This window comes from Poecilia reticulata, chromosome 3, assembly GCF_904066995.2.
Source record: "Poecilia reticulata chromosome 3, P_reticulata-male-v2, whole genome shotgun sequence".
Classification (NCBI taxonomy): domain Eukaryota; kingdom Metazoa; phylum Chordata; class Actinopteri; order Cyprinodontiformes; family Poeciliidae; genus Poecilia; species Poecilia reticulata.
Window position 1 is genome coordinate 19,431,835 of NC_088832.1, and position 116,922 is coordinate 19,548,756.

The 116,922-nt window shown below is 39.4% G+C and overlaps 6 protein-coding genes across 8 annotated transcripts; 3 read left to right on the plus strand and 3 right to left on the minus strand.

The window, feature by feature from the left end:
• Window positions 1–499: 499 nt before the first annotated feature.
• rnf111 (ring finger protein 111) lies at window positions 500–30,515 on the minus strand. Of its 2 annotated transcripts, XM_008405362.3 has the most exons (15): window positions 29,844–30,515; window positions 24,288–25,236; window positions 18,645–18,777; window positions 13,248–13,402; window positions 11,236–11,433; window positions 10,014–10,381; window positions 9,188–9,434; window positions 7,105–7,462; window positions 6,890–7,015; window positions 6,667–6,784; window positions 5,663–5,746; window positions 4,257–4,352; window positions 3,909–3,995; window positions 3,417–3,520; window positions 500–2,115 (listed from the first exon to the last, which is right to left on the minus strand). In XM_008405362.3, exons 2-15 carry the CDS (start codon window positions 25,162–25,164, stop codon window positions 1,998–2,000), a joined length of 3,069 nt encoding a protein of 1,022 aa, XP_008403584.1. In that variant the 5' UTR covers window positions 25,165–25,236; window positions 29,844–30,515; the 3' UTR covers window positions 500–1,997. The 2 variants fall into 2 exon arrangements, with proteins under 2 accessions (XP_008403584.1, XP_081461310.1); XM_081605184.1 differs by lacking the exon at window positions 3,909–3,995 and having other exon boundaries at window positions 29,844–30,513.
• Window positions 30,516–32,815: 2,300 nt separating this feature from the next.
• On the plus strand, window positions 32,816–50,735 carry LOC103462512 (SAFB-like, transcription modulator). The gene is made up of 20 exons (XM_008405366.3): window positions 32,816–32,982; window positions 33,874–33,961; window positions 34,068–34,123; window positions 36,034–36,061; window positions 38,020–38,581; window positions 39,212–39,255; window positions 39,341–39,435; window positions 40,039–40,188; window positions 40,279–40,388; window positions 40,482–40,621; window positions 44,777–44,874; window positions 44,961–45,017; window positions 45,098–45,243; window positions 45,346–45,526; window positions 46,192–46,316; window positions 46,614–46,784; window positions 47,747–48,028; window positions 48,108–48,201; window positions 49,439–49,587; window positions 49,676–50,735. Exons 1-20 carry the CDS (start codon window positions 32,848–32,850, stop codon window positions 49,782–49,784), a joined length of 2,820 nt encoding a protein of 939 aa, XP_008403588.2. The 5' UTR covers window positions 32,816–32,847; the 3' UTR covers window positions 49,785–50,735.
• Window positions 41,015–42,226, plus strand: LOC145551012 (uncharacterized). The gene is made up of 3 exons (XM_081604862.1): window positions 41,015–41,160; window positions 41,263–41,443; window positions 42,107–42,226. Exons 1-3 carry the CDS (start codon window positions 41,066–41,068, stop codon window positions 42,224–42,226), a joined length of 396 nt encoding a protein of 131 aa, XP_081460988.1. The 5' UTR covers window positions 41,015–41,065.
• A 1,719-nt stretch (window positions 50,736–52,454) lies between the features above and the next one.
• Window positions 52,455–69,846, minus strand: mindy2 (MINDY lysine 48 deubiquitinase 2). 2 transcript variants are annotated; one of them, XM_081605185.1, is made up of 10 exons: window positions 68,877–69,846; window positions 68,597–68,654; window positions 66,419–66,483; window positions 61,508–61,666; window positions 60,735–60,837; window positions 59,563–59,705; window positions 58,394–58,567; window positions 57,842–58,039; window positions 57,332–57,464; window positions 52,455–57,221 (listed from the first exon to the last, which is right to left on the minus strand). In XM_081605185.1, the coding sequence occupies exons 1-10, from the start codon at window positions 69,759–69,761 to the stop codon at window positions 57,139–57,141; spliced, it is 2,001 nt and encodes a 666-aa protein (XP_081461311.1). In that variant the 5' UTR covers window positions 69,762–69,846; the 3' UTR covers window positions 52,455–57,138. The 2 variants fall into 2 exon arrangements, with proteins under 2 accessions (XP_081461311.1, XP_008403590.1); XM_008405368.3 differs by having other exon boundaries at window positions 52,455–57,464.
• Window positions 69,847–71,965: 2,119 nt separating this feature from the next.
• On the plus strand, window positions 71,966–95,662 carry adam10a (ADAM metallopeptidase domain 10a). The gene is made up of 16 exons (XM_008405369.3): window positions 71,966–72,216; window positions 78,042–78,192; window positions 84,055–84,173; window positions 85,111–85,269; window positions 87,599–87,699; window positions 87,938–88,096; window positions 88,784–88,876; window positions 89,018–89,201; window positions 90,679–90,842; window positions 90,924–91,107; window positions 91,185–91,335; window positions 91,438–91,621; window positions 92,083–92,194; window positions 92,433–92,653; window positions 92,760–92,886; window positions 93,440–95,662. Exons 1-16 carry the CDS (start codon window positions 72,165–72,167, stop codon window positions 93,556–93,558), a joined length of 2,280 nt encoding a protein of 759 aa, XP_008403591.2. The 5' UTR covers window positions 71,966–72,164; the 3' UTR covers window positions 93,559–95,662.
• Window positions 95,663–104,332: 8,670 nt separating this feature from the next.
• lipca (lipase, hepatic a) lies at window positions 104,333–114,899 on the minus strand. Its single transcript, XM_008405370.3, has 9 exons — window positions 114,570–114,899; window positions 112,144–112,328; window positions 111,109–111,288; window positions 110,922–111,039; window positions 109,389–109,622; window positions 106,977–107,219; window positions 105,481–105,595; window positions 104,918–105,136; window positions 104,333–104,760 (listed from the first exon to the last, which is right to left on the minus strand). Exons 1-9 carry the CDS (start codon window positions 114,649–114,651, stop codon window positions 104,631–104,633), a joined length of 1,506 nt encoding a protein of 501 aa, XP_008403592.1. The 5' UTR covers window positions 114,652–114,899; the 3' UTR covers window positions 104,333–104,630.
• Between the last annotated feature and the right edge of the window lie 2,023 nt (window positions 114,900–116,922).

The window sequence follows — 116,922 nt, forward strand, 5'->3', positions numbered from 1 at the left end:
ATTTACTACAGAAGCTTCTGAGACGCGCAAGCACGTGGTAGCTGCGCTGTGACGTAAAATGGGTATTAGCCAATGAAACGCGGCCCCTGTGGTAAGGTCCATGATGGTGACAGCCATATTATGGTCAAAATAGAATATTTATGCGTCTAAATATACAGAATCGATCCTATGCGATATTAAAACCTCTGAAAAAAAAAAATCACAATTTGTTTTTTATTTAAATGCTCAAACACGTTTGAATGATGATCTAGGTTGAGATTTTCATTCTGTATGATTTGCTTTGCGTGTGTAAAACTGTTTTAGCTACCGTGTTTTTCCAAAAATAACACATATTAAGATATATGTATTTTAATAAATATTAAGCTGCATGAAAATGGAAAGCATTACACTCATGATCTGGGAAGAAAGAAGAGAAACAAAAATTGATTTCTGTCCCTCAAATTCATCACTCAATTCAAAAACACATTCATTCAAACAAACATCAATCAAAGGACTCAACAAGAGTTATCCAAGTTTATTAATATTATTTTTCAAAACTAATATAAATCCCACATAATATGATCCTGGTGCCTTTAAGTCAATGAATGCATGGATACCTGCTTTAAGTACTGCATTTCAACACTCAGCTCAAAATATTTTTCCTTTTTTTTTTTTCTCATGATCATCAGAGTGGAAACACATGGCCTCAGCGCACTGTCATATTCACTACTAATCTACCGTTTTCTCTCTTGTGCAAGTCTATGCAAGTGAGTTAGTCAACAGTATTAGTGTTTTTTTTTTTTCTTCTTTCCACAGCATCCAAAATGGACGCTGCTGCTCAACTACAGAGAGACAGAAAGGGATGGTGGCGAAATCAGTTAGAAGTGTGAAAACAAACAGTAAATATCAACTTGAGCTGTGTTTTTCCCCTCTGCACATACACACACTCACACAGGAGATTAAAAAGTCAACGCCACTGCCAGTATCAATTTAACAGCATGATCACCAGTTTTCAAATCTCTTCCAACACTCACAGGCCTGAGATCATCTCACAAAAAAAAAACAAAAAAAAAACTTTAGTTAGGCTTCGCACGTCTGTCTGTGGGAAGAAACCCGACGGAATAAAAAATGAGAAAAGATTCACAGCAGTTCCCGACAATCGCTCAGTTTGGAAACAACAGTCAAGAGAGGGGGGCGGGGGTGTGACATTCTTTTTCTTGCTCCCTAAAATACACGGGGATGGTGATGAGGGTGCCGTCGCCAAATGAAGGTGCAGGAGGGTGGTGTAGTCGTAGCAAAGCATGTGCATATTCTGGGAGTGAGGTGAACCATGGAGCTGATTTCCACTCTAGAAATACTGGGTGTGCACTAATACAGCAGCTGATTTGTTAACATATTTCCTTAGTTAGGAATGTATTGATTTACTTCAAAGAAAAAAAAAAAACAAACAAACAAAAAAAACATCTTTCACTAACAATCCACATCTGCTAAACATAAACTAATCAATACAATGACTGGTAAAATGAATCCTGCAATGTTTTTTTGTTGTTGTTTTTTTGTCTAAACTGAAGGTTGACATTCTATTCTAGTAAAGCAAGGCATTAGGTTTACAGAAATGCATCTTTACTAGAGCAGCTCCCCTCACCTGCAACTCGGCGGGCCGTGTTGAGCCCACGTTATATGTGCAAAGAAATGCATTGCAAGGAAACATGCAGAGAAACAAAACGGAAATGACACTTGAGGAAACAATCAAAAGCTACATAAAAGCTTCATAAATACAATAAAATCTTAAATCCATAATGGAGAAATCTAGTTGTTGTTCTACTATGTGAGAGCTGGCACTCTAGGCTCGATGCTTTTTTGTTTTAGTTTTTTGTTGTTGTTGTTGTTTTTCCTCGTAGTAGTAGAGCTGCGCAGGTAATTCGTGCCATCTTTGGTTGACTGCAGTACTGAAGAGAAAGTTAATATGATCTGAAAATAAACTCCGAACAAACAAAAGTGTTGCTGGGAAAACAGCATCAACTCTCGGCCGACAGCTGCGCCTCAATGTCCACTCTGCAGATGGGGCACTTCTTATTGGTGAGGAGCCACTGATCCACACACAGCTGGTGGAAGAGGTGCATGCACGGCAGGCGCCTGCGGGGAGGGGGGAAAACGCACGGAGATCACTTTTAGAGCTTCGAGATCTGAGCACATCTCCTTAGAGCGGCCACTGCAGACAGCAAACTTTGTTTATTGGGGTGAGAAAGGAGATAATTTCATCAGATCAAATGACTCAAAATCAAATTCTCAGTGCAAGAACAACCCTGAGTTGGTGTAAAACAACCTTTCAGATGCAACCAAACAGCTCATGATGGTCCAGATGTCTAGAAAACAACCGTGTTTAAAACAGTTCAAATATCATAAAGCGAAGACATTTAAATGTAATTATAGGTTGGTTTTGTAAACAAATTACACTTTACACAGCATCTGCATGTAGTAGGGTTCAGGGTACAGTTTTCAATTTAAGTTCTCAAAATTTCAACACCAAACTTTGGAAATAAAAACAATACAAACAAACAGAAGACGACAGTTTAAATTCACTATTATATGGTAGGATTTATTACTGAAAAAGTGCCAATTGAATTAATTTTCTTTAAAATAAAAGCCAAACTTTATTTTGATTACTCAAATCAATAAATCACTGAGACATTAGGAATAATAAATATTCAAAAATGAAATTAAATAATAATAAATAAAAAAAAGCTCTCATTTGCCATCGTGATTCAAAGTGACCTAAAACAAGAACAGTTTAGCCTGATTTAACTTCAGACAGACAGAAAATAAATGTGTGTCTTTTTATTAAGTGTATGAAAATATCTGGCTTCAACTGTTAATAACGTTTTCCAAATTTAGATTGTACTTTACTGCAAGATGGTGCAGTTTTAGCAGCAAGCACTTCCACAGGCTTTATGCAGATGTTAAGCATTTTCCAAGCCTTGAAAAGACCAAACTGAAATTCAAATATTTTCAAGAATTTCAAGCACCCTGATGTAAATGTCATTAAGATTTGGTCTGAGCAGCAGGAATTGGGAATAAACCGCAGTAGGAGAAAGAAAAGGCAAATCGTATATATCAAATTTAGACACATCAGCCTTTCTGCCATCAGGGGGCAGCGTCTCCTCCTGGAAAACCTGAGCCTGTGCCAAAAAGCAGCTCCATGAGGCCGGTAATTTTAAGGCACTCTGGGACTTTTCTGCTGATTACCAGAACTCCTTTGGGTTGTTTTTAGAGAAAAATGAAAATCCCGCTGGACGGCAGGAAACTGGAATGACTGCACCTGTCTCCCCACCTGTGTTTGCGGGCTCACAGACACGCCCCTCTGAACGGATAATTGAACACATTTAAAGCTGTGAGAAAAAGGCAAGAGGAACTCCCGGGAGAGCGGAGAGGCTTACCTGACATCCTCCCCCTCCTCCAGTATCGACAGGCAGATGGTGCACTTCTCCTCCGTATCTTCATCAGCCCCCTCATCTTCATCTTGCTTGCCGTGCAGCTTTCTCTGTCGGGGAGAAACGTTTGGAGGCGCATGAATTTTAAAAGCGAATTCTCTCGATAAAATCACTCAAACTGCTCAACTAAACTCCTAACATGACATTAAAAACAGATGGCCATAACAGTAACTTCTTTTTCCCTTGTTTCAACAAAACAAACTTAAAATTTGGGAACAGAGAGAATGGTCATTTGGTCCTGAAACAAAAAAGAAAACTTTCTATCTCTAGTCTCAATGCTAAACAAATCAAAGTAATCCAAATAATAATAATAATAATAATAATAATAAAAATAAAGATATCAGCCGAATTTCCCGGCCCCCAAGGATAACAATAAAATCTAACGTACATGTGAGCAGAGACATGTTTCCAAATTGATTTGTTCGTTTTGATTCTCACCGATTCTGGGGTTGCGTGCATATTTTTCCCAATAGATGCCCAAGCTTCAGGGGTTAACTGTTGGTCAATGTCTCTCTCCAACACCTTCTGTATTGGGTGGCAGGGTGTTAGATTGCTTGTTTAGGTACATTTGAAAACCTCTAAGGAATCTTCCCCCCTCCCCAGCCCCCAACATTATCTTCACGGCTGCAATCTCTGGTAAAAGACACTACAGTGTTTTCTAAAACATCAGAGCACAAAAGACCACTGCGCACTCTGTCCCAGAATGCACTGCAGCAGACATGCACACGTATGTCCAACATGTTGAGAAATTGTGAGACAGAATGAAACACTCTGAGCAGGTTTTACCTTCTTGTACTTGTGTGGGTAGGTGCACCTCTCTATGGTTCCCTGAGAGGCTCCTCGATTCACAGTCCCAAGTCGTTCCTCTAAATGCAGCAGGTCCTGGTGGAGACAAACGGTTCTCAGCTTCTCCTTCAACAACATCACTGAGAGCCTGAGTGTTTGCTCAGCCAGGTAGCACAAATAATGACAAAGTGTCGTCTTGGTAGCTTTTAAAAGCGGCAGATTTAAGTTGAATCTTTTTAAATTATGAGTACCGTATTTTTCGGACTCATATATATTTAAAAATATATATACATCATATCTATTCGGACTCATATTTCACAACTTTTTCCCCCACGCTTTGAACCATGCGGCTTGTAGCCTCACCTCAGTTGACTCCACCAAGTTTGCTGATGGTTGAAAAATCTACATTTTCTTCCCTCTAATGATAACTAGGCGTCACCCTGACAATAACACTGTAAACACTGTTGCCATTTAAAGTTGTCGGTGAAGTGTTACAAAATTGAGTCGCATAGAGGAAGCAAAGAGATATAAGAAGCCATTTCAAAGGAAGCTATTTTCCTTCCCATGTTGAGACACTGCTGCGGTTTATTGTGGGTCCGAGATAAGAGGGTGAAGAATAGCGAAGAAAAAAAAAAGAAGACGCAGTTCCTCTTTTTTTATTCACTTATGGCTTCAATCGCCGTCTGTCGTGGGTTATGAAATCTCAAAGTTAAGGATCTGCATGGTCTAGGATGGAAGACGACTGTTTTAGTAGCACAAACCGCCAATTGAAGACGCTAGAAACAAATGTTTCAAATGCTAACTCCCAATGATTTTGTCTTATTTATTTTACTTTGTCGTTTTCACACAAGGTGGGACAATGACCTCTGCTCCTAATATTAATAAATCATCTTCTCATATTATAGCTCTTAAAATTTTTAGCCAAACCCAATTTCTCTTCATCGTCAGGTCAGAGAGTGAAAAAGCTGATCAACTCGTCTCATTGGCCTCATCATCATCATCATCATCATCTTCATCATCATCTGTAGCTGAGTCACATTTTGAAAGAATGGTAAAAACGGACACACCCGGCGCCACCATGTTGAACTGCTTCTCACTCTAGAATCAGGCTTTTGAGGGTGTGACGCCAAACTGAGTCTGCATCACCAAATGGAAAGTCTAAACCTTACTTCTGGTGACAAAGTTTCACAACTACATGAAAAAACAGGGATCACATCACACAGCAAGCTGCCAAGCACTGAGTATCCACTTTACCTGTCTTTAGTGACTGGATAAAACTAACTAAAGTTAGAGTTGATGGGACTGAATGCAGCAGTGTGTGTGTGTGTGTGCGTGTGTGTTTGTAGCAGTTTGATTCTTCATCTTTAGAAAAAGCTGATTTAGCAGCAGACAGGTGCAGTTCTCACCTCGTAGGTTCTTCCAAAGCCAGTCATTCTCGATGAGATGTACCTAATGTGCGGGTAGGTCACTTCAGAAATGCCAGTAGTGTGCTGCAGGAAACAAAGATGGGTTTGTATAAAACATTACTACAAGTCCCTGAAAAGCACTTAAAGCCTGAATATTGCATATAACTAGAGAAGAGATGCTGAACTTTTTAACAAACATTTTCAAATATCTGGTGTTGAAAATGTAATTTATACAACAAAACTAGGCATTACACAAATGCATGTAGTTAGAAATAAACTAAAATGTTTTGTGAGTGTATTTCAGTAATAGAAAATTAATTTATTGCATGATAAATTAAAAGAAAACTCAATAATTTCCATTTTCATTATTTATCATTTTCTCCTTTTTTTTAAATGTACCTATTAGTGAACACAGAACAAACATTACAGACCAACAAATTATCTGTCTACCAAAAACTGGTGCTTCAGTCTCAACTTGACCTTTGTTTACAGAAACTTCACAATTAATTGTATTTGTTGTTTTTGTATATTCAAAATGTCTTCCACTTCCAAAGTTAAATATTTACTAGAATTTAAAGTTTATCCATTTTTGAAAACATGTTATTGCATTGCTATGTCATTACCGTTACTTGAAAATGGTCTCAAAACGATATTATCGTTTATCGCAATCATTTCTGGGACAATTTATGGTCCAGAATTTTTTTTACTGTGACAAGCCTACCGTTTAACAGCGAAGGCAACAGATGTGTGTTTATGAAATTATAAAGCAAAACTGCAAACTAAACATGTTTTAGACGGCGGTCAAGGACTCTGGTTTTGTTGAGCGCAGACTTAAAGTGCTTAATGAGCTCAAGTTAATTGCTAATGCATAATTCATGAGGTCTGAGGAACTGTTTCTGAGGTAACTGGTGTTAGAAATAAGGCCCAGCAGAACGAATCCAACACAGACTTTGTATGAAATGTTTGTTATCTTCTATGCTAATAGTTGCAAAGGTCTCTTCTACCATTAAGGAGATGGGGAAGTGGTGCAGCCTCGGGGGAGTATGGTAGTGGGGCAGGTGAGAGTGCAGGTGCCCTGAAGTGTATGAAGCCACTGGTACACCAGCCTCGATGCCAAGCTCCCTGCTCAACAGGACAGAGTCATTATTACATCAGTGCTGCAGGCAGAAATCCAGACATTTCAGAAACACAAACGTCTTCGATTAAAAGACGAAACCATAAACCCACCATGTCGTTCTCTGCTCAGGCTGGCGAGGATGGGAAGACATGGTCTGTGGCACGTGGATGTGGTGTCCGTGGCCGTAGTTGGGATGCATCCTGTGGGGGTGTGGAGGTGGCCGCTCATGCGCCCGCCTGCAAAGCAAAACAAATAGCACGCGTTTCACCAATAAACGTCCCCTCGTACCCCCCAACTTTTACGAATCCGTGGCGCCGACACTCACGTGGGGTGCTGCATCATCCTCCGCCTCTGGACCTCCATCCTCTGCAGCATCTCGTGCTGATGCATCCTCTGCACCGAAGGCCCCAGAGGCGGTATGTGGTGCTGCAGGGTCTGGTGGTCCGGTGGAAGGTGCTGGGCCAGTGGCACGGCAGAAGTGGGGAGGTGGTGGGCGGAGAGGGGAGGTGGAGGCGCCGGAGGAACCGAGTGGCCTGCAGGATGGGACGGCAGTGGCGTATGAAAGGAGTGGGGAATGAGGAATTCGCCCTGTGGAGGAGGCTGCGGCGTGAGTTGGGGGTTCCCGTGGGAGTGAGGGCAGGCGGAGGAGGGCTGATGATGCAGGGATCGCGTTAGAGAGCCATCTGGAAACAGGGAAAGAAACAGGGGAAGAGTCAGTAAATCTATTCAAACCAAACTGACAGCAAAACAGAGAGACCGTGCTTAGAAATGAGGCTTTTGCTCCATTTAAGATACGGAATCACAAATGAGGCGTTTCCAATTGCCTATTTTTATGATTAGCAAGAGATCACAAAAAGCTATTCATATAACTTGAATTATTACATTTCCAAACAAAAACAAAACAAAAAGTGTTTTATTTATTTCCAGTCCTTTTTAAAAATACTTTAAAAGTATGAATAAACTTTGCAGACTTCAAGTTTAGATTCTGCAAAAACCAAAAGCTGCAGGGACATGGAGGGACGGACGGATGGACGGAATGACATCCACATAAACACAGACTGTGGAAGAACCACAGTGCTGGTTCTGCTGGACTTCCACGCCGGATCATTACCCTGTTAACCATGACATATTATTGAAACAAATGGAGAGCCGGGCCAGACTTTCAGGTCAATTTCTCAACTGGTTTGAATCTCACAAAAAGAACGGAAATTATTTTTGCGTTAACCAGAACCAAACATTCAGTTTTTATCCTTTATCCGTATATAATAATACGAACTTCCAGAAATATTATGAAATACTGAGTTCCTTTCAATCAAACTAAAAATCTATCTCTTTAGAGTTGCCTCTGATTCATAATAACAGGAGCACAGATCAACTCCAGTTTGTATTACAACTTTTTGTTACTTCTCTTTATTTTGACTCTGTATTGTAGCAGGTATTTTTACCACTCTGTTTCCCCCAGGGTATTTTAAGCCTGGCAGGCCACCAGGCTTTACTTGTCCCCCCACCAGGCTGAAGATTCATTTCATTTGTGCATAAGACTCACATTCAGAAAATAATGACACTTTTAATGTAAAGTTGCATTAGTAGTGCATAAGAAGTGTCAACTTTGCAAGATATGGCAAATAATGACACTTTAGTACAACGTTGCATTAAAACTTGCATTAAAAGTCCATTATAAATGTCAACTTTGCACTTTAAGTGTCATAATTTACAGAATGACACTTAACAGTCAAACATTCATGAAAACTCCTTCATGTTCATTCATGAAAACTCCTTCATGTTCATAACAGGTGTCATGTTTGTGATAGCATCATGTCAGAATTATTCACACCTCTTCAAATAAAGTGTCACTGTTATTATTATTATTACATGGTATTTCTATAAACCAGAACTGCATAACCACTGCCTGTCTCTACCGGTCTACCTGCTAACAACTTCAGCAAATAAAGTTACAAGTCACAGATAAATCATCAAAACATTTTGGTCGCTTCAGACCAAAAGATGAAACAACTGAAGAGCAAAAAATTGTTTTACGCTAGCCGTTTTTAAGACATTATATTTAGTGTTTAAGTATCGTTAATAATGCATTTTAATAGCCAGTGATATTTAAAATTTCCTGTCAACATTTTTAACTCAAAAACACAGAGGGTTGCTGGATGACTGCCCCATCGCCTCCCGGGCGTAGCGAGTTTTCTGGAGGAAACCCCGTTATCATGTAAAGAACTTCACACTGCCTTATTTCTGAAATGTGCGGCACAAATAAACTCGACAGACTCAAAGATAGCTGGTGTAAAAAGAAAAGCGCAGCAGTGCAACCAATCACTCTTCCTCGTCACACAGCTTCCTTCTCTATGCTGAATTATTATGGGAATCAGCAACTCTTGCTGCCGGTTTCTCGTACTCACAGGGTTGGTGCATGTAATGTCTGCAGGGCTGAGGTTGTGCTTGTGGCTGAGCCACCATGGAGGAGCTGAATGAGTCCACCACAGCTGGCTGACTGGGCCCTGGGGTGGCATGTGAAACATAAGCAGGGGGCCGCGAGGAGGAGCCCGGGCAGCAGGGGTCAAAGGCTGACGTGCTGCCATGGAAACTAGCACCCCCGGCGCCACCGCCTCGAATGCTGCTGTTGCTCAGGTCCACTGGCAGGGTTTGCTGTGGGAGGGGAAGAGAAACACTGACGATGCAAGACCTGAATGGCATCAGTATCTATTTCAATCTGCTAAACAAGTTGTAGTTTTTTCATACAAATATAAAAGAAAATATATGTATAATTTCAGACATCCTGCAGTATGAAGAAGCACTTTAAGTTTATACAGCCATAATAATAAAAACATATAACAAATAAAACACTTTGAACTGCCTTGTTGCTGAAATGTGTGTACATGGTGGCAACACACTGCAAAAAACACAAAATCGTCCCAAGTATGTTTGGTCTAGTTCCTGGAGTAAATAAGTCAAAACTACCCTAGAAGCAGCTTCTCAGCAAGTAATCCGTCAGTGAAAAACAACATTTTCCCCAGTTAAAATGTCTTGTTCCACTAGCAGATTATTTCACTTACAAATAATACGTTTTCATCAATATAAAGGAATTACTTACTTAAAACAAGCTCCTATATTGTGCTGAAGAGTTGCTTTTGTCTTATTTTGAATGTACTAAGATATCTGCAGTAGAAACTTGACCAAAAATACAAGGGAAGATTTAGTGTTTCTGCAGCTTCAGCTCCTTTATACCTGGTCGTGGTAGTGGGATGCATTGCTGCTGCTGCTGCTGTTGCTAACTCCAGCACAGGGGGCAGGCAGAGCACTGGGGCGTTCCACAGGGCAGCTCGGCTCCTGAAAGGGTAAGGTTCCTGGGGGCTGTGGTGCAGGGTGATGGATATGGTGGACAAAGTGGTGAGTGTTGCTGTGGCTGTGCTGAGAGCCGGCGGTCTGCTGAGAGGAGGACGCTTGCAAGCAGCTAGAATGGGGGTGGCTGAGGGACATGTGACCAGGAGAGGGGCCACTGCACGGAGAGTGCTGCTGGCAGCAGGATGGGAGTCTGGGCATGGCTGTGCCCGAGTTTTCTCCTCCTGTACCAGACAAGCCTGATCTGTTGTCATCTGAACAGGAAAAAAGAAATCACAAGATAGATTATTTCAACACAAATTAGATTAAAAACAAGGGTTTCATCAGTTTCACCAACTCAAATTTAAGACTTCTTCCAGCCTTTTACAGACCATTATTAATTAAATTTAAGATCTGTATCACATCAGAAATGTACAAAAGAAACAGCCTTTACCGTTGTAGTGCTAAGCTTTTTTTTTTTTTTTGCACAAATTTCATTGTGTGTGTCGGCAAGAGAAGTGATCCAATAGCTAAGACCATCACCGTCCAGCCATCTGGCAATAAATTTACACTACTTAATCCATTAGAGATACAAAAAAGCATGCTTGCTAGCTAGCTCGCTGACTCCAGCACAGGGGCGGCTAGTACAGGAGGCGGACTTGTTTTTTTAGCTAGCCACCTAGCTAGGTTTTCAGCTACTTAGCTAGTTAGGTTTAGCTAGCTACCTAGCTAGCTTTTCTCCTTCCATTTCTCCTACCTAGCTAAAAACTAGCTAGCTAGCTAGCTTCCTTCCTCCATTTTCACTCCATATATAGCTGCTAATATACCTTTTACTAGTTAGCGAGGGTATATTAGCAGCGAGTTACAACAGCATTCAGTCACAGAATGAAATGAAGAAACGTCTCAAATGTCAAAAGTCCTACAAGAAAAAAAAGACTGCATCTTTTAGGCCAACTTTCCTTTTTTTAAATGAATTTAAGACATTTTAAAGCCTTACTTTCAGGTGCATTAATTTTTAAGGACTTTTTAAGGATATGTGGCCATTCTGTAAACATAAACCAGACTCTGACAGAACATCACGGCTGATCAGTCAACAGTAGTTGGTTTCACTGTCCTCATGTCACCCTACCTTCTGCGGCTGTGCGAGCAGAACCACTGGCTCTCTGTGTGTGCACACTTTCAGGCATTGAACCTGCGCAGCTGGTGGAAGGGCCCGGGGCGTCATTGAGCTCAGAGGTAGAGGCGTGATGGGAGGATGACGATGACGAGGACGACCTTACTGTCTGAGTGTGAATGCTGCCGGAGGTTGTTGGTACGACTGAGAGATCTGCAGAGGAAAAAAACCAATAAAAATTGAGATAGTTAGAAAAGATATTAATGACAATAATTAATGCACAGTGATTCCAGAGTCTGATAAAATAAAAAGAAACAGTTTGCTTACAGCTAGTGTAGATATTTTCCCTAATTCAATCATTTTTATAAGAGAAGAAGAGAAACAAAGACAAGCAAGCTGCATGAATGTCTCACAATTAGTACAATGCCTCTGTATGTTTGCTTTTTCTTTAATTATGACAAAGGCTCGTCAAGTTTATGTTCAAGAAAACAAAAAAAAACAGAAATAAGTTTCTTTGTTTATTCCTTTATTCAAAGTGGAGCACTTTAAAACTTTAGCGTTGGCGATCCACACAGGGCAGTGATGCAGACCAAAGCGAAAGGCCTCCCAGTGTTTGCATTTCTCAGGGGAGGGAGAGAAAAATTCATTTGTGAATATGAAAAGCAGATAGGCTGCAAATACTGAGAGGATAATAAGGTTTGTTTCTACAACTGAGGAGCGTTTACAAAGAAGCACACACAATACAGTCCGCTTTAGTTATATTGCTTTGCTGCCGAAGTGTTTTGATTGCATTCAGTCCCAGGCTGAGAATTGTGCTTTTAACGAACTGGTACGACTATATTGACTGCTGGCTTATGCACAAGTTGGTGCTCACTGATGCATAGTAGTAATTTACTTCTTCAATTAATAAACACTTTTTTTCTGTCTTTTAATTCAAGTTTTTGTTATCACAACTACTACATTAGTTCACATTTTCCTCAAAGCCATTTTAAATTGAGTGAATAAAATAAAAGGTGTAACATCAGGAAAGCTTTGACTTCAAGGATAAAACCCGTAGGAATAAGGATGCAGATAGTTGGATGTTTTGAACAGTTTGCATTCAAATTTATTTTTATTGGAAACATAAACGAGTCAAAGCATCATACACTCTGCACTTTATGTGCTTCTTTAAATGAGCACTTTCTTGATCAATAGTTTTCTACAACCTATTACGCTTCCTTGAACTTGTTAGGATGAGTTTTTCAAAAAGTATGTCCGTCACTTTTTGCACAAAATCATTCTTAAATGAGATTTTAGTCTGGTCAGTTCTACCTATTTTGAGCTCTTTCCAGGATGAGTTGGTTTTTAGGACTTTTGTCACTTTAAATCAAAATAAGCTGCTGTTGGCCACACGTCTAAACTCAACATTTACACTTGCACATAAAAATGTCTGCAGACAGAGGACAATGGTCTCTTCTAGCAGCCTTTGTACATCACCTGCAGCACTAAAACCAGCTGACCAACCAGGCTGGAGTTCCGCTTGGTTGCTAGGTGACGGACTGGGCTTTGCTAAGGTTGCTAGGTAACGGCACAGTGCCGTGACCTTGCACAGTAACTTAATATTGGGGAAGTTTTGGAAACTACTCCTTTTCCAGACACAAAAACAAATTAACTTATTGCCAGAAAACAGCTGGGAGTTTTTTTTTTTAGGAGCTTGGATTGTTTTTGTGACCAAATACGGAAACATAAAAAAGTGCAAAATGTGAATTTTGCATTACAGCTAAACTTTAAAAATGGTCGTACTGTTTTGCCTTTTTGCCCTTGCACAAATTCGGTGACTTTGGGGGGTACTTTTAGATTTTGTCGTTATAAAAAAATATATATAAACTACTCATTGTTGTCATTCCTTTTCACAGTTAGGCAATACTACAACTTAAAAGTGAAATACAAAACATTGAGGTTTGTGGTTTTCACTTTTTTTTTATAAATCAAGAGGTGTTTACTTTATTCAGTCCAGACATTGAGACGTTGGAAGTTGGATGTCTTACCGTCCTCGTCGACTGTGAGATCCACAACCTCCCCGGGGTTCTGGCGCAGCGGCTGGATGACCGTTGAGAGCCGGTGACGTCCACGCGGCTCCTGGAGGCGATTCTGGGCACAACTGCTGCCCCAAATCCTACTGAGACCCCCGACTGAGCGTGACCTGCATGCAAGCAGATATAAAAAAAATAAAATAAAAAATAAAAAATTACATCCAAGACAAAACTAAGGTACAGAAGTAGAAGTTATATATTCAAGTTTGGTGACAGCTGACTGACACAGCGATAAAATAGAAGAGCTGAAAACATGCAAACAAGTGAAGCAGTTCAATAGTGCTTATTCTGGAAAGTGTAAAGACCAAGTGCACAAGACGGAGCACAAGTTGGCATAAAAGGAAATTAAATGTTGCTGTAACTCATTAATTCAGATTCCTCAAAGAGTTATTGTAGATGGTGACGGCAGGAAAAATCTTTTGTAGCAGTCTGTATTACAGTGAATCTGAGGAAGCCTCTGACTGAATACATTCTATTTTTCAAAGACAGGCTAATGAAGGGGATGGTCAGTGTTGTCCATAGTTTTCTTGATTTTTATGAAGAATCCTCCTTTGAATCATCATCTCCAAAGGTTAAATGACAAAAGCAAAGAAATATTGATACTGATTGAAGACATTAATACAAATCAGTGCGTAGCTCAACCACAAGAACTCAGAATGCACAACTTGCATCGAATCCTCCGATTTGCTCCCCAGACACCTTTAATTTTCCTGCATGCCCCTCAAATGTCAGCCGCTGCGCCTCCTCTTCCTCTCGCCTCGTTCCCCTCTTTCTTTTAATTTTCTCTCTCAAAGGCTCCTGCTGCTCTTCTCCGCGGCCTCTGAGACGGGAGTGAGAAACAAGGGAGCAGCCGCAGCTCCCTCCAGGTGAGCAGAGGGGGGAGGAACGACCCCGAGAGACAGGAAGCTGTGTGGGAGTGCCATGCAGCACGCTGCCATGGAGATGTTGAGGTAGGGGACTCCGGCGCTTTTGAAAAATATCCAGCAGCGAAGGAGAAAGAGTTTAATCTTGGAGAGAAAACCTTAACAAAACGATTTAATCAAATGAGAAATCCGAATTAAAAATCATAATTTTTCTTGTTTGCTCAGTTTGCAGACAGATGGGAAATTGAGCAGTTTGACTCTTAATTTTGTAGTTTAAATATTTAATTTTAGCAGTTTGCTGTAAAGATGTTAACAGCCTTGTAGCCTGCAAGGATATTTCTTTAATATGCAAAATAAATTATTTCACTACCACGTTAGTAGCGAAGCTAATAGAAATCTTCACGTAATTTTTGTTTCGTTATTTTAGTTTATAAGCAGCGGATCAAACCAATGTGAGGTTTTGCTTTAGCTGGTGCTGCTGGTCTGCTCAGCTCTGGTTTGTCATTAAAAGGAACAGAGATCTGTTCTGTGGTAAAATAACACAACTTTGCTTCTTCTTTTCGCTGCGCGTCACCATTTTAAATCGATTCCCCAGCTTACAGAAATGGAGTTTCAAAATATGTTAAAATTGGACAATTTTGTGTCCCAAGGTAAACTTTGACCGGTGAGCCGCAGGTCAGTGGCTCATTTACTTTTTTTTTTTTGTCTGTTTATTAAATGAATCAAAACTAAAATAATTCCAACATTCTTCAACCTGCAAAGACAAAAAAAAAAAAACACGATACATGTTTGCGTTTGGTAAAAATCAGATAAACGTTAGCGACAGATGATTTTTGAAGTCTTGCAACCTTTTGATTTTCTTACACTTTGTATCCTTTAGTCTTCTATGCTTATTACTTTCTTCTTTATTCTGAGTTAAAACAAAGTTTACGCTGCTCGTTTGTTCATGTAAAGGAAAACTAGGGCTGATTAAAACTGGAGTCCACTGGTCAGACCTCAAGGACACACAGAAACTAGTAAAAACCTGAATTCTCTGCAGATATTGTCGCTTTTTATGCACAAAGCAAAATCGCAATCTCAAGAAGATCGCAGCTGATTGTTAGTTTGTTTTCAGTTCAAATCCAAAATAAAATTACTTTTTAAAACTTGAAATGACCTGGCTACTAAATGTGAGAACTAAATATGAGACAAAATATGAAACATTAATTTCAGACAGTTTGTTTTTTTGTATTAGCTTACAGTAATGTAAATTTACTTTGTATTGATATAAATTACTTAAATAATATGGTTTTTCTCATAAATCTAAAACGTTGGCTTTCTGCACCCATGAGGCAGGAAATGCCTTTATTCGCGCCGTTTGCAATACGGGGAATTCCCACCTGCTCACACTATCCATTTCCTTTTACATACACAATCAAAGTGGTATGAAGACGAAGCTCAAGTACCTTTTGCTTATACTTACAACTTAAAACCAGGGTGGAAATTCAGACACAATAAACGGACTCCCAACAAAACCCGGCAGTGAGGCTGGGATGTAGAGAGAGACTGAGGAGATGAGTGAGGAGTCTAATTGGACTTCCTCGTCTGCTTTGGGTCGACCCCAAGGGGCCAAGGCTTGACACTAGGGAAGGGCCGCTAATTAAGCAAACCTGGGATTATTTTGTAAATATCTGTTTACCACTGGGAACCTCAGGGGACGAGGAGTGCCAGCAGAGAGGAAAACACGGCGTTATAAATATGATCACTATGGGAATGGAGGGGGCTTGGCAGGGCCGAGGTGGTGCCAAGGCAGAGCGACACGAGGCACAGGCCCCGGGGACGGGAGGAGAGCGACGGGCTGCGCGTACTGCGGCAATGTGGAGTGAACTGATGGGGCCGATGCTGGTGACAGCTAAGGTTGGGAGTTTGGGAGTTCAACAGGGAGGGAGGGAGGGCAGGAATAGCAGAGTGAGGAGTGGTAAACAATTCATGGCACTCGGCTACACAGCAGACTTTCTTACCATGATTTAAGATTTCTTACACTTTCTGGAAACATAGAAAATCTACCGAACGAAGCTCACATTTGAACAAAGTCTTGCATGTACTGAGCAGAGACCGGCGAACACGTCTGCTGTTATTTATTAACAGTGGAAACTACAAGTAAAGTGCAGCCAAATTAATAGAAACTTCTTCTGTTGCACTAGTTTACATGAATAAACAAATACCGATTCATAATTCAAATCATTACTCTTAAAAACAACCCCTGGGAAGGACACATGTCAGTTATTAAAAAATAAATCTCATCCGCTTCTCAAAGATGCCAAAAAGCTGCTTTTAAATGTCACACAACTCTAACAGTTTACTGAAATCACAACACAGAATAAGACACTGCAGTACAAACTAACACAGACACAAGTGACAAAAAACTGCAGATGAACGCATGTTAGCAAACAGGGCCGATGTCAGCATGAGCAGAGATTTCACTGCTCATTCGGTCGGCCTTTGATTCTCCACCCTCCTGCTCCACTAGTGCCCATCCCCCACTTCGACACATCTCTACGTTATCTAGCGAGAGAGGAGATCCGAAAAGTGACAGGAAAGGAGGCAAATCATGACCGTCCAGGCTCTGGGTAGCAACTTTAAGGAACCGAAACCATATATTCTTAGTGACTTGGTGCTAAAATGGAAACGGGGATGTGGTTACAGAAGTGAGGGGACAAAAAAACGTGTGACAGATGTGACCACAGAGGAAAACGTTTGTGCAGGATCACAGATTAAAAGGAGTACTGAAACAGAAATTTACACACGAACGGGGGAAAATATGACTCGCTAGGGGAAATGAAGAGAAAAGAACAATTCAACATATCTCAGAATAATGATGCTCTATGTGATGGGTAAAAGACGGGCTGCATGGTGCATCGTGCAGCAGGAAAGTCCTGGGTTCAGTGGGATGGATTTGTGGTGTGGTGCAACAGTTATATCAGCAGCTTTTCGCTCTAGCATGTTGACGAAGTTAACAACCAGGATTCGTTCTCGATCAAATTAATTTCTTTAATATTTTGTCCGGTGTTCCAACACAAATTATAACCCAAACGGTAATTATTGACAACCTACTTGTTCAAAAACAAAGCATCCTTCAACTTAGCTTACTCATCCTGTTCAAATTAGCACTTCCGCAAACTAATAAACACACACGCAAAGCTGCAGAACTTCTTTCAAGTTCATAAAACTTCAGAATGGCATAAAAAACAAAATGCTGTATGCCAGAAAATAATCACACAGACTCGAACAAACACAGTAGAGACAGAAAACGTAGTGAGAGAGGATCCTGTCTTCTTGTCACCCGCAAACACAAAATAATACTCAGAGGCTCAGCGTGCAATCTTTACCTTCCCAAAAGGACAACTGAAGCTGGGAAAAGAGCAGGAGCCTCTAAATTATTCAATAAAAGGACGTATAAAGAGCGACGTTTGGATAGATTGTGGAAATAACTCAATAAGTTTAGACAACTCAAACCATTTCAGCCTGAACCAAACAAAAGCATTTTGTCAAGAAAAAAAAAAAGAGTGTTTATTATGAGTAATTTAATAAAATGCCTCATATGATGTGCAGAGCAGACAGATAAGGTGTTCTTTTATGAGCGTTGTTTATTGGAAATGTGGAAGTTTGGAAAATGAGTCTGGAAACAAATGTTTTTCTATGCTCTATTCTCAGAGTTAAAACAATAGTTAAAGCAGGTTCCTCACACCTAAAGGAAGAAGTTATGAGCTCATTGTTCATTTATTGACGAACAATAACCTCATAAATAGGCCTGACAGGGACTCAGGCTAAACGATTCTCACTGGAATTAGGAAGAGGGAAATATGTTCACTAAAGCTAAACAGCATCAGCAAAGCTTCAAGAGCTAAACTAGCCAAAGCAAATAAAACAATAAATCAGCGTGGCTTGATTGGTTAAACTGGATGGAGTTCAGATGCCTTGTTATGTTTAATTAAAAGGTAACATAATGAAATAAAGCTGGAGGAAGTGGGGCTGCACGGTTTGAAGCCGAGTACAACCACCAAGCTGTAATAGCCGCTCAGGTTTTCATTTCATAACATTGTGACAAAAATCATATTTGATCAAATTCAATTGCTTTAAGACATCAGTAATTTTCATTTTCATTTTGGGCAACAGCAAGATCAAGAATGTCTTCAAAAGGCCAGTTGTGGCAGAATGTATCAATAAAAATATCCGTTAACAATATATTGATGGGTATTGACTCTGCATTCGATGAGAACTTACTAAAATTAAATAATATTGAACATTTTCTCACATTGATGTAATTCGGCAGATACAGGTAAAAACTGCTTTTGATAAAATAATTTTTTAAGCACTCAAGCTCGTTTTAATGTTGGCTCTTAGGGCCACGTAAAAAGCCACGGCGAGCCAGATTTGGCCCCTGGACCTCAAGTTTGACATGTGTGCTTTAAGACGACGAAGCAGAAACTTCACACCCTTCAGTACCTACCTAAATCCGTCTCCAACGGTGACGATCTCCACTTCGCTGTCCGTCGAGGTGACGTTGATCTCCTCGCTGGCGGGAACAGCGTTCGCCGGAGCTGGAGACGCCTCTATCACCACCACGTCCTCATCCAGAGCGCCTGAACACACCAGCAGACATCAACACATCAGACAAACGACGCAAATGCGTCGCCACATGGCCGTAACATCATCTTGATTTTGTAATTGTGATTGGTGAGCACTTGAAGGCTTAGAGAAATCATTTCTTAAAAACCAGCAGAAGTGGGAGTAACGTTGAATCAGTGGGAGTAAACCCGAGGAGGAAGGGTTGTGATCTAGGGTAGCAATAGTTTCGCTACAGTTGAGGCAAGTCATCAGGAAACATGAGACACCATTTTCACATAAACCTACAGAGAATAACTGGAAACGTTACAGAGCTCTGGTTAGTGCTGACATAGACAAAAAAAAAAAAAACTAGCACTTATTTTCTTTATTGAATGAATTAGATGGTTATTAACCCTTTCATGAATTTTGATCCATTTTGTCAGGATTTTTTAATTTTTTTATTTTCTTAAGGCATTAAAAAAAGGCAGGAAAATTTTTTTTTTTTTTAAATACAAAGTTGTTATTTGAAAAATACATCAGCAGTATTGTTCTTTAGGGGTTACCTGATGTCACAATAATTTTATTTTACCTGCACAAGTTGCCTACAGTAGAAGGAGGGACCGGGTCGGTCGGCATGCTTTTTTGTCGGTCGACCATATTGGATTTTTTTTTTTTGGCTCTAGTGGTCTTTATTTGATAGTTAATTGACAAGAAAGTGGGTAATGAGAGAAGGGGGAAGACATGCAGCAAAGGTCGCCAAGGCCGGGAATCGAACCTGCGACAGCTGCGTCGAGGACTAAGGCCTCCATATGTGGGTTGTGTTTAACCCCAGCGCCACCACAGCACACCCGGCCATATTGGATTTAACAAAAATAGTTTCTTGCATTTGCAGCTGATGGCCAGTAGTTAATGGTGTGTTTTGTGACGCATTAGTGTCCACTTCAGTGGTATGTGTGCATTTATAACATAAAAATCCACAAGAAGCACAAGAAAATGGCTTTTAGACAGCTGTGCACTGTAGTGACCACTATGCATGAAAGGGTTAAAGATGCACCGATATGTAAAAATGTTCATATCCGATATCAATACTACTGTTATGGCCAATAACCAATATTTACCGATATTATATACATTTTCCTACACTTTCAACACCTTGTAGAAGCAACCACATTGACTACATTGCTTGTCCGGGGAAGGAGCAACTAGGCAGCTTCCCTCCGACTAGTTGGGCGAGGAACCCGTTATAACTGCTAGTCTGGTTGCGATTCCCCTCAAAACTAATCCAGCATTTGCCTGATCAGTTTTCTTGCCACTAGCTTCACTTTTTGGTTTTTTTAAACAGAGCATTTGCACTCTGTGTATTCAGCTTTCGTTTTGGTTACAGAGGAATATCTGGGTTGAAAGTGTGGTTCAGTGTCTTGCTCCAGGAAACTTCAACATTTATTTTGGTCCACTTCAAAACCTGAGGCGAGGGCACATCAACGGGAGTCTTTGTTTCGTGCGATCTAACTCTTAAAAACAACGAAAAAGAAAAATAAATCTTGCAGTAATGTTTGCCTCTGAAATGTGTTTTAGTTTTACATAAATAAATAAAAAAGAACTTTAAAAAGTTGAATAAGTACTTTTGTAGATCAATTTCTATAAATAATAAGTGAGAAGGGTATAAACATGGAACACATTTTGTCAAACTTTTGCAGTCTTTGGAGTTCATAAATCAAATAACATATTTTCTTACTTTCAGAAAGCGTGACAGTGTGGTTGCACCAGTCACAGATCTGAGTTCTCACAGTTGCAGGCCTGTTTCTAATTATTGTCACGATATCTCAGTGTAAGTGAGAGCTACTGACTCATTCGCTGGGTGTGTGAGTCAAACTCCTGCAACAAGACTGAGCTTTTTGTGTAAATCTTAAGCACTTTGCCGCTGCCCACTTTATCACTGTCATCCCACATTCTGAAAGAGCTCACAGTGAGGCGTGTTTGTAAAAATCTGAGGAAACGGACTGCAAGTGCTGCTCTTACTCCATCTAAGACAAAGGAAGAAAAGTCAGAATAAAGGTCAATGAGACGTGCACTGAAAAACATTATTTTGCAATATAAAAATAAAATAACCTCTACTTTGTGCTGTAAGGTCTGACTCGGTGCACATCTCCTTGACTTGCTCATGAAATCCATGTTTCCCCTTTGTGATTTTAGCCCCAACGCTCTCATGAGAGCTGCTGCTAGGCACCCTCTGCAGGTCTATGACTGTTCTTAACGGGATTTCCCCCAGAAAACTCGCTAAGCCCAGAGTCAGGGGTGCTAGGGCAGCCCGCCAGTCTTGTTTTTGATTTAAAAAGTTTGCAGAAAGTTTGAAAATATGACTAGTTATTGGAAGACATTATAAACACTATCTAAAAAGAAAAGCAAACATGAAAAAATACAATTAAAGTAAGCATAATTTTTTTGCATTTCAGTTGTTTCGTCCTAATTTTTGATTCTTTGTCTGTGACTTGTCAGCTTATTTGCTGAAGTTGTTAATGTGTAGACCAGTAAAGACAGGCTGCGCTTAGGGAGTTTCAGTGAATTAAAAAAACAGATACCTACTATATCGCCATTGTGCTTCAAACCATTTTATTTTAATAAATAAACAAGCAATGCTTAGCCTGGTGGGAGTTCAAGTAAAGCCTGGTGGCCCACCAGGCTTATAAACCCTGCTTAATAAATAAAAAGGTTAAAAAATAAAACCATTGAAAAGCAAGGTGTTGTTCACTTTAGGGCCATTGCTTGGTTTTAAAATAGCATAGTGAGTTATCTGAGGTGCTTAACCTCCATTGATTTCAATAACTGACATCAAACTTGCCTTACAGGTAAGCCTGAGCTATTCCCTGAATATCTGGCACACCCACTCCAGAGCTGGACATTCACAGGGAAGGTTTCATCACTCGCCTCCTTGCTGTAAACAAATGCTTCGCTTTTCCTCAGAGACCTTCTGTTTCTATGCGAAAGGCTGCTGCTCGGCAGCATCTTCGCTCTTCTCCCACCTGCCTCCCGCCACGGAGGGAGAGCAGCTAACTTTCCATCCTCCCCCTGGGCCGCGGCAGCAGGAATATTACCGAGGCTAAATGGCTACGCAGGAGATACAGTAAGCCAAAGTAAAGGTGGGGCTTATTATCCTCTGTTGCTCAGAAAAACACCAGAGCGTTGTTGCTTGATCTGCATAAAGCTGTTACTGTAGCAGAGGGAAGCAGTTGCCATTAACATATGGCAACAGAAGCTGCAGCTTTTGTCAGACTTATGAAAAACTGAAAAACATTGAATATTACATTTTTGCTAAGTTGCATTTTAAATAAAATCTTACATTTTTTCATGCCAGCTCTGATTTAAAAACATTTTTTTCTTGCTTTCTTTTCTAAGAAAAAAAAGTGTCTTTTATTTCAATGATCCCTTCCGTCAATTGTGCGAAGGTGTATTACGGCTAGGCTACAAGAATATTTGTTGAATTATAAAACATTGTTGTGATATTAGCAGGATAAAAACACAACTTTACCAGAAAAACCTCTGAAAACTATCAGAAAAAAATGGTTTTTAATTGAGAAAAAAGCTTATAGAGTTATCAAGATCTGACGTGAGCAACTGAGTCTGTGTGCTTTTCTTCGAAATACATTCAGTCATTTGCACAATCGCTTCAGAGTCCTTCTACTGATAATGATTTCATAGTGATGATGTGTTAAGATCAAGTATTTCCTTCATACCAACATATAACCTATGTCTACAACATTCCTCACTTTAAGTTTTTGTTATTTTTCATGTTTGAGTTCTCATAAAATTACTACTTAACTTTCCTTATATGACATCTTCACTCTGGTAACATTGACGCTGTATATCTTTACAATAGCATTATTTTGACTTCATTGTCGTGCGACCTTATTCTCGTAATTAATATCTTAAAATGGCCCTTTTACCAGTTGACCTGAATTCAAAGTCCCAATAAACAGAAAACTGTAACATGTGCCTTTCAAAACAAGATGGCCGCTCTGGTGCGTTGACGTCACCCCCAACTATGGAAACCCAAGGAGTGCATTGGTGCAAAAAGAAAAAAAAAATTAATCTTCAAAAATTTAATCCATCGATAAAATTAATTTATCCCACCAAACAAGGGTAGAATCAAATCTGCCTTTTTAAAACCAAGTTTTGATAATATCCGTTAATAATTAGAGTCCCATATCAGATGCATCTGTTTGGACTGGATGATGTAAGAAGAGTTTTCACTAATCGCTCGGAGCTGCTGCAGCCGTGGCCACAAGCACAATAAAACACAAAAAGCAGAAAACACTCGCACCACGTCAGCTCAGCTAAGTCACTCAATTTCTTCCAGCACAATCAATTATTCTACAATTACTACATTTGTGAAACAGCTGAAAACCCTGCTTCCACGGTGCGGACACAAAGACCCTCAGTATGAGCCGACTGAGCCGAGGGAAAACAGCAGCACATTGATCGCTGTAAGCTGCACGACCTTGCCTCGGCCCGTTTTCTCTTCCGCCTTTCACTGCATGGTTTTTACAGTATTGCGTTATTTGTGCTTTAAATAAAAGCTGATAACCGACGCGAGAATCTGAGGTCACAATTTCTGAAAGATTTAGAAAATAAAAGCTGTAACAAATGTGATAGATGCACTTTTTGAAGACACTTGAACAAATAAAAGCACCATTATGTTGCGTTACATCAATTTTTTTTATGATTTTAAGGCACTTGTTGCATAGCAGATAAATCAGACGCCAATCTATAATATTCTGCTTTAAAAACTTATATCAGTCATTTGTCATGCAGAATATATTTCAACTACTTCAGTTCATTACATATATCTTCCAATGGGTGCGCACTAACCTTTGTAGCCAGATGTGTTATTTTCTATTGATGAATTATCACATTATGCGGCCTTTCATGTTGTCCAGCAGTGCTTTTAAGCAAACATGAATCTACTTTAGCTGTAAAACATGGAGCGTTTGACATATCTGTACGTGTGTTTTCACACCTGACAGACCGGTCGACTCGGTTAGATAGGAGATAAAAATTGCAACATTTGTTACATTTTTAGCTGGTGTGGTTCGCTTTCACACTCCAAACCCTTTGAAAAGCCCGTCGGCCCCCCTCTTCACCTGTAGTGGCGCTGCACCAAGAACCACCAAAGGAAGCGAGATGAAAATCTCAGAAGAACTGCTTCGTCACAAAATGTAAACAAAAATGGAGTAGAGTAAGGATTTTAGGGATAGTAGGATTTCTCTTGACTTTGGTTAAAGACCACAAGTCTTTTCTCCTGCTAGCACTAGACTCTTGCATTTGTTTTGGCTGCATTTACCCAGAATGCCCTACGCTATAGTTTGTTTTCTGCTTTTTTTTGTGGTCTCTGGTCTGATTGCATCCAGGTATGCAGTTGAGCCACGCCAGAGTCCAATTCTGCATTCACACCTCCCAAAACAAACCAGACTTTCTGGAAAAATGTACAAGAGTTTGTTTAAAGCGTACCAAACAGGGCTGGTGGTGTGAGTGGAAGGTTTGTCCTTACCTGTGGCTACAGTAGCACTGTTCGGCTGGCTGCTGGTGCTGCTGACGTCCACATACAGCTCGTCTTCTGCTTCGGTCGATGACGCCGAGGACGAGTCGCTGCTGAGCTCTTTGCTGGAGCTACTGGTGCTATGGAGCAGAGCGTATTTCCTCCGTGCGATCACTTCCCGTTTCTTCCTCTGCAGCAGCAGCCGTTCCTTTTGCTTCTGAGTCCGCTGGCCTCCGCCGGGAGCCGTCTTCACAAAGCGTTTCCGATGCGGCGGCCGCCGGCTGCTCAGGCACGGCCGCTTCAGCAGCACCGGCTCGGGCTCGGGTCGGACCCACTTGTGAGAGCGACTACCCCGAGTTCGGCCCAGACCGGGGCGCAGGCCAACCGCGGCGCCTCCACCAGGTGGTAGGGCAGGGGCCTTGTGTTGGCCCCCTGTCGCTCCGGCTTCCCCCTCGTCATCTGAACTAAGGGTGTCCGAGTCTCCAAACCGGAGGCTAGACGACGGGGAAGAGGCACAGTCACTGAAGGACGACTCGTTGTTCTGCTCGTCCTCACTGGGATGCGGTAAAAGTTCTACTCTGGCCCGCTGAGGAGCCAGCGAGTTCTCGCTGATGTGGTCCTCCTTCAGCGAACAGTCCGACGGCCCCGCCTGCTGCCCTTTTCTTTTTCTCCGCCCTGCCAGGCTCCTCTCCGAGTCTCTGTGCGTCCCCGTGTCCCTCAGGGGCCGGTGCCTGGATTCGCAAAGGGCCTCGAAGTCACTGGCCGCCTTTCCGAGAACCTCCATGTTGTTGGGGAAGTTCTTAGCCCCGTCCATGGACTCTGGGTTCACCAGTGGCTCCTTCAGATGCTCCTGTCTGCTAGAGGCCTCAGATGGCACTTCACTCTTCATGGTGGCAGCAGCGCTGTCTCCAGACACACTCACATTAAATCCAAGACTTTTGTCCGCAGCATTTCACAAAACCTACAACAGAGACATAAAAGTAAAAAAATTCAACAGCAAAAAAAAAAAAACATTCCCTGTTAAAGATCCTTCGTGGGATTGGTGTTGCAAATTAGCTAAACATTGTGATGCAGGAATTAGATTCTCTTGATCTAATATTTTTGTCAACCACATAAATACATTTTTAAAAAACAGCAAACTTGTATAACTGATAATCTCGAACACGACGTTCATTCTGATTCATTCAAGTGATTTAGATCAAAAATACTTTATTGATCCCAAAGAAAAATTGAATAATGCTGTAACTCAAGATTACAGCAATATTCCTGTGGTCAGGAAGGATCTCATGTAGCAGTCTGTATAGCAGCGAATTTGAAGAGGCCTCTGACTGAAGACGCTCTGTTCATCATTGACTCGTGAAGAGAAAAGTCAGGATTGTAATGATGGAAACGACGAGGTAAATATCAATAAAAAGTCAACTTATTTCAGTTGTTTGGTTACAAAAGTGAAACTCCCGTTATAAAAATCATTACAGTCATAGGGGTTTACTTAAGTTTATTTTAATGATTATGTCTCACAGATATCAAAAGCTTTAGTGTATCAGAAAAAAATATTTTTTCAATGTAAACTGAAAATAAAAGTAATTTGCATTGACGTGTAAAAAAAATAAAAATAAATTTAAAAAAATCAAGAATTTCTTACATTTTTATGAATGAATCAAATGCGACCGCCCAAAAACCCAACCAGTCATGACAGTGACTTTGCACTGTCAAATATAAAACAATATGTTCATTTAAAAAGCGCTTCTGTCTGAGTCCAAACTAAAACAGTGTGACTCAATGCTGCTGATTAAAGAGAGAAAACAAATACCGCAGGCTCAGTCAGAGGTAAAGGATGAGTCAGTGCTGATCTGACTGCTCCATTGTTGATTTTAGGCAATTTGGGAATCACTGACAAAAGTAATTCTCACGTGTTCATGTTAATGTGAAGAGTCTGGATTGTCCTATTCTGAATTAACTTTACGTCCTGACATGTAAACCTATTAAGAAAGAAAACAAAAGCGGGAGGTCAGAGGAAACCTTCAAAACATCCCTGCTGTTAAAGGAATGCACTGACTGCTCAACATGTGAACAGATGATCCACTTCTTGACAAGCTTAACTGACTTAAATAACATGTTTGTTTTTCTGTAGTCTTGTAATACAGAAATAAAAAATACATTTCGTTTAGAAATGTTCACGACATGTACTTAAAGTCTTTGACTTGACCGATTTTGTCCAGAAAGTTTCATTTTTTTCCCACATTTTGTCATGTTACAGCCTCTTTCCAAATTGCATTCACCTCTTTCCCCGAAATCCACACACAAACACCCCCTTATGACAATGTGAAAAATATTTTAAAGATATCTGCAAATGAATCAAAGCAGACACCTAGAAATAACACTGAAGTATTTCTAGGTTTACAGCCTTTGCAACGAATCTCAAAACTGAGATGTTTCTACAGCTTAAATGGAGTCCACCTGTGGTGAATCCAGCTGGTTGGACTTGATTCTTGATGTCTACATGAGGTCCAATAGATGACAGGTCAGAGGTCAAACGCCAGGTATGAACTCAAAGGAATTGTCTGTAGACCTCTGAGGCAGGATTGAGGTACATAAAAATAATTCTGCTGCTCTGAAGGCCCATCACTCTTAAATGGAAGATGTTTGGAACCAGCAGGACTTTGACAGCCATCTGAACTGAGAGATCAGGGGAGAAGGGCCTTCGTTATGAAGTTGACCAACGACCTCATGGTCCGAGCCCCAGAGGAAGGGAGGGGAGAGCCTTATAGAAGGTCAATCATCTCTGCAGCAATCCGCCAATCAGGCCTGCAGGTTAAAGCAGCCAGATGAAAGCCACTTCTTGGGAAAAGGCAACACAGCAGCCAGTCTGGAGTTTCAAAAGGCCCCTGAAGGATTCTCTGACCATGAGAAACACAATTATCTGATTTAATGAGACAAAGATTGAAAACTTTGGTGCGAACGGCAAGGCTCATTGTCATCCTTACAGTGAAACACGGTGGTGGCATCATGGAGCAATGAGGATGTTTTATAGCAGCAGGAACTAGCAGACTAAGGCAGAGTGGAGATGAATACGCTGTGGATGAAAACCCACTTCAGAGCGCTAATGACCTCGGACTGGTGAGACTGTTCATTTGCCAACAGGACAACGACCTAAATCACATGGTAAAGACCTCGGAGGAGCGGCTTCAGAACCTGTGAATGTCCTGAAATGGCCAAGCCAGAGTCCAGACTTGAATTCAACTGGACATCTCTGGAGTGGTCTGAAAATGGCTTCACAAATAAACCCCAGTCACCTGGTGGAGCTCCACTAAGAATCAAAGAAGGAACTGCGTAAAGCTGGGTGAGCTAAGCTGGTGGTATTCTATTCAAAAAGGCTGTAATTGATCAACAAAGATTTAAGCAAGATTTAAGCAACAAAGATTTAAGCAAGAGCATTGAACACTTATGTCAAAGTGATTTCTTTGTCTTCTATTTTTAATAGACTTGCAAAAGTCTAAGAAAAAAGTTTCCCCTAGTGTCGTGATGGGGAATCTGTGCATACCATCTTCAGAAAAGAGATCCATTTAATACAACCTGGAATAAAGTTGTAACATAACAAAATGTGGAAAAAGTGAAGCGCTGTGAATACTTTCCGGATCGCACCGTACGGCTCTTAGAGAGAAATCAGGATCTCCCTAAACTGTAATTTTCAAGTTAAGACCTTTAAAAAAAAAAAAGAAAACAAAAAGCTAAAAATCAGTAAAATATGCGTTAATCTGCTCCGATCTCATTCCATGACCACAAAGAGGCAGTCAGGACGAACCTGGATTCATTTTCTTCCAAACTGGCAAAAAGTTGCAGAAGTGACTTTGTGAGCACTTGACAATTCAATAAGGGTTTTGTTTTGTTTTTTAAAGAAATTGCTGTAATCACTCCACATGATCTGAAATAAAATCTCACATACACTGATATTACACGACAAATTGTGGGCGCTTCTTTTTAAACAATTATGCTGCAAGACATGTGAAACTGTGGTTAAGCAGTTTCGGGCCTGTATAGACTTCTACAGTAAAAGAGGCGAATCTGATAAAAAAAAAACTGCTTGATAAAACAACTAAATATTCCATAAAAGGACATTTCATGCATCTCCCTGCTGTTGTTATCTGCTGAGGGTGTTCCATACGCTGAATGAACGCACTGTGGTTTTCAGCAAACAGTCACATAACTTTATTGTGACGTGCCTCTAAACTTGTAGCGGTGCGCTACGCCTGTGGTAACAGACCACACGGCTTTACACAATGTAATCTGAATATAAGGCGACGCTGCTACCATGTCAAAACGCGATTTAGGTACATCATGTACCAACGACTATGTAGCCACCTGGAAGTTCAAGTGATGTAACGCATAAGGAAACAAAACCCGAGTCCCAGGCACACCGTTGTGTTGTGGACAAATTCAAAGCAATGGGGGGGAGGGGGGGCAATATTAGCTGCAATGAGTCTCTCGACATATGACAGGAATTTCATTTGCATCAGACGCATTACAAAGCCTTCTTGTTGAGTATGTTAGTAATAAACTGTAGCATGAATGACCAGACACTTGTTTTTCCTTCAGGAGTTCAACTGGACACAGTCAGTCTAATCTAGACTCACCGTCTCGTTGCAAGCTTTCCAGAGAAACACAAAATGTCAGATCACATTTGGTGCAGGCCATCTGACTAAGTACGTACATTTGTGCATGATGTTGAAGTATTTTGCAGTGTGAATGTGATTTGCAGTCATGGGGAGGGGGAAATGCACACAAGGCAATGTCACTGCTTTCCTCTTTTGCAGCTTATTTCATAACAGCATGCCAGCTGTCACTTGACCTGAAGATGTGACTCCTGAGACGTAGGGATGCAGGGTTTATGTTGAGCTGAGCAACAATTTATCAAAACTCCAAATAAAGTAGTCAAAAGCGCATCCAGATATGTTTCTTTCCTCTATTATGGGGTGTCCAGGGATAACTAGGGGTCCTCAGATGCCACACAAAAAGCTGCGCAATGACCCGGCCCCTAAGAGGAAATGAAGATCCCAAAGCATTCAGGCAGAGGGTTGACACAGATTTCTAATAACCAGTAAACTATAACCAGGAGATTTGTGTGTCATTACAAAATAAAAAGAGTAAGGGCTGCCTGTAAAAAAACAAACAAACCCATGTACTTACAGGAATTGTAACAGTAATCCAGTTCAATTATTCAACTGAGCCTGGTTTGCTGAGACCTACTATAGCTGCTGTCCTCTGTTCTTTCTGTCTGAGATTAGACCAGCAGAAACACAGCTAGGGGAAATAAACTGAGTTACAAACTGAGGCTAGTTTCTACATCGCATTTTAATTGGAATAAAATAAACCTATCTACAGCCCGCTTGTGTGTGTCCCATTAAGGCTGCTAAAGTGACAGAAACCAGGGCCGAGTTAACACTTAAACCTTACAATCTGAACATTAACACTGACAAAACAGGACTATAAAGATCAGAAATCAAAGTAGACAGCTAGCTATGTAGCTTGGCAAAAATGCTCCAGACAGAAGACAACAAAGACAACACGTACCTGGGTCTAAGTCCTGATTTTAAAATGTGTCACTGTCCTTTTCGTGACATGAGAGGGGAAATCCTGAAGAAAATAGGAGTCGAGCGTTTCAAATGGACACTTATCTGGATGATAACCCGAGCTGCAACCGGACAGGCCTACGATGAGATCGCGAACGGAGGGAGGTTGTAGCAGGGATTGTGAAACTGACAACAGTCCCGAGCAGAGCGGAGAGACAAAATCGACGGCAGCGGGCCCTCCGTAGCGGCGAGCTAAGCTAAAGCTAGCTCCACTTTACTTCTTAAATACTCAAATATATTCAGCCATTTTGGTTCGTCGCGGCAAACAAACCGACCTTCAGAAGGCTGGAGAGGAGCTATATATTTTGATCCCGTTTAACAAGATAGAAAAGTCTCACTATTTGCCCTGTACGAAGTTCCCATTCCTGCCTTCCGAGGCATCCACTGTTGTTTACCCAGCAGGTCGTTTGTTGGCTGGCTACGGCTACAACACGGTGATTCTCCGGAATGTCACAAGGAGGCGCCAGATCCAGCATCCACTTTGCGAGCCCTCAACTACAAGCTCCATTTCAGAAATCATTTCTTGATAAAACAGCACTTTTGTGTCATTTGTAGCTAAGAGAAAGCACATGAAAACCTAAGAAATGACAGTCATATGCGTTTTACTGCTGTTTAATGCAGAATGCTGAATACTAAGCTCCTACTCTGTTATGGGCTCGTCCAGCTCCATTCCAAATACTGGTGCGCCCTCTAGTGTACAAAGATGGGACTCGAAAAGAGGAAATTTGCACAAATCATTTTCACAGAAATTAACAGTTGAAATTTTTATTATTCTGAAATGAGCTATGTAAACTGAAGAATGACCTGTAAAAAGAACCACATAAGTAATTTTAAATAAATAATTGGGATAGTCGTTATTACTAATGTCTCATTGTTAATATATAACAAAAGAAAATACCACAGAGGATAATGGTTCTTTACAAAGCTCCAGTAACATTTAAAATGTGATCTAAAAAGGGCAAATTCACAGCTTTCCACTGTAACAGTTGCTGATATCCAAGCCAAATGCCTTGAGAGAATCCATTAGGATTCACAATGCCTAAATCAGGACTGATTTTTGTCCATCAATAGAGAAACTATCAAAGGAAAATCAAACAAACTAAGCTCCACACATTTGGAAACACAAAACTTTTGCAATAAAAGGCAAGATATACCCTGAACCTTTTAAGTAAATTACATGGCGTACATTACCTCCCAGAGTACACAAATTTATGTTGCATAATGAGTGCAGGAGCACAGCAAAATGTGTACGTCTTTGCCCACTGAATGTGCTTCTACAAATAAATAAAAAAACAGAACTAATAGGATCTGTTTCAGCTTGTTTATTAGGGTTGGAGCAGTGCTCCTCATAACAGACCTCTGTGCATTTTGGATGTATCCGCTTGTATGAGCTTCACTAAAGGAGCTCTCCAGGGCTGTTACAATGTCATGCATGGGGGAGAAACACTGTCCAGCAGAAATATCAATCTGGCTGCAGTTCTCCTGTTTCCCACCACTGGCACTGGGTCAAGGGGACAGAGCTGGCCTTCCTGATCAGCTTATCTTGTTGTTTCCTCTGAGCTGTTGATAATCTCCTGCTTCAGCGAGCACAACAGAGAATATGACTGAGGCCAACACCAAATCCATTAAGGTCTATATTTTCTCAAGAGTTGTTTTACAGTTAAGTAAATGTAATGTGCATTAACATCCACAGTACAAATATAAAAGTTGATTAATGTCATTTTCAGGGTCCAGTCTTTTGATTTCTGTTCACATCAGAGCAAACAATGGTTATTCTATAAACATATTAGGTTATTATTATTATATTTTATTAAAATACATTTGAATTAAGTGAATGTAATAAGTTTCCTTGAAATCTACTACTGTTAGGTAAAATCATAATAACAAGAAAATAAAATAAAATAAAACCTCATTTGTACTTCACCATATCCAGCCATCCTTTTGAATTACTGGAGTTATGAGTTATTTTTTGTAAAGTCATCTTTACAAATTATATTCATGAAATAACTGTTTAAAATAAAAGATATCCAGAAATAAATATATGTCTGGTACATGTAATGTGAGGGCTAATTATAATGCTAGCACAATGATGTAAATACACTATGTTCACCACAAAGCGCTGTTCACATCTTATCTGGAGCCTGTTTATGTGGAGTTTAACACACATAAATCCCAGTGTGGGCTGCACAGTGGCGCAGTTGGTAGAGCTGTTGCCTTGCAGCAAGAAGGTTTGATTCCCAGCCCGGGTCTTTCTGCATGGAGTTTGCATGTTCTCCCTGTGCATGCGTGGGTTTTGTCTGTGTACTCCGGTTTCCTCCCACAGTCCAAAAACATTACTGTCAGGTTAATTGGCCTCTCCAAATTGCCCTTAGGTGTGAGTGTGTGTGCATGGTTGTTTGTCCTGTCTGTCTCTGTGTTGCCCTGCAACAGACTGGTGACCTGTCCAGGGTGTACCCTGCCTCTCGCCTGGAACGTTAGCTGGAGATGGGCACCAGCAACCCTCCCGACCCCAATAAGGGACAAGGGTGTAAAGAAAATGGATGGATGGAAATCCCAGTGTGATTTAATCTACTTTTTAAGGTCTCACTTTATATTTCCAGCACTTTTAGCACTAGAGTCACACAAAAACGTTTTGAATATATTTCCTCTCAGTGTTTGTGATCTAATGATCATTTAACTGTGTGTTCTTATGCTTTTCTGTTTTTAAAGTCCTGAATAACTGCTTATTTGTATGTTAAACTGCCAAACAATACAGTAAAACAGGGTTACTTTGTTCTTATGAAGGATTATTTTGCAACAGTGTATTCAGTCTTTGTAACATTCCAGAAAAGTAATTTTTCTCGAATATATTACAGTAGCTCAGTTGGTGCACTGACAGGAGGCGGCGCTGTGGCATTTGACCAAAGACCGCGAGGAAGAAACCGTCTCGCTAATCTAGAGGTAAAATGGCGTCGGGTGCCATTTCAACGGATTCAAAGAAAATATCCGAATTAAGGGTTGTCGATCTTAAATCCGAGCTCAAAAGAAGGGGCTTGGACACGTTTGGGGTAAAAAGTGTTTTGCTTTCAAGGCTTAAGCAAGTAAGTGAACGAATCCGTTGTTGTAGCAGGACGATTGATTTGAGTTATGTGTGCGATGTAGAGAGGCTAATGCTAATCCTAGCTAATGTTGTGACGGTCTTTCCAGCCGCTCTATTTTTCTCCAGATCAATAAAAGGCCACTCATACGGTTTAACCTTTAGGTTTCGGTTCTTGTATTTCCCATATGTGAACGTATACGCGGTCTTGTTTGGTAAATTAATAGGTAAATAGTACATATGTTCGGTTCAATCTTCAACGGCTATCGCATTGAATTGATGTAACCCTAAAAATGGAAATTGAAAACTCGCCATAAATTGGTGCCAAACGGAAAACCAACGTTTGCGGAAAAATACTAATCGTACTTAAAAAAAAATAATAATCTGCATTTTTTTTTATTTGAAATAAAAGGGGAATGAACGGTTGTGTTGCAAATTACACGTGATTAGCCTCAGCTGCTGAAATACAGCCTCGCATGTCCTGGATCCAAATCCCGGCCTGAATCTTTCGGGATGGAGTTTGCATCCTCTCTCCCTGCATTTGTGGAGTCACTCCGACTTTCTCCTAGAGTCAAAAATAAATATACGGGTTCTTAATAGTTTAACTGGTTTCTCTAAATCGCCATCCAGTATCTTTTTTGTCCAGTTCGTCTTTGTTGCCCTGTGAAGGACTAGTAACACATCCAGTGTTTACTCTGCCTTTTGCACAAACAATGGTATGGATGAGGGGTGGATGGATTTGTGGTTAATTTGTCACATTTGTGCTCTCCCCCTTGGGTGTAATATATTTGAAATATACCAAGATTTTTGGGTTGTATTTTTAATAATCTCGCATGTGTATGTAGTTAGTTGATGGCTGGATTTTTTTTTAAATGTATAAAAACATCTTTTTAAGGCTATTGAAGATGAAGGCGGTGACCCAGAGTACATTCCAACTCCTCAGTCGACTGATTCATCCACGAGGTTAAGTGGGAAATCCAGAGGTAAAGCTGGTCAGCTCATTATTTTAGCGTTTCCAGTGAACGTGAATGGTGCTTATTAAGTTTCATATACTGACTCCGTAGTACGTGTATGTACTTAATCTTTCAGGGAAGAAATCGGATTCTGATTTGGAAAATACCGTGGAAGAAGACGTGTCTTCCAAGGTGAGTGTAGCATGCATTAATCATAATGATATCACTGTTGTAAAAGGCAATGGTGCTGTTTTCAAACAAAATATAAAGGTTGGGAAATATATAAATATTTTTAAAAACTGTTATGCAGCTTTGTGGAAACAACAATAGACTGCAGAGAAAAACAAAATTTTCTCCACAACTGGAATATTTTTTAAGTACGGTTTAAAAGTATTCAGGGATATAAATTAAGTTTTCTTAAGGCTACCTCTCAGTATCTAAAGTACTTAAAAAATATTCTTCAAAAAGCTAAAGAAGCATTAAGTTCATACGTGGGAGAAACCCTAACGTCAAAAAACGTGAATATGAAAGAGTGAATATGAACAGGAGTTGGAGCAGACAGACACTCTGGTTCTTAACCTTTTTTGAGGTACCGTACCCACCAGTTTCATATGCGCATTCACCGAACCCTTCTGTAGTGATAAATAAAATATTCCTTCCTCCCCGATACACAAAGTACTTAGCGGTATTCTGATTTAGTGATGTGATTATATTAGTTGTGTTACCACCCCCACGCCACTAGAGGCAGTAGCAACCCCGAAAAGATGCGACTAAGGAGCCGATTTAGAAGTACACCGAAAGCTGCAGAATTTGGTAAAAAACTGTGAGCTTTGCTGAAGTAATTAAAGACACAAGTTCAAATCCATGCTGAGATTGGAGCTCCTTCAATCAGTGCTCCTCCGCAGCTCTGATTGGCTAAGCAATGTAACGAGATCCTCTGCAACAAGTGATGGCAAAGCGGGGCGTCATCACGACTTTACACAAGTATGTCTTTACCTCCGCGGCAGAGGCTCCGCCGAACCCCTGAGACCGACTCATCGAACTCCTGAGGTTCGATCAAACCCAGGTTAAGAACCACTGCTCTGGAGTAATGCCAAATGTCCAATCTGTCTCTGTTTTCATTAGACAAACTAGAGCAGAGAAGACGAATTCAGAAACGATGTTGCACTTTAGTAGGGAAAGGATTCCCGCTCGGCCCAGTGCAGCACCAGAACTGAGAGAGACTTTCATCCTCAATTTCAGCTTGTGGTCACATAATGGTGCCACCAGCTGACTCTCTGTTGCTTGGCAACGTAACTTGGGCTCCCCTTTGTTTAAAAAGGGAAGTGATATCCGATACAGCCTGTGTGGTACCTGCGTTTCACCACTCCTAATTAACACATGTAAAACGACGAGTTGAAGTTGGATTACAGGACATTATCGGCTCCATATATTTATATGTTTTTGGTTGTTGGGTTGTTTTTTTGGGGGGGTTTTTGTTCCCTTGACATTTTTTTAGACCTGGACAAGAACACCGTGATCCACCAGCTGAGAAAGATTAGAATAGATTAGAGATGATTGCAATTTAATCATCAGCTTTTAAAGTTCATACAAAATATCCCCGAGGCGGACAGGAAAGGATGCATCGGTGGCACTAAACACTTTGTAGCAGTGTTTAGTACCTTTAGACCAGAACTGCTAAATTATGAAATGAAAGGTCAAAATGAACAGCACCCATACTTTGCACAAACATTTTGATTGACGTGGCTGTGGCATACTGTGCTGTATTTCTGCCTCTGTGTAGGCAGCAGAGAAAACTCCGACTCCCCAAATTTAGCTTGATTAGCTCCCCTTCATTCCTGCAATCACTCCCCTGGCTGAGAGAGAAAAAATGCAGCGTGTAAATACAGCAGCCCATTTGTAATCTAGACTGTCCCCTCTGACATGATGCCAAATAAACTGTGCTGAAAATTAATGGTATTTCTTCAGAACCTTTTTTTTTCTTCAGATGACTATAACAAATAGCAAGCTTTTTTTTTCCAGATTTTTTTCTTAATGCTGATGTAAAAGAAATACCACAATAGAATAGCGATGACTCTTACCATTCTTTTTTTTTTTTCTAGGATGTTGAAGAGTATGAATCAGAAAAGGGTATGTATGCTGCCAATTAACGTTTCATGTTAATTTCTTTTCTTTCTTTTTTTTTTTTTTAAACTGCAAACTCCGGTGATGATAAAGCCTCTTGCTAAGTTTCATCAGATGGTGTTAAATGCGTTTGCCAGTGCTGCGCTATCTACAGTAATCATGGACTACTTTAGATACCGTATTTTCCACACTATAAGGTGCACCTAAAAACCTTCAATTTCCTCAAAAGCTGACAGTGCGCCTTATGATCGGGTGCGCCTTATATATGGACCAATACTGAGCCACAAAAGGTCTAGCATCTACGGTAAGCAGCCGCCAACTTCATTTTCGCCTGTAGAAGAAGAAGCGCGCGGTGAATGTTGGGATAGTTGTCAGAACGCTAGTTTAATAAAGTTTGACTGACCTATCTACCTACCGACCTGATAACCAGGTCGTCTGCAGGTCACTTAGCACGATGTTCTCCACCAACATGCTGTGCGCAAACGGAGAAGGGTGACCATCGTCCGGCCATGCCCCGGCCCAGTCGCGGAAGGCTCTCCTCGCCGACCCGAGTTGGACTGTTTTGTTGACATTCTTTATGTCAACAAAGTGGCTATAGATATTCATCCGGGGTGCTTTGGCTAGGGTTACCAAGGGACCTGCCCTTATACATTTAAAGCCGGGGGGCGGGGGAAGAGAGACAGAGACTGCGGTGGCAGCCAACACCGTGAGTGAAACAATGACTGGGGCAGCCTACTATATAAAGTACTCGGGGACCACTTCTTTATTATTACACATCCACATTTGTAGAGTACGGAACAAATCATGTATTACGGAACAGGTGGAAACCGTAACTGAGGCGTCTATTCTATGCACCTTATAATGCGGTGCAACTTATATGTGACATAAGTTTTAAAATAGGCCATTCATTGAAAGTACGCCTTATTATCCGGTGTGCTTTATTGTGCGGAAAATACGGTAACTTTGAAGAACCAGTTGTCTGGTTTTCTTACCTTTTTGGAGATGCAGTGTATCCTCAGGTTTGGGTCGCTTTGATCTTTATGCATCCAGTTGATTATTTGCTGCTGCGATAAGAAGCTCAGTTGTCTCTGGAGTCCAACTTTTTATGAAGATCGACGTTTCGTAAGCAAGCCATTTCAAGATCACAACGCTCCCAGCAGTGACTGACATGATTGGATAGACCTGTGATAAATGTACTGGTAAAACATGTGAATGAATCTGCGTTTTGTCCACTGGAGTCAGGCACCATTTTACAGGTTTGATCAAGGGGAAACTGGAATTGAATGAATGAGCTCGGATCAGCTAAAGTCAAGGACTGCTGCATTCATTGAAACCCCTTATAATGATGCCATGGCCTTGTGTCTAAAGGCAGCACTGCATCGAGGACGTTTTCTATCAGCGGACGAACGTCGCACTTTGCTGCATACAGGAAGAGACCCTGGACCACATTCATTTTTAACTGAGACTGGAAGGGATGGACTGCTCCACTCAAAGGACACGCCTTTTTCTGGACTGGTGACTGGACACCTTTGCTGCAAGCTTTGCTTGATGATAAAGCATTTCTGTTGATGGGACACTTTCCTTCACAACTGAAGAAATATTGGAAGAGCACTTAAACCCTCCATGAGCTTTTACAGACTGAACACTGATGCATATTGGAGGGGAAAAAAAAAAAGAGCTGTCCTAACTCCATATATAGACTTGGTATAATTGTTTTCACCTGGCGAACAGCTACACCTCCACTGCGAAAGATGACTGCAGTCGAAGTTGTGCCAAGAAACGAGCCTCAACTCATCCCATGTTTTCAGTGAAGATTGTGTGTGTTGTCTTCCTGTGGTATCTGCGCCCTCGATGACCATTAACACTGAATGTGCTTTATATTCTACTTTTGTAGGTCAAGTAACATGCGACATGTCAATGTTAAGATGTCTGTTTGCCATGTTTATCCTTGTTAAATCCCTCAGATGTAACTGATACCGATGATGGTAGTCGCGAAAATTCAAAGCCTCCACCGTGTGAGGACGGCCTCGCTCACTCTGAGCCTGAGCCAGAGTTTGAAGCCATGGCGGCTGACGCTGACTCAGAGCCCGACCCAGAGGTAGATGCAGATGCAGAGGTGGACGAGGATGCAGACGCAGACCCAGAACCGGAAGCTGAGGCCGAGACAGAAGAGGCTGAGAGGGACGCTGAAACCTTGAGCTCCTCTAGAGAAGCGGAGGACGATCACCTGTCCGTCTCAATCCAAAACGAAGACGCCATCACCCTGGATGTTGATGGCGACGACCTCCTGGAAACAGGTAAACATGTGAAACTTCCAGATCCAGAGGCAGAGAAGGGCACTGAGACTTGTGCCGAGACGGGCCAAGATGATGACATGAAGGATGAAGACATGGAGGAAGATGGTACGAAAGACGATGACGAGCCCACGAATAAAGACGCCGTGATGAAGGCTGAAACCGAAGACAAAGAAAAGGATTCTGGGAAGAAAGGCCCGTCTGCCACTGGGGCCTCAGGTCAAGCAAAGAGGTTTGTCTTTCTATGTCAGTTCTTTGATTCTACTACCAAGTCCACCTCACTAAGAGCGCAGCATTGTGGGTAGCCTCAAGATGATTTTCATTCTTTGCCATAAGGGAAGTATTCACTGATGTACCTTACCCTGCAGTTTGCTGCTTTGCTTTATTTCTCTGAAGTTGGTTAACGTATGTCAAATTAACCCGGAGACAAGAAAACAACTCTTACTTTGTTACTTTGACCTTTCGAGAAGTTTTTAAAACCTTTGGCAGTTTTTACACAAGGCCGTGTAAAAACGGCATTAGCCTCCATGATGATTTAAAAAACTTTTTTAATTTTTTATTTTTGGTCCAATGATTCGCTGACGTTGACCAGACCTCTGAAGATTTCATTGACCCAGGGATTAAAAATTGGCTAACCACATGACCCATCACGCCACTGGACAAACCATGAAGCTTTTCAGACAATGGCTCAGATCCACGTCTTGCCTAAAGGATATAATTTTTTTTGTTTTTTCTTTTTCCTTCCTCAACCGTTGAAAAGATGCTGTTTAATCCACTAGATGGATATTTTTTTCCCCCCTTGTCATAACTTTATTTGCCTCCACTCATTTTCTGTTTGGTTTTGTAACATTCGTTTTTCTAGCTCCTCAAGAGACAGAGATGGAAAAGCAGCAAAGGATGAAAAGGGTACGGCGCTTAAATATTCAAAATCCAACTTTTTGGCATTAGTCTTGCAATTAATACTAAAAATGTGTTTTAAAAATCTCTACAGGTGTCGGCAGCTCGTCTCGTAACGTGTGGGTGAGCGGCCTTTCTTCAAACACCAAAGCAGCTGATTTAAAGAACCTGTTTGGCAAATATGGGAAGGTAAGATGAGGCTGCAACTAACAATTATCTTAGTCATCGATTATTTGATTTATTCTGATGATTTAAAAAATGAGCACATTCTACAGATTTTACATTTAACCACTTAAACCTTTTTATACAATGTTAGAAAAATATTAAAAGTTGCAAATAAATGAATATTTTTGTTACTTTTTTAAATAAGAAACATTTTATTGCCTCAAATGCAATACCACAGCCTTCTTTTAGTGAATTTGAACCAGGTGAAGCTAAAACTTTAAACTTAAGGAGTTTTAACTAAAACTTATTTAAAGACAAAGGTTTCTTTATCTTAAATGCAAAACGTGCATTTACTCTGTACAGTTTTTGCTTAATTACTGACCTGGATGGTCCCACCCCCCCTAACAAATGGCCTTTTTTGAGCAGTCATACTCCAGTTAGCTATTAATCGATTACCAAATTAGACAATTATTTCAATAACCGATTAATCACTTCAGTCCTAGGTGTTGGTATTATGCAACTGTTTGAGATGCCAGGAGATTTTAAGCAACCTGCTTTAAGAAAGAAATGTCTTAAGAAAGAAATGCAGACATGTTCTCTAAAGGCTCCTAAAAATGTTCTCAACAGGTTCTGAGTGCCAAGGTGGTTACAAACGCCCGCAGTCCTGGTTCAAAATGTTACGGCTTGGTGACGATGTCGTCCGGTACCGAAGTGACGCGCTGCATCTCCCACCTCGACTGCACAGAGCTCCACGGACAGCAGATTTATGTGGAAAGGGTGGGCGAGGCAGGAAACATTAAAGTTCCTCAAATGCTTCTTTGTTAAATCTTATCCATACTTTCAACTTTTTTCTTTTATCTTTAAAAGGCTAAAAATGATCCGTTCAAAAAGGATCCCTTGAAGAAAGAGGTGGAGGACAAAGCAGGATCCAGCAAATCCAACAAGATCATTTTCACTGGAGCGAAACTGGCAAACAAGTGAGCGATCAGTTTGAGTTGATCTTTTTAAAAGATTTTTACTGCTACTTTAACGTTTAGTTGATTCTATTTTCAATTTTTACGACCATTTAGAGCACAGCTAACTAACAAAAAAGAAGAAAAGAAATCCGATAAGCTGTCAGACAAGGATGCATCCAAGAAACAGGATTCAAAAAGTGGCTCATCGAGCTCCGATCAAGAGTCTTCAAAGAGAGACGACAGAAAGCGTGGCGGTGAGTTTTCAGCAGAGAGAATTTTAGTTATCAGCAATTCTCTGCTTTGGCTAATTGCTCGTTTTCTTTCAGAAACCAAAAGCCCTGGGAAGTCGACAGATGAAGATGATCCTAAGGAGACGGGGGTTTTGAAAAAAGACCTTTTAGAACTACTGGAAGATATTTTAACAAAGTAAGGTTTGATTTGGGTTTTTAAGGTGATGTATTATCTTTATAAAGAGGACATTAAGTGAAACTTTTTTTTGCTGTTTTTTCCAGCCATTTATGAACCCGAACTTTGACAGGCGTCCCAAGTGGCTGATCCTCCTGAAGAGGTTAAACCTGACTCTTCATAAACACTAAAAATGACATTTAACGAGCTTTTTCTTTACATTTAAATCATTCTCTCCTCAGGTACAATTGCTGAGGGAGAAGCGTCAATCCTTTCACAACAAAGGGGGAGAAATGGTCATTCTGCCTTTTGACAAGTTCAAGGAGCAGAAAGAGCAGCGGATGCGTGAGCAAATGGAGCGCTTCCACAGGGCCACAGAGCTGCGCAGGTATCTTCAAGCATCGAACGACTCGCATTTATAACAAATGGCTTTAATTTAAAAATAAAAAGCCGAACACTGAGATTAAAGCGTACTTTTCCTACTGCGCAGGCGGCGTGAAATTGCAGAGCAAGAACGGCGGGAACGTGAGCGAGTCCGTCTGATGCGCGAGCGAGAAGAACGGGAGATTCTGCTCCGGGAGCGCCAGAGACTGGAAATGGAGAGACAGAAACTGGAACGGGAGCGACTGGAGAGAGAGAGGCTCGAGAGGGAGAGGATTCGCATCGAGCAGGTAAAAGGAGCGTGAACCAACTCGCCCAGTTTGAGCTTCAGGGCTCAAGCTGGGTACAGGAAAACACTGTTTAACAATAGATTGAAGGAACAACAGGGTTTCACACTCTGAGTGGTTGAGATTTGGACACACCATTTCACTTTGGCTCTTGTTCTTTTCAACATATTTGCTGCTGTTGAACTGCATGCAGTACTCCATATCTTCCTCTGTAGTTCACTCAAAAACCTCAAACACCGGACACATTAGAAATGAGCAGATATTCATACAGGAGATTCAACATTTTAAAACTTTAGGTCCAGTAACTTTCATGCTTCCTTAAAGAAAAACGTTTCTAAACACTGAGAAACTTTTGAACAAACCATAAAAATCACCCTTTCCTTCCTAGATGGAAGAACCTGCACAATTTTAAGCACAAGAGATACAAATGTAGAGGAAGCTCACTTTGCTAAATACACAACTAACAAAAGAGGATGAACGTAAATAATAATTTAATAAATTTTTTCCTGGACACTGCCGAATGCTCATCTTCCTGTCAGTGCCATCATGGCAAAGAACAAACTATCAGGATCAGGAAATGGCATTTCTGAACTTGCATTAGTTTGCTACAGAAGACTGTGTTCATGTTTGAGTCAAATCCAAATGAATAATTTTTTTATTTTAAAGGAGCGGCGCAAAGAAGCCGAGCGCATGGCGCGTGAACGAGAGGAGCTTCGGCGGCAGCAGGAGCAGCTCCGCTTTGAGCAAGAGAAGAGAAACCTCTTACCCCCTAAGGGGTATAAATAAATTTCCGCCTGACAAAAACACACAAAAGTAAATCACTTATAGCCTCACAGCTATTAGATTTAATAAGAAACTTTGGTACCTCTGTAAAGGTAAGATGTCATAGAATGGTTTTCTGGTGTCAGCACCATTGTAGCTTTGACCCTGCCTGAAATATTAGGGACAAAATACAAAATATTTTGCATTTTTTGAACCTCGCCAAAATTTTCTTTGAAATAAACATTGAAAACACTACCAAAATAGTATTTGTAACACAAAAAAGTAGTACAGACTTTTAAATCTAAATGTTGTGTAAAAGTATACCAAATTTGGACTCAATCAGATGAATCATATTTATTTTAGAATGGTATTAGTGAGAAATTTCTTAGGCGGAGAGGCCATTTTGGCACATTTATCCAAAATGTCACCAAACTGTGCCAGATGTATTTTTTACATCAATACTGGGGTTTGTTAAAATTAAATAGCTTATTACCACCTAATGACACTTTCTACATATAATATAACCATTGGTCATGACATTTACCCCATTTATATGCAAAATGTACCATTATGCACAGTGTAATATGTATAATAATGATGATGTGAAAGCTCTTTCTTTGACTCCAAATAGAAAACTTTTATTGAAACAAGATAAAACAGTCAAAAATACTTTTTGAATAATTTAAAAGAGCAAATAAACAATTTTGAAAATCCACCACCACCATCACCACCAAAAAAATGGACATCTTACCTCAAAGAAGGTGAAGAATCATGAGAGGTGGGGGAGGTGGGGGGAGGTTCAGCGTCACCCGAGCTTGATGGTTCGGCTTCCACTCGACTATAAATAAAAATAAAGTATTTGAAGAATTAGAGGTTTATTACAAAGTAATGAACCAAAGTAAACATGAAATCCTTACTAGTAAAATAAAACATATTTTAGTAAAACATAAATAAACAAATAACCACATGGTTTTACTTCCTGCCGTTATTACAAGCATATAATCACTGAAATAAATAAATAAATAGAACCAAAACATCAAATATTTTGTGTGAAATTGCGGGGGGAAACTTACACATCACCGAGATCAAGTCTGTCTGCTGTGTCCTGCTCTTCCTCTTCCTCCTCCTCGTCCGAATCCCACCAGCTATCAGAAGATTTAGCTCCACTCGTAGCAAATCGAAAAACTGTTGTTGTTCAAAAGCCTTCAAAAGCCTCTAAATCGTCAAGTTTCTGCTGCTATGATCGATTTATCATAAAAAAATCAAAACTGAACTCACGGAACCGAGATAACTCCACGTGCTCAGACTCCCGTATACCACACATGCTTACGCACGGAGAACGCTTGGAGAGCGCAAGAATTACGCATTCATTTAGATGGGGTTCCGGAAAATACGTTATGATTTTGCGTAGCCGACATCTTGTGCCATACTCTGAGAGTCTTTCCACTCTCACGTGAAGCCATAAAATGGCCGTGATGATCAGCTGATCGGGTGTTTTCCAGGCAGTTGCGTCATCGCCCGAGGACCTTTAAATCTCATCAGCTGTTTTTAAATAGCTCTAAAATCTTAACATTTGGGCAAAACCTTTATGCGGAATAGTTTTTGAAAGATTAAAGCCTCTTTTAGCGGATAATAATAATAAAAAAATTTAAAGGCACACGGAGCCTTTGTTTACAGAGCGAGTCGAGGTCACATGGCAGCTGGAACCCTCGGAGGGTCCGTCGGGCTTAACAGGTTAATCGATTACCAAATTAGACAATTATTTCAATAACCGATTAATCACTTCAGTCCTAGGTGTTGGTATTATGCAACTGTTTGAGATGCCAGGAGATTTTAAGCAACCTGCTTTAAGAAAGAAATGTCTTAAGAAAGAAATGCAGACATGTTCTCTAAAGGCTCCTAAAAATGTTCTCAACAGGTTCTGAGTGCCAAGGTGGTTACAAACGCCCGCAGTCCTGGTTCAAAATGTTACGGCTTGGTGACGATGTCGTCCGGTACCGAAGTGACGCGCTGCATCTCCCACCTCGACTGCACAGAGCTCCACGGACAGCAGATTTATGTGGAAAGGGTGGGCGAGGCAGGAAACATTAAAGTTCCTCAAATGCTTCTTTGTTAAATCTTATCCATACTTTCAACTTTTTTCTTTTATCTTTAAAAGGCTAAAAATGATCCGTTCAAAAAGGATCCCTTGAAGAAAGAGGTGGAGGACAAAGCAGGATCCAGCAAATCCAACAAGATCATTTTCACTGGAGCGAAACTGGCAAACAAGTGAGCGATCAGTTTGAGTTGATCTTTTTAAAAGATTTTTACTGCTACTTTAACGTTTAGTTGATTCTATTTTCAATTTTTACGACCATTTAGAGCACAGCTAACTAACAAAAAAGAAGAAAAGAAATCCGATAAGCTGTCAGACAAGGATGCATCCAAGAAACAGGATTCAAAAAGTGGCTCATCGAGCTCCGATCAAGAGTCTTCAAAGAGAGACGACAGAAAGCGTGGCGGTGAGTTTTCAGCAGAGAGAATTTTAGTTTATCAGCAATTCTCTGCTTTGGCTAATTGCTCGTTTTCTTTCAGAAACCAAAAGCCCTGGGAAGTCGACAGATGAAGATGATCCTAAAGGAGACGGGGGTTTTGAAAAAAGACCTTTTAGAACTGGGAGATATTTTAACAAAGTAAGGTTTGATTTGGGTTTTTAAGGTGATGTATTATCTTTATAAAGAGGACATTAAGTGAAACTTTTTTTTGCTGTTTTTTCCAGCCATTTATGAACCCGAACTTTGACAGGCGTCCCAAGTGGCTGATCCCTCCTGAAGAGGTTAAACCTGACTCTTCATAAACACTAAAAATGACATTTAACGAGCTTTTTTCTTTACATTTAAATCATTCTCTCCTCAGGTACAATTGCTGAGGGAGAAGCGTCAATCCTTTCACAACAAAGGGGGAGAAATGGTCATTCTGCCTTTTGACAAGTTCAAGGAGCAGAAAGAGCAGCGGATGCGTGAGCAAATGGAGCGCTTCCACAGGGCCACAGAGCTGCGCAGGTATCTTCAAGCATCGAACGACTCGCATTTATAACAAATGGCTTTAATTTAAAAATAAAAAGCCGAACACTGAGATTAAAGCGTACTTTTCCTACTGCGCAGGCGGCGTGAAATTGCAGAGCAAGAACGGCGGGAACGTGAGCGAGTCCGTCTGATGCGCGAGCGAGAAGAACGGGAGATTCTGCTCCGGGAGCGCCAGAGACTGGAAATGGAGAGACAGAAACTGGAACGGGAGCGACTGGAGAGAGAGAGGCTCGAGAGGGAGAGGATTCGCATCGAGCAGGTAAAAGGAGCGTGAACCAACTCGCCCAGTTTGAGCTTCAGGGCTCAAGCTGGGTACAGGAAAACACTGTTTAACAATAGATTGAAGGAACAACAGGGTTTCACACTCTGAGTGGTTGAGATTTGGACACACCATTTCACTTTGGCTCTTGTTCTTTTCAACATATTTGCTGCTGTTGAACTGCATGCAGTACTCCATATCTTCCTCTGTAGTTCACTCAAAAACCTCAAACACCGGACACATTAGAAATGAGCAGATATTCATACAGGAGATTCAACATTTTAAAACTTTAGGTCCAGTAACTTTCATGCTTCCTCTTAAAGAAAAACGTTTCTAAACACTGAGAAACTTTTGAACAAACCATAAAAATCACCCTTTCCTTCCTAGATGGAAGAACCTGCACAATTTTAAGCACAAGAGATACAAATGTAGAGGAAGCTCACTTTGCTAAATACACAACTAACAAAAGAGGATGAACGTAAATAATAATTTAATAAATTTTTTCCTGGACACTGCCGAATGCTCATCTTCCTGTCAGTGCCATCATGGCAAAGAACAAACTATCAGGATCAGGAAATGGCATTTCTGAACTTGCATTAGTTTGCTACAGAAGACTGTGTTCATGTTTGAGTCAAATCCAAATGAATAATTTTTTTATTTTAAAGGAGCGGCGCAAAGAAGCCGAGCGCATGGCGCGTGAACGAGAGGAGCTTCGGCGGCAGCAGGAGCAGCTCCGCTTTGAGCAAGAGAAGAGAAACAATCTGAAGAGAGGGCGTGAGGTGGAACACGGGTACTTATCATTATGTTCACCCTCGATTTTAATTTGTTTGGAGTTTTGAACTGAGTTTTATGCATGAGATTAGAAAAAAAATCCAATTTAGATCTGATGGTATGAAAGGCGAGATGTTGCAAATCAAAGTTGGATCCGAGTAGAATTATCAAAATTGCCATTCATGAGATTTTATTTAATATTTTGTAATCCTGTAAGTAGCTACCAACCCCTTTCCAGATCATTCATAATTTCTTCATGGATTTAACTGTTATCATTCCTTGAGTTAACATACCTGATCTGTGCTTCCTGTTTCAGCCGGCGGGAAGATCCCTACTGGAATGGCAACAAAAAACTGCATCCCGAGTCGGAGGTCCGTCTGAACCAGGGCTCCAATTACAACCGGCAGCAGAACCGCTTCCCCAACACAAATCCTCGGGAGAGGGGCCGTTTTCCAGACGCTGGCCAGCAGCCCAACACGTTTGACAGGTATGTGTCAAACGTGTTGTATATGTACTCCAGCAGTTTTTGGAGTGAAACTGTGACTTTGTTCTCAGGCCCATATGGTTATGAGTCTGAGGAATTGTTTTCATAATGAGCAAATCTGTGCATGGGCTGCTGGAAGTTCATATTCCTTCAAACAAAATCTCCAGTCAACACGCGAAAGTAACTGTACGTGGACTAAATGACCTGAAACACTAAATTTTCTATTTTTGAATGGTTAAATTAAAGGCTTTTCTGGATAAGAAGTGTATATCAAACTGATCATGTTCTTGTATCTGTTCCTGATGATCATTCCTCATCAGGTCTCTAAGAAGATGCCAGTAAAAGTTTCTGCTAAGTGTAATGCTTAAAGCTCAATAGAAGCACTCAGTTATTTGTCTTATTACAGTTGATAGAATTAGTTTGGACCCTAAAAAACATTCCTGATAAGTTACATTTGACGGCTCTGCACCGTTACCCAACAACCCCAGGAGCTCCAGCAGGTTTGGTCTCACTGCTGGTTTTACTGCAGTACAATGGCTGCTGGAAAAAGCAAGTGTTTTCTTGTTGACATGACATTCAGAAACCACTTGCTTTATTATTGTTGCTTGTGCAGGAGACTCCACTTCTGCTTTTCAAAGATTTGTTTGCAGCCATTTCCATATCTGAGTTCAAATGCTGAGATGGGGGCGTGGCCAGCAGAAGCTTATTTGGATTTAAAGTGACAAGAGGCCCCAAATTGGCAAATTGAGCAAAATAGAATCTCATTATTCAAGAATTATTCTGTGCAAAAGATGCAACAAACATGTTTTGTGAAGCCCATTGCCGTATTTTAACCAATTCAAGGAAAGCACATTACATCATTTTTAGTGTTGCTCTCCAGCCAAAGTGTAAATTGGCGCCTCTCGCTGCTTCGTCTTTTGCTTGTTGGTTTCTGATGAATCCAATATTGCCGTTTCTTTTCCAAGACGTAACAGATTCGAGGGCGAACCAGAGGCAAAAAAGAGTCGGCCGGCTCCTCACAGAGAAGGCTCCGGCTTCGATAGATACCCCAAGAACTACGACGCCGTCCACAGACCCGAGCCGCCTCCACGCGGCGACACGGACCGGAGGGACAGGGACGAGCGGCGCCCGCCGCCCATGGGAGCGCGACCTCCGATCCCTGCCATGTCGCACAACCGCCCGCCGAGGGACGGCGGCGCAGGATGGAAGAATGATGGAGGAATGAATTCTGGCAAAGGGGATATGAGGTAAGAAGCTGTTAATGAAGCTACAGTTCATTCAGCAGCTTTTGGAAGCTGCGCTTCATAAAACCTGTGCTTCGTGCAGAGGGCCGATGCGCATGCGTGACGATCGTCCTGGCAGAGACGCTGGGAGAAGCGGCTTTAATAACAGAGGTCAGCCCATGGGAATGAATGAGCAGGTGAGTTTCTAAAGACAGTTCAGTTCTTTTTTTAATCATTAAAACACTAAGTGGTTAATGTACTGAGCCTGCATCTGTATAAACTGTATAATAAAACCTAAAAAATAGAAATGATTCATGCTGATGCAGATTGAAAATCGGAAAGCTGTGAATTTAATTTAAAGCTAGTTGGACTAAATATGAGCTTATCCTGTTTAATGTGAACACATAATTTAAAATTTGTACATCTGTGGAAGTGGCAGCAAACAGTTACAGATTTTGAATCTTTAAATTTTCATTCAGCCAAAATGTCTGGGAAAGATTAATCGCTTGTTAGATTCCTCTTTGTAATTGCTTAGCAGCTCTGTCATATTTCCACTGGTATTTTTATGAGCTGGAGGTTGGAGGAGCTGCTTGCCATCACCCTAATCTTTAGCTCCTTCATCTGATTCGCTATCTGATTAAAGCTCAAATACTTTTTCAAAACAAACACGGTAAAAGAAACAAAAAGAAAAAGTACTTCCAACCCAAATCTGCAAAAGGTTTAAACAATAAAGAAAATTAAACACATTTCTTAGACTTTCATTTAAGTAATTGAACTGAAATCTAGTCTAGATAGGCCTCTCGCAATCAATTAATCACATGATAAATTAAAACAAGCTCAATTTTGTTTTGCATGATCTATCAATTTTTCTCAGTTTCTACCAAAAACTGTATGATAAAAAGTCTTCAGTCTGATGCTTTGGTCTCAACGAGCCCCAGTTTGTTTAGAGAGACTTCATAATTATTTTTTATTTATTTCTGTTTTATTTATTTTCTAAATGTAACATGTCTTCCAGTTCCAGTGTTAAATGTTCATTAGAAATCAAAATGCATTGTTTTTTAAGAGGGTGAACCTGCATTATGCTATTACCATTATATTTCTTGAAAATGGCCTCAAAACATTATCATCATCCCAATAATCTTTGGGACAATTTGGGACAAGCGTTTGGGACAATTTATCATCCAGCAAAATGAGTTAATGTGACAGATCTTAAGCCCACTCTTGTTGTGAGGCTAATAAATGCTTTCTGGTTGTGGTAAAAATCACGACGTACCAAATGTGCATTTTTTATTACATCCTTTTACTCGACAAAATTCTCTCGTGATTAATTCGGCTGATTTAAAATGAAAAGATTGAACCTGAATTGTGACAAATCTTTGGACTTTGCTCCTGCTTTCGCACGCTGCGTGACTCCTGACTTGTCTGTGGTTGCAGCCGTTCAGCTCGGGGCGCCAGGTTGTGGTGGAGCGTCACAGCCGGGATCAGGGCCTGAGGAAGGAGTGGCACGGCGGCTCAGGCTCTCAGGTGTTTTCTGACAACCGCAGGATGGGAGACGGCCGCGGCGGCATGATGGCTACCTCCAGGTACACAGATTAGACGCAGCGCTGATGATCGAAGTCCTAAAGAGGCGTCTTAGTCACAGTCTTGACTGATACGTTGTCCGTTTTGCAGCCACTCTTCGTCAGGACTGGGCCGGATCGTACAGATCACCAACAACTCCATTTCCAGCAGCACCGTGGGCGGATTCAAGGCTTTCAAAGGAGCGTCGCGGCCATTCTAACACCGAGTTCAGACACTTTAAAGCGTTGGATATTTGAAGATTTTCCTGAACACTTTATTTTTAAAGTAACCGTTTTGGGTGGAACATTAGCAGCCTCGAGGTTTATTCTCTTGTTTTAATCTGTACGGACGGCATTGACCTCAGTTCTGCTGTTGCCACAAAACAATCCTGTGCACATGTTTTAATATTTCTGAAGTTGCTGCACAGCCCCAGCGTCTTTGTAACAAGTTTTCCAGTTACGACATAGAACTTCTCTCAAGTGTTTGTATATTTTCATTAGCGTAGCGTTACTCCGTTTCCTATGTAATGTTTCACTTCAGTGTATTATAGAACCCAAAATAACCGATGGATCTTGATGTTTCATTGAAATGGATGACAGTCCTCTTTTTTTAATTTTTCTTTTTTTTATTTATATTTTTTTATTTTGTTTGGAAGTTGTACTTTAATGAAGGTGTCAAATTTTGTAAAGATGAACTAATCTGCCTGAACAGGATAAAGCTGTGTAAATCTGAGGACTGAATCGTGTTCAGGTCTTGCTAAGAAGAAACATCGAGAGGAAATCTGTTTCCGATCGTAATTCAACTGTGGACATTTTACAAATATACAAATATAATTTGAGTATCAGTTTTCATCTCGGTGGAGTTTTTTTTTTTTTACGTTGTCTGTAAACAGATCAGTTCCTCTATTGAAGGTTTGAATCTGGAAAGTTTGATACAATATAAAATCAGTCTGAAGCTTGAAAAAGCTGTAGGCTGCTCACTAATGTGCAGAGGGCACTGCTTTGACTAGGCCACCATGTGGAGGGATTCCTGCTATTTCACTGCTTTTGTCATTTCAAAGCTTTATCCTTTCAGTTGCACCAGTCGCCACCTTGGATGTCATGCTTGTAACCTTGTCCACACACCGGATGTTATTGGTTATTAAACCTTGATTAGAAAACAAAACTAATAAGTGAAGTGGCTTTTTACCTGTTAATGTGCTGTGTAGGTGATCAGGGTTTTAAAAAGAGTAAATGCATCTTTTAGTTCCTGAACTTTACATAATGACATGAAAATAATCTGGTTTTGAAATTTACACAAAATAAATTGCACACAGTTAATAAAATACCAATTATTCAGTTGTCTTTAGATCTTCATGATCCTTTTACTTTAGGTTGAATCTGCTCAGATGGAAACTGCAACTGTCTGGTTTTCTGCCACTTAGTGAGGAGAAACGGCACAAAACTAAATGAGAAAGTTGTAAATTAATTGGCAGCACCAATGTTTTCTATCTTATTAAAGCAGCAAGGGTGTCCTTAATTTTGCACAGAAAGCTGTAAGATTTAAACTTTGTAATGACAGTTGTTGTACTCTTGAGGTTGGATATTGATCATCTTGGTTTGGTTGAAACCATAATATATTTGCCATCACTGAATCCTGTTTTTTAATATGTAGACAAAACCAGCACTAAACCTTTTGTAATTATAGTGGGAACGCTTTTCTAAACATCTGGTAAATGTAGGTGCATCTCTGTAAATCAGTTCAGAATGTAAAACTCAGTGAAATATTTGTAGATTTAGATTGAGATGATTGTGGCTCAGTAAATGGAAAAACTTAAATTCACTTTTCAAATTACATTTTACTCGAGAAAATAAGATTTTTTAAAATCCAGCAGTCATTGTGACTCTCCACCAAAAAAATCGTGATCAGAGTGTTTAATCCAAGCATGTTAATGGGAAGTTTAGTGGAAGGAAAAGGTGTGATAGAAAAACATACTCAAGTAGCAAAGATAAAAACAACCTAAAGAGGATCATAAACCAAAGTCTATTTATTGGACAGCAGCATCATCACTTTTCCCTTTAGCCAGGAACAAAGCCTATGATGTAATTTGCTTCTAGTCACAATCCACATCTTGTAAATCTGCCCCAAACCATTGAATAATCTTTCACAATTCTCTCAAGGTTCCTTCCACACCTTGTTTTTCTACCATACATTATTCTTTCACTAAATCCTCCATTAAAATGACTGGACTCTAAATTTCTGGCTCATTTAGCGTATGTGGATTTTAACAAAACTCAATTCTTTGTAGATTATTTGATTTCACTTTGAGATCAAAAAAGTATTTTTGAATTGAATTTGAAGTGAATTAAAATTTTTAGAAAATTAATTTTGGCGTTTTATCAAAAGAAATAAGCTCTTGAAATTTGTCAATGTGCATTATTTTGAGTTTCTTGTTTTGTAACTAACATTTAATAATCTAATTTCCTAAGGTAAAGGTATAGTAAATTTACAGCATCTTATGTTCTCCCAGGGTTTCATGATATATAAACCTGTCCAGGTTTCAAGGGAACTCTGAGGTTGACGTATCTGTGATAACATACATCAGAGCCCGCAGTGCCTCATGTAAATTCTTCTGACATTTGCAGTCATCTGAGCAGCCTGACATTTACACCGTCGTCAGATGAAAAGTCTGTTCTTGGAAACAATCCAAGGACTTTTAGGTTCAGTTACCACCCAGCAGATCCGTCATGTTACCAACTGTAATATGGAGATTTACTAGGAAATAGTGCAAATGTCATTTGTCTTGGTTTGGTTCCATCATCCTGTGGGAAAAGACGAGATTAAGCTTCACGTTTCCAAAGGAACAATAAATAAAATCAATGTCTTCTTGGACATGATGACAACAAACCACTTGATCTTATTTTTTTATTATCCAGGTAACTTCTAATCAGGTTGAATGTCCCTCGTCTATAAGGCATTTTGTTATATATATTTATATTTATATATATACACACACATCACCATATACAATATGTTACTTGTAATGTGAAAGGCTACATACATTATTTGGTCATTTAAGTAAATAATGATCAATGAAATTGACAACAATGAGTAACCTCCCATATTTTCAAGCAAAGTCATTTTGCTTGTTCATGTGACACTCAAACGTAACAGACCAGACAGCGGAGTTAATGGTGGTAAATAATAAAATATCCTTGTGCCTAACATTTCATTCCCCACTTACACATGCTTCACAAAGTTAAATCTGGGAGTCTGATATTGCATCAAAGAAAGGAAAAGAAAAAAAACTAAACTATTAGATTGTTGCAGCACTCTGGATGCGTCTCATGCCAAATGAATGAACAGCTTCCTCTGCTACAGTAACACTCGCTCGTTAAAAAGCAAACCTTTGCCGTTCTGCATTTCAGTTTAAGCACATCACTCTTCTGTGAGAACATTATGTAGTGTAATTATGGACCAGGCTTGAAACATTACTACCTAAATTAGAAGTACACCTACTGACTTTTTAAAGGGCAAATGTCATCATATTTTAGAGTCAGAACAGCCTCTAAAGCCAGACCGCTGATGTGGCTCAAGCTGTTTGTGAGCATAAAGTTGATCAGCTTTTTTGTGTTCTCCACATGTAGATTTAGCCACTATAATTAGCTTTAGTTGTGCTAATTAGTTTCTTAATACACTAAATAAAGAGGTGTTGAAGTGTAACTACAACCTGTCTGTATATTAGTATTATAATTTTCTTTCCATCTAGCGTTTAGCATTAGCTTGAAGTGAATTTTTAGGGCCAACCAACATGTTTCCACAGGAAAACGTAATGCAGACAGAGTTAAAGATTCAGAACATCTCAACGAGTCACACAGCCTGTGTGTGGAGGAAAGAGGAACTTGGGCAATCACTACCACTTATTAAAGTAAAGTAGGCTACTCTGGAGATAAACAATGCTGGTCAGAATTACAACATCTGAATGTGGGCAAAATTTTAGTGTTTCCAACTACAGGCATTTTCACAATTGGTAATTTGCTGCTGTTGTTTATTACAGGCAGGCTGAGCTCCTGACAAAGTGCTTTTAAATCCCTCCATAGTGAGCCAGATGGTTAGGTCTTCAAACCACTGCTCTCAGACAACACTTCTACTGACTCCTCACAAGATAAAACTTTGACTTTATATACTTAAACTTTGCTGTCATTACTTTCTGGGGAGAACATTGAGTTATGCCCAAGTTTGGCACAAACGTAACATCATGCCTACTCTTCAGTGCTCACTTTTTTATTTGCAAATGTGATGATACTTGCCCTTTAACTATTTCTTTTTTTTCCCACTAATAGAATCAAACTCTAGATTTTTACCTTCAACATCTTTTCTCTGCTTCCTTATGATACAAAACTCATCATCTATAAGTGATGTGTTGCTCCTCAATCATGTACATTGGTAGCCTTAAGACAGATGTACCACTAACCTGAGTAGTGTATTAAATTGCAGCAAGTTGTGTTGAACTGGTGCTACCTTTCTGACAAACTTTCTTGTCTGAGCCAAAGCAGCCCTTTTCAGACTTTTACAATTAATTATTACTCAGCTGCAAGCAACATTAGAAACAAATTGGCCATGTTGTTTTCCTTTTACATCTTATTTTGTTTTTTTAAAGGTACCCCACAAAAAAAAGAAAATAAAAAACAATAGCACTCTTGCACAATTAATGTTCAATAGAAAATGAGGTATGTTTTTTTTCGTGTTAGTGCATATTAATGTAACAGTGCAAAACCAATCGCAAAAAAATATATACATATGTTCCACGATCACCTTGTCAAAATACTAATTTTACAGCATTTACCCCACCGTCACTTTTACAAAGCATACAAGAACCCACTATGAGACACAGAACACACAATATCCCTCTGATTATTTCATCATAAGGACCCAGGATGAAGCAAACACTTGAAACGTCAGATTCAGGTAATAGTGACCAGGAATATCAAGCTAAAGCAAGGAAGTGTGTTTGTAATAATGTCGCTTCACACGTTCAAACCAACATAAAACAATCCAGATTTCCCTTAGTCCTGTTTCGTTGCTCTAAACTCACTGGAATGTTTAATAACGTGTTCAGCTAATTGGCCGAGACACATGAAGTAAAAAAAAATTTAACAACCTCAAAACAATTACGTTTGCACAAAAAAAAAAGAAGAAAAAACTTCTATGAAAAGTGCGCACACCTAATGTAATTTAACCCTGTGGTCTTTATTTGGGCAGCCAGTTCATTGGTTTTAGTGTGTGGATCAAAACTTAAGAGTGACATGTTCAATTCTTCAAAGTGTCAAAAGTTCTGCGTTTATACATATACAAGTACTAAAAAGCCGTGACTGAGAAAGCGACTGCAGGCCGAGGAACTGTGCCGTTAAAAAGCGTACGCGCTAGAAAAGACACGTGAGGATATGTCCCTTCGTAGAAAAGGGCCTGAGAGTAGTTTTGTTGTGGAAAATATGTATGGATTGTCTCAGAAACACAGCCAACCGCGTGCCACCACACAGAGCTCATAAAAAAAAACAACAAAAACAAAAAAACAAAGGTTACCCCCCACAGTCGGGTCGCCTGCTGCTTCCGTCTAATCCTCCTCTCCTAATAGAGACTCTGTTTTCAATCAAGGAAATAACAGAGACCGTTTCACAAGCGCTGCAAAGACCCTCTGTGACGGCAGAGCGCTCGCGTCAAGGCATCCAGCTGGAATGTATAGATAGAAAAATGTCTCTGGAGGCAGTCCCACGGTGCGATAATGGCACAAACAACCAGCTAAACCCCATCAAAAGAACGCGACAGGTTAAATATGCACATCGCGTGGTTGCATGCTCAGTGTTGCAGAGAAATGCTTCGAAACTGAAACGCGATGCCAAAGAATTTCAGCGTGGAGAATTACGCACCCTGTTCCTCCCGTGACTGCTCTGTTTGTGAATTTCAACACTTAGGCCTAAACTCTACAAATATTACACATAATCAGTCCTCAGAAATGCTGCAGAGCAAAGTTATGCAAAGAAGGGGAAACTTGACACAAAGCCAGCTGGATGAATCTGAAACCGAGTCGGCTGTCAGCGCTGCAGTCTGAGCTGAAACGTCTGCCTGATCCAATCACACATCTGGATTTAAACGCGGGTTTGTTTCACTGACGTCCACAAATTACAACTTTAATTGTAGTAATTTAGAAAAATACAGCATTTACTCTATTTTGCTGATTCGTTTTCACAGCCTGGTTGCAGAGCAACACCAGAGCTAAAGCAAAAATATATATATAAAAAATTATGTCTGTAGTAAGAACATATGTTTACTGTTCTTACTGAAATGATCAGTTATTGAGAAAGTGAGGATTGGGTTTCGATTGGATGGAAGCCAAAATGATCAAATTTACCAAAAATAAAATCTTATGTCACATTTGTGTAATAAACCTAGAAAATACATGAGTTTAAGTTTTGAATTACATTACTGACAAATAATTATCTATAATCATTAGTCCATTGAGATTGTTTGTTGCTCTGATGATAGAAACGTTTCTGCAAGGGTCACAGTTCTGCATTTGTAGAAAAAAGATCATGTGATACTTTTTACATTTTTTTTTAAAGAAAAAGCATAATTACTGCAAGTAATTAGATTCTTTGTACTGACTGATTACTGGGGCCCGGAAGAAACAGCAGGATCGTTTCGTTATCGGTCAGAATTATCAGGAAAGGTCCAGCATCTCGTCAGGAAGCCGACGTCCAGACAGAAAAACGAGAAGAGGCTTTTGCACTCAAACTAAAAACTAAAATCTACTCTGCAAAAGACGGTGTAGCTCACCTACAACAAAACAGAGTGTTTCCAAACTGAAACTGGTCAGAACCATGGTGCTGAGTGAACGCACGCCACACACTGTCGCATCATGCAAAGCACTCGTTCACATTCGGACAGAGCAGAATTCAACGATGCCATACTCTGGTAAGGCAAATCTGAACAGAGCGAGCTGTGATCATAAAGTCTTATTACACAGCTACAGTGTCTGGCAGCTATCTGGCATTATTAACCCTTAGTGTGTAGTGTTTCAGAAGGGACACAAGTGGTGCAAGAGCTGATTTAAAACAGGCAAGATCAAAGTGAAATCCCTTTTCGGCTTACAAAACAAAAAAAATACTCCCGAAAAGCTACCTGTGTAACTGATAAATAAACGAAACTTGTATCTTGGCATCAACAGCTGACTTAATGATAATAATAAAAAAGCAAATCTTTCAAACTATGTTTTGTAAATATTGCTGCCTACAAAAAAAGCTTATAAGCTGCACGAGTGAAAAACGAAATGAAATAAGTTGCGTTTGGAAAAGGAAAAAAAAACAAAAACCAAGTGTGGATTTTTATCCTTTTCTATAAAACAGCACCGCCTGCCCCAGGTAAATTTCAACCCGCGGCGCGTATCCACGGTGCAGCGAGCGATTTGTAACAAAGTTTGGCCGGCTCTATGAAAGACCAGTTGCTGTAGCTGTAGTGTCCCTTCCTCCGACGCTCAGGCTTCACTGAGGATTGAGGAAAACAGGCACCAGTGGTTTTTGGGAACAACCAGTCCTCTGTTAGTAACGTCTCTCCGTTGTTGTCGTCGTCCTGCGGCGGCTGCACGCCGTCTGTCCGGTTCGCAGGGAGACCGGTGCCGTCTCTTTCACACAGATAAGAAAACGCACACATACGCACGCTCACACGCTGTGTGTTACAAAATAACACACTTGTCTTTTTCTTTCGATTCCTTCTTGGCTTTGCGCTCCCCACCTGATGACTGTTTTCCCGGGCTGGATGTGGCCCCGCCAGCAGGTGCGGCCCCGGCCCCAGGTGCTGCTGCTGCTGCTGCTGCTGCGCTTGCTGGGGCTCCTCCTCTGTCCACCTCACTTCCTTCAACCGGCTCCTGCGCAGACAGGAGAGCGCAGGTTTACAGATATGGAAGCAGATTTAATTTAACTTAATAAAAAAAAAATAACTAAAGGCGCTTTGTAACTTTAAGCTCAAGCAAACTTAGGTTATAGATTAGAAAAATAATCCAAAAGCACACTATAGATGACCTAGAATGTGTTTTTTAATTCTCAACACATTTGAAATTCTGAAACTAAAATATCTAATTCATACGTTACACATCTGTTCACACCGACAGTTCAAAATCTTTGATACAAACATGGAGCTAGACTCAAGAACCCAGCAGTAAGTTGATTAAATCCCACATTCATTGCAGCTCCATCAGTTCCTCCCTCCCATTTCTGTCTCTCTGGAGCCTTCTGCCATCTCTACCTGTGCTTGTGCCTGTGCAGCCGCTGCAGCCGCTGCTTGCTCCTGCTCTTGCTCCTGGTAGTATTGCGACGCTCGTCGGTCCTCCTCCTCCTGAAGCTTCTTGGCCAGCTCCAGGTCACTGATGCCTTCGGGGAGCTGCTCCCACTGCAGGTCCTGGCTTTGCTGCTCCTGCTGCAGGGAGAGCGCCATCAGATAGTCCTAAAAATAAAAATAAAAAAAACAGAAGCGTAAACTTATTTTATGTTTTCTAGAAATACACCGTGTAATGTGTGTCATATCTGCTGCAAACAAAAGATTTTTGGTCCCATTGTTTCTTTTGGGAAGTAATAGCGCAATAATAGACAAATATTTCATATTGTTATAGTAGAACTGCAGATGATGTTACTTATGATTGTCTAATGATTCTCCAATTCACAGTCTTTACTTTTTTCTGTCTCTGAATGCTGTTGGTTTGCTACTGATTCAGAATTCCAGTTTTTACTCTGTTATCCTTGCAAATCCTTGACAAACTTCTGGTTAGGTTTTTACGAGTCGGGCCGGAACCGATCAGACCTGGTCTATCTGATCCTGCTGTCCACGGTACACCGTCTCCGGATCGGACGGAGGCCGCAACCTGAACTCTGAATCGCAGAAGTTTCCGTCTCCATCCACGTTGTGCAGACTCTCCCAGACGACCTTCTCCTCCGTCAGGAAGCCCTGGTCTGTAACCAGAAGGTACAGCTGACCCTGGGAAGAAATTGTGGTCAAATTGATTAGAAATACTCTAGAATGCCATCATTTACTTTTCTACTGACTGTACAGACACATACAGTTTCCAAAAAGTGATTAGAAGAGCACAAAGTGGTCCTGAAGCTTTGTGCGACTGCTATCGCAACACACACACGGTGCTTTGCTTGTGCTGGAAACAACTGCAGAGCCACTTCCCTCCTGTAGATAACAGGAAAGGCCTGTTGCAACCGCAGATGTGTCAAGCTAGCTGGGAACCGTTACAGATGGGACACATGTTTCTGGAAATTGGTCTAAATATTAGTCACTCTCTGGATCCCAGCTGCACATCAGAGCATGACACTCATTACTTTTACAATTTATAGTACTATTGATAAAATACCAGACAACTTCAGTGGAAGAAAGAAAAATGAGAAAGAGGAAAACTTGCCAACTTACACTACACGTCCGACAGAAGCCTCCTAAATAAGTGAAGGTGGATACATTTTTATTACACTGACAAAGTGATGAGGTGAGCAGATAAATTAACGTTTACAAGTATCCATTTGACGACTCAGGAAAAGGCACAACCCAATTAGACCAACCTGAACAAACCATCATATGTCTGACCCACAGTACTGTGAAAAGGTTTCAGAGCATGAAAAAAATGTAATGTCAGACAATGCTAACTTGAGTAAAAGCAAAATGTTGTTTATAAATGCAAAGCTAACTTATTAAGGGTAGGAATGTATCCAAACTAAGTAACTGCCCCTAAACTGGTTGTGCCACCCAAGCTTTCCTACTAACTTACTGTAATTAATTTATTCTGGTTACTTTGTGAAATATATCTCTAGATTTGAAACATGTGGAAAACACAACAAAAACCATAGAGGTCCTAAGCGTTAAAGGGAAAGAAAACACACACTTTGTGTCAGGTTAGCAGTCCACTAATGCCAACCTAAATGCCAAACTGTTACCACAGGTTGTATCCAAATAAGTTGCTGGCACTTGTTTACCTTGTATTTGATCATGGTGCTGAAGTGGTTGTTCCTGAAAAAGACACAGAGCTCTCCCTCCTGCACAGTGGAGGTGAGCTCACACAAGCCGTGGTACGTCAGCTGAGTGGCCGTACTGCTCAGAAACTGCTCTGCCACGATGCCTGTGACGAAACACAGAGAAAACACATGGCTAAAAAACACACCTGGACGCAGGCAGTCTTAAAAATCACAAGAAATCTGTAATATATTAGATATTTTTGTTTTGATCATTTAAGATGATATAGCAGAGTAGTCTACACACAGTCCAATTAAGCAATCCTTGCTTATTAATAAACACTTTATAGTGTCAGCAGAACACAAAGACATTTTTAACGTATATAGAGGCAGCAAATATGAACACAGAAAAGAAAATATACAATACTTTTCCATACTCTATTTTTCTTTTCTATATTTGTCTAGACCAGCGGTGCTCAAAGTCGGTCCTGGAGGGCCACATCCTGTTTTCTCCCTGCTGGTATTAACAACCTGCTCAGCATGTCAATGTTCTTCTTAGGCCTCTAATGAGCCATCATTGGATCCAGGTGTTAAACCAGGGAGAGAACTAAAACATGCAGGATGCCGGACCGACTTGGGACACCACTGATCTGGACTGCATTTCAAAATACTTTTAAGATTCAAGTTTCCAAACTGAGTAAGAACCCTCTACAGAAATGAACTGCAAATGGCCATGAAAGAAAAAACCACAGCCTGTTCACTAGAACCAAACCTTTTACTTGTGTGGAACCCAGTCAGGAAAGAAACACTCTCTCCTCTAACGAGTCGCTATATAATCCCATCCAAAGGGATTTGCCAAAGTTTAAGTGATGGGTACCTTCAATGCTACATTAGTCATCAAAGGAAGGGCCAGAAATGTGGAACGACAATAAAAAGAGGAAGCATCTTTTATCGGTACGTCGTCGACTAAGCATCAAAATGTTTTCTTTCAGTCCTGCTGGGAGCTACTTGAGCTGAATGAGAAAATATCTGGTAGAAAACTTCTGATGTTGGCAAAGAAAACAAAGAGCAAAAGAAATATTTAAAAAGTCACATAAGGATGTATTACATTAGGCCTGCACTTCTATGTAGAGTGTTTCTGCGTGGAGTAAAGCCAAGAGATAGAGTCAGAAAGTGACCAGGAAGCAAGTGTTCACCTTCCCCTGCCAGCTCGCTGTTGTCCGACTGTTTGCAGGATATTATCTTCTCCACCAGCTGGTTGTAGCTGCAGTTGCCCACTGCCTTCACAATGTCGTGCATCTGCAAACACAGATAATAAAAAGGAAGCGTGAGAAAAGACCTTCAGCAAAAACAAGGATGCCAACCAACGGGCGTTAAAAAGCTGCTTTATGGAAGATTTAGGAAAGAAACGGTAAACAAACGCTTAAATGTTTTTACTTTGCTAGATTTAATCTGAGATCTTCAAACTTTACTTATTTACTCCTGAAGGCTTTTACTTCATCCAGCCATAGACGCTGTAGGTGACATTAAAACCTACTGGCGTTTCATTAGATAATTGTTAGGATGTAAAGTAACTTGTTAGGGAAGAAAAGTACATAAATTCAGATTAGCATCTGGTCTGAACTGTGTTCGTTTGGAGTATGTACAATATTTAACTTTGTATTTTAATGGCAGATTTAGCTTGAAATCAAGAAAAATGTGGATTATTTGCAACCTGTGTGTTATCTCGTAAGAACATGACTTTCAGTAATACATTTTTATTATTATGACATTCTGTTATTAATTGCTAAAGATTTGCTTCAGTGTTCACTTTTTAAAGATCTGGTGCTCTGTGTCAACATTGTGCTTTTCCTCTTCGTCTTTTACTGTCGTGAACAATTCAGCATTAATTCGTTAGCAGCGCACTAGATCTTGAAGAACACGCAGAGGTCCTTGGTTTGGAGTTCAGGAGCGAAAAGATCGGCCGCACCTGGGGGTCAACAAGCCAGCCGTGGTAAAGAGGGATGTCGAGAAGGTCGAACACAATGCATTCTGGGGTGTACTCAAACACTCGCACGCCTGTGAACTTCACGTTTACGTCCAGACCCGTCTGCAGCTTGTGCAGCACCGCCATGGCGTCGCTCATGTTCTGAGAAAGAAAAAAGAACAGAAATTAATAAAGATTTCCAAAAGCAGGTATGTTAACCAAACACATCTGAGCAAAGAAATCGCTTATTTATTTATTTATTTGTTTGTTTTTGTTTTTTCAGCCGAGTGAGGCCTTGTAAAAGTGAAAATTACACATAAAAGTTTTTTAAATCTACATAATTTGCAGAAATTAATAAGTAAAACTTGTGAAGGAGGAAGTAAGCAAGGATTTTTCGGTTAGGTTTTTAATTAATTCTTTTCTCAATATTTGCTCTTGCTACCGAGCGCATTAAAACATATATGAGGAAAATATATCTTTTTAATTAGTGACTAAATCCAAACACTTTACATTCAACTAGAATTCATCCCTTATTTTTTTTTATTTAGAATACTACATTTTAGCGGACCTCAGTGATCTGCAAACATAAAAGCATCACACCTGAGAACCCATGGAAACCAACTCGTTGTTGTTTTCACGCCCAGAGCAAAGTGTCCCAGCTGGCTCCGGCTGAACCCCGAGGTCCAGACCGGGCCTGCAGCTGAGCCCTGACAGCCCAATGTCCACTGATTCAACTTTAGAGAAGACACACTGAAGAGGAATGACCCCGACGCCTCAAGTATGCAGAAAGTATGTCTGGCTTTTAAGATGGATGAAACAGATTAGTCATTATATAATTTTGTACAATGAAAATTGAGAAATACTCAGTTTTTGAAGCTTCTTACAAAATCATCAGAAATTAGTAATAGAAGTGTCACATAATTTTTTGTTCAACTCAAATATAATTGAGTTTAATGAGTCTTATGTTATTGTGAGCTCGTTAATGATGTTTCAAACAAATATTTACTGAAACACAGGCTCAGTAACTAATATTTCATATTTAGCTCAGAAGCATCAGGTGCTGCAGAGATCCCATCTTGATATACAGTATATAGATCTTATATTGCGGATTTCTTTCTACTTTCCAGTTTTGAGATATCAGCTGATTAGTGCTGAATCATCCCGGCTCAACATGGACGCACTTCAACACTGAAGTGTTAGCACCTAAAGCTTTCTCAGGTTCTTCTCCAGTTTGAAAGTCAAGGCCTTACTCCCCATAATGCTTCTTAACTTTTATCCAAAAATGAAGGAGAAGCAACTACGGTTAAGTCTCCAGTGACATTTTCTACAATAGCTGCTTTTCTGATCCTGATTGTCCTAGTTAAAACAATCCTGTGTAAACTGAGCATCAGATCTCACATTAAATCATCACTTATAAAAGAGCACACCGTTATGGCCACATGCCTCTTAGTCTCCCTATTTTGCAGCAAAAACAGCTGTAGTCGCGGCATGAACTGAACGAGCCCCCCTGAATGTGTGCAGTCATATCTGGGTCCAAGATGTCAGCAGCAGATCCTTTAAATCACGGGAGATGTGAGGTGGGGCAGCGATGGGTCATTCTTGTTTATCCGGCACATTCCCCAGATGCTCGATTGGATTGACGCATGGGGAATTTGGAGGTCAAGTCAACATGTCAAACTCGTTGTGCTCCTCAGACTATTCCTGAACCGTTTTTTGCTTTGTGTCAGGGAGAATTAGCTTGCGAGCAAAAGGCCAAAGCTAACATCTACACTCAGTGCTCTGAGGGTTTGTCCCCCATATTCAACAAGCTGAGATGAACTGTGTATTCTGACAGCTTTCTGACAGAACCAGCATCAACTACTTCAGCAACCCGAGCCCATCGTTGCTTCCCACATGTATCAATTAGACTAGCAGAATGAGCTCTGACCATGACCCTGTTACCGGTCTGCTATTTCCTTCCTTGGACCAAGTTTGATCAATACTGATCAATACTGTAATGGGATAGCAACTCATTAGCAGCTGAAAAGACCATTAGATCGCAAAACTCGCCTAAAAGACTAATCCAAATACGTTTTGCTGGGCAAAATTGTACCGAATACACACGTCTTGAATGCAAACATCCTGTATTGATATGTTGTGATAAAACGTCATCTGGTGCTGAAGTGTGGAGTGCTTGATAGAACAAATCTGAGCGTTTACCTTCCAAGCAAGCAGAAGGGCATTCATGATTGCCAGTGATGGACAGGGTCCATTCTCGTTTTGAGTGATGATCGGCGCGTTTACGGCGCTATGAGAGTCAACTTCTCACTAACAGTAATAAGAAACTTTCACTGTTTTGTGGAAAACATTATGGCTGCAACTAATGATTATTTTAGTCATAGCCTATATTATTTGATCAATTGATCAGATAAAACAAACTGGCATATTCTGTAGATTTTTCATAGAAATTTAAATAACCAAATAATTTACTTATTTTTGTAAATAAGAAAATATCATTGTGTTGCTTAAAATGCAACTCAATAGCATTCCTGTAATGGATGCTGGATCTTTTGTAGCAAAGGATGCATCTTCAGCTAAACAATACTTCTAACATCAACATGTGAAAAGCTCAGGCCTTTCTTTCACTATGGCTAACCGTAGCTATAGTGCAGGGCTGATATATGTTGATTTTTTTTTTTTTTTTTACATAATTTAAACCAGGTGAAGCTAAAACTAGGCTTTTTGATGCATTTTTGGTAAAACATTTTTACAGACAAAGAAGGTTTTCTTTTTTTTAATCTTAAATGCAAAATGTATAGATGTTTTTGAAGTTCTGACTTAGTTACTGCTTTGAGTGTGTTGTTATTACAACATTTGGCAGTATTCACACATCAATACATCAATCTAATTTCATGCGTTTGAAGTTGATATAACTAGATTTCCATGCAGCTGGCCCATATCCAATATATTCTGAATTTTTATAGTTAGTGTATTGTAATAGTTTAAGTGAGACTGCTCATGCACACCATGAACCCAACTCCAACAACAGATCAATCCGTTTCTCTCCACACAGTGAACTGTTCCTTCATACGGATTTGATGAACGACGTTGCTTTTATTCTTTTTCCTGGGTCTTTAAAGTTTTCCCTTCCGTGATTCTCATTGTGTCTTAGCATAAAATCTCACTTTGACACAAATGGTGGGATATCGTGTATTTTGAAATAAAGAGCAGGATTATTTAAGTCGTGTGTAAAACTCCACACTGCAAGGAGCGACTACGCACTGGGAATAAAAGAAAAACAGTGTTTCCTAAATACGTTAGCCTGTTTCTTCCAGTGACTGAACAGTCATCATGGATGAATCACCTTGTTGAGCCGGGTCCAGTGAGACAAAAGCCGAACTAAACTACACGCTCACTTCCTCTGCTCTCCTCGGTAAATATTTAACAAAAGCTAAAGAGCAACCAGGCAACTGCTATTTTAATCCAAACGCAGTCACGTGACAGATGAAATTTTCTTTTTGTTCAAGCTGAAGTTATAAATAGAACTACTTCTGTTATAGTGTTTGCTTTTCCACAGAAGAGTGAAAACTTGTGTTTTACAGCTCATTAGAAAGTCACACAATATTCCCGCCTGACATGTCAGGAAGACAATCCAATTTGTTTGACCAAAATTCCTGTTTCCCTGAGGTCTGCCCGCAGCACTGTCCGAATGCTCTGTGTGAACTAACCGCACCGCTGACAGATGGCGAACGGACATGACGACACCCACATGTAAAACAGCTCCCCGACCCGTCATTAGACAACCATAATAACAAGGCAGCCTGAAGTCAGGCCCCTCCCATACTATAGCTCCGCATGCTGAGGGCCACCGCCGATTTATTTAAGAGATTCCGTTCCACCTCGGCTTAAATTTAGAAAGCCCAAGATTCCACGAGGAAACTGCACATTACTTTTAGTCGTCTGTAACTGACGGACTTGAAATCATTCACAGATGTGCTCCAGCGCTGCCACGGAAGAGGGGGGAAAAAGGCGGGGCCCCTCCCACACTGTAGGCAGGCCGCCACGGAGATGGGAGGAAGCGAGAAGCTGGAGCTCCATCTCTAAGTGCCTTTCATGGTAAGCCACACACACAAGCACACACACACACACTCTCAGTAATAGCTGGTAGCTGAACCCAGCCATGCGTCTCTAAGCATCCACCACTATGTGAAACAACACAATCTGACACTACTAACCCCTGTTGTTCCCCGAGACTTGCAAGAGTCGTCTTATGTAACCTGCAGAGGAGCAGGAAGATGCTCCGCTGCAGCTTCACACGGCCTCCAATCAGCTCCCTGCTTATTTCCATGTTACTGAGCGGCCGCTGACCCAGGCTCGCTCCATGCAAATGTGCAGACCCGCATTGTTTTGAGCATATAGCTACGTCGGACCAATCGCTTTGTACGCATAGAAAAATATTTAAGGGAGAAAATAGCTGGGATACTTTGAGTGCATCAGTGACACGAAACAAAAGCAAAGCAGCTCGAGATGCACCAACATCAGTCTTAAAATCAGCTTTTTTAGTCAAATACTAAATTATTTTTCCCTATTCAATAAATGCATCAAAACTAATATCCTCCACTATTTTTAGTCAATAAACGCAACAACCAACATCATGTACTTAGATGCACTTAAATATAAATCAGATAACATTTAGGGTTTATGCTTCGAAGCGTAAATGGGCATAATGTTGTAATTCTTTCATGTTGTGTTAGATTTATAGTTACTAATACCTCTATTAAAGAACTCACAGTAAGTTTGTTTTTCCTTTTTTTTTTGCATTACAATTTTTGGAAGACAAAAAATCTGAATGGATCAAAATTGAAATTGATCCATTCAGGAAAAAGCTTCATCCGTGTGTCTCTGCACAAACTGCAGTTATAAGGCAGATCTTACTTGTTCATAGTTCAGCCGCTGAACCTCTGATATCTCCTTAGGTTTGGTTTCCAGGATGTAGTCACCTGCAAAAGAAAAAGTCAACAGATGCCGATTCAATCTTGACTGACACTCAAGAAAACCATTTGTTTAGAAGCAGAATCTGTTCGATGCTTCAGATTGTTTATCATGCGTATGTCGCATTGGACGGCCGTTTCCCAAGGAAGCATTCAGGCTCAAATGCGGTTCTCTATAGAGCCATATCAGCTAAGCCTGGCGTCAGGATGGCTTTTACATCGGTAATTTCCACGAGATAACCCAGCTAACAGCAGCACACAATCATCTTACAGAATCTCCTTTCACATTGCTTCATTTCTAGTATTGCACAAAAAGCCAGCTCCTTCCAAATATCTGGTGTGAGTGTGCTTCGTGACATCTCACTGAGAGTCATTAATTTAATTAGGAGTTGGCAAAAGCATCACACTGCACTGTCAACTCATGCTTTTCCAGAGAACTACTCAGATGAATACCATCAACCTCCAGTCATCAAATCCACATGGCTGAAAACATCCATGCATGGAAAGAATCGCTAACATTGGAATCTCACTCAGGCACCTGGAAGGAGAAGAGTACCCTGAGAGTAGCAACCAGTACGGAAAAAGAGGCTACTTACTTCAAGAGAGTTAAACTTGCACATCACCAACTAAACAGAAATAAATCTGTTGCATCAGTAAAGCTAATGAACTCTAGCTGTGTTAAGCAACAGGAGCTTTTATTTCACAAGATGTTTGAGCAGACCCACGGACTCGTCTTATTTCAAGGCGTCGCCAAAGATACAGATTTTACTAGGGGAGAATTATCTCCCTTTCTCCTGAGTCTCTGGGGCGACAGGAGAGGTTAGAAGTAATCCAGAAGTTTCTGAAAGCTACTAAAGTCTTTGTGTGAAGTAAATAAATGCAAATATTTCCGCCCCGTTGCAAAAACAAATCCTCACATTTGGGAGAGAAATTAAAACCACGCATAGCTCTCCACAGTCACACCAGTTTTCTCCAGGGAGATTCATAGAGATGAGTCATGTTAGCTAGCTAAAGGACACAAACAAGTCAGGGAAAAAAATATGCTGCTGAATTATTAAAAACGCTTCATTTATTAAATTATATTGTACTCCTAACGCAGGTGACTGAGCTGGAAGAAAACATTGGCAGAAACGCAGCTGTTAAGACACGACTCCTGGACGCCGAAAACTGTTTTAGCAAAGAGGGGCAGGACACAGCCAGGCAGAAGACATGGCTCCAATTTCCCTTACAGCAGCAGAAGAAGTTCATGGGGGGATTCCCCCGCTGTGGTCGCTTCCTCTGTTGACTCTGGAATATTGAACTGTGCGACTCCTTAATATTCCCTGAGGGGAATAAAGCTGTTCCTCTGGATGGACAGTGAGGATACGTAAATAAATACATACATAGTTGAGTCAGATGACCAACTTGTGCCTTTAAAACCGCCAACTAGTATGAGCATGAAACATGAGAATGTTCGCCAGGATGTTGAAACATTGTGGCAGGGAGTTCGTGGACAACTGAGAATACAAGTATGTGATCGTGCAGGCTACACTTTGGCCCCCAAAAAACTACAGTGAGCTAATTGTGCAAAACGTTCCTCAAAGACGTTTTGCACAGGGCAAACAGAATAAGCCAGGTTTCAGTGACGTTACCTGGATTTAAAAAAATAGAGATGCACCAATCAGACTCTTATGGGCAGGTAAGCGTTGTACGATTTCTAAATGGTTTGACTGATTCCAATTTTTGTTTCCTCTTAGACTAAAACAAATAAAAGATGCAAAAAAAAAATCACTACAGTCTGAATTCTCAGTATTTGACCTACCAATCAAGTGGCTGGTCCTCACACTAATTTTGGTACATCTCTAGCTGATTGCGCTACATAGTTGACAAATTATGTACAGATCTTCAAGTTCAAATTGTGCTTCATCTTGTTGAGGCGCTGCGGATGGCCCAGTTTCTGATTTCACACTATTTGACCTGCCAATCACTGATCAGAGATGATCAAGAGAAAACTGGCCAACTCTGATCTCTGGGGGGGGGTTGACTGGCACATCTCTACATAAAAGATTCAACAAGGCATTTTTTCTAATTCTTTGGAGCAACAAATATGTTGATATTGAGTAACATAGCTGCAAACACTTACCAAGATACTCCATCAGTTGCTCAGCAGTTATAATTTCCATCATAGGTGGTATTTTAACCTGAAAGAGAAGAAGTACACCAGCTGTTCATGATTTCCTACACATTAGATTAAAAAAAAAAAACTAACTCGCCTAAAAGAATAACCCAAATACGTTTTGCTGGGCGAAATTGCACCGAATACACACGTCTTGAATGCAAACATCCTGTATTGATATGTTGTAATAAAACGTCATCTGGTGCTGAAGTGTGGAGTGCTTGATAGAACAAATCTGAGCGTTTACCTTCCAAGCAAGCAGAAGGACATTCATGATTGCCAGTAATGGACAGGGTCCATTCTCGTTTTGAGTGATGATCGGCGTGTTTTCCTCCCTCCATTTGATCCACTTAATGTGGTATATGGACTGTCCAGCGGCTCGGTCCTTGGCGCAGGAGGTCTTTGTCCCGTCGGAGGCGTACTCGCTCTGCAAGGCCAAGGCCAGTCCCCTGTCATCCAGCCCCTCCGAGCTTGGACACGAGTTGAGATTGGAGAACGACTCGAGTGAATCTATGCTCCGGGACTCTCCACCGAGGCTGGGGTCGGGGTCACTCCCACTCGGCAGTCCTTCCGATAAGGTGTGATCGGACTGTCCAGATTTGCCGTCCGCTGCGTTCGCGCTGTCCGGACACAGAGCAGTCGGTTTGGCAAGTTTTGTCTGCTCACTTTCTCCACAGGCTGGAAGCTCAGCCTTCGCGTGTATGCTGTCTCCAGCGGGAGATGAGGACAGGCTGCCGGCTTTGTTGTTTACTAACTTTGAGGCACCTCCCTGGCTGTCTTCTGCTGCCCGCTCCGAGTCATGTCCCATCCCGTTACTAACCTGATCCTCGCACCTCAACAACGACGGACTCGCCTCGGCGTTCTCCTCCGGATCCTCCTGCACAGGGGGGACTTCGATAACCCCCGGCACTGCGCTCTGAACACATCCATCGCAGCTCGGAACACTAGCATTTGAGGCGCTGGCATCACAAGGAACGTTATCCAAAGTACTGAGGGGAGCTTCACTATTCTTTAATTTTTCGACCGCTCCTCTCACTTCGCCCGCGACCGAAACCTCGCCCATTTCGCCCGCAATAGAGCCGCACACAGCGGTCACCTCCGTGTCTCGATGCAGGTTTGCATTTTTCTCCATTTCGGTTTAAAGGCTATCGACAGATTTTTTTTAGCAACACTGCAACGGTAGCTTCAGCCTCGACGACGCCATGACAACTCTGCAAGTGACGTCATCAGAGTAGAAAACCAACGGCCGGGTGATGCGTTCAGTTCCGCTCGTATTCTGCAAACTCGCTACTGTTAGTTCGGATGCTACATACCGATCGTGTGAACTCTAAATAAACTTGTTACGTTCCGATGTGTTATTTTCAAACAGAAATATGATATTAAAATATGAGGTTTAATTAGCCACGTGTCGGCCCATTAAAACTGCTGGCTGCATGCTGAAGAATATTATGTACCCATTTTGTGACTCCACTCTAATGTGACATTACAGGAGCATCGTGTGCTGTTCAAGTTCACTGGTTGCATGTGAAGCAAAAATAGTGGCAAGCAACTCAAGCATAGACTGAGTGAAAAGAGCTGCCCTGAATGTATAGGACATACACACTCATGCACATTATTAATGGGATGTTGCTTCGACATCTACTTGTGGCCTAACCCATATACTTAACCCTATTAGCCATTAAACGTGGATTATTATGAACTTGAACTCAGCCTTACAATTCAGGAGCCAGATATTTTTGGCTCGGTGGTTCAGTTGAATTCAGATTTCGCTTTGGTGTCTACTTGAGAGCCTGACAGATACATTAATTTCCAGTGTCCTCTTATAGCCAGTAGGGGGCAGCAAAGACTCTGTACAACAGAAGATTCTCTCTGAGGGATTTTTCTTACTTTTGACAGACAAATCATTTTGTTGACTGTTATTTTGAACATTGTAAGGGGCCTAAAATTGTGAGGTTGTAAAGACTGAAATTGACCTCCTGGATCATCAATTGTACAAAAACACAGAAAAGACTTGACAGTGTAATTGTTTATTAAACAGTAGAAGAAGTGATACAAATGATCTTATTAATCAAATAAAAAACTGACACAATTTAATCAAGAACTAAAACATTTTAATGTTAAATATCTAGACTTATAGACTTGCTCTTTTATGTAAATTTCATATTTTAATTCTCTTTAAAAATGTGACAATTAGGGTTATATAAGGGTTTGGGGACACTTTAGTTGGGCTTGATGTCCTTTAAAATAAACCTACTAAAGCTACTAATAAACCTAATAACCTAATAACCTAATAAACCTACTATCATTATTTTAATCGAAAAATAATAACAATAAATGTTTATGCTTTAATTTTAGGTAAAGAATGACATTTTCTACGTCTGTTAACAGTTATGCTTCTTTTTCTGCCAAATGTAGCTTTTTGTATGAAGACAAGAAAGTTTAATTTTTGTTTAATTTGCTTAAAATGTGAACTTCATCCGTGGATCCTTAGTTTTTGTGACTCTGTTCTCTAATGTTCTTGAACAAACCTTAGCCATTCACAGAACAGATGAAATACCACACACATGGATTTTACTTAGGGATATCACATTAAAAGGGGCTTATAATGGGATAATTCATATGTTGAATACACTTACATGCCACACTTCTAATGAATTCATATTTTACTGCCAATGTTTAGTGAAACAATGCAATGAAATTAAGAGTACCTCATGGGGTGCAATCAATAAAAACTGCATCACACACGAACACACACATAACTGTGCACAAAAATAAATAAAAAATAAGTATCAAGACAAGAAGGATCAAGTAAAAAGAAAATTAGATTATTCTGCCATCTGAGACAAATTAAATTGTAAACTTTTTACAAGAATGTAAAAACATGTGATTGCTATATATTAATGTTTGTTGAGGAGCCTTACAGCAGAGAAAGTTAATAAACTTAGAAGTTTTCAAAAGTCTTAGTAATTATTTATGAAAAATGTGAATTTTTGACCCTTTTAGCTCAAAAATTATATTGCAATATGGGATATCACCAATTATTAATATTCGTTCTTCATTTTAAGCATATTTTACATAAAACATTGTCCAGATTTCATCTCCCTCCCCTCAAAAGAGTACATTGAAATGTTCAGTCAGTGAACCCGGAAGTCTTTTTTTCCCATAAGAAAGCAAACGTAAATGGAGACAAAAAAAACTTGACATGAACAATAACGCCCGGGTGTTGGAGTCGCTGCAGAGGATTGAGACAGGGTTTTACTATCCTAAAGTAAAGTGAATTGTTGTTTAGAGGTGATTTCGTGTTGTGCTTTGGTAACTGAATGGGTGTGTCTACACTCTCTTGGCAGTACACACCGGAAGGGAGGGGGGCCTGTCCGCTTGTGAGTTCGTTTCGAAGCCGCCGGTGTTTGTTATGGGAGCGAACTAGGAAGAGGGCGACGACAAGCTACGAGTGAAAACACAACGAAACGAGAGGCACTTTACGGATTTTATGTGTATTTTAGCTTAGTTCACTAGAACTAAACGGCGGTTGGATATGATATTTTTCAAATTATTTATCATTTTTTGCTACCTACGGGATATTAGAGGTAAGTTTTCCATTCACTTACACAGGGAAAGTGTTCAGCGATGACGCTAAACGGATCAAACAGTTGCACTCTGGCTTTCTGACTTGCTAGCTAGGTGGCTAATGTTCATGTTAAGATTACTGCCTGAACACGAGTCGATTCCAAGCGGGACAAAATTAGCTTTGGTGTCAGGTTGAATAATTAAACCCGACACACACAAGGTAAATGGAAGCTTTTTGACAGTTCTTGAGTGGGAAAACTCGTGTTGTGTCTACGAGCAAGAAGCTCTTCAGGCGGACAGTTAGACAAATCTACACAGACAGCAGGAGGAAACATTCACTACTGCTGGAAATATTGCAAAAGGTTCTCTAAACTTAGCTCAACTCGTTACTTACACTGACACCTCATAGTTACATCTACAAAAGACAAAGCTGTTCAAAGGTAAACGAACAGCTATTTTGTAGTTTCTCCCCAGATCAGGCAGCTAATTCAGTTTCTGTAGATATCAACTTAGTTGAAGGTAAGCTGTTTCACTTGTAAGCATTGTGTTGTGAATTCGAAAGCCACTATTTAAAGTAAATCCAGTGGGACAACCTTTGTTTTAACATCCCCCCCAAAAAAATCTAAGTGCTGAAAGTCTTCAAAATAAACCAGTTTTTAAAGTTTTCTCTGCCCATTGATAATAATTGCATAACTTTGATTCCTATGACGTTGTCTTTATGGACAATGTCATTTATGTTTTTCCTGCTGTGAAGTCAGACCTGCCAGTACCAGTTTTTGTCTGATGCAGAAAGGAGAAAACATGTGCTTCACGTGTTTTGATCAGGTATTAGAACCAGCAGAAAGTGAAGGATTTACATGATTTTCCCATTTATTGATCAAACCACATGTCTCTAACCTTTATCAGAGGCTTACAGGAATAAAAGTGCTTCTAATTGCATCTGTCAGTACAGTGTTTGCCAACCCAGCTCCTAAAGGCACACTGCCTGGGATTCTTTACATGTTTCAGTTTATGGCTGATTAACTGGCTTTTGCGCAACGGTGTGTTAAATCAGGGAAACATCTAAGATATCCAGGACAGTGTGTCACAAAGACCTGGGTTGGGAAACACTGTTAGTTAGTTAGTTGGTTAGAAAAGTGTCAGATATCTCAGCATTTGGTCTTAAACTGGTGACATTGTGGGCTGCCACTCACTTATTAAATTGATAAATTTAATAAGTAAAGAATATTATTAATGTTGAATATATATGGCAAACTCCTGCATAAATAAATAAAACAAGACCTTTATTGTTTATGTATTTGCTTATCGGTGACTCTAGCTTATTGGGAGGTGAAGTTGTCTTTTAATCTGAACGTTGTAGGTTTGATTCCAACTTCATCGTGTCACATGCGCTCACAAATGCGCACTGATTGCGCATTTGGGTGAATGTGGCTCTGGACTAGAAAAACACTGTTTAAATTTATTTACAAAATCTTAAGTATGAGCAGACAGAACTGAAAACATAAAAAGAGGTCCAAGTTTATTTCATAGTGCAGTTTCAAAGAAACATTTATTTATATTACACTTTTTAGTTAAAATATAATACAACTATGTTTAGCTTATTTAGAAATTTGTCATGTTTCAGTTACATTCAAAAATACTTTGTTGCAACTCATTATTCAAGGTTCTTCAAGAAGTTGCGGTAGACAGCTACAGGGTGTCCTGTAGACGTCTGTGTTGCAGTGGTTGTGAAGAAGCCTCTGACTGAAGACATTGTTGTATCACAACAGATAATGGATAACAATTTAACCCTGTTTCTATGGAAATCTACAGTCCTCTCTTTTGTCTTGTTCACATTCAAAATGAGATGATTGTTTATACACCATGAAAAATGTTTGATTAAATTAGATATTCACATTCAGTTCAATGTGATTTGAAATGGATGAAGTTATATGATCTTCAGGAAGAAGTCTGCCCATTAGCAAACAGGCACAGACGGGTAGCTAATTAAGTCAAATTTACAGGGAAAGCATAGCAGATGGATGACTTGTCTCTCTAATTACAGTAGATTCAGCAGCTTTAAATTTGGGGGGGAAACTATTGTCTTTAGGGAGTAAAAGGAAACTCTATCTGGCATGTTTTTTCTCACACAGTAATCTGGACAGAGCCAGCCAATAGCCTCTGTCACAAAAGAACCTGATTGTGCAACCACTGAGTGGGTGGTTGCACAAACCATATGTCATCCCTACATCGCTCCCTCCACCAAAAAGCCTGCTTGCCCTTATACGAGTCAGCTGATGTGGGCTGTGATGTCCTCCACTGTTGAGTCAGCAGCAGAATAGAGGCTGGCTCACTTCAGTCATCTCACAACATACATTGAAATGACAAAAAGACACCTTAATATCACTCCGGAAGTGCTTTATGAAATCCAAGATGGCTGGAGCCCAACATGTCTGCGTTAAAGGCCCACACACAACCACACACGTTCACTGCTGCTGATGTCAGTGAGGAGGGGGTTCATGTACAATCTGGATTAAAGCTGCTTTAAGTTTTATTGAGAATTTATAGCAAATGCCCAAAAAGGAAATCATAATTAATTATGTGATGGCTGAACATATGTGTAGCAGACCTCCTCCTCACCCAAATGAAGGATTTAGGCTTTACTGATGAACAGTGAGGTTCATTAGAAATAAGCCTTGAGTTTCACTGAAGGAGGAGCTGTATGTACAAATATAATATTATATAATGACAACTTTTTTTAGGTTTTGAGTTTTCCCCTCATCAAAAACATACCTAGAGTGTTACTCTGATTCTTTCATTGATGTTTGAGAAATCCTTCAATCTCCTATTTGAACGAGAGGATGCCTAAACATTTGCCCCCACAAAGTTCCTCTTTGGAACTGCGATCTCCAGCCAAGCCTCTGCCTCACAGAGCAACCCTTTTCAAATTTCTGAACAGGACTTTCTATGTCTAAAGAATAGCAGCAGAAGGAGGTGATATTACTCATCTGCAGCAAATGTGTCAGTTTGTGTCAATGTTAGCATAAAATCAGAGCAGACAACTTGGACCAGTCAGTGTCAAAACAACAACAGACTGAGTCCAACAGCTTCACCACACTGCTGCTTTCACAAACCACATTGTGATGGCATGAAGTTCCTGTACTCCAGCCCAGCTTTGCTTTGTTAAGTCCTGTTTGGTTATTTGTCTGGCATAATTGTGTTGATGTGAGCCAGGCTTTTTTTCAGTTTTGTTAAGATTTGTTTTCTTAATTTCATTGTTGTTGATCCTTAAGAGTATTTATTTAAGAATTTGGTTTTTCCAGGTTACAACTAAACCTCAGGTTTGTTTGTTCTTCGCTGTGGGATGCACAGCTAAATCCATAGTTAAGCGGGAGTTGCCAGTTATATGATGTTTTTGTTGTCAAACTATCAACTCGCCTGCAAAGCCCAGAAGAGTTGAATCCATGCTGTTACCACTTCCTCGCTTCTTGTCAGCAAAATGGTTTCCTTTCTGTCAAGAGCTGCTCTTTGCAACGGCACTTGAAATACTTTGCTCTGCAATCCTCAAGATGTGCAGCAGCAGTGAAACTGTAAAAAAAAATGTTTTAATTACTTCTCCTTTAGTATTAATTACTGTCCATTAATCCATGTGTAAAAAGTTAGGAGTGAGGCTGGGCTGTTACAGAACAAAAACACAGAAGTGTTACTATTTTGACCGGGTTTGTGCTTGAACACCCACAGAGACTTCAAATAACTCAGGTATGGCATGTTTTTGTGAAGATGCAAATCTCTTGTGAATGTGCCAAGGACATCTTTGTCGGTGGTTTCTGATGTACAACTGATTATAAGCAAACGAAATGAGACAAGAGGTTCATTTCAAATAATCATTGATGACGTTTCATGACCATTTTGAGAATTATAAGAAACGGCTGAAAACTACATTCTTTTTTTTATTTAACATAAAGATAGAAGATTATTGTAAAAGAAAAAAAAAGATAGAATAAAACATCTAAAATAAGTGTAATTATTCAGGATGCACAATCGTAACAGCAGCTCTGTGTTTTAGGAGCTGAAGGCAGAAAACTGCATAAAAGTCAGGTGGATTTGCTTTGCTGTAATAGTTTATATTTTTTTGTCTTTGTTCCTAAACCTCAAAGTAGAAATAAAGCAGTGTTTCTTAAATATAGCCATAAAACAAATACAGTCATTTATTATGCTTTATAAAGTATTCTTTCAAGAAGATGATTTGGGTTTTATGGCTATAGAAAAGTTTTATTTACTGAGTATGGACAAAAATCCCTTTTTTACTTTTTTTATTTAAAAAATTGTTGTGTTAGACCTAGGATTAAACATGTAAAGGCTATTTACTGTCAATATTAAATATCAATAAAGTTTCCACATCCTCCTGAGAGAGGATATCTTGCAGACTGGGATAGCGGCATTTATTTTGGTACCAAATTCCTTGATTAGAAAAATACCCTCCACCTTCACTGAAAGCCCGTCCAGGCATCCCTAAGCCTGTCTTAGTTTGTTTACATTGTTGTCATTTTAGAAGTTAGATGAACGCGGCAGATTGTTGCTGTTTCCTATGTGCAGTCATGAACAAGTTGCTGCTAGCCTGGTACAGCCTCTCCCTCCGTTTGGGGAGTTGTGACTCCCACTACATTGCAGTTCAGTTTTACAGAGCAAAACAGTGCAGTGGGAAAATAAAAACATTTGATGTTTCAGACAAAATGTCTCTCAACTTCATTTTCTTACTTTTATAGTGCTTTGCCACTATAAAAGTAAGGCATTACAACCTCAAATATTTCTGATAAACACACTCGCATGGTGTTTTTTGGTTTGTATCAGAATACTGTGTCAGGATGACAGAAATAAGTCATGTTTCCTTATAGTTTAGCTGGTTGTGATAAGTTTGACTCACTTAGTCCTGTACCATTTAGTTGTTTTTTTAACAGCAGCATTTAATGAGCTACTAATGCAGCAACAAAAAAGAAAAGGAGTGAAATTAACTAATACATAAAAAAAAATCTGATTCTCCCCACCAAGGCAAACGCCAGCAAACATTGGTTCATTTATGCACTTTGTTGTGAAGTCATTAAAACCAATAAGAATAAATTAATTCATAAATGGGGATAATGTTATTTCTTCATTTTCTGTTGAAGCAAACCAGAAATTGGTATTTCAATCCTGATCGGTGCAATTATATATTGTTTCTTTGGTTCCTCTTGCATTTTCAATAAATTGGTTTTATTGAGAATAACAACATTAATCGTCATCTATTTATTCCACCATTTGTGTTTTGCACTTTAACACTTTCATGAAGGTTAATGGAGCTAAATCAATAATTAAAGTTCTCTGCTTAATAATAAATTGTCAGCTCTGATGCCATTATTTTGAAAACTGCCGAGACAACACCAACAGCAACCAGTATTTAAATGGCATCCAGTGTTTCCTTGGAATGGAGCTTCTTACTACTCGAGCAGCCTTCATTCACTGGCATTGAGACCTGCTATTCTGTGGAAACAGGCCCCCAGTCACCTGACGCGCATCATGCGCTCTGCTCTCCTCGTATTAAACTGAGGACTCTGTGTTTTTGATAAAAGAACAAAGGAAGCGGTTAGAAAGAAAGATGGCTGGAAGAACTCTGTGGGTTTGAGGCGTTAAGATGAATAAGCCTTTTCCATTGGGAGTGACAGCTTTACCCTGCTCAGTTTTGGAGACATTCCTAACATTTTCTAGCATGACTCATTTGATAACTGCTCATTCAAGTGTTTTGTTTTGTCCCAGAAATCAGAGAAATTATATTGCATCTGCAGTTTTAAAAACAAAGTTTGCCTCATTGTATTGTTGAATTGTCTTTCAGGCCAGTTTGAAAAGCCGTTGAACAAATATATTCGCCATTATGAGGGTTTGTCGTATGACACAGAAGCTCTGCACAGCAGCCATCAGAGAGCCAAAAGGGCCCTTCATCCGCAAGACCAGATGGTTCACTTGGATTTCCATGCTCATGGAAGGTCAGTTCAATTCAAAACGCACACACACACACACACCCTCCCTCGCTGAAATCTTCCTAATCTGCTGCGGAAATTTGGATTCTTTGTCTGCTTTATGTCGCTCCTTTCTGGGAAAGAAAAGATTGTCCAACATGTACCAAAGCAGTTTAAAATGTCAAAAAATTTAGATATTATTATGTCATTTAAATATCTTGCTCATTGCACAATACGCTAAGTTGGAACACTTCCCATTTTTGTTGCCCGTGGTTTCTCTTTGGAGGTAGGAATTTAATAAGCAGAGGAGAAACCCACAAAACTTTTTCTTTATTTTTTTTGAGTGGATTTATGGGAAATCCCAGTGATTAGTCTGTGCTTGAGCTTCTCAATCTGTTAGATCACAGTTGGCATAGCATTATGATTTTTATGGCTGCAGCTAACGATTATTATTTTAGTAATGAACTTTTCTATTGATGAATAAAAAAATTGGCCACATTCTGCAGATTTTTCATTTAACCACTTAGGGCTTTTGTCTACAGACTCTTGAAATACCTTGAAAATTGCAATAAAGAAATAATTTAATTCATTCTAAATAAGCATTTTATTTCCTAAGATACTATAACAGCTCAGCTGTTTTTGCTTGACTTGGCATCAATACAGCATAGAGTTCATCACTGGATTAAGAAATTGATAATTGCATAGCAAAAGTGCTTAAAAGGATTATTTGTTTTACAAAGTATGTCACATGAGAAGTTCTTAATAGAACCCAGTAGAACCTTTTCAACATGTTTTTTTGTCTTTTAAATATTTTAAGATAAGTTTTTTTATCTTAAATTTGATATGTCTGCATTTTTTGTAGGGCTTTGGCTTAGTTATTGCTCTGATTAACATGTTCTTCAGTAAATGGTGTCTTTTTGAGGCTGTGTAATTCAGTTAACAATTAATCAGTTACTAAATTAGTTAATGATTATTTCAGTAATCAATTAATCTGATTAATCCTTTCAACCTTTAGCAGTTTGCTTAATATTGCAGAAGCAGAAAAACTACTTGGATGCAGTGTTTAGAAGGTCATTACCATTTGTCATTCAGAATCTGCTCTCCTAGATTAGCTGTAGATTTTAGTGACCAAGACATTAAAACTAATGCAGAGCGATGGGGGAGATTTTGATGATAGAGAAGAAATATTCACAATAATATTGCTTGTTTTTATAATATCATGCATCTGTGACTTACCTGGAGTGAACAGCAGGGAGTGTACACTTGATGCAGAAGCTTGTAAAAATTCAACAGATGAGCCACTTTAATGAGTGTTAAGTCTACCAGAAGGAGTGAAAGGTTTACAGTGCTTCATGCAAAATTTGAACTGCTGGGTTATTTAGTGTCGCTTTGCTCTTGGATGGTTGTTTATTACAGAGTTACTGTTTTGTAACGGCGTACACAGTCCAAATGAAAACACATGTATGCAACATTTTGTAGCTTTTATTTGAATAACAAATGAAATGTCGTACACAGAATCATAAGCTGCTTTTAGGGACATGCAAAGCAGAATGTCTTCGTATTTTGCTTGTGTTGTCTATGGAGAAATATGATCCGTTTTCACTGTTATTGATTTTGCAAAAATGTTTTATATTTCTGTGTTGGATTTCAGGAATTACGTATTCATCTTTATCAGCAAAGATGATGTCTTAGAGTTCTAGCTTTTATTTTGGTTGTCTCTCCTTCACCTTTCAGTGTTACATGATGATCGTGACACTGTGAATCTCTTATCTTTAGATTTCCTTCACTTTAAGCAGTTTTGAAACTGCACGGAAACCTGAAACTGCTGCTGCGTAAGTTACTCATCAGGTTGTTGCTAGGTAACCAAAGAGCGAGTGAGTTGCTAGGTAACCAAAGAGTAAGAGAGTGAGTTAGCTGATGCCACCAACCTTGAGAGGTTGAATAGCTAAAGCCTTTCCTCTGCCTACATCCCCCATAATGCTGTGCGTTTTGGCCAGGAATTCAGTGATATTGATCACGTTTTTCGCTATATATATATATATAGCGAAAAACGCTATATATATATAGCGTTTTTATTGCCCAGTCGTATCTCGCATTGATATCCATATAATTTTTTTCATTCCAGAAACCAGGTGCATCGTATCAAAACTAAAATATTGAAAAGTACATTTATTTTAAATATGTTAAACATTGATTTCTTTTCAAATGTGGAACTTTACATGAGACCAATATAAAAAGATGGATTTTTAATAAGATGCATGCCATTCAGTTTTGCTATTCTGCTCCTTTTGCATTATTCACTACATTGCTGCATCGTGCCATGGAGGCAGTTAGCCTTGTGACTTTGCTGAGCTGTTAAGGAAGCCCTGCTTGCTTTAATAGCAGCTTTCAGCTCATCGTTGGGTCTGATGTCTGATCGTCTTATTTACTGCCTTATCATCTCTATGACACAGGTGTCAAATCAGTTCATGATAACCGATTTCCTGCAACGTCTAGATTTGTTTCTGTTTTAACAATCCCCCTAAATAAGTCATTCCTGAGTAAAGATTTCAGCTTTTAGATTCAGTAATGTTCAACAAGAAATGTATCTAAAAGTTGCAGAACGCTGGATCACCAGGACTGGAGTTGGACTCCTGCTCTTTAGAGGGTTTAAGTCAAGGAGATTTGGTGGCCAGTGAAGCACAGAAATACTGTGGTCATGTGTGTAATCTATATAACTTTCACATTTTGAAGTGAGTTACTGAAATGCAGAGATTTTCTGGGGGTATTCTAATGTGTTGGGATGTGCCAGTATAACTATCTTTACATCTGCCTTCCTCAGGGATTAGAATAGTATTATTATTATCCAGGTCTTTTAGCTGTGTTGTATTAATGGATACTAATATAGACTATTTGTTCTGTTGAGAGATTGTACTTTTACCACTAGACTATTTGTAGCTGAAATAATATACTACAGATGCTAAAGGGGACATTTTTAAAATCCTTTAAATGGTATATTACCAAAGATATATGAAGCTATTCAAAATCACATTACAAGGTTTCCCCCAGAAAACGTGCTACGCCCGGTGTTTGGATGCTAGGGCAGTCATTCACCCAGCGACCCGTCATGTTTTTGAGTAAAAAAATGTTTTAAGTTGACAGAAAATTTTAAAATATCACTTGATAATCATATGTTATTGAAAGATAGGAAGATTAACACCTAAACACCAACTATAAAGTCTTAAAAAATGCAAAACATTTTCAAAAGACTTGAATAAGTATGCAATGCTTAGCCTGGTGGGGGCACAAGTAAAGCCTGGTGGCCCGCCAGGCTTATAATACACTGAGGGAAACCCTGCATTAGGTCCTTCAAGAAGTCACGAAAAAGAGTTGAGATAAAAAGATAAACAGACTTCACTTTGTGTTTAACCAGAGCAGAGGCCTTTGAATCTTTGTTATAATGTCATAACATATTATGACATTAATATTTGTGACCAGATAAAGAGAATAGTGACCAAGCATTTTCTAAATCATCATAGGTAAAGAACCAGTTGAAGTTAAATGATAAAAAAATGACCTTTAGTAATATTATGTACTCTATCTATGCTATAGTAAGAGTTGTAATTTTGTTCAGATGTTGAAATGTAATTATTTATCTGAATTGAATTGAATGCTCAAATGTATTACCTATTTCATTCAAAGAACCTTAAAACATACATGGTGAGGTATAATAATTAGAATTTTGAGGAAAGAGATGAATTTAATACAAACTGGGAAAAGGCTGCAACATAACAAAGTGGAAAAAAATAAAGATGCATTGTACACCAACATGGAAAAAAAACCTTCGTAGTAGTTTTTGTAATCATTGTAGACTTGAGTGTCTTTAATCTTACTGGTCACCAGTAATAACCAGTTACTTAGAAGGCTGTTATTGTGGATAATTTGGATGTGCTTTTATTCATGGTGTCAGTGACAGATGTCACCTTTGATACAGTTGGCTGTTGCCTGTTTGTTCTTTATATCAGTGGTAGCCACACCCATTCCCACAAATAACACCAGTGTCCAGCTTGAAGAGCAGACAGTTTCACCTGTGCTTCTGTATTAGTCTTTACATGCACAGACTGGACATGCTGTGCTTAATATGTTGAAGAAAACATGCATTTGATTTAATCTTTGACCTCATTTGTTGAATTACCAGTTATATTAACCTAGTTTGGCAGCAATTTTGACCTTTTTGTTGTTGTTTTCTTTTTGTGTTTACGTGTTCAATGGTGTGCATGATGGTCACATGCAGATGAAAACATCTTTGACATTTCATATATGTCTGTAATTGTGAGAAAATATAACACAAACTCACTCCCTACATTTTCAGTTATTTTTATTTTATGTTGGGTTTTTTCAGTTCAGGACTGAGCTGCACATTTTATTTAAAAACCTATTTAGGATTTAACATTTAGCAGGCAGCAGCTTGCCAGTTGTTCACAATGTGGATGTAAATAAAATATATTATTAATATTAAAATTCCAGTTAATAATGTTTTATGTATAACAAAATAAAACCAAATCTGCCTGGAAGGTGGTGGAAACGGGGGGCTGAATGATGAGGAACATGTGAATGCTTGGACAGGTCAGAGATTCATCCTGCAGTGGGAAATCCTGCTCTCTGTCTGACCCTCAAAACGCTGCTTACTTTGTAACGCTGCTAGACCTTCAGTTATATCCCTGTTCACTTTAAGAAAAATCTATTTTCAGTCAATCAATCAAATTTTATTTGCACAACACATTTAAGTAACAAGGCATTTCAAAGTGCTTTACATCATGAAAACACAAAAGATACAAAGTCATGCAACATAGAATCAACAATTGAAACATTAAATTTAGTCAGGCGCCATCGTTAAATTCTTAATCGATTATGCTTCAAAGGCAACTTAAAACAGTGTTTTTCAGTCTAGATTTTAAAGACACTCAGTGTTTCAGCAGTTTTGCAGTTTTCTGGAAGTTTGTTCCAGATTTGTGGTGCAAATAAGCTGAATGCTGCTTATCCATGTTTGGTTCTGGGGATGCAGAACCAGAAGACCTTAGCGGTCTGGAAGGTTGATACAACAGCAGCAGATATTTAATGTATTGTCGTGTTGAGCTGATTTCAGGCCTGGTTGCTAGTTTAGAAACTTGATTTTTACTAATGTGCAATTTATCAGTGTCTGATGCTGAGTAGAAATCAGGCCAGACGATTTTCCAAGCAAATATGTGGCTTTGTAACAAAAAACTGAATGAGATAAAATGACTAACATGTCAGAGCTGCTCTCTGTAAAACCTGTTGTTGGTCAGAACTCATTGCTATTTCTCACAGAGGACTCATTATTTATCCTGCAGCGCTGCCAACTGCATCAAAGCACGACTAAGTTATAATCTCTGAACAAACAAATATAATGGGGGAGAAACATAGTTAAGATATTAAAGTGTCCCCATTTACCAACATGATGAAGCCAAAATGGTTAAACTCACAGGGTGTCAGTGACTAAGAAGCAGTGGTGATTCAGAGTTGAGTCATGTGGAAGAACCTTCACAACCGTCTGATTGCATAAGAATTATGTTAAGCAGGGATGTTTCTTGTCGTTTGAAGAGTTTCAAGCATCACTGCAAGGCAAGTTTCTGGTAAGCTAGTGGCTCATATGGGATTACACCAGCGATGAGTTTCTTTTTTTATCCTGTTCTTTTGACATAACTGTTCTAGAGAAAATCTTTAAGCAGCAGCCTGCAGAATAAAGTGACAAAGCTTTCATTGTGGTTGTTTGTAGTACAGCCCTGAGGTTTTCACTGTGTTTTCCAGCACAGACCTTATTTTATGATCTAAGTTTGGATGCTTCACGTTTACTTCTGAAGCTAATTTTCCTCTTTTTTTTATCTTTAGACATTTTAACTTGCGGCTAAAGAGAGACACAAAGCTCTTTTCTCCAGATCTTGTCATTGAGATGTCAGGACAAGAGGAACCCATCGACACGTCACATATTTACAGTGGAGAAATCTTCGGTAAGGCTGCGCTTTCGTCGCATCATTTCCTGTTTACCGTTTCCTCATTGTCTGTCTGTCTCTTTTAAATGATTTATTGTAAGTAACCTCACAAGTCTTACTGATTATCAAAATCAAGTAGGGATCTTAGCCTATCAGTATAATTATTTTTTAAACATTTCCTTTGTTTTTTTTTTGTTTTTTTTTTGCCAGTTGCACCCCTGAATTAAAAATAAAAATCTAACCTTTAGCTAAAGGCAGTATGGAGAAACACCACATCTAATATTAATCAAAATTTAGAAAAACATTTAAGCTGATTAAACCTGGAAACCTATCCAGTATCTGTGTCGTTGTCCGGTTTCAAGAAGAAGATTGTCTTTGATAAAAGGATTAGTCACCCACCCAAAACAGTGGAGGAAGAAAACAGTTAAAAAATGGTTTTGGGTGACTGATGCTGCTAGAGAACTCACTGAGGGTAAAAAGGAAATGAGCAGGTTGGGTTCGACCTGGCCGGGTTCACCCGAGTGAGTAGAGTAAATCCAGTTTTCTTCCAACCCATCCCCCAACATATTTTAATTTCCTTTCCTCTTCTTCCTGCTGCACGTCTCCTTGTAAGTTCACACAAACATTAGGAAAGGAGCTTTTATTGTCAAACAAAAGGTGAAATGGGAAGTTTATGCCATTATGTTTTTGTGCCTGGGAGCGTCGTCTGGGGGCATCTTAGAGTTGAACCAAAAAAATTATTGTAGTTTTATGTTGTTTTAAACTTGGTGGTGCAAAGATCAGTGCAAGTACCGTAAATAAAAGCTGCATTTAAAATGAATAGTCACTTTGAAGAGTGAAGGTAGCAGAGATCTAGCTGTTGATTAGGATTCTTGCATTTATTGTTTAAACTCAGATTATCTGTTTAACAGGACGTGATCTAGATTTTTTTGTTGCTCTTTCCTTTGTTTGGCAGGTGAACAGGGGTCTCTGACTCACGGCTCGGTGGTTGACGGGCGCTTTGAGGGATTCATTAAAACACACCAAGGAATGTTTTATGTTGAACCCTCAGAGAGGTATCTGGAGCGCAGCAATGTGCCGTTCCACTCCGTCATCTATCATGAAGATGATATTCGTAAGTACTGATTAAAACCAATGTTACGAAATGAAGTAAAAATATTTGCTAACTCTTTATTTGAAGGGGTGTGCATAAGACTGGCATGACACGATCAAAAACATAACATAACATGTGTTATGAACTCAAACTAGTCTTTAAGAATGTTTATGACATGTTGTCATGAAGTGTCATTTGATAAATAATGACAATTATAATGCACAGTTGGACTAAAAGTTGTATTGAAAGTCCATTAGAAGTGTCAACTTTGCATTATTCGGTCAATAATGACCCTTTTAAGTCAAAGTTCTATTAAAATTTGCATAAAAAGTCCATTAGAAGTGTCATTATTTACCGAATGACGCTTCTGAATGACACACTTAAAGTGTTACCAAATATTCAACTGGATTGAGGTTGAAGTCAGAACATCAAGAGCCACGTTGCACTGACAAACGTTGCATTCCTTGTGTCAAGCTGCAGATCAGTGGTTCAAAATCCTTCTTTGCTCATTTCATTTGGAAATCAATGGTTTCAAAGTCTGGAGGAAGAATTGAGAGGCACATAATCCATGTTGCTTGAAGCCCAGAGTGAATTTGTCACAGCCAGTGATGGTTTAGGAGCCAAGTCATTACTGGTGTTGGTTCACTGTGTTTTCACTAACACAGGCGTCTACCAGGGCGTGGAGATGCTGATTTTATTTTCTGAAACACTGAATTCAGACTTTTATTATCTGCAAACCATAATCATTATCAATTTCACAATATTCAAGTTTTTTAGATGTACTTTGTTGAGGTATGAGCTAATATTAACTGTATATTCTTTATTCTTTTAGAATAAAAATGTGGTTTTAAATCCTGATGAAATGTTCAAGTGTTTGTCACTAGGTCTATGAAGTATTGCTATGCTAAAACAATTTGTGCTAAATTGTCAAATTTGACTATTCCAGTTTGTAAAAATTCCAATTTGCTATTTATCGAATTGGAATTTGTAAAAATTCAAATTTGCTATTTATCAAATTCCAATTTATTTATCATATTCTAATTTATTTGTCAAATTCCAATTTGTAAAATTCCAATTTATTTATCAAATTCCAATTTATTAAATTCCAATTTGTCAAATTCCAATTTATTTATCAAAATCCACTTTGTCAAATTTCAATTTATTTATTTATCAAAATCCAATTTATTTATCAAATTCCAATTTGTCAAATTTAAATTTATTTATCAAATTCCAATTTATTTATCAAATTTAAATTTCAGACTGTATTTCGTCCAATTTTGTACAAACCTGACATTTTGAAGAACACGTTGTGTAAACAGATTACTTTTCGGACAATTTCACCTAAAAGACGTCACCATGGTGTCACATTTTTGTTAACATACCTCCAGTTACACACATATATAGATTAATTTGACCTTTTTGAGTTAAAAAAAAAAAGATCTCTCTTGTAAGTCGCAGCTGGGCATATCTAGCTTTTTCACTTGCATTTAAAATGTTTTATCATAATTAAGATTATTTTAGCGGCTTTCTATTCACCTCACAATGCTCCCAGAACATTTACTGTAAACTTATAGATACTGAAAGGACATTTGATGTGAGAAATATAGAAAATCAATCATTTAATGCATTTTTTTGCACTTCTGCCCACAAGTGAAAGGCCTTTTGATCAGCAGTTGTACAAGACCTCTTTCATAAGAACAAAGACGTCTTTTTCCAACAAAATGCCAAAAAAAACACATTGTCAGAGCTTGAATCTGTTCCTGAAGTGTGTGTTCAGTCAGTTTCACCGGTTTAGTCAGCTGCTAGGGAATAATGGAGGGGAATGTTTTCGTCTCTGTGGCGATGATGATGATGTAAAGGTCAGCATAGTTTCACATCTCACTGCTGCTTCACAGCCATCTTGCTTTTAAAAAAAACCTTTATGTGAAGCTTTGTGATTTTATTCTTATTCGGTTATTTATACCTTGATTATATAGCATAAATGTAATTATCATTGCTGGTAGTTTTATAAGTAGTACAACTGTAATGGAAATAATTTCCTTTACATTTTTTCTTTATTTGGCTTTTGTGTACGTTGATAAATGTACAGAGAAAAAAATCTTGTTTGAGATGTATTAATGATGATGTCTGGCTTTCTTTGCTTTTTGGTGATAATAGTTAGAAAAATAGTAAATTTTTCATTAACATTTTGGTGCCAATGCTGTTGTGAAACTTTGAGTCAAAGTTTCACAACAGCTTTTATTAAGTCCAGCTGCTCCGTTCTTCCACTAATCAGCTGTCATATCAAAACGAATCATTATGTTCCTTAAACATTTCAAAGTCATTCCCGTATCTCCGCTCTATCTGCCAGATTATCCTCACAAGTACGGCTCAGAGGGCGGCTGTGCTGACCGCTCTGTGTTTGAAAGGATGAAGAAGTACCAGGCGTCTGCAGTCGAAGAGCCGAGCGATGTAAGTGCTGACATCACAACAAACCTGGCCGTCGTCTCTGATAGCTAAAAGCGCAGCTGGGCAAGGATGGTGGACGAGTGAACTTTGCTAAATCTGTATTTTCTTTGGAGTTTCTTTTGTTTCAGAGCAGAAACTGCTCTATACCTTTGATTTTTTCCCCTCTCTAGAAATGGATTGTGTTATTTAACAGAATAAAACAATCAGAACTGACCTGATGTGTTTGGGTTTTTTTCCACAGGGGGTAAGCAGGGTGACAGAAGACGATGACGCTTACGGTCCAGTTATTCTGAGGAAAAAGAGGGCAGCTGGGAAGGAGAAAAACACCTGCCAGCTCTACATCCAGACTGACCACTCCTTCCATACTTACTACGGCTCCAGGGAGGCCGTCATCGCCCAGGTAGCTGTACACAGAAACAGCTGTTTGTAAAAGCATGTTATGATAAATCAGTTGAATTCTGTTGATTTTATTTACATAGCAGTGACTCTCAACTCCAAAAACTTTTCAAGACAAACAGATCCAGTTGATATACAGAAATAAATTCAATTCGTTCCAGTCACAGAAACAGATTGGCGTCAGTTTCAGCATGGCTCGAAGTGACCCAGTCCCACATTTGGTCCTCATAGACGCCACGGACGGGGGGCTAATGAGTCGAGAGCTAACATTAGCCCCACATGGACTCGCAAACAAAACCATTGCAGAACCTCTGGCATCTGCAGCGATACTGGTGCTGTGAGAAACTGGATGAACTGAGGATTTACACATCACAAAAAATATTAGGAAGTGGATTAAAAATATAGGGTATTCTTGACTTACAAGAACATAAAAAATCTTTTGAAAGCCTACGGTAGCTTTAAATTGATTAAACTCTGAGATTTCAGTTTTTCTGTCAACATGCAAACGGTATCTTATTTCTCAAATCCCGCTTCCCCTCTTCTGAATTTCCACTACACTATTACACTGTATCAGGTTCATGTAATGCAAATAAAAACCTGGTCTTTCCCTTTGCGGCGGGGTGATGTTAAAGTATTTTATTAGCTTCTGTTTGTGCCCTACTGCTTATCTAATTAATTTCATTTTCTGCAGATCTCCAGCCATGTGAAGGCTATTGACTCCGTTTACCAGGACACAGACTTCTTGGGCATCCGAAATATCAACTTCATGGTTAAAAGGATCAGGGTGAGTTGAAGCTATGGGAGAGTTGGTGTAAAATAAACTTAGCTCAAACAGATGATAGTGTTTCAAGAGCCTGTAGTACGATGAAGTCTGTACCTGTAGTCCCTTCTGAAGTTTGAATTTGTAATTGTTGACCTTGTCTAGATCAACACCACAGAGGACACCAAGGACAACAGCAATCCTTTTCGCTTTCGTAACATTGGCGTGGAAAAATTTCTGGAGCTGAACTCTGAGCAGAACCACGACGGCTTCTGCCTGGCCTACGTCTTCACCGACAGGGACTTTGATGACGGCGTGCTCGGGTTGGCTTGGGTCGCCGTTCCTTCAGGTCCTCATCACAGCCAGACACTGTTTTTTTTTTTTTTCTCTAGTGAAGTTTATGAACATGTTTCTCTTCATAAATGTTATGTGCTGCTTTTACATGTTTTTCTGCTCCACTTTGGTTAGAAACAGTTTCATCCTGCATACTTAGGCATCATATGCAGGATGATGTTCTTTCTGCTTTGACCAGTCAGGGTGATTGTTTTTTTTTTAATTCCTCATACAACAGATTAATATTAATGGTAATAAAACCATCAGTTCAGCCCTGAAATTAAATAATTTCTGAATAAGTATCCAAGCCAAAGTACTTGTTATAGTAAAATTGAAAGAGCCTCTTTGATATTTGAAGAATTTATCAAACTGAGACCCATCTTAAATATAAAAGATGAACATTGACAGCACTGTTTTAAACAGCTACTTAAGAGGCTGTTAAAGCAAAAATACTCTGGATTATTGAAATACTCCAGGTAGCATCTGTCTTCTCTTTCCAACTAAAAACAGGTCAAAGAACATGAAAACACGCAAATTCAGATCTGTTCAGTGGACTCTGCTGTCTTTTTAATAAACTTCACCTCAAATGTCAAAGTAGAATTATATTTGGAGCTTCAGAGAGAAATAAAAAAAGTATTGTTTTTCATGTCAAGGCATATATAATCCACACACATTGGCTACTACATGCAGTACAGTTTCAGTTTATGATGAGGAGGGAATAACAATTTTCACTCAGTGGTATTTTTATGTAAGAGCAATTTCTTGTCCTCTGAGAGGAGCTTTTATATCTTTTTCTCTTGTTCTACATCTGATCCATAAGCATTTAATAAAAAATGTTCAACATTTATTGAATGAAAAACCTTAAGAGGCATGAAAATGCACATAATTATAGTTCCCTAACATGTTAGGCAAACACAATCTGACACATTGCTTACATATTTCCAGGGGTCTGTACAGTTTGTGTACAGTTTGTTTTAACCTTTGACGTGCACTCGTCCTTCATATTATAATGCAGGAACAGTTTCATTTTAAGAAGCTTCATAGTTAAGATTCACCTCAGAGCCTTCTAATCTTCTCCCAAATACTCTCTTCTTTATAACTGCAGCCATTCACAGAAAAAGCTAGTGATAGTAGAGTGAAACCCGTTTTCAAGAGTTTCTGATCTTAAGAGCAGAAAAGAAACTGAGCGACTGGCATAAGGGGAGAACACACATTTCTGAGCTTTTTTTGCAGGCACTTCTACAAATTGGTAGTTTTGTTTAGATAGACGCCACATATATCTGTGCTAATCATGTTTTCAGTCTTCTTCACTGGGTGTGGTTGCTTTTTTTCCCTACATAATCCTGTCAGATTTTATCAATAAACTATCAGATGCTTTTACTGTTACTAAGCTGATAAAAAGACATTTAATCAAATTTCAGGTAACTCTTCTGTTACCTCACATCCCTGTATTGTTTTTTTTAAAATTTATTTATTTAATTGCCTCTCAACAGGAAGCTCTGGAGGCATTTGTGAAAGAAACAAGCCCTACTCTGACGGGAAGAAGAAATCTCTCAACACCGGTATCATCACTGTGCAGAACTATGCTTCACACGTCCCTCCTAAAGTGTCACACATCACCTTCGCTCACGAAGTTGGACACAACTTTGGCTCTCCCGTAAGCTAGTCGAAACACTGCGGCTCACTCAGAGCTCCTCCGTGTGTGCTGCAGGTAATTTAAGTGCTTCCTGTTTTACAGCATGACTCTGGGGGTGAGTGCACCCCTGGAGAATCCAAGGAGAAGTTGAAGAAGGAGTCGGGAAACTTCATCATGTACGCCAGAGCCACATCGGGGGACAGACTGAACAACAACAGGTTCTCCATCTGCAGCATTCGGAATATAAGCGCAGTTCTGTTGAAGAAGAAAGATAACTGCTTCGTTGGTAAGCTTTCTTTGTTTAACCATGTTGAAAATCTTTTTGTGTGTTTGATTCTGTTTTAATTGTGTATCTCTGCTCAGAGTCTGGTCAGCCTATCTGTGGTAATGGACTGGTGGAAGAGGGAGAGGAGTGCGACTGCGGCTTCGGCGTTGACTGTAAGGACCAGTGCTGCTATAGTGCCGACGAAGGGTTGGGAAAAAAGTGCAAACTTAAACCTGGAGAAATCTGCGGGTATGGCTTTCCAAGAGTACAATATCTTGTCAAACAAACAACATTGTCATGGCCTAACGTTTTCCACTTTTAATTGCATGTGTGTAATGTTTCCCCCCCCAGTCCAAGCCAAGGCCCGTGTTGTGCAACTGGATGTTATTTTAAGGGTTCTAGTGAGAGTTGCAGAATGGAATCTGAATGTGCTGAAGAAAGCTTTTGCAACGGACTCACTGCTCTGTGTCCAACCTCAAAACCGAAGGCAAACAACACCTCCTGCCACGAGAACACACAAGTTTGCATCAATGGGGTATTCAGTTAATTTCTAATGTGCTTCTCTGTGTAGTATAAGTAGTATTTAATGTTTTAAAAAAAACTATGTGTTTGAAATACAGACACTTCTAAAATGAGTTTGAAAGCAGAACACGTCAATCGGTGATATTACTACATTGCAGTTTGGACACTTATTTTACATTTAAATTGCTTAATTGCTGACATTTCAACTCTTTTGGCAAAAGTAAAACTAAGGAAAACCAATTTCAAGCAGCAAATGCAGAAGCAAGTGTTACTTTTTCAACTTTCTGCCCAAATCATTCTTCACCTCTAACCTTTAAATGCACATAAACACTGACAGTGACCTGACACACTTATGTTAAGATGACTAAAGGTGCCTCCAAAAGGAACTACGTGACTACAAATGAAAATAGGAACAGTACTCTCTGTGTATTCTGTTCATTAAGTCACTTTTTTTCTTGCTTCTTTGTGTATTAGCTCTGCTCTGGTTCTGTTTGTATGAAGTACGGTCTGGAATTGTGCACCTGCGTCAGCAAAGACGACAAGAACGAAGCAGCTGAGCTCTGCCATGTTTGCTGCCAGGAAAAAAGTGAGTACATCTGTTGCCACTGTGTTACATCCAACAGTAGAAATCCTCACTCAGACGTATTTGTTGTATTATAGCCTGAAAATTAATTAGCCACTCTGAGCTATTCTAATTAATAAGATACATTAATTAGAATAGCTCAAATTACTTTAATAAACCAGTTTCTTTGTTTCTGTAGTTTTTTTCCTTTCTCATTTAAGCAACATGTTGTGAGGTTTTACTTTGTCTTTATTTCATTCAGATGATGCCAGCACCTGCAGCAGCACCGGTTCAGAGAAATGGGCTAAATTCTTTAATAAAGAAGTGAAAACCCTGCAGCCTGGCGCACCCTGCAACGACTTTAAAGGATACTGTGACGTCTTCAAGAAGTGCCGACTGGTGGACGCCGACGGGCCACTGGCCAGGCTGAAGAAAGCATTTTTAAACCCAGAGCTGTATGAGAACATCGCAGATTGGATTGTGGTGAGTGTCTGCAGCAGACATGTTTAGCACATAAGAAATGCAGACACATTTCCATTAAAGCAAACACATCGAGCCTTTGACATGTTTTATATTTCCTGCCGTTCAGGCTCACTGGTGGGCTGTGCTGCTGATGGGAATTGCTCTCATTATGTTGATGGCGGGTTTCATCAAGATCTGCAGTACTCACACACCCAGCAACAACCCCAAACTTCCCCAACACAAACACCTCACAGGTATAAAATGTTGGGCAATATCCTCGATCAGCGTTTAATCAACAACATAAATGACGCATTGATCCTTTGCAACTGCGTCACCTAATCATTCGAGGCGCCATAATGGACGTCGGGAAGAATAGCACGAGTTCAGATGATTTCCTGCGTTTTGGTGCAGCTTATGCAAAAATGGGAAATTTCACAGAGGGAGACAGAAAATTGTGGCTTACTAATTTAAAGTTTCTAGAAACTCATCAAATGTAGTCAATGATTATGTAAACTGTGATTTTGAACTAAACTGGTGAATTTTTCTTACATTTTCAGTGTGGGATTTTTCTGCTGCAGCAAAGGAAGAATTTATTTTAAGGTTTTTTACAAATGTTTGCTAAGGGTGCCAAAAAGATATACATTTGTGTCTTTTGTGGCTTCTGATGAGTAAAAAAAGACAACAAACAAATAAGTTACATTTGTGCTAAAATGCTTGTACTACTTGTTTGTTTTATGACATTACTATCTGTAAATCCTTGTTTTGCTGAGTCATTTATCTTGAGTCTCTCTGACATGAATCTTGCAGATACACTAAGAATAACCAGAGGTCAACGACAACAGCAGCAGCAGCAGCAGCAACGGCGAGGTCAGCAATACCAACCAGATTCCGGAGATCGGGTCCTGATGCAACCCCTGAGGCAGTGAGACGACGCTCTGCTCCTTGCCTTTGTTCTTAGTGCCTACAGCAGGAGCACTTTACTCCAAAGAGTTACCTTTACCACAGAAATCAAATTTCAAAGAACTTTGAATCGAAGATGTTTTATTGTGGGGGCTGCCTTCTTCCCCCTCCTCTTCTCTGAGAGCCAGTTTAATGATGGTTCACAAAGCTTTTATAGGAAACAAATCTTTCAAGGAGGGACAAGTTTGCCGTAGTTTTTCCACGTGGTCTTAATTATCTCGCTTTGTTTCTTTCAAATATTTTTTTTCTCATCTTTTATGAGAACGGATGGTTATGAGAATATGATTTTGTTAGTGTGGCCTTAATTGTCTTTTTTTTTTTTTTTTCCTCGCCAATTGCAATTGTGTCTGTCCTGCATCTTTTCCATCGTCAGCATGATGGCAGCTGAACATCGTTACATGAGTTTTAGCTGCCGGTTTTAAAAAAATCGCATTGACATCATTGCTGGAGGATTCATTTTTTTCAAACCAAATGCATTTGATTTCTAATGTAAGCATCCTAATTGTTTGGTGTAGAGTTTCCCCCCCTTATTTCAGAGAAAAAACATATTTCTTAGGGGATCTAAGTTGTCTACTGTTCTAATTCACTTTCTCAGGATTACTAATAGCGCTGAAGTGTAAAGATGGTTGCATGCATATCTTAAAAAATGCATGAAAACATGGTGTCGCCGCTAATCTGAGGGTTAGACTCTGCAGACTGATTTGCACTTGCTATTGTACACAGAACTGAAAGAGTTTGAGAAACTTATTTTTTATCCAACTGATTGTTCCATGGTTTTACTCCATCGTAGTAAATTCATCACTCTTCTCTAGTAAGTTAGTCAGCTGTTAAAGAAAAAGGCCAAATAAAACCACCTGAAACCAGACGGTTCAGCTCTTTTGGTTTGAATGTAAATAGGGATTTTTCTTTCTTTTAGTGAGATATATTGCATTTCAGACGACTTTGTACATGTGGAGAAACTGAGTCTAATAGGGGGTAGATTGTAAATTTTAATCGCTTTGCCGCTGCTGACGTTATGTGAGAGCGAACAATCAGTATGTCTTCTGCTAATCTCCTTTTTTTTTTTTTTGCTTTACTCTGCGGTTTTCATCTGAAAAGCTTTATTGTCCTCTTAGTTTGTGTAACTGCTTGAAAATGTGCCTACGTTAAGCAGCATGACTAAAGTTGCATGACTGCTAAACATGAACTGCTGAATTTCAAAGGTTTGGAAATATTTGAGAATATGGTATACATGTGCTTCTTCTTCTTTATTTTTTTTTAAGCCAAATCTTTAACTTCTTCTGATTTTCATATTCCCTTGTAACGTAATTTTAAATCCCAGGTTGAAGTTCAGAGGTCCTCATTCAGGATGTTCTTCATATCTCCTTTGAAGAGATGAGTGGGTGAGTCTTTGGTTTGAGGTGTTGCTGAAGAGTAAAGAGCGTTGCTGTCCGGAGAACTGCTGCAACCCAAAGTTGTTTCTCGTATGCAAAGAGCCAGGTTCCCACTGATCAGCCTATGCAGAGAATCAGAGTTCATCAGTGAACAAGCTGGCCTCATCAGAGAAATGCCTTCTACATTTCTAAACCAGAACACAGGAAAGGTTTTCATACAGATGTTGGGGGGGGGGGAAAGCTTACAAGACGACAAAAACCTTTTTTTTTAACTTACTGCTTAGCTTTTGGTGCTGATGGTGTTTTTTTTTTATTATTCAGACATTTATGGGTGTATTTTTTTCTATGTTGAAGCAGTATGACATGGGTGATCCTCAGTGGGTTGATATCTCTGGGAAATGTGTTTATTCCTTGTGATGTGAAAATGTGCACTGACATAAGCGCAACCGAATCCAACAAAAGTAAAGATTCAGAGCTGTGGTTTGATTTTAATGTCTTTTGTCTTTTTGTACCACGTTTCGGTGCAGTTCTTTTCGTTCTGTGTCCCATCTGGCTTACTTTGAACATTTTACAAACTTGCAAGAAATGTGCAAAAACCTAATTTCTTTACAACTACTTGAAATAAAGTAATAAACTAGAACTGATTAAAATGCTTCTTGATGCTTTTGTAATAACAATAAAGTGTGATTAAATTGTATACACGGTTTTTATATTGGAGTGGTATTCAATGTGTCACAGTTCAATGATGACTGTTGGCCACTAGAGGGAGCTGCTGACTCGAGTTAAAAAAAAAATCACAAGGTGATTAAGAAAGAGCTGCTTCATTCTTCTGTTTCAGTATCTGTCTCCTTAAATCCATCACCTGTGAAGCTTTTATATCGTTTTTTCCCACCTGAAATCTGTATTTACTGTTGGACCTTTGAGTCTCAAACTGGCTGCTGAACTGGCTCAGAAAGTTAATGATCCAGTCAAAGTCTGCATTGAAAGATATGTTTGGGGAAGTTGTGATAAGCCTTTTACACCTAAGAACATTGTTCCAGTTTTCAAGCACGGCGGTGGTGGCATCATCTATTTCACTGCCAGTCATACCGAGAAAAGGAACAACTTCTCCATTCTTCCACATAATACATTTTCATCTACTTGCTTGAAACCAAACTGGGTGTTCTAACGGAAAAGTTATCCATAACTTTTTAAAACTAGTTATTGGGTGGAAAAAGCACAGTAGACTGATGCTAGGAAGCTTAAAGGGGACGTATTATTCAAATATCATTTTTGTACACTTTTGTTCTTCCTTTTGGATCTCGGCTCTTTATAGAAAAAAGATTTTAAAATTTAAATTTTTTAACCAATAAGCTTATACTTAAGCCAATAAGTTTATGTTTTGCGGTGTCTGGAAAAGCAGCCGTTTCATAATCCTCTCAATTATAGGGTTGCCACCCGTCCCTTAAAAGACGAAATCGGCCCGTAGTTGGCTGTTAAATGTTGCGTCCCGCGACGGGACACGGGACGCGAGTTGTTCCCTATGTCTATGAATGTCAATGTCCAATAGACATCCATATCACATATCAAGACTAATTGTAACAATAATGACCAAAATTAAACGCAGGATATATTAAGGTCAGCTAAATTGTCGTGGCGTGGGCTAAAGGACCCTACGTACCGACGCTCTTGCTGTTGCCTAGAGACGGACACTACGTAGCCGCGGTGAGCTGCTGTCGACCGCGTCTTTTTAAAATATCCTCAACCCGATTCTCCACCGTCCTTAGAACCAAAACCTCTCGTAAAGCTACGGACGTGAGAAGGAAGACTCAAATCCCAGGCTGAACATAGTGAAGATGAATACAGGCAATTAAAACAAATGTGTTCGTCCTGGTGGTGTGCACTGCTGCGTGATGTCAGAATGGATCAGGAGAGGAACTGCAGACCCGGTTAGAACCTAAAGAACCAGACATCAGCTTCTTATTGTGGTTTTAGTAGACTGTTATAGTTTGATTATTAGATAATCAATTATTTGCTTATTTAATGTATAGTCGTATCCGCCAAAATAATACAAATGGCCATTTAAAGAACAAATCATATTAAGCGATTAACAGTAAACGCATAAATATTTCCTACTTTAAAAAGATTTGTTAGGGCTTTCTGTTTGTTTTATTAAGAAATGTTGACGTATTAACTCAGTGTTCAGTGGTCATTTAATGTATTATTAATGTCAGACACAGACCTGCAGCACAGGGGCAGATCTAGATGGGGGCCATCAGGAGTACAGAAGAAATGATGCTGTATTTTGTTAATATTCAGAGGTGGATTTTTTTTTAACCTTCACAATTTTATTTCAACAATGAATTAAAAATTATAGTGTTGCACTTTTAGCTGCTGTATTGAGATAGGATCATACTTTCCATCTGCTAGATCAGGGCTCTGCAACCTGATCCAACCTGTATCTCTGGAGACACAAGTGGCTCTTTGGCTCACTTGATATATCAAATGATGAAATATTGCTCTGTTTTGTTGTTTCATTCTTTTTTAAGTGTCGCCATGGAAAAACACTCACTACCCAGGCCCCTGTGGTGAATCTGATCTAGAACCAGCCTCCTAGCATAACTCCTCACTTGTATAAACATTTTAGTAATACTCTTTACAGTACCAGAATTTTCACAGAACTTTTATACTTTTGGAGCCATGCCTGAGGACACATTGTGATTATTAAATTAGGTATACCTTTGCTTAAGTAAACATGTTTAAGGTGTGCTACTCTGATTGGAGTACAATTTTGGAGTACTCTATGTATGAATGATTGCTCTCTGGATCACTTTTTTTAAAGGTTTTGTTGGCTATAGTTGCCTTTATTTGGAAGCAGTTTGACAGGAAAGTGAGTAATGAGAGAGGGGCTGTCAGCTTAATGGTATGATAGAAAAACAGAGAAAATAACCGGACTTTTCCTTGATATGTCTTTAAGCTCAATAGTTTTTTTTTTTTTAATTATGGAACATTTCATAATGAGAAAAATTTCTAATTTTGATGGAGAATATTAGCAACGATTAGCCAGATTTACCAAGCTCTGATAAATGCTCACATGCTGTGCTAAGGAAATGCTTCCTTAGCACAGCATTTCCTTCTGTGCTAAGGAAGGAGGAAATGTAGAGATGGCAGAACTTTAAATCTGTTTTATTTTTCTGTTTAAAGACTGACTGATCTATTTGTTTAATTTCTTACATCATCAGATTATTTCACGTAACATTTCATATTATAAATAAAATATTCCACCAGTGGAACTAGTAGTTATTTTAATCAATATTAAGGAATTATTTACTAAAACGAGCTTCCATAAGTTCAAAAGTTGCTTATTAATCAGTTTTGTCTTATTTTAAGTGTACTAAGATATTTTCACTAGAAATTGGACAAAATAAACTTGGTAAAATTTTGCCTTCAAATGATACAAATCAACTTTACTGATCCCAAAGGGAAATTAAATGTTGTTGTAACTCATATAGATTTGATTAATGAAACATTACCTAAACCATGAATTTCAGTAATTAAATTCAAACTAATCAAACTCAATTTCGTAGAATATAGTCCTAAATAATAACTAATCACAGAACACAGAAATGGTCTAATTATGGTAAGGCTGAACAATATTGCAATATCATGAAATAAGCGTCTTTTATTAGTCTGTATCAATGCTTTTTTATTAGTTTTTCTGTTTTAAATATTTGGAATACTTTCCTGTTTTATCCATAGTTTTCACACGACAATGTTTTGTAAATGATCTTTTTTTTATTTCTAAGCAATTATGAGGAATGTAACTTCAAATTACAGCTCATAATGGCCTCCCATAGACAGACAATATAGGCATATCATACATTTTCTTACTCCTTAGTCTGTTGAGTATTTTAGTTGTTAACTCTTGTCCATGGATACAACTGGGATAAAAGAAATGTATCTAGTTTGGTCAAAAGGTGTGGGAAAATGTGTATTCTTTTTGGTTTAACGAGCTCTAGTGACTTCTGTGTTGGTCAGAGAGACTCAAAACCCTGTTTAAATGAAAGCCAAGAGTGTCCCCTTTAAGAAGATACCAAACAATATATTATAAACCTTTGACAAATGCCCATACCAGGAGCCTAAACCAGACATACACCAGTCTCAAAAAACAGCATTTTTCCAGAGGGGTTGTTTACTTCATGAGCTGATAACTATGACTCAGCTACCATTTAGGAAGGGCTATCATACCAAAATATTGACTAGAGACATGTATCTTTTCAAAAAAATATTGATAGACTTTGCCACCCTGAAATGGGCAAAAATGTCAAATTTTGGCCTCTGGCCCATGGGCTAGCATTCAGCTGTAAAGTTTGTTTTTATTCAAACTTCAGCAGTTTTCTAGTTGTTCTGCTGAGGTAGTGACATCAATTTGTGAAAACAGCAAATTGATGTCACAAAGAGAATTGATGTCACTCTTGTGGAGTGACATCACAGAGCTGCATGGTCATAGCCATTGCAAAAGGGCAGAGCAAGAAGAAGGATTGTCTGCTATAAGAAGAGATTGAAAGCTCTTCAAGCTAAAGAGACAATTTCAAACAAACAAAGAAAAACATTGAGTGGTTTTTGGATTTCTCTAGACGAATAGAATCAAGAATGAGTCAGAGCAGTCAGAGCAGTCAGAGCAGTCAGGCGTCATCTTCTTATTCAACACAACAAACTTTACCTATTGACACACAGAAGCTCCAAACCATATTGAAAGAAGTCAGCAGGATGTCGATCGAGAGACAGACTCTCATCAAAGGAAACGAGGAGCTGAAGATTCAGCTAATGAACAAAGAAAAAGCAGGACTTGAAAAAGATCAGCTGCTTTGCGAAAAAGAAGAGGAATTAAAAAAACTGTTCCAAATAAACAGAAATTTAAAGGAGAATAGTGCCACGCTGGAGCGGAAAAACACTGCCCTGGAGAAGGAAAAGGCCTCCTTGGAGCTGAAGAGCTCTATCCTGGAGCAGAAAAACACCACCCTGGTGCTGAAATGCACTGCCCTGGGGCAGGAAAACACTGTCTTGGAGCAGAAAAACACCGACCTAGAGCTGGAGAATACCGCTTTTGAGGTGACAAATGCTTCCCTGGAGAAGATAAACACCACCTTGGAGCAGAAATTGATTACCCTGGAGAAGAAAATTACCACCTTGGAGCAGGAGAAAGTTGCCCTGAAGCAGGAAAGTACCACTCTAGAGCAGAAAAACACCACCCTGGAGCAGAAAAACACCGACCTAGAGCTGGAGAATACCGCCTTTGAGGTGACAAACGCTTCCCTGGAGATGGAGAACACTGACCCGCTGAACCCCAAGGATTCGTGTCGAGTCCTATAGGTCTCCTGGCCGACCTCCAGGGCTTCGTTTCAAGTCCTGTTGGTCTCCCGGCTGACCTCTAGGGGTTCATTTTGAGTCCCGTTGGTCTCAACGGGACTCATACTGATTTCCATTTAATTCTGTCTTGTTTTCCACATCTGTTCTTCAGTGGTGATTCTAATTATGCTTATTTCTTGTTTCTAGTTATTTTCCTTTGTTCTATAGTTTAATTATGTTCCTTTAGTCTCCTTACTCCTTTGTGTTTGTATTTTGGTTGTTTCCCCTTGTGTAATCTCCCACCTTTCCTTTGCCACTTTCTCTATCCCTTGACAGTCTGCTTCCACTCCCTCCACTCACACCTGCTCATCAGCCCAGGTCCTGCACAGTGGTGCACTTGGAAACACTGTTCTGTTGTCTTGCAGCAAGAAGGTCCTGGCTTAAATTCCCAGCCCCGGGTCTTTCTGAAGGGAGTTTACATGTTCTCCCAATGCATGCATAGGTTCTCTCCGGGTACTCCGGCTTCCTCCCAAAGTCCTGTCATGACTGTTAGGTTAATTGATTTCTGTAAACCCACCCATATACACTTATTATCTTGTGGCTATATATATATATATATATATATATATATATATATATAATTTATAAATACATATATTTATTTATAAATATATTTATATTTATAAATAAATATATACCTTTATATTTATTTATAAGATAAATATAAAGGTATATTTATATTTATTTTATTAAATATAAATATGCCTTTTATATTTAATAAAAGGTATATTAAATATACCTTTAATATATAAAGGTATATTTACCTTTAATGTAGGTATATACCAATATAGGTTGGTATATTGGTATATACCTACCAATATATACATGTATATACATGTATACATGTATAATGTATACATTATACATAATGTATACATTATACATGTATAATGTATACATTATACATAATACATGTATAATGTATACATTATACATGTATAATGTATACATGTATAATGTATACATTATACATGTATAATGTATAAATGTAAACATACCTATATTAAAGGTATATTTACCTTTAATTAAAGGTAAAACAACCTGAACAGGTGATCAACTCAAAACCACTCGCACCTTTACTCGGCCTCTGTCATTTAAGCACACCCGTTGCCATGGCAACCTCCTGCTCCCCTCTCTTGCAGGTACTGCTACCCCCGCTAAATCTTTTAGGGGTACGCAGTACCCTGCTGTACCCCCTTACTTTCACCCCTGGTGAAGAGTTAATAAATTAATGACACACACCTTATTACGTCAGTTATATATTGTCATTTGATACTCTTTATTTTCCATAAGAGTCGGGACATACTGGCGTAGCAGTTTGGTGTTAAACTCTGAAAATATAAAACGCAAGTTCATCCCCCATACAGTTTTAGGATTAAAATTATGGATATAGTTATAAATACATATTTACTGTTTCTCTAATTTTTTTCTAAAATTGTATTTTAGAAAAAAATAATCTATTAGGGGTGGATTTAAAACATAATGTTATTAACATGAGTTTTATTAGAGGTTTAGATTCGTACTGTTTCTTTGCATTTGGGCAGGTTTTACAGGTTTAGTTTTACTCAGTGTTTGGACTGGAAAATGTCAAATTTTGGCAACAGTGGAAACGGCGCCATTTTTATTATCAATGAGCGTGACGCGCATGCGCTTTGCTGGTTAGAAATATGACGCAACTTCTACGTGAGCGTTTGAAAAAAGATGCGTCTAGCACCTAGTCTGATATTCATGAACTTTGGGACCTGGATTAAAAATGATCTTCCAAGAAGCGGAGTCCGAGTGAGCGCCCAGCCTTATGACTGAAACTTTTGTGGATCCGATTGAAATGTGTTTTATCGAGGCCTAGTTTGGGGCCTTGTAGTTGACCTATGAGTAGGCCGCAGAGATGCCAAGGAGGCCGCGGGAACGCCACGTTTGAAATCACTGCGTTGGTTATTTGGTAAGTTATTTTTCAGTTATTTTTTTTGTTTGGTTGCTGGTGTCCCTGAAACATCTGAGGAGATGTAATGGCATCTGCAGCTGGCAGTTTATCGACTGGATATACAACAATCAAGCTGAGGATCGCCAGCAGTTGATCGATTATGGATACGCTACAATCAAGCTGAGGATTCCCTTCAATCAAGTTGAGGAATCGCTTCCGTCAAGTTGAGGACTCCCTACAAGGTGCATGGCAGATCTGCCCGACCCATCAAAGGTTGGTTAGGTCAAGCAACTGTTCGGGTCCAGAAGACATGTCAGGGTAGGAGCTGTTGCGAGTTTTGCTTTGCTGCTGATGGAAACGCTGTTTGTTGAAGGTCAATGCTAGGCCTCTTGGTGTGTTGGTTTGGTTTGATTCTCTGCTGAGACTCGATGAGCTGAGAAGGTTTCTGCTGTTGTAAATCCTTCAGTCTTTGGCTTTTTGTAGTGCTGTTTGAAGCACTAAAGAAGCTGTGGTCTTGTGACCTGTGGAGGTTTAGGTGTAACTAGAATCTGATATCTACAATCTGAAGTTCCTGGCTTAAATTCAGTTGTGATGTGAAAGAAAAATGGCTGCCAAGGACTTGGCAGTTTAGAGGCTGTAGGAAGTGATTCAGCTTAGGCTTTGTAAATATCACTAATAAACCCTGATAACATACCTACTTATAAGTGCTAATATAATGTGTCTATGTTGACATCAGTATGGCTACATTGGGATAATATTTATCTTTCCAATCAATATCAAATATGTCTTTGGGTGAAGATGAGGTCTTTATATTTCAATATACATATTTTTATTTTTTTTTTTGTACTTAATATTTAGTTTGAAATTTAGGGTCCATACTTCAATAACTCCATAACTCAAACAAATTTAATTTAAATTCAATTCAAACGTGAAAATCGATTTTTTTTTTGCGCCAAAACAACACGTGGCTATTTCATCATGCTACTAAATTTCTTCTGGACGATGTTGGACAACGGAGCGATCTCCTGGAGCTGCAGGCCAGAGGTCACAGAGGTCATGTTCACACTATAATCCACCATCTCTTATTTGCAGGTTTTCAGCTGAACTCCTTGTTTTCCTTCTGGAGAGGATCGACTGGGACGTGTCCTTCAGTGTTTAAGTTTGTTTCTACCCATTTTCTCTCCTAGACTAAGCATCTGGCGGACGTTTTGTTGCAAATAACGTTTGTTTTCTCATAGATAAAGCCACCAAAGGAGCTTCTACAACTAATGCTCTTTTCTCCCATCTTTCTCCTGGAAAGGCTCTTTCTCTTTTCCTGTCTCTCTTTATTCTGTCCCTTCCAATACCCCAGGGGTTGTTTTGTCTTTTTGTCAATAGTTATTATTATTATTTGAAGGCCAACAGGTTTGGTCAGCTGGTCTTACTGCTGTATGCGCTGTTCAATGGCTGCTGGAATGTTTAGTTGCTGACTTGCCGCCCAGAAACCACTGCTGCATTCTTGGTCAGGAGGCTCTGTTTCTACCGCTTCTGCCATTTTCGTGTGCGAGTGTAGATGTTGAGGTTTAAGGGGATTAAAAGTAACAAGATTCTCTAAAACAGCTCATCCTGAAAGGAGCTCGAAATAAGCAGAACTGAGCTGGTGAAATGTCCAATATTTGGGAATGATTTTGTGCAAACAATGTAATGAACATGTTTTATATAACCCATAGCCCTATTCTAACTTATTCAAAACGGATCAAAATAGTTCCCTTTAAACCGTTTTTAAAAAGTTCCAGTTCTGAAAGGAGGAGTGGTAAAAAAAAAAATCCAATATGTCAGAATCTTGCTGCTGCTGACTGCAGAAAATGTGCGAATGGAAGTGCATATACATTTTTTACTGTGTGAATCAAAACTGACTAATTCTATTTTGTGTACTCAAAATTAGTCTTTGCAAATCCTTAAAGTTGCACAAGGTTTCAAACAAATCATCATGTTTGACGTTTGTGTTAAACACTGGCTGTAAACGTCTGAACCAAACTGGCAGCTGCCAGTTTAATGAAACCACATTCTCTGCTGTCACTTTAAGAGCTGTTTAGTGATTTCACATAAAAACACTTTTATTTAACACTTATTTTAAGATTTAATCTGAAAACCTTCGACATTAAGTAGCTCGGCATTGTCAGCTGAAAAAGATGTAGTTTATTAATCAACCCATCATTCAGTGTCAACAGGTCACTTACAGACCTGTTGACTTCCAGGTTTTTAACTTCTCAGTGCTTCCCCCCCCCTCAATTATTAACTTTTTGCTGATTTCTTGCTCTTCAAAGCCTCATCGTGAAGAGACCATCCAGTATTATCATTTAGTCTGTTGAACAGATTAATTTTCAGCCAGTTTGCTGTGCTTTCTCCTGCGGCGCGTCGGTTCATCCTCCCTGCAGCGCACAAACACTTTATCTTGAGAGACTTCGATTTGTTGTCCGTCATTATTCATGGAACAAAATGATGTCCTGAAAAAAAAAAAAATTAAAACATTACAATATTTTTACGCTGCAAGATAAAAGCTTAAAGTGTCCACTAGAAGGCGTCAAAAGCCTGTGGAGATATGCAGATGCTTTTCCCCGTCAGACGTCAGACGTGGAACTACGATTTGAACGTGCGCTGTACCTGTCCTGCGTCTCTCCTGCTTTGACGCTGACTTTTCCCAACATCATCTGTGGTTTGCTCTGCTGGCTGCCCCATGGAAAGATGCTCTGCATGCGCGTCCACACGTTCTTCCACATGTCAGACCCTTCCCAACTCAGCTTCAGCATCATCAGCTCCCCCAAGTCTTTGTCCAGCGTAATCAGGAAGGACAGAGTTGTGTTTCCGTGAATGCCTTCATCTCTGCGTCGCAGGGGAGCAAATAAAAACAAGGTTATCGTTTAATCCTCATGTTGCTGTGGGAGAGTGACGGCTTGCTGATGTGAAGGCCCACAGCTAAAGCGGGAAACCAGATGAGTTTTTTTTTTTTTTTCTGCAGGCAGTGGTTTGTTTAAAGCTCTTTGATGCACAGAGTATAAACACAGCATAACTGTGAATGAATCATGTCCTGCTGTAGTGATTTATTCATTTCGTATTCGTGTTTTCTTTTATGCAGCAGTTTGTTTGTCAGCTGCTCTCGTTAAGTTGGTTTTTCCCTCTGGAAGCACAGATGCGCGGCGGCGCACCAGATCTGCTGCAGTACTCACATTGTGATGAACAGCTCTCCGCTCTCGGCCTCGGTTCCTTGGAGGGAGATGATGAGCGTCGGCTTGATTTCCTCCGTCTGGTTAACAAACTGGATCCTGAACTGGTAATGATAGACTGCAGGAAAAGAGCGAGAAACAAGCCAAACAGCTTTTGATTCATGGAAAACACACAAACACCACAATGCCTTTAAAAAGTATTCACACATCTTACTGTTTTTCCACATTTATTCAAAAGTATGAAAGCTTCCACTAGAGCAGCTGCATTTATATTAATTGAATCCTCATATTAAAGATTAAATTACACACAGATGAACTCTGTTTACTGATTTTTTTTTTTTTTTTCGTTTGGCAGTTTCTGACTAGAGGGAGCTAAGTATATATGAACGCCACACTTTTCAGATTTTTTAAACTTAAGTACAGAAAATCACACTGCAAAAACACAAAATCTTACCAAGTATTTTTGTTCCAGTTTCTGGTGCAAATATCTCAGTACACTTGAAATGAGACAAAATGAACTTCCATATAACTTATCAGCAAGAAATATGAGCTGGTTTTAATAATTCTGTAATATTTATGTAAAAGTACTATTTCCGTTGGCAGATTATTTAACTTGTAGCAAGATATTTGTACAAAGTTGTAAGTGAAATAATCTGCCAGTACTTTCTCATTACTTGAAAAAATTAGTTTTCCCTTATTTCAAGTGTACTGAGATATTTGCACTGTAACTGGACCCAGAATACTTGGTAAGAATTAGTTTTTGCAGTGCGTGAACTGTTTTCACTCAGCTTCACAATCATGCACTATTTTGAGTTGATCTGTCTAGGCCTGTCACAATAAATGATAAATTAATTAATCGCATGATAAATTAAAAGAAACTCAATAATTCCTATTTGCATGACTTATCGTTTTTCTCTTTCTTTTTATCAGAAACTGAATGACAAACGTCTACAGTCTGGTACTTTGATCTCAACTAGCCCTTTTTATGAAGGATAATTTTGTTTACACAGACTTTCGTTTCAATTCGTTTCATTTGTTGTTTCTTTTGTTTTTTGTTTTATTCATTTTGGATATTTTAAGTATCTTGCAATTTCAGTGTTTAAATGTTAATTCGATTTTAAAGTTTATCGAGCATTGAGAATGTATTCTCAATGCCATTATTAATTCAAAATGGTCTCAAAACAACAATGTTATTGTTTATCGCAATAAGTTTTGGAACAATTATTGTTCAGCACAATTTATCGTGACAGACCTAGATCTGTCACATAAAATCTCAGTTAAAAATGCGGAAGTTTGAGGTTGTAAGGTGACAAAATACGAAAAAAATAAGCCTGTAGCAATCAGCAGCCAATTAACCGTATGATGAATTAAGATGAACTTGATCATTTTAATTGTGAGAATAAATTACTGTGACAATTTATCATCCAGAAAATGTTGTTTTGCGACAGGCTTACAAATAATATCTTTAAATTCTCATTATTCTCAGAGTTCATTCTCACGTTTGTAAGGCATCCGGGATCTTGTTTTCAGGTAGAGCTTCTTGCTCTTTGCTGTTCGGACCTTCTTGATGTTGTAGCCCAGCGTGTTGCAGCGGTTCTTCCGGCAGTCCAAGCAGACGCCCCTGACGAAGGCGCTGTTGTCGCTGCACCTGTAGGCCGTGCTCTGCTTGTCCTCATTCAGCAGCGAGTCCATGAACAGATGGACGGAGCGCTCGTGAGCGCACTTCACCGTCTGTTCAAAGCCTGCGAGAAGGCAGAAAAAAATAGGACACGTTGCTGTGTGGTGGTCGGATCACGGAGCCGTTTATTGATACAATAGTGGCGTCTTTCTGTCACATCTTCCTGCTATATTTATCTCAGCTCTGCGTGGATTGTTGTCGCCCGGGGGCAGCTCACGGACAAAGCAGCACATGTTACCAGTTAGCTCCTAAGGATGGCGGTCGCTTTAATGTGGCTTTCGCTGTCAGATTATGCAGATGTGTTTTCAATTGAAGGGCACCACAGTTTCCAGAACAGAGTCTGTGGGACCGGAGGGAATTAAATGCATCAAAATCAATCTGTCGGCAAGCAGAAAGATGAACTGCTGCCCAAGAAGTGGCCGCCAAACCACCAATGTTTTGATTTGGAGGGAGCAATTAAGGAATTAAAATGTTATGATAGAGCACAGAGAGCAGCTAACCAGAAATATTTTGGAGCAGCTGAACACCCTGTGCCACATGCAGTGGTTTGAAAATGACACATGGGGGTCAAAGTAGTGTGTAATTTGGAAGTGGATGTAAATCGATTATTGGGTTTCAGTATTTTTTTTTATTTCTTTTCCCATCTAAAAGTCTGAAACGTGAATCATGTTTGTATTCAACTCCAGTGAGTCCTTATTTTATTTCTATTAGCTGTTTATTGATCCACATGATTATAAGTCTTCTGAGGTTTTAGTGTACAAAACAACTCCAGGGATTCATAGTGGGGTTCAAGTTTGGACTTGGATTAGGCCGTTCAAACACATGAATATGCTGTGCAAAGTTTCCCCCAGAAAACCTGCTAAGCCTGTTGGTTGGGCACTAGGGCAGTCATTCATCCAGCGGTTCGCCATGTTTTTGAGTTAAACAATGTTTAAAGTTGACAGGGAATTTGAAAATATCACTTGATAATCATATGTTATTGAAAGATTGGAAGATTAACACCTGAACACCAACTATAAAGTCTTAAAAAATGTTAAAAGACTTAAATAAATAAGCAACGTTTGGTCTGGTGGGGGCACAAAAACAGCCTGGTGGCCCGCCAGGCTTATAATGCACAGGGGGAAACCCTGCTGTGATGTAAACTCTCATTGAAGCTCTGCCTGTGTGTTTACTGGTTTTTTTGTCATTCTGACTGATTATTTTTTTAAGCATTATCCTGTTTTTGGCTCCATCTTTCTGACGAGCGTTATCCTGCTAAAGAAAATCAGTGACCTTTGTCTTCTCATACCTCCATAAAGAGCAGATTTGGGTGTGGGACTTTTATTTGAACTGTCAAAAAATCACAGCCTTGGCTTGATAGTCTTGTAGTTGCTTCACAGTCTTTCTATTTTCAGACGATGGCTTGACAGAGAACTCTGATTTAATCATGTAATTATGCAATTAAACATCTCCGGCAACTGACTGACCTCTGGTGTGTTTCCTGGTCGTCACGATGCTGTTTTTTAAATAATCCTCCATAATAAACCTCTAAAAACAATAAGGTGACCTGTGAAGGATCAGAGTAAGGGGTCCTGAATATATGCAGCTCAGTTTCTCTGATTTTACTGTTTATAGTTATACGTTTGAGTAAAATAAACTTTGTTCTTTTATTCTATGAACTATTGACAACATGTCTGCGAAAATCCAAGCAAAAATTTGGTATTTATTTGCAGAAAATAAGAAATGGTCAAAAATAATGAAAAAGATGCAGCGCTTTCAGACCTCAAATAATGCAAAGAAAACAAGTTTATGTTCATTTAAGAAACAACAATACTAGTGTTTTAACTCGGGAAGAGTTCAGAAATCAATATTTGGTGGAGAAACCAGGAGGCTTTCAGTGGGGGTCAATAAAGTGGACTATTAATGTTTTCCAGAGCTGTACATGCAACTTTTCTCAGTTTATTTTATTCTTTGCAAACCCTGCATCCTTTGTCTACCTCACCTTTTAAGCATGTACGTATGTCGTTGTAACACAATGAGAGCTAAAAAAGGTAGAATGGTGTGAACACGTTCACAAGACTCTCTAAATACTGCAATCCATTTTGACGTTTATTCCAGCAAAAGTAGTGTTGAAAGAAGTAAAATGTTCCATCCAAATAGTGACCCATCCGGCCTTCTGCTACTCTTGTTTCTGAGAGAATAAGAAGCTAAAAGTCTGTGTTTTAAAATGTGTTTTCAGTGCTGCTCATCCTACCGAGGATCCCGTACTCGCTTATGTGTTCATAAATGTTGTGAAAGTTGCATCCGGGCTGGAAGTCTCCTCCGTTAGGGTAGAAGTCGTAATGCGCCACGGCCTGCTTGATGCCCACGCTGAGGCCCAAACGTTCGTGGGTGAAGGTGTGGATGGCGTCGACGAACTCGGCATCATCAGGAGAAAGCCTGTCTGAGGGAGACATGCCCTCGAACAGCGGCCCTGCCGGATCCAGGCCTGCAGGGACAGGAGATGTGTTTTAAACAGGAGTAATGCTTCTCCAAAAGAACGCAAAAAAGAAATGAGAAAAATGAGCATTAGTTCACAAATATGCAAAAACCCAAAATGGCACAAACATATTGATAAACAGAAAAGTTTTTAGAATTATGATGAATAATTGTTCCGATTTTAAATGTGATCTGAGTGGCGGCGTGTGTCATTATTAATAGATACTTTACTGGTGTGGCAGTAAATCCTGATTTCATTCAGGAATTGAATGGAGCTCTGTTAGTTTTAAGTGTATTTTTTTTCTGTTTTATCAAATTTCTGTGTGTTGGTGTAGGATGTAGCTATTAGAACAAAGTAACACTTTGGTTCACAAGAAACTCTCTACCTTGATTTCCACAATCAGTTCTAACAAATAAATATATTGGATACATGTGAAATTCCTCAAAGTTTCTTCCATTGTCAGTTTTTGGGAGTTAAAAGATTTTAATGATGCACAAAACCTACCTGGCCTTGAAAAGTAAACATAAAGATTAAATGGTTTGTTTGTTTTTCAGACTGCTTGGAATTGCATTAAATTAAAAAAACAGAATCCATTTAATTGACTTTTCATAGCAAATGTGTTTTTTTTTAAATAATTGTGTATATTATGACTATGACTATTATGACTTTTTAATTTTATTTTTGTGGTTTTCCTGGACTTTGGTTTATTTTTAATGTATTTTACATTTAATCCTTCCTAGTAAATACTGTAATATTTAGATTTGCTCAGTCTGTTTTACAGAATTACACATCCTGTCCAGATTGCTGAATTATTTCATCTATAAGCTCTTATTGAGCTCTGGAAAAGCTCAGTAAGATTAAATATCTAGTCAGTTGCTCAGATTAAGACAGGTTACAAAAATTATGGCACTCATCTGTAGTTATTTGAAGTTATAAATTTCAGTTTTTGAGCTTCGGAAATTATCAGATGTATTTTAAAATGTCTTTTAAACAGAGGCTGTTTAGTTTATCATCAGATCTGTGTGTGTTTTCTTGCAGTGCGTTTACACAGTCCACACCCCATAAACTTGAATGTATTGCTGGCAGAAATGGCGTCATTTTTTCTGTGTTAATGCTGAACATAATGATGCTTTTGGTGGAGAGTCACATTTCTAAAATCTGAAACAGCTTCTGTCCTCAGCCAGATGTTTTCTCTCCCCAGATCCATAATTTCAGATTTTTATGCAGTATTTTATCTTTGGCGCCAATCTTTTTCTTTCTCCTTTCTGGATCTGTCGGAGGACGGACGGTAAGAGGAAACGAACTCACCAGTGATCCTCCCAATCTTCTCTGAACCCTGCAGGAAGCTTCCAGCGAATCCGGATATGTGAGCTCCCAGGCTGTATCCGATCAGATGAACTTTCCTCACTGGGTACCCGTATTCTCTCTGTTTTGGGATTCGTTACATTTAAATACATCTCTTCCACATTTCTGCTCGTTGGTTAGTGAGTCTGACCTGGAGCGACTGCAGCAGATGAGCTATGTCTTTGCCCACGGTGCGGGTGCTCTGCACAGCCAGGGGGTAATGCTGATGGGCCAGATGCAGCCAGTCGGTCATCACCACATTAACATCCACAAGGTTCCTCTTCAGGATGGCGGCCATCCGGATCACCCAGCTCTCCAACATACCGTCCACCTTGGAGAAAAAACACACACAAAAAAACAAGAAATCATAAAGTTGGAATCTCATTTTGCAAAAACACAAAATCTTACCAGGTAATTTTGATCTAATTTCTAGAGAAAATATCTTAGTACGGTTGAAATGAGACAAAACGTTAACGCTTCATCTGATGACATGCGACTGTCATGAACATGAATGACGCTTGATAAATGTTTACGACTGTTGTCACAACATGCCATTCAGTAAATAATGACACTTTCAATGCAAAGTTCAGTTAAAACTGGCATTGAGCGTAAATTAAAAGTGTCAACTCCGCATTAAGCGTCATTATTTACCGAATGACACTTCATGACAACAGAATAAAGACTCTTCATGTTCACAACATGTTCCCCTTCAAATAAAGCCTTACTGACAAAACTAACTTACAAGTCATTTTTCAGCAAGATATAGAAACTTGATTTAAGTCAATAATTAATATGGATGAAAAAAAAAAACTAGATTATTTCACTTATGGCAAGATATTTTCCCATGTTATAAATGGAAAAGTGTTTTCTTCCCCTCCCTCAATATTAAGGAATTAGATACTTAAAATTAGCTTATATATTTTGCTGAAAAGTTACTTATGAATTAATTTAGTCTCATTTCAAGTGCACTAAGATATTTTCACTATAAACTAGACCATAATTCCTTGGTAAGATCTTTAGTTTTTGCTGCACAACAAAGCAAAAACGTTATAAACACATTTCTGAATGTGCAAACGGCAGCGGTGGTCGTCGTCGTCGTTGCTCGTAGTGCTTTTCGAACACGTTTCTTCTCGGTTCTGAGTTTCTGTGTTCAGTGAAGTGCGCGGAAAGCAGGAGGTGACCTTACCGACCACCCGTGAGTGATGATGATGAGGGGATTACTGCTGTTGAAACCACAGGAGGTGAGAGTGTGCAGCTGCAGAGGGTCCAGCATGCAGGTGTCCTCACCTCCCAAAAACAGCCTGAACATGGAGCCGCTGACGCGAGGCTCCTGCGGCCTGACGGCGGCGGCGGCCTCTGGGTCCGTCACACCTCGGAGAGCAAAGAGAGGCGCTGCTCGTTAGGCTCAGCTGTCAGGATGTTTACTGGGTTGGCTTGACCGTTGCGTTCCACTGAAATTCACTGTAGTTTTATATGCAACGCTAGAAAGTATGTCTAACTAGTTACTTGATTTACAAAACATCTGCTTTCACAGCTGGACTGTAACAATCAGAGTAATTTGTCATACACCAAATATCTCAATATTAATAACGTCAACGATCCATGTCTATTCTATGCTAAAGAAATCATGTCTATTTTAGATATAAACTAATGCACACACAAAATAATGTAAATCTCGCACGATCGATAACAAAACAGCAGTGACATATCCAGTAATTTAAACCCAGATGAAACTTTGTGCCTTGTGGAAATAATGTAAACATTTGGACATTATTTCAATTATGCGCCGAAACTGTTTTGATGATTTTACTCAACAAAAGGACATGGAAAAGTCCTTGGTTGTCCAAATAACATGCAGCTTTAATTTAATGTCCCCCTTGCATTAAAACTTCACTCTCCATTCCAGGAATAATAAAAAATAAAGCACAAATACACAAACAGCCTTGAGTTCAATAAATAGGTTCTTTGAATTTTTAAATAAAGTTTGTTTGTTTGTTCACCAAATGAGCCGATGTCTCTTCATCCCAGCATATCTTTTTTTTTGGGCAGTGAATGAAGTGTTTGTGACAAACTTCTGTAAATATTTCCCCAGATCTCCACAGGAACTTGAACACATAAAGAAGTAAAGTGAGATTTTTTGATTAATCACTTGCTTTCGACGTTTTGTTTTGTTTTGTTTTGATTGTTAAGTTACACAGATTTGTTGGCAGACATGCGCAGATGCCTCAGCAAGATTAATCTCTCCTTTGGTTAATCTAGGCAAAACATTTCCCCCATCAACTCGTCTTTGTTTTATAAGCGTAAAAAACTGTTTCTCTTGGAACAAAAACCTGCAGATTCTGACCAAAGAAATCTCTCACGACATCTGTTGGTTTTCACTCTTTTGATATTCACATCAAAGATCAAGTTCCTGTTTTGCTGCTCAATCTGGAGTTAACTATTAAACCTTCTGAGCAGATATGGACTCTCTTTGATTTGCGTTTTCTTTCTTTGGTCTCCTCACTGCAACATGTCCACATAAAAAACTAAAACACTTTCCTTTTTTTAGAGACAGAGTGAGTGCACAAATTCTGATTTTTAAAGACACAATTTGTTGACTTTTGTTGCCACATTTTGGCATAAATAAACATGCCGTGTATATAAAGTTTTCAAATATACATAAACTTACACAGATGGATCTGTTTGCCTGCCAGGAGCTGCAAACAACAACCGTAACCACATGTGAAGATTGTAACGACAGATAAATCGCCGCCCTGATTTGATTAATTATTCTTATTGGTTTGAACTGCACTGAACAAACATTTCTTTGAACCGTCTTTGAAAAGTTACTTTATTTGTTTCGCTAAAGCTACGATTTTGATTTGGTTGAAAATTTTAAGCTTGTTTAAAGAAACATTTTTTCAGTGTTTGACATAATAAGTCTACAGACTGGTGATCAAAAAACATTTCAAAGATAGTTTAAATCAAAATTAGGAGTCAGAAAATGTGGCAACATTTTCATTAGAACAAGTAAAATCTGAGCACTTTTGCGCCGAGTGATGTGGAAATTTGTTTAAAATATAAAAATCTGGACAAAATGAAGAGTCCACTTCACTGAACCCCATTGAAAACCTCCTGGTTTTTCCACCAAATATTGATTTCTGAACTCTTCCTGCGTTAAAACCTCAGTATTGCTGTTTCAAAATGAATATGAACTTGTTTATTTGAAGTCTGAAAGCACTGCATCTTTTTGTTATTTTCTGCAAATAAATACTAAAGTTTTGCTTTTAACTTCAGAGACATGTTGTCAGTAGTTCATGGAATAAAAGAGCAATGTTCACTTTACTCAAACATAAACATATAAAGAGTAAAATCAGAGAAACTGATCATTTTAATTGGTCTCTTAATTTTTTCCAGAGCTGCATGTTGCGCTGAAATATCCCTCTGTATATCTGGGTTAGTTTAAATTTGAAATCCCATTTATGTAATAAAGTACAAGATGTATTTAAGGATTTTGTACCAAGATAAACTAGAACTACTCACAATATCAGTTCTGTCTTTATGACTTTTCCGTTTAAGATAAAGCAACATAAATGTCTCTTATGTCACATTTTCCAGTCGATTGATACTTACTTCCTCTGCTTCCTTTAATTCTCTTCCCCTCACTGAGGCAACATGCCATCAGCAAACAGCACAAGAGTCTGAGCGCAGACATGACTTCACGTCTGATATTTCCTCTGAACCTGAAGAGTTTTTGTCAGAGACGCCTCATTGCTGTCCAGAAACCTGAAGTGTGATCATCGTCCTGCTCTGAATGGACAGAGAGGGGAAGTCATGGTTCAGACATCAGGTGGTTTCGCTGCCGACCTGATTGGCTGAGGCCTCGCCGTGTACGTTCAGCATGTTGTGAAAGAGCGAAGGTAAGGGCAGAACATGGCTGAAACCTGCTGCAGACCAAACCTCATCAACACACTCATCCAGCATCACACCAGTCATTAAAAGAGAGGAGGCTGAACATAAGAGTCCTTAAGGGGGGATTTTCCCACAATGTTGTGTCACATGTTTACTAAAATGGCTCAGGCTGAAGCGGATCATGAGGTTGAGAGTAACCAGGCAGTGAAGCAACATTGTTGCTCCAAGCAGGACTTTGGTTTGCTGTTCTTGTTTGTTGTCATTTCTAATGTTGGGTCTTAAAAAAGCTCCTGCTTATTCTCAACATGCGGTTTCAGTGCAGTGACTGTGAGAACCACAGGGGCGTGCGCCGTGTGCAGCAATCCAGCAATAACAGCAGTTCAAATGATCAATTACGTTTCAAAAATATCAGAAATTAAAGAGGCGTCCGGCTGTGTTGCTGCGTTTTCAGAGAAGTGACCTTTTCCCTGGACTGGTTTCAGGTATCAGCCTGACTGGGGTCGATGCTGTGAGCAGGTTCAGTACACAGACAGGGTTAATGATCACACTGTGGTCAGACAGACCCCAACATCAACCCAAAAACGCCTCTTTACTTTTCTGTCAAGTGAGGTGAAGAAATTAGGAAGAAGTTTCAGGTTAATCCTTCATAAATTACATAAAACATTTCACAAATTGTCACCAGGTTACAAAGAATATTTTTTGGAAGTTTATGTATTTTCTTCAGCTGAATTATTTCAGTTGACATCCATTTTTCTCAACCAGGTTTTTTATTCTTATTTGATTTAGAGAAAACTGATCTTCTTTCTAAATCGATGACATCTTTGTGACATCGTCGGTTCATTTCCGTTAATATTTCTCATCCAAAAAAGACTCGTCGCTCATTGATCCCGGATTCTCAGGAAACTGACCCAGATGGGAGAACCAGTCATGCATTTTGATACTCATGTTCTTCCATAGCTCAGAAAGTTGACCTGAAGCCAATGAGATTTCTTGATTCAGCACATCAACATTACCCTAAAACAGTTGGAAAACCTCAGACATTTTGTGGTTGTTGCTTAGTGGCACATTAAAATACTTCGTCACCTTTACAGTTTTCTCCACCATAAACTTTTTAATATTCTGCAGTATGTAAATGTAAAGTAGAAAGTTTACAATAGTTTACAATAGTTTTTACAAATTAAATTCTGAAAAGTGTGGCATGCATATGAAATCTATTCTGTCATCCAAAAAAAAAGTCCAGCACAACCAATCAGCTAATTAAGCAAATAAAATCCACATATGCGTGATTTGATCTCAGTATAAATCCAGATGATCTGTAAAAACCAACATTAGTGAACGAACAGCATCACAGACACTGCTTTAGTTTCTAGTGCGAATATCTTACTGCACTTGAAATAAGACAAAACTAACTGATAAGAAACTTTTCAGCAACATATAGGAGTGTGTTTTAAATCAACAATTCATTGATGAAAACGTACTAGTTCCATCAGAAAATTAGATGCAAATCATGTTGTAGTGTGGATTTATGGAAAAAATGTCTTGTTACAAGCGAAATAATCTGTAACAATTGCTATTTCATTTTTAACATAAAACCACACACTTATAGTTTTCTAAAAGTTACTTGTAAGTTAGTTTTGTCTTATTTCAAATCTAAGATATTTACACTATTTACACCAAACAGGCGTTTTTTGCGTTTTTTTTTTTGTTTTTTTTGTCAGATGTCGTATGTGGTGCAAACCTAAACACCGCACATCAACCTGAACACAACATTCCGTTGGTGCGACATGGTGGCCATGTTGTCTTACTGCATTTTAAGTTTTTTATTTGTAGGAGACGGAGGAGCTTAAAACTGATTGAGCTTAATATATTTCAGTCCCAGTGGAGAACATGCTGGAGGCAGAAAAAGACTTTAGACTGGGATCATCCTTCAGCAGGACAACGACCCCAGATGTACAGCAAGAGCTGCCATTCAGATCAATGCAGATACAGCGTCAAAGCATGTTCATGTGTGGACCAGTCAAAGTCCAGACATATTTCATCTTAAACAAGCTTCCTATCTTTGAGACTTTAGGGT

What these genes read in the sequence shown, in the direction of transcription:
- rnf111 (XM_008405362.3), bottom strand. Translation starts at nt 25,164, where the DNA reads ATGAAGAGTGAAGTGCCATCTGAGGCCTCTAGCAGACAGGAGCATCTG. An exon ending in ACCGTTGGAGACGGATTTAG is followed by an intron (nt 13,403 to 18,644) that starts GTAGGTACTGAA and finishes GCTTGCATGCAG; the next exon opens with GTCACGCTCAGTCGGGGGTC. An exon ending in ACCCACACAAGTACAAGAAG is followed by an intron (nt 3,996 to 4,256) that starts GTAAAACCTGCT and finishes CACCCAATACAG; the next exon opens with AAGGTGTTGGAGAGAGACAT.
- LOC103462512 (XM_008405366.3), top strand. Translation starts at nt 32,848, where the DNA reads ATGGCGTCGGGTGCCATTTCAACGGATTCAAAGAAAATATCCGAATTA. An exon ending in TGCTTTCAAGGCTTAAGCAA is followed by an intron (nt 32,983 to 33,873) that starts GTAAGTGAACGA and finishes CATCTTTTTAAG; the next exon opens with GCTATTGAAGATGAAGGCGG. An exon ending in TGTTTGGCAAATATGGGAAG is followed by an intron (nt 39,436 to 40,038) that starts GTAAGATGAGGC and finishes TGTTCTCAACAG; the next exon opens with GTTCTGAGTGCCAAGGTGGT.
- LOC145551012 (XM_081604862.1), top strand. Translation starts at nt 41,066, where the DNA reads ATGGTCATTCTGCCTTTTGACAAGTTCAAGGAGCAGAAAGAGCAGCGG. An exon ending in AGGGCCACAGAGCTGCGCAG is followed by an intron (nt 41,161 to 41,262) that starts GTATCTTCAAGC and finishes CCTACTGCGCAG; the next exon opens with GCGGCGTGAAATTGCAGAGC. An exon ending in AGAGGATTCGCATCGAGCAG is followed by an intron (nt 41,444 to 42,106) that starts GTAAAAGGAGCG and finishes TTTATTTTAAAG; the next exon opens with GAGCGGCGCAAAGAAGCCGA.
- mindy2 (XM_081605185.1), bottom strand. Translation starts at nt 69,761, where the DNA reads ATGGAGAAAAATGCAAACCTGCATCGAGACACGGAGGTGACCGCTGTG. An exon ending in TCCTTCTGCTTGCTTGGAAG is followed by an intron (nt 68,655 to 68,876) that starts GTAAACGCTCAG and finishes CTTCTCTTTCAG; the next exon opens with GTTAAAATACCACCTATGAT. An exon ending in GCAACTGATGGAGTATCTTG is followed by an intron (nt 66,484 to 68,596) that starts GTAAGTGTTTGC and finishes TTTCTTTTGCAG; the next exon opens with GTGACTACATCCTGGAAACC.
- adam10a (XM_008405369.3), top strand. Translation starts at nt 72,165, where the DNA reads ATGATATTTTTCAAATTATTTATCATTTTTTGCTACCTACGGGATATT. An exon ending in CTACCTACGGGATATTAGAG is followed by an intron (nt 72,217 to 78,041) that starts GTAAGTTTTCCA and finishes ATTGTCTTTCAG; the next exon opens with GCCAGTTTGAAAAGCCGTTG. An exon ending in CCAACACAAACACCTCACAG is followed by an intron (nt 92,887 to 93,439) that starts GTATAAAATGTT and finishes TGAATCTTGCAG; the next exon opens with ATACACTAAGAATAACCAGA.
- lipca (XM_008405370.3), bottom strand. Translation starts at nt 114,651, where the DNA reads ATGTCTGCGCTCAGACTCTTGTGCTGTTTGCTGATGGCATGTTGCCTC. An exon ending in GAAGATTGGGAGGATCACTG is followed by an intron (nt 109,623 to 110,921) that starts GTGAGTTCGTTT and finishes CTGTCCCTGCAG; the next exon opens with GCCTGGATCCGGCAGGGCCG. An exon ending in ATCCCGGATGCCTTACAAAC is followed by an intron (nt 105,596 to 106,976) that starts GTGAGAATGAAC and finishes CTTTTCCTGCAG; the next exon opens with TCTATCATTACCAGTTCAGG.